Genomic DNA, 138,546 nt, shown 5'->3' with positions numbered 1-138,546 from the left:
TTTTATTTGTGTGATCATAGAATTCGGTAGAAATTAAGATGCCCTGTAAGATGCTTTTTCCAATTCCCACTTGTCAGTTAGAACTTCACATGTCCAAATCCCCTTCCAGTAGATCTTTTACTATCAGGTCTTGAAATCATTTATTGCTCCTTCTGAATTTACACAGTAACATCGCAGCACTAAGTTGCTTCATACCATGTACCAAATTGCTCTTGCTTATAGCCATATTTGTGTGTGTACCCCCGGTCGCCTGTAACGGTGTAAGCTGGATATATAAGACATGCTTGATGTGTATTATCAATTTCAGGTCTTACAGGAATAACCATTTACCCAATAAAGAAACACAAGATTTTCTTGTTATTGTCAACTTTGAGAAATGAAATAATCATGTACAATCTTGTTGTTGGTAAATAGTAACTCCAATTTGTGCCTGGTAAATATATAACTTAACAATCATCTGGATCTGATTGCTTAAACTCAAGTATTTGATTTTTATGACTTTGATACCTATCAGCTGGTCAGCTCTGATCTTCCTGTTTCTGAGCCACAGGACATCAACAGGTGATATCACTAGCCTCAGAGTAATAACAGCGGTTAAAACCCCTTATCTGCCGGATGGAAGATTTGATCTTGAAGCATATGATTCGCTGATAAACATGCAGATAGAAGGTGGTGCTGAAGGTGTAATAGTGGGAGGAACAACAGGAGAGGGCCACCTGATGAGCTGGGATGAACACATCATGCTTATTGGGCATACAGTTAACTGCTTTGGCACTAAAATTAAAGTGGTCGGCAACACAGGAAGTAACTCAACAAGGGAGGCTATTCACGCAACTGAGCAGGGATTCGCTGTAGGTATGCACGCGGCTCTCCACATCAATCCTTACTACGGGAAGACCTCCGTCGAAGGGTTGATCTCCCATTTTGAGGCTGTTCTCCCAATGGGTCCAACCATCATTTACAATGTGCCATCCAGGACTGGCCAGGATATTCCTCCTGCTGTTATTGAGGCGGTTTCAAGTTTTTCAAACATGGCAGGTGTCAAAGAATGTGTTGGACATGAGAGGGTTAAGTGCTATACTGACAAAGGTATAACCATATGGAGTGGTAATGATGATGAATGCCATGATTCTAGGTGGAAATATGGTGCCACTGGAGTCATTTCTGTAGCCAGCAACCTTATTCCCGGTCTCATGCGTAAGCTCATGTACGAAGGGGAGAATACAGCGCTCAATGATAAGCTACTTCCTCTGATGAAATGGTTGTTTTGCCAGCCTAATCCGATTGCGCTCAACACCGCCCTGGCTCAGCTTGGAGTGGCAAGGCCCGTTTTCAGATTACCTTATGTACCTCTCCCCCTTGAAAAGAGGGTTGAGTTCGTCCGAATTGTCGAATCCATTGGACGGGAAAATTTTGTGGGTCAGAAAGAAGCAAGGGTTCTTGATGATGATGATTTTGTGTTGATCAGTAGGTATTAATATAATAAATAGTGTGTGCTTAGACGAACATATTGTCGCGGTATGATAATCTGCCGTATGGCTTTTAGACATTTCATTACATGATGCGTGATTGGTTTTATATGTGATGGTAATCGATCTAACTTATATGTCGTGTACATCATCTTCCTTGTTCGTGAATGTTATTCCCTGTGGCTATATCCTGACCATTTATACATGCATCATCAATTCCTGGTTCTGATTTCTGAGTTGCGCTTCATTCTGTTTTCTCCTCTTCTTCCTTGTCCGCCGAGTTGCTCTTGGTGATGGACGACACGAGCGAGAGCGGCGCCTGCTTCGCCCATCGCTTGATGTCGTACACCCTCTTGCCGGCCTTCCTCCCTTTGCCGTGCGGCTTGAACGCGCCGTTCTGCCTGTCCTTGGTGATGGCGATGGCCAGGTCGTTGGGGAACAGCGACCTCCAGACGAACGCGTGCAGGAGCGTCGACACGAGCAGCAGCGACACCATCGTCGTCGACATGAGGGAGAGGCTCAGCGCGAGCGCCCTGCTGGTGAAGCACGGCTCCGCCTCCGCGTACTTGACGGTGGCCAGCGACGCCGTCGTCATCGGGAACGTGTACGACCACCACGCGATCGAGAACCTGCAATGGGAGCGGTCAGTCGCCGCGGCGCGAGTGTTGGCGTGGTTAGCAGAGCAGGTGTGTGGTTGTGCTCACCGGAAGCCGCGGAAGAAGTTGATGCGAACGACGAGGGACATGTACAGGAAGAGCGCCATGAAGAAGAAGGTGCGCGCCACGGCGTCGAAGCTGCCGTAGATCGCCGCCCACGCGAGGCTCGCCGCCGACGGCGTGGCGATGAACATGGAGTACACCGGGTGGAGCTCCTTGGGCAGCGCCTCGTTGGTCGGCAGCCGCTGGTACAGCGTGACGAACACCACGATGTAGTGCGCGACGCCGATGGCCCAGAGGAACTTGCCGGCCTCCGCCCAACCGACCCTCGCCGCCAGGATGGCCCCGACGAAGTTGCCCACCACCGAGAGGTGGGACGACGGGTTGGCCACCTTGCACAGCCTCCGCTTGCCGCCGGAGAGCCACTGCCCGTAGATCTTGAGCTCGAGCCCGAACAGCGGCGCGACGAACGCGCACCAGACGGCCGGGTGCAACCTCTCCGGCGCCACGGCGCGCGGCAGGCCGATGGTGAGGAACATGGCGGCGATCGACGGCGCGAAGAAGAAGTTGACGCGCACCGGGTGGAAGTACTCGCGGCGGATGGCCTCGAAGTAGAAGACGCACTTGAGCGCGTAGGTGACGGACACGGCGACGAGCACGGCGAGCGCGAGCAGCCACAGCGCGACGTTGATCATCGGCGTGACGTGCAGGAACCTCATCGCCGGGCTCGCCGCCAGCGCGCCCCACAGGATGGCCTGGCTGCCGAGCCCCAAGCAGACACCGAAGCAGCCGACCGGAAACCGCAGCAAGAACGGCCACACCTCGTCCTTCGGCAGCAGGATGTCCTCGTAGTCCTACAAGAACAGCACAGCTAGCTCAACATGATTCTTGCATGGAATAATCAGCTTGACGTGTTCACCATGTATGCGAGGAAGAATTTCTACTTACGCGGACTTCGTCGAGCTCTGGGCCGCGGAGCGCGGCGAAGTACCGGCCGGCGGGGACGCTCTTGTTGAGAGGGTCCTCGCCGCCCTGCCTGCCGACGGAGGGGCCCTCGACGTGCGGCGGCAGCTCGAGGTCGGGCTCCCTGATCCTCGACGGCAGCAGCGAGTTCTGCTTGCTCAGCGTCGACTTCGTCCGGAACATGCTGAAGTCTCCCCTGCGTGCCGCGCCGTCGCCGGCGGCGGCCTGGCCGAGGGCGCCGGTGTGGTTGAGCACCCCGAGGCTCTTGCCGCTGCGCGGGAGCGCACGCTGCTGCCCCCGGCCGCCGTTCTTGCCCACCTTGTCCATGCCCAGCACCGTCACGCCGCTGCCGAGGGAGACCTGCCGGCTGAACGCCCGCTGCATCGGCGGCGGCCTCCGCTCGCCGCGGATGTTGATCGGCCCGCTCATCGCCGACTGCCTCGCGTCCTCGGGCTGCGCCTGCGCCGCGCGGATGTCCACCGTGTGGTGGCCGCCCGTCGACGACGACGACGAGGACGGCTTGGCTGCCATCCTGCCGCTTGATAGTTGATACTACGTACGTGAGCTCCCAAGAACTAAGATGGTAGAGGCCAATATAAGCTCCGATCGGTGGCAAGCGGGTTATTTTAGCCCGCTTATCTCACTTCTAGTTTATTTTTTCTTTTAAATTTTGTATCAGCATGTGAAAAATAAATTAGCAAATGGGTTTTTATGCGGGTAGTTTCCACTACCCACTTGCATCCCTAGGTGGGAGCTTTCACGTGTGGCGTCGCGGCGTGCGTGCATGGAGAGGCATTAGGCGGCGGAAGCCATTGCTGTCCAGGTGGTTGGTCGATGTGAAGGAGATGGATTGCTAGCCATGCCTTTTGCTCCAGAGGAAGAAATCAATGGCGCGAGGTCACGAGATGAGGAATCCATTGGGTGTGCGGTGTGCCCCGTCGTCGTGTAGGTCATGAAATCCGCACAAAAGCTGTGGTTTTCCTAAGCATATGATCTGTGAAAGGAAGAGGCCGTCAACAGCCGAAGGCTGCCTGCTTGCTGTTCGAGGTTGGCATTTTGGCAAAAAAAAAGATGATCACGGGGGGACTATGAAACTCTGACTCGGCATGAAAAAGGACAGCTTAAGATTAAACATGAGGTCTAGATTAGCTCCAACTAGTACCAGAAAGAGGCAAAGAGCGATTCTCACTTTGGCTCAATGAATGTGTTTCTTTTAGTTTTAAACTGTTGCAAACCCACGGAACTAAAAAGATTGCCAGTACCCAGGAAGTGCTGGATACATGTATCATCCAGGAACCACAAACAATATCCCTCGGAATTTGGAAATTTGTAACAAGATTCGGATTAGCTAAAGATTAAGCAAGACTGGTAGATAGACCTGTTATTGAATCTCATGCATAAGAAAAACAGGTGAAAGGTATAATTAAATCTCATGTCTCTCGTCATACAATTTCCTGATTTCCTCAATCATCTTCCAGCATTTCTGAATGAAGATGCATACATGTGGTGCTGCAGTACTTGTAATTGTACCTGTGGAATGGTACTTTGCCGACCAAGGAAGAAAAACAGCACGAACAAGAAGTATCGTCTGCCGCGGCTGCTCTCTGTGGGGGATGTTCTGCTGCTGCTGTCCCTGATGTGCTACTTGATTGTGCCGCCAGAGCCGCAAATCTTCTTTCGGCTGCGGCTGCTCTTTTCTCTCTTTCCTCGGCGAGTTTCCTTTGTCGTTCCTCCTAATTAACAGTATAAAAAGGTATAAATGTCATAATATATTCGTCTACTTGAAAACCACTCCAAGTGTAATATTGTTGCCATAATGCTACATATAACACACCTCTTTCGAAAGTGCCGTAGGCTGGGGCAGCTGATGCTTTTGTTTCAGGCCTGGCATAGAAGCAGTTGCATTGGCCATTTGACCAGCTGAAGTGCCTCTTACATTAGATTGGGTCCTTTGGGACTGTGATGCTTGTGCCTACAATGTATAAGGATCATGTGCCATGAATAAGAAACTGTATAGATGTCTCAAAGATGGTTTAATCCAACTAGTTATAAGTAATATTTGCCAATCAATGAAAGTGGTATTTAAGTGGACTAAACACCATCAAGTATAGCACATTCAATGCAACAAGTGCATGTACCTTTCAACGGTTATCACCAAAAAAAACAGGATATTGCATCCATGTGCAACCGAAGATCTATTCCACATATGTGATCAGATTGACTAGTCTTACAGCGAAAATGAGATCAGCACTAACCTTTTCTTTTTCTTTCTCCTTTTCCTTTTCTCTTGCTTTCTTCAATTTCTTCAGTTCCTTTGCTCTTGCCTTCTTCTTGGCATCCTTCTCTGCCTACAACACAATGCATGCCAACTAACACAGTCAGGGCATTCACTCAAACAGATCACAAGTAGCAGCTCCTAAAGGGCAATGAAAGAGAAAACATAAACCATTATTCAGGGGACATAAAACTCACCTGCTTTGCAGCTTGTGATTCTTCCATTTCCTTTGTTAGTGCACTAGGCACATCAGCCGCATGCCAATCCCATTTGTCTAGGTTGAGTGCCATAAATCTTCTGAATGTATTTCTAACTTCTTTGTCCGAAGCCAGCAAGTAAGGTGTTTTTCCTCTTGCATCTTTAATACAAGGATCCAAACCCTGCTCAAGCAACTCCAGTGTTTGCTGAGCATTGCCAGACTTTGCTGCTTCGTGAAGAGGCGTTGTTTCATTATTAGATGGATGTATGGATGTCCCTTCGTGCTTATTTGGCAAGTCCAAACTTAAGGACGAGACAGAAATAGATTCCTCAGAATCCATAATTTTTTTCTGCTTTGCCTCTTTACTTTGTTCAAAACTTGTCACATCCTCTACATGGGGTTCATCCGTACTCAAGCATTCCATCTCATAACAGAGCTGTGTTAGGTTAGTATATAACCGTTTTGCTTCCTTCAAGGTGGGCCGATGAACAGTCAATGGGATTGGACGAATATCACAAGCCTGCAATACCGACTGAGTCTTATCCCCATCAAAGAGCATTTGACGGTTCTTTGACGGAGCATACATAAAGACACAGACACAAAGGTCAAAGTATGACTTCCAAGAAGCTATTAATTCTTGAATTTCCTGCAACAACATTAACCAATGGGAAACATGAACCAGTTTAGATATTATTTGTAGTCTGCTTGTTAATATATGCTATATTTGAGTTCAGAAATAAATGTATTAGTTTCCGATGAACAGGAACGTAAAGGACATTTGCTTCGGAACGTATGGTACCTTTTTCAATGCCGCTTCATTATAACGGCGAAGAGATGAGCCTGCTGAATGTGCAACCTTCCCAGTAGCATCTTTCCCAGACTGCCTCTTTCCAGCCTTTGCCCTTACAACATACCTAAAATATAAATGGACAACAATTGTCGATACTTATTACCAATATAAACCTTGTATTCATTAAAAAAGTCAAGACATTGTATGATGATGTGAGATACTGAGATTGTATGGTTCTTTACAATGTACAGAGAATACAGAAAAATCACCATAGTGTTATCTACGAAAACATTACAGCTAATAACAATGTATAATTATAAATAAAAGTTGAAACAGACAACCTTGTTTACCTATGAAATGTTTTATGGGCTATGACTGAGTTTCCATCAAAAACACATCCAGCAAAATGTCCACCACTTGTTAGTAGAATGATCCTCAAACGTGATGCATCACGAGGCTCAGATGTCAAATTCTTCACTCTATTTAGCATTTCATCCTCTTGTACAAATGGTGTAGATCCATGACTTTCTGTCTGACCAGACTTGCTATTGAAAACTGGCTCTTCATGTTCTTTCAACAGTATGCATCTCCAGATAGAAACTGTGTCACCAGAATGACAGCGAAAATAAAGTTTCTTCCTGAATTCTCCCTTGTCTTTGGCTGAGAGACCACGATCTGATGCAGGCCCATTTTCAAGTTCATCCTCTGATCCAGATACACTAGATACCTCCAAATCATCGAACAGAGAATCGGGATCTGCTTTGTCTAAGTCATCTTCCTTGATAATAGTTTTACCAGCAATGCTCAGCTTGACCTAAAAGAATGCCAAAAAAAGAGATGCAAGAGGATCAGTAAGATGTGACATAATGATCCATGTGCATGCCTGGTGAATGAATAGTGCCGAGAGGCCGAGGCCCATGAGCCCAATCCCTGGTGAATGAATAGTGCCTCGTGATACTGTAGCACAGCTGGGGATAAGATGTCGGTTAGAGTAAAGAGAAGATTAGATGAGTCCTTACTTAGAGGTAAAGTTATTCCATCTATATAAGGATGGAGTGTGCCTATTATCGTTAAGCAATGAAAATCAATTAGTCTAATCTCTTGCCCTAATGTTCTTCTCCCCAACCTAAGTCTACATCCCTTCTCCAAGAGCCGACGTCATCCGGCTATCTTTCCCAGCGGTGGCTATCCCGTCATGGCCTCAGGTCATGACAAAGACGAACAGGAGTAGATTATCCCCTATGAAATAGCTATGTGCTTATGTTCTAGCAGAAAACATCACCATGTGCCTAAATTTTCCATGTCAAGTTTGTGGATACCAATAGACCAGATCATGGTATCCGATTACTAGAGAAAGAATGTAAACTATTAGAGATTTTTTGCCATCTCGGATTTAAAATTCTTAATTATCTTCCTACCAAGCTTAGAATTCAAGCCTTGAATTCATTACCTCTTTTTTGTAGGTATAATAAAATAAACATCTTGCTGGAGTTAGTAAAGCTTCCTTAGATTAAGGAGCCTCCCTAGCAATGTTAAATTCATCCTTAGGACCTGTTTTACTGATAGTATCAACGTTTTGGGATCCAGTGCCATGGCAATTTATATCAAGTTTCCTGCTATCAGGCTCGTGTCGTACGGTGGTTCATCTCCAATAACAAATGAAATCTTGTATGGAACAGAAACTAAATCCATTGTGCAAAAAATATAATTGAGAAATTAATCTACTGAAGTCTGAAGATATCCACCCAGTCACCCAGATCAGAACTAACAAAAGAAAACAGTTTATTATCCTAATGCAAATTAGAGGAGGAGGGTGGGCGGATAGATATACGTTGAGGCGATGGAGATCAGACTTGAAGTGCTCGCGCTGTTCCTGCAGCGACTCGAATTCAGAGGCGCAGGTGTTGCATGTCCACCTCAACCCCGGAGCCTCCGACGGCTGCGATAGAGGCGGGGCCGCCGCCGGCCGGATGGACTCGGACGGTTCCGCCGCAGAGGGGGCCGAGGAAGGGTGGGATCCGAGGAGGGAAGAAGAATCGAAGAAGTCCGCGGGGAGGTCGAAGAGCGAGCGAGGAGGCCTGCTCTCCGGCGAGGCCGCCGCCATCTGGTAGGAGGAGGAGGAGGCGGCGGCGGCGGAGGGGGTTTCCGGCGTTTCGTGGCGAGGTGTGCGGTATGTGAGGAGCCGGGTTCGCTTCGGTCTTCCAGAGGCAACTGCGCGCGCCGTTGGATCAGAAATCTGACGTCGGAGAGACAACACCTGTGTATAAACCAATTTTTGGCCCATTGTATTTGTACAGTACTCTCCAGTTAGACACTCCTACTCCCACAGTCCTACTCCAATCACCAGGGTTCACCAAATGTTAACCAGCCAAAAACTGGGTTTAGAGGTTCTCCAAAACTGTTTAAAAATCAGTGACCCCCGATAAAATCGGCAAACTTTTGTTAAAAAAATTTAATTCAGTTTGGTCTTTTTGAACGATTGAAAAAGAGTGCTTTCTGTTCTCGAACCAAACCAGGAAGTCTGGTTTTCGTTAAAACCAGTATGTTTTCATTGGTTTTGTAAACCCTTGATACTACTCCAAAGACATAGTAGTTCTTTTCCAAAGAAATCAATTGCAAATTATTCTTTCATCGTGATTAAGATACCGATGTGGTATCCCTTCATTTCTCGGATGTGTTGTACTTTCTCTGGCCACAAATAAATATCTTTTTGACAACGACATGGTCAACAATGCGGCTATAGGTATTACTAGCTAGAATTCAGACCAGGTGTAGTTAGACTTATAACTGCAAGTTAACAACTGCAGGTAAATATGGCCATCCCTTTTTCTCATAAATGGTTTAGATTTATTGCTACAGCAATCACATGAACAGTACTCTGTGCTATAGTATTTTTCTACAGTACCATGACCGTTCATACACTCTGTGCTACAGTATTTTTGCTACAGTGTCATGAACAGTACTACGAACGATTTATACCGTCCAGTTTACATCTAAAAATGCGCACTGCTACTGCTTATGTTGCAGCCGCTATTTGTAACTGCAGCTGATCCAAATCCAGCTAGCTAATACTCAGTGAGCTGGTGCATGAATTTGTATGAAGCAAATCAATAATCTGATCAAATGCCTATAATCTAGCAGGTGGAATGAACATGAACCATCAAGATTGATCTATCGCTCAATTCCTTTATTACGTGGAATCGAATCATACATGTAGCAAATGATTTTACTGGACCGTCATGAACCGGATCCGATTCCAGGCCGCAGCAGCAACGAGCCACTCCGCTCCTCTGCAACCTGCGGCCCATACGGAGTCAGCGCGGCCGCAACAACTGCTGCTGGAGACGGCACCGGCGAGGCGGCGACCGGTCTCTTGAGCAGGGCCAACCACTCCTCGCTGCACGCCTGGAATCCAGATCCGGTGCAGTCATAGAAGAGATTGCAAGTTTAGCAGTTGGAACCATTTTTCATCATTAGATCAAGGCAATCAACGGCTGAAACAAATGCTACAGTTATTTTAAACAGTAATTGCTATAGTACCTGCTACAGGAAGGAACTTTTCACTGTTATTTGTGAACAGTATCAAGGAAAGATCTAGGACGTTAATTTATAATTCAATGGTGTCTTTAGGACTGCATAAGTTGCAGTAGCCACTGCATGTGATCCCAATCCGCACGCCTGCACCACACTGGACCGAACCCCTCTGCCCCGGCATATGAGACCGGACAGTGCGTACCGTACTTCCGACCACGCTCCACAGGTTCGACAGGCACACGCAGGAACCAGCACTAGGTAGCCGGGGGCCACGCCCACCACCGCACCGGGGCGCGCCTCCCACCACCCAACCAAACAAAAACACCTCGGCTGCCACACGCACAGGCACACACAGAGGCAGCGGTAGCAAACTGTCAAACTAGCAATGCGTGACGATGCATTGGGAACAAACCGAGGCGTGATTACGAGAAAAAGGTTACAGACAGTGCACCGGCATAATCCTCGGAGATAACAATGAGATCAAGTAGCGCGCGTGGTGCCGGTGGTGGTGTGGGCGAGGAGCACTTTGCTGGCGGAGGAGAAACCGAGGTGCGACAGCGATGGCGCGCTGGTGGCGAGGGTGGCGACGGTGTGGAGTGCCGGCCGGACCGGGAGATATGTGGGAGCGACTGCTGCAGAGGCTTCCATAGGCTTTCTTGAACGGCCGCGGCCACGGTGGACGTGCCGCTCGCAATACTTGTGCCCCGGCACCACGTCGCGCGAGCACCGCCACTTCTTGCCGTCCGTGCGCCGGCACCGCCCCGGCTCCGGCTCCATGCTGCTCCTGTAGTCGAAGCACAGGCTCCCCAGGCCCGTCACTGCACACGGAATGACCAACGACATTGGCAGCGAAACAAATCAACACAACAAGCAAGAGCATATGCAAACGACGACACGACGAACAAGTGAAGAACAAGCTGAACGAATACAATGGCGCCTTGCTACTAGTAGCATGCGTACGTACGGGAGGGAAAGCTTTGCGGGCCGAACGAGGAGGCGGCGGCGATGCTCTTCCATATGGGCAGCACGAGGTGAACCGGCACAGGCGCGCCGGCGGCGAAGTAGCGGTAGATGAGCACCTGCTGCTCCAGCTCCTGCCGCTGCATGAACGTCAGCGCCGACGGCGGCCGCGCCTCCCGCACGGTGGCCGCAGACGCTTCCGCGTCGCTCCCACTGCTGTCGCTGCCGCTGCCGCCCAGACCGAGACCCAGCCCAAGAACCAGCGGCGACGGCGCTGCCATCGTCACCACGCCTGCGTGCATGCCCAAACGACGCCACCAAAAGCTAATGAGTTGGTCGAAACAGCAATGCACGAATCATATATGAAGAGCGCGCGGCACGTCTCTTACCGTCGGTTGGATCGGTGCCGGAGAGACGAGGAAGCTTGGACGGCGGCGGCGGCGGCAAGTAGACTTGCCTTCCCTCGGCCAACATATCTGTGGAGTTCAGTCTTCACTCTTCAGTGTAAGCTGCAGGTTTGAATACACTGATGCTAGTGATGAAAATGCAGCGTGCAGGTCGTTGGGATAAGGAAGGGATGGGATATGTTGAGTGTCGACGTTGTCGCTGCTTATCGGTGTCAGTGGGACACCGGACACATACTCCTGCGGCTGCTTGAATACTGTTCATTTAACGATTCCGAAGGGATGCAGTAACTGAAGGCCTGCTGCCTGCATGCCTACAGGGCTGAGGTGAGGACCAAATGAAATATTGTGCACATTGACCACGGTAGCCGGAGCTGACGCAAGTAAAATCTTTCAGCTTGAATGGGCTGTTTTATTCGGTTGCACATTTTGAGTCCTAGGGTTCGGATGAAATATCCGGATGCTGTTTGATTGGGCTGTGCACAGAAACGGCCAACCCGGCCTGAGTCGACATGCCATGTGTTCCTTCATGTAGGAGCACTCCCTCCATCTTGCGTCGGTACTCGGTACGACGTGAACTCGCCGATGCGTCGTAAACTCGTAATGCAAAGGCAGCTAGCAAAGAGCATGAGCATCCCAGGCGATGAGACGGCGTACGGCGTCCCACTCCATCCGGCAAAACCAACGCGAGGCGCGAACGCACCCCCGCGAGCGCATCCCCCGCTAGTACGTACGAGTACGACCACAGCGTACTCCAGATCGTGCATGTAGGCGTGCATGTAGGCGTCGTACGTAACGTATGTGGCGCGTGTACGCATGTGTCACGAGAACTCCAGATCTGTACGAGCGCCTGCCTGTGAGATGAGATGTAACATGTATGGGACCGTGCTCGGTCAACAAAAACACGTCCCACGCCACCCCGGCCCGGCCCTGTACGCTTCCTGCCAGGCTGCCATGGCAGATTCCCCACGGTACTTGTCTCTACTGTACATCGCAGCACCGGATGGGGCAATGGTACGAGTACGACGACTTGCGACGTGCTGGCCGTCATCACCGGCGCCGGCTGGGGCAAGTGCGGAGGCGGCGAATGCAACCAGGAAGTAGTAGGAACGAGTGGAGGCTACCGCCTGCAGTTCCCACATGCCCACCTGGTCTCCTCTCAACGATCTTTTTTTGCGGGGAACATGTTAACCATATTCATTGTTCGAACTCCTGTAAAAATAAAAATAAAAACTAGAGGCGCACAAACTAAATAAGGCTCTGAAATTAGAGGTGACACTCCGAACCCTCCAACGCACGGACCAGTGCCCTGCAGTACATATTGAGAGTTTGGCCCATGACTAGATGACACACTTGGAACAAGTCTAATTTTCCTTCCTCCTGTTGCCTATGGTTGAATCGTCTCCCTCAATTGTAAAACAGGGTATAATACATCCTCCATATTTGAAAACCAGTGCAAATCGATTTCTTCAGTGGTTTTGAAAGAGTCCTACGTGAGCCCACATATCGGCGAAAAGATAAATAACAACCATGTATGTCAATCATCCTAATCTCTTTTCCTTTTTCCTCGCCTCTCTCTCCTCTCTCTCTCTTCCATGAGACGACAACGCATGGGCACTGTCCTCGACTGGAACTACCTCCGCGGCTCCGCCACTACACCTTCTCTTCGGCAGCGGGATACGGCCTCTCCTGCGCCGTCGTCACCGCTCGCCTCCTCACTGCTATGGCGAAGGTCTCGTGGCTGCATTCCGCCATCAACACTGCACCATGGTTGTGCCACAATTGCGGATTTAAGGGGTGTCCGCAACACGGCCCCGCAGCTTCTCAACGGTCTCCTTGTTGCCTTCTCCGAGTAGGTAGATGACTTGACATGGTACTCATGTGTCATAAACATTGAAATTGTAGAAATGTTCGGTCGATGGAGATTTGTGTTGTGGTTTAGGGGCCTTTACGATAGGTGGTGATGGATGTGAAGTGGGAAGCGGAGCCGCGGAGGGAGCTCCTGAAGGATTGCCTCAAGGTGGAAGCCAAGGACTCGGAGGGTTTGCTTGTCGTTGCCAAAGATCTCTTATCTGGGTCCGCTAGGACTTCTTCACGCCACAACGAACTTTGAGCCACAGAGCCGCGCGAGTGTGAGGCAGGGGAGGGACCGACGGGCGGGAGGACGCGGTTGTGAGCAATTCAACATAATACTTGAACCAAAAATAAAGATTGCAAATCATGACAATGTAAACGTAAACCATAGAAATATTATTCTCGACCATATGGATACGCAGAATAAACATGCTATAGGTGTAAACCATAGAAACAAGCATGTCTAATTTACTTGCGCATATAAACAGAATCAACATAAAAGGAAGATAAGAGGAGAATAACATAGGTTGATGCAATAGTGGTTGCAATGGTAGCAGAAGGAGAATCATTGTTGTTCCCTCCGTTGCCTTTGCTGTTCTCGCCACCCACCATGATGAAGAGGATGTAGTCAATGTTGTCGTACTCAAGCACAAACAAGCAGTTGCACGATGCGCTCCCAAAAGCCTGGTTCGCCTCCTCCTCTCGATGCAATATCAAGGAGGCATATTCTCCCAGCGAGTGTGCACGTACTCGTCGGGATGGGATCACCATAGCAGCAATAGAAATGGAAGTGGATGAAAAAGGAGTGCATTCTCTCACGTGGGAGATCGAATCAATTCTCCTTTTATAGGAGAAAAGGAAGACGAGGGGGAAAGGATTCATTGAAGATACGGAATTGCTAAAGCTCTGTCGACAGAAAATCCAACCTCAAATCTTGCAAATTTTGGATCACTGGATGTGCTTCACGATTCGTGCTCTTCTTCTCAACTCCGGCGACCACCTCTTCTTCTCTGGCGCCGGCGAACCTAAACTCCGGTAGAGGGCCGACGAATTAGGGTCCCGGGGTGGGGTGGGGTGGGGTGGGGGTAGGAGGGGAAGGGGGAGGGGGAAGAGGGGGGAGTCCGCCGGCTTTAGAGGGATAGCCGTGAGAGGCGGCAGTCCGGCGGTGGGCCGCGGATCGGGCGGGCGGCGAGGCGGCAGCGGCGCCGCCGAAGCCGCGGGGCTGGAGGATGGCGGCGGGCCGGTGTAGGCGGCGGGGGCAAAGCGGAAAGAGTGGTAGGAGGAGGCGGCCGGTGGTGGCGCCCCGTCGCCGGCGACGGGGAAGACGACGGACAACTCGCCGCCGCCAGCTTGAGGCAAAGGAGAGGAGAGGGAGGGGGCCGGCCGGGGGGGCCTCGCCGACACCGTTGACACCCTTTGGCCAGCCAGCGAGGCCGGGCGAAGGCGCGCTGGGGCGGCGGCGGTGGTGGCGGAGGCGGGTGGAAGCGCTAAGGAGCGGCGGCGGCGTGAGGAATCAGGAGAGGAGAGAGGATTTTTAGGGTTTGGTTGCCTACACGAATCTTAAAGCAATCGGGTGGTCCAAAATTTGCAAGATTTTTGAGGGGGTTTTCTGTCAAATAATTTATAGACAGTCCCTTGAAGATAACCGATTGCCATCAACCAGCCATCCATCATCCTTTACGGGTGTGTTTGGTTTGGGGACCAAGTGGGATGGGTTAGACCATCCCAGTTTTTTAGGATGGGATGATTCCAGTTGTGTGTTTGGTTCGTGGTATGGGATGGTTATAGTTTTTTGTTTGGTAGAAGGGATTGAGGTGGGATGGGATGGACAGTGTTTCACGTACCGTTAGGTCCGTTTGCTCCTAGCGGCTAGGTTGGAGCGAGTGGTGAGAATGGGGACGGAGGAGCTCGTCGGTGCGAGCGGAGGAGAGGCGGAGGCGGGCGCGGACGAGCGGCGGCGGTCACGGAGACGAGGCGATGCGCGGACGAGTGGCGGTGGCCGGTCACGGACGAGGCGATGCGAGGCGTAGACGAGCGGCGGCCGGTCCTGGAGGTGACGAGGCGTGGACAAGCAACAACGGCCAGTCGCGGAGGCGGATGCGGACGAGGCGGCGGCGGTCGCGGAGACGAGGCGATGCGCGGACGAGTGGCGGCAGCCGGTCGTGGACGAGGCGATGCGAGGCATAGACGAGCGGCAGCCAGTCCCGGAGGCGACGAGGCGCGGACGAGCAACAACGGTCGATCGCGGACGAGACGACGGTCGGTCACGGAGGCGGATGCGGACGAGGCGGCAGCGGTCGCGGATGTGGCGGCGGCAGTCACGGAGGTGAAGGGAGCAGGCGGAGGAAGACGGAGCAGCGCCGGGGGTGGGAGCAGGCGGAGGAGGGACGGGCGGGCGGCCATGGCGGCGCCGCGGCGGAGCCGAGCGAGAGGCTGCGGGAGCTGACGACGAGCGGCGGCGGTCGGTCGCGGAGGCGGTTGCGGACGAGGCGACGGCCGGTCGTGGAGGCGGAGGTCGGACGCGGACGAGGCAGTGGCGGTCGCGGAGGTCGAGGGAGCAGGCGGAGGAGGACGGAGCAGCGCTGAGGAAGGGAGCAGGCGGAGAAGGGACGGGCGGCCATGGCGGCACCGCAGCGGAGCCGAGCAGGAGGCTGCGGGAGCTGACGCCGTTCTCTCCGTCGAAGTGGGATGGATTGGTCTGGCCGATTTTAGCGGACCGTTTCGTCCCGGATCTGAGAGGAATATTCCTCTCCAGGGACCATCCCATCCCACTCACCTCTCAACCAAACACCCCTAAAAGTGGGTTCATCCCATCCCATCCCATCTCATCATATCCTTGCAACCAAACACTACCTACTATACCACCATGAAACAACCATCAATTTGATATAATCAACATTAGCTACCATTTGATTAATTATTGATTAATCATTGGATTAATTCTCAAAAAACTCTTCATCTTTACCATTGAGTTACGATAACTCATAAGAAGATGGATACACATAACTCCGCGCATAATGAGCCTTGGATTTATTTGATTTAATCGATATAAATAGATCAACCACCCAATTAAATCTAATGATTAGATGTCGCGACATCCCTCTCTGATGTCAGGCTTGTCTCCACGGCGTCACCACCGAGAAACATCATAAGAATGGCAGTGGCACTATGGGTGGCGTGTGGGAAAGGAGCTTGCCAGCCGGCTACAGTGCGCACATGGGAGAACCTGGCTGGCTTCATCACGCGTATAGATGGCCAAAAGGCCCGAGGCCCGACGGCCCGGCCCAAGCACGGCACGGCCCGTGCCGGTCCGGCCCGACCACCGGGCCATGCCTGGGCCTCTCCGCCGGCACGTTGGGCGGACACGGCACGGCCGGGCCGGCACGGCACGATGGGCCGCATGCTAGGCCCGACACATAAACAATAGGGAGTAAAAATAGACATATTATATGCCATGCTCGAAAGAATAGGGATGTAAAATAGACTTATTTTACCTATATATATGTCAGCCCAAAGAGGAGGGATGAAAAATAGATTTATTTTCAATATATATATGTCACAGCCCAAAGTGGAGGGACGGAAAATAGACTTATTTTCGCTATATTATGTCACAGCCCAAAGAGGAGGGACGAAAACTAGACTTATTTAAAAAAAAGGCTCGATGGGCCACCCGCGCCTTCAGGCCGGCCCGACGGCTGGTGGGCCGTGCCTAGGCGGGAGGCGCAGCCCATGGGCCGGCACGAAGTGCCGATCGGGCCATGCCTGGGCCGTGCTGTGTCGGGCGGGCCTTTTGGCCATCTATAATCACATGTGAGAGAAGCTCGTCGGCCAGCGGCGCATACGGGGAAAACTTGGCCGGCTTCAACGCGCACGGAAGGAGAAGCTCGTCGGCTGGCCGCCCCCACGATGCTAGATGCTGCCGTCGCCTAGCGTGCGTGAGAGAGAAAGAACTAGAAAGCGAGAGTGGGGAGAGAGGTGAGGAAAAAAAATGTGATTAGGATGACTGACATGTGGGGTTGTTTATTTTTTTTCTCGCTGACATGTCGATCCTATCACATAGTACGAAACTGCTTATGAAACCATGAAGGAGTCCATTTGTACCTGTTTGTAAAGATGAGGGAGATGATTCAACCCGTGGCAATAGAGGAGGGAGGTAAAATAGACTTATTCCGACACACTTGGATGGCAGGAGCCCATTTCCTGGACAGCGCACGATGCGTGATACAGAAATGGACCAACTAAACAAGTCGCACGTAGACGAGATGTTTTTTTCCGTTTTACCACCGACAGCCGAGTAGCCGATGGCCCCGCAAAGTCCCGTCCCGTATCCCGCTCGGTCGCTCCCACCGACAATCGGATGGTCCTACCAGACACTCGTCGATCGTCACTATTCACTGGTCAGCGGTATCCGTGCCTGCAGTCCTGCAGAAATTTGTTTTCGGCTTCCTTTGACTCCTTGCACTGTATGGATGATTATGGATATATGGTGATGTAAACTGGAAACTGGACCTTGGTAACTCTCCAGACCACGGATATTGGATATCTCAAAGATCTCCAGTACACCATCTCTCTTCTTTTCTATCCAATCTCACAGACTCAAGCCCGGCCTGACATGGATATTGGACCGTATTTAATCGGGCCCAGCTAGGGCCTCATGGTTTGCCCTATAGCTTATAAACTTTAAAACTTGATTTTAAATTTAATTCTTTTTCAATATAGTTTTTTTTTCAACTTTGGCTTTTCAATCACTGAGAACATATATATAAAAGTTTTACTCACATACCATTTTTCTAATCGCTAATAAGCCGTTATGACTTATAATAAGACTAGACCAACCGATTGGGAACCTATAGGGATGGCAATTCCCCCCGCGGGGCCGGGTCCCCTGCGGGGACCCGCCCCTACGGGGGCGGGGGCGGGTGGATTTTCTGACCCACGGGGAGTCGGGGCCGGGGCCCCGCAATTGTGCGGGTAAGGGGGCGGGGGAGGTATTTCACCCGCGGGTAACCCGCGGGGCCCCGAGGGGTGCATATTAGACTTTTAAATCTAGTGCCAACCCTAAACACTACCGCAAAATGTAATATGGCCCATTAGGCCCGTGAAAACCCTAACCTGATGCCCACCACATCGCTCCTCAGTCCTCACTCCCAGCCGCCGACACCAATGCCCCCAGGCCCCAGCGCTGTGCGCGTGCGCCCCTCCCTAGCAGGCGGCAGCGGCAGCACGACCCTCCCCTCCGGTCGCCCTCTCCCCCGTCCTATCCCCTCCTTTCCCCTCTCTTCCGGCGGTGGAAAGGCACGGCGGCACGGCGGCCACGCACAGGCACGGCAGCACGGCGACGGTGCACAGGCATGGCGGCCACGCACAGGCGCGTCGGCACGGCGGCCACGCATCGCCGCAGAGGTGTGACGGCGGCGCACCGGCGCAGCACGCAAGCTGAGAGCTTCTCTGAGACGCACGTCAAGAGAAGGATTTAGAAACTCTAAGAGGTATTTCTTGATTTATATTTCTGTGGTTCTTCCATCCCTAATTTCCGATCTAATGCCATCCCTAATTAGAACATGATTTAGAGTGAATTGTTGTGGATCAGTGGTTGAACTTGTGGTGAATTGTTTTTGCTGAATTTTGATGATGCTATTCAGTATTCAAGTGAAGTGTTCATGCTATTTTTGGTCTAAATCGATGGAGTTGCTAATCACTGCGGGGCCCCGGTCGGGTTGCGGGGCCCCGCAGGGGTCGGGGGCGGGGGATGATTTCCACCCGCATGTCCACTCGGGGCCGGGGGCGGGTGGAGAGTTCGGGGGTCGGGGGCGGGGCCGTTACAGCCCAACCCGCCCCCGCCCCGCCCCGTTGCCATCCCTAGGAACCTAGACATGTTGTTCTTAATAACTACTCTCTCCGTTTTATAATGTAAGACTTTCTAGTATTATTCATATTCATATGAATGTTAATAAATCTAGACATATATACATATCTAAATTTATTGACATCTATATGAATACGGGCAATGTTAGAAATACTTACATTATGAAACGGAGGAAGTATATCACGAATAGACATCTCATGAAATATATTGCCTATATAGTGGAATCACATAATTATTGTTTTAATTATTTGCAAAACAACTATATTGATTGTACGAATTGAATCTTATCCTTTGGAACGCAAGAATTAAATGTCACAATATATGCAATCCCACAAGAACTAAAAACACCGGAATTTTTTCGAATATGGGTAGTTTGGATATTCGGTACATTATCTATGATATATATATATATATATATATATATATATATATATATATATATATATATATATATATATATATATATATATATATATATATATATATATATATATATATATATATATATATATATATATATATATATATTATAATAGAATTGAGAAGATAGAAAAAGAAGAGAGATGGTGTACTGGAGGTCTCAAAAGAGAAAAAGGTCATGAGATTTTTTTTTGAAGATAATAGAACATAATCTCGGCCTTTGCTCAAAGAGTTACAACCAATTATTACACCAATGCAACAAAAACTCACACCTGAATAAATAAAAGCACACACAAACTAATAAAAACTCTCACATCATAACAAGATCACCAAAATTATTGAATTGTACTTGTGAATCTCCATCCAAAGTTAGCGAACAGTTGCATAACCATTGACTTAAGATTACGACATGCAGCTTTCACTGACTTGATTTCTTCATCGCACTTTAGTAGTTAAGCTCAGGACTGGAGCCAGTATGTTGCTCTGAAAAGAACCAGCATATAGGACATAGATGGTGATTTATCAAAAACCATATCATTTCTACACAACCATATAGCCCAACATATAGCGGATGCTCCAACAAGAATAAATTTGGTAGATTTTTTATCAACCCCCACAAGCCAATTCTCAAAAATATGAGATATACTATAATGAGTATATAAACCAGTAGTAAACTGTAGAACTCTCCAAAGAAATTTTGTACAGTAACACTCCACGAATAAATGTTGAATAGTCTTATTTCGAAGGCCATGAGATTTGAGCTCATGTTTTAGATCCTCCAAAAAAAAGTGAAGGAAAAAATGGTTCCTATGGAAAATTTTCTGTTCATAGTTTTAAATTCTACAAATTATCTATTAAGATACCTTACTGTGAATGAGCCTGCACTATTCATGATGCCATAAGTTAGCTCTACTCTTTAAGTTATCCTTTGGGGATTCAATTTCTATTGGATTTGGCACTATTATTCATCCATTTGAAATGATGGATTGGAACATAGTAAAAGGAGATCTCTAGTATAATAATAGAGGAAAATTTTCCTTTGCCATTGATTCCATTGCGATAGGAACATCTACTATCTTTTTTCCCCTTTTCTTTGCTAAGATTAATGAAACTGTACATTAACCAAAGTTGAGGATATTTTGACCAACGAAATTTTTATCGTCGTTTTGTAATAATCTCGTGATAACTAAATTCCTACGGTCCAAACTACGCACCTTCTATTTCATGTGTTTTTCAATCATCTATTTATTTACATGTACATTCTTATGTTGGTTACTATGTTTTTTTTTCTATTTGTGTGATTTTTCATTCCCCTTTTGAAAGGAGCCATAAACATTTGTAGCTCAAACTGTGTTCTACGCATAACATAATCATAAATTGTAAGATTCCCTTGGATGGGTTTAGGTCATTCTCTAAGTAACCTTAACCATTAATCTTATTTAATCAAAGGATTTCGGATCTATTTGTACTACTGTAGATCTATTTGTAATACCGCTCTATAAGTTAATGGTAGTAGAAATGTGGATAAATATTATTGTTAAAAAAATGGTGCGGTGGTATAATCATCATTTAGAAGTGACTAAACCCATTTTCTTCTTTTTTTTTTGGGCTTTATCTATAGAATATAAGCAATACCACCGCGATGACCTAGATCGATTCAGACAGAAAATAAAACATAAATGATAAAGTTACCCCAGTAAATTACTAATTAACCCTTAATAATAAATGGTTCGGATTATTTTTCTTATTAGTATAATAATATTAGTAGAGAGTACCAGGTATTTTCGACTAACATCATAAAACAATACTACAACGAAAACAAACCTGTTTAAACTTTCACCATCCTTATTATTGGTATGACTAGTTCAATCCTCTAATTATAGTGCAAAATAAAACGCTGTGCCTCAATTTAATAATTATAGCTTACCAACAAAAACGGGGAGTTAATGTCGTACCAACATAACCTAAATATATGTGGCCATTCTCATAGATACTCTTAGACCATACTACTGGATTTTTAGCATATCGAGTATTCGATTAAAACTCTCAATCATGTGTGGTTAACACAAACGTGTTAGGCATGAAAACACCAGCACTCCATAGTCCACAGCACTGAGCACGCGAGCCAACAAGAGCACCCCACCGCCGCACAGAAAATCATCACAACCATCGAGGCTGCAGCACATGTCCAGGCTTTAGTGCTGCACACTCCAGTACTCCATCCAGCACCTAACCATGGTCACGGCACAAACTCAACTTCTCTTTTTCTTTGAAGACTCAACCCAACACCTGAACCCCTCCAAGACCAAAGTCCAACAGGCCAAAAACCCACGCCCAGAAAAAGCTAAAACCCCAACACGGCGCACACTACTCTCCTTCCTCTCCCCACCGTGTCACACCACACCACACAACACCACCACCGCCGCCATGGCCGCCACCGACCGCCGCCTGCTCTTCCTCCTGGCCGCCTCCCTCGCCGTCGCGGCGGTGAGCTCCCACAACATCACGGACATCCTCGACGGCTACCCGGAGTACTCGCTGTACAACAGCTACCTCTCCCAGACCAAGGTGTGCGACGAGATCAACAGCCGGAGCACGGTCACCTGCCTCGTGCTCACCAACGGCGCCATGTCCTCCCTCGTCTCCAACCTCTCCCTCGCCGACATCAAGAACGCGCTCCGCCTCCTCACCCTCCTCGACTACTACGACACCAAGAAGCTGCACTCCCTCAGCGACGGCTCCGAGCTCACCACCACGCTGTACCAGACCACCGGCGACGCCTCCGGTAACATGGGCCACGTCAACATCACCAACCTGCGCGGCGGCAAGGTTGGGTTCGCCTCCGCCGCGCCCGGCTCCAAGTTCCAGGCCACCTACACCAAGTCCGTCAAGCAGGAGCCGTACAACCTCTCCGTTCTTGAGGTCTCCGACCCCATCACCTTCCCCGGCCTCTTCGACTCCCCGTCGGCCGCGTCGACCAACCTCACCGCGCTTCTTGAGAAGGCCGGGTGCAAGCAGTTCGCGCGGCTCATCGTGTCGTCCGGGGTGATGAAGATGTACCAGGCGGCCATGGACAAGGCGCTGACGCTGTTCGCGCCCAACGACGACGCGTTCCAGGCCAAGGGCCTGCCGGATCTGAGCAAGCTGACCAGCGCCGAGCTGGTGACGCTTCTGCAGTACCACGCCTTGCCGCAGTACGCGCCCAAGGCGTCGCTCAAGACCATCAAGGGCCACATCCAGACCCTGGCCTCCACCGGAGCGGGTAAGTACGACCTCTCCGTCGTCACTAAGGGCGACGACGTGTCCATGGACACCGGCATGGACAAGTCCCGCGTCGCGTCCACCGTGCTGGACGACACCCCGACGGTTATCCACACGGTGGACAGCGTGCTGCTGCCGCCAGAGCTCTTCGGTGGCGCACCTTCCCCCGCGCCGGCGCCCGGACCGGCAAGCGATGTGCCAGCCGCTTCTCCCGCGCCAGAAGGCTCCTCGCCGGCGCCCTCCCCCAAGGCGGCGGGCAAGAAGAAAAAGAAGGGCAAGTCGCCTTCCCATTCCCCACCCGCGCCTCCGGCCGACACGCCTGACATGTCGCCCGCCGACGCGCCCGCGGGAGAAGAGGCTGCAGACAAAGCCGAGAAGAAGAACGGCGCCACCGCGGCGGCCACGAGCGTTGCGGCCACTGTGGCCTCCGCCGCCGCTCTGCTCGCCGCGTCGTTCTTGTGAGCGTCAGGTGTTCGACGTTGAGCTCTCGTTGTTCCCCCCTGGGCATGCATGGTGTGATGCAGTCCGGTGTTCGCTTCTGAGCTCGTGGGCTCCATGGATAATCTCATCCTGAAGTTGTGTTCTTCTCTTCCTGGTTGGTAGTACTCGGTAGTTAGATAGGATTTGAATGATTGGATCCTCAGGTGGAGAACGGTGATTGTGATGCCTATTTTGTTAGAGCTCGGAACCATGTTTTGTTTTTCTCTTGGATTTGTTCTTGTGATTGTTATGCCTTGTTCTTGCTCTGCTTGGTTGCATACTTGCATTGGGGCTTTCTGTTTGTTCTTGGTTGCCCACTAGTTATCTGCATTCTGCAACTCGTTATTAGAAAAAAAAACTATCTGCAATTCCATTTCACAGCGACACGGTAGGTAGTAGTAGTGCGTTGCACATTCTAGATTCAACACCAGTCTCCCCTCAGTAATCCCCTAACTACAGCTGGCACTGTTGCACCATGTTGTGTTCTTCATTTCTTTGTTAAGTGAAGAAGTACAGTGCTAGGCCCACCGAATTAAGGATGCACTTGTAGTAGATTGTGACCACTTAAGCCCACACACGTCTAGTCATTGTTTGTTCGGGGACTAAAGCCAAAATTTCAGCTCTTTCTTGCTTGCACCGGCCTGAAGTTTGGACGGGCCAAGTTCGAGTTCACAACTTACAAATCAGAACATTTTCGATGCAAATTCACCTCAAAGCTAGTACACAACATTTTGAACGCACGGTACAGCGTACGCGACAGTAACTTCCCTGGTTGCGCATCATGTGATCCTGCACCGAGCCTGACATTGCGGACCCACCCCCTTGCCTTTTTCCCGTGTTACGTCATTATTGCTCGTATCGCGGGCTAGGCGACGCAAATGGGTGAGATGAGATGATCAGAGAGCGTGGTCCCGAGAGTCGACTACTAGGGGGGGAAGAGGAGGAAAGTTTGCAGCGGATGACGATGCCATGGTGGTCTTGGCCATATTCGGACGCGGGGGATGCCCTGCCTGCGCGGTGCGCGGCGCGGCGTTTGCACGCTTCTTGGCTGGATTGCAATGGCTGCATCCCGCTTTTCAGAAGTTCGCGTCCCCCTTTCTCTCAACTCCAGGATAATAAAGCGGCTACGCCTAGTCATCATCTTCCTCGCTGTTACGTACTACTACTACTACGCGGGTGCCAAACCGCCAAACGGCACGCAACATCTCACACAAAAACAGGCGCGCCCTTCTCGCTGGGCTCGTTGCGTTTTCGTCCATATATTTCGTCGTCCGGTGATCCCTTTGCCAAACCTGAAGGAGCCAAAACAAACGGTCAATGAGCGAGATGGTCCTACTCCTACAACTGCACGGTCAGTTTTGGGGGGTTGTTTTGTGATTTCACAAGGTGGAGTGTGGACGGTGCTTGAACCGAAGAGTACTGCACTACTGCTGTTTGTGTCGGTTGTGGTGGGGTTCACTAGACCTTTGGTTCAGATGGCCGTGTGTGATTGTTTTATCTCCACTGAGATGAACAGCTTGACGTCCCAGAACACTGAAACTATACTAGTAGTCAATTTAACTGCATTTCTTACTATGTAGTGTCAATGTGTCATCATCAGGTCACAAGTATTTGAGACTTAAAAACTGCAGATTCAATAGTGCTCGTGGGTTCTTATACGTGTTCCACGTGGAAAGAATAGACTAAATTCCATTCTCCAGTTCTTCAGTAGAAAGCTTCTCCATCTAAGAAAGACTAATCACACTTGCACCTGGGTCTGTTTCTATTTGTCGGCTGCGTTAACTCAGGACTAGTACCTAGTGGAATGGGAACAAAGCGCTGTCTGCCATGTGAGAGTGGAGTCCTGCACAAGCGATTTTGCAAGATGGGCCTGAAATGCTCGGTAACAAGCTTAAGGAACAATATCAGTAAACGCAGTTGCCTTTGCATAATACCAGTACGATAGTACTCCATGCTACTGACCAGTTAGCACTGAATCACTGATGCATAGTTGCATACCGTACATGCTGATTACTACACCATTTCTCTCTTTGGACGGCATTTCATCGTGTTCTTTTGCTCGATCTGCTAGACTGCAGCTGTGAGTGAGTAGGTCTGTGACTGCGAGACTACCACTTGATCTGCTCGTGATGGATCCTCTGAATTCTGATGAATCGTGCGATGATGGGGACGTAGAAAGGAGCCGATGAGCATGCATCAGACGGCTATGGATTGAGGACGACCTGTCTCGAGCTGGAACCGCTTTCGATGGTGCGTGAGGAGGGAGAGATCATTGCAGGCTCGGAAAGCTGGAGTGCTGGGTACTAGCTCCGCTCGGGAATGAACGGCCTTTCTGCAGACGAACCATTCCTTCCTTGGAGCTGCCTCGTACAGAGATTCGCAGCAGCAAAGCCAAGCGAAACGCTGCAACCGCACTACTGTCCGGGGTAAAATCGTTGGTGCTTGATGTGATTTCAGTGCTTTTCTTCGCTGCATTTCGCGTCCGAATCGAACATCCGAATCGCCGGCTCTGCTCCGCCTCGACTTGTCGCCAAGTTTGGTTGATTTCGGACTTCGGTGTGTTCAAAATCGCACGCGGCTATAAGTTTGGGTCAAAGGGAGTTGTAGGCTTTAGGCCCAGGAAGAGGAGCTTAATCTCGTAGGCTTGAAGCCCAGTACAAACAGGGTACTGAAACGGGCCGAAATCGTACTGAAACACTACAAAGTCCAAAATATATGAATACCGAAAATTCTCTACAAGGATCTTTAAAACAACAGGAGTCTAAGGTGGCATTTGAGTTCTTTTTTTTTTTAAATAAGCGCTCAAACTGGTGTCATCATATCTAACCTTGTTTTAAAACAACGATGACTATAATCAGGTCACTGGATCATTATTTGCTGTCCTCCTACAACAACAGGGGCTTGAAGAGGATATAGAGAACACGCATCTCTTGTTGAAGTAATCACACCAATGAACAAAGACGTAGTAATATATAAGATGTAGCTATATTTTTTAGAATTTTTTTATACAATCATACAAAATACGGGCCCCCATGTCAGTGCATGCGGTAACTCCCTGGACCGGTTGTGAATTCTAATGCAGTGATGAGGAATGAAAACAGATCGAATACGGTCGAAAACTAGCTCTATCATATTTATTTTTTATAATTTTTTGGGAATCGAAATCGGAATCGGAAACCCGGATATGAAAACGAAATCGAATATTATCGAATACAAATACGGAGCGAATACGAAGCAAAACGAATACGGTGACGAATATTAATCGGAATATAAAAACCCCTCACTACTACACAAACGATTTTTGTGTACGAGACCCTATAATTTTTGCAAAAGGACCACAACTTGCCGTGTTGGCATTTTCGCATACGACTCCTTAAGACGCCAAAATGAGCTCATTTTTGCATGCGGACCACTTAAGAGCCCGCATGGAAAAATCAAATTTTCCATACGGGTGTCTTGAAGAGCCATATGCGAAAATAAAATTTTAAAAATTGAAACTAGTTTATCTCACTCGTATGTACTCCAAATTGGATGATTCTTTTCCTAAATTGCTATTATTTTGGCTATTTTTTCTCGTGACTTTGTTTTATCAATTCAAAATTTGAATTTCAAAACTTCAAATGATATTTTGAAGTAGTAAATAATTTAAGCTGAAAAAGTCATGAACATAAAAGTTGTAGAACTCATCAAGGCATACAACTTTTATTTTGGTTATTTCTTCATCCGACAAAGCGATAGTAACAATGTTCATAAAATTTACATATCTCTCTTATAGTTTATAAAACCAAATGAGATATATGTAAATTTTATGAACAATGTTACTATCACTTTGTTGGATGAAGAAATGACCAAAATAAAAGTTATAGGTCTTGATGAGTTATACAATTTTGTTGTTGATGACTTTTTCAGTTGAAATCATTTAGTATTTGAAAATATTGTTTGAAGTTGTCATATTTTCAAATTCAAATTCAAACTGTTCAAACAAAGTCATCTAGAAAAATAACCGAAATAAAAGTTGTAGATCTTGATAAGTTATACAACTTTGTTTTTGACAACTTTTCCATTTGAAATCATTTACTACCCGAAGATATTTTAAAATTCAAAATTTATATAGTTCAATGAAACTCAGATGGAAAAATGACCAAAATAAAATTGGTACTACCTCCGTCCCAAAATAAGTGCAGTTGTAGGGATCCGTGTTCAACGTTTGACCGTTCATCTTATTTGAAAAATTTATAAAAAAAACTAAAATAAAAATAGTCATCCATAAAATACTATTCATGTTTTATCATCTAATAACAATAAAAATACTAATCACAAAAAAATTTCAAATAAGACGAACGATCAAACGTTGGACATGAATAGTGCAAATCTGCACTTATTTTGGGACGGAGGGAGTAGATCTTAATGAGTTCTACAACTTTGTTTTTGACAACTTTTTCATATGAGTTCATTTAGTATCATAAAATTCAATTCGAAATTCATCTTTGCCAAGAAGTCTGATTTGCCTCCTCCTGGGTTGGATTGGCTTATGGGCTATGACAGCCTTATGTGTAAGACGGATATCCGATGGAAAAATACTGGATAATATCCGACGGATATCACCTATATCATATTTGTTTTCATATCCGAAAAAAAAATCGAATTCGAAAATTTCCGGATATATCCAACCGAAACTATCCGAATCCAAAAAAGGTCCGGTCAGACGGAAATTATCCAAATCACTTTCAACCCTAGCAGTGATGGTTCGCCGTGGAGATTGAAGGCTACTCCATCTGTTCAGAAATATAAGATGTATTCTGATTGTCCAATTTTGGGCTTTGACTAACTATTAATTAGATAACGCTTATTCATATGCTTATCCAAATCACTTATTAGTAAATAAAAAATTAGTTGTGAGTAAAACTTATATATGCGTGTCCTTAATAACCCAAAAGCAAATGTTATAAAATAAACTACGATGAAAAAACCAAATTCAAAATTTAGTTTTAAAATTCAAATTTTGGCTTATAAGTATAAGTATAAGTGTAACAATGAGGCCCTTTACTTATGATCAAGATTTTGTAACCGTAAGAGAAATTTACGATCATTTAGACAGTCAAAACACATCATATGTTTTCGGAAAATTTACAAAAACCACATCAAAAGTTACTTGAAGTTTGACATTCCACCCCACAAATCATTATGTTGCAAATGCCAACCCCTACTCGGTTTTGTTGTAAAACAACCCAGTGCACACATATTTAACTGAATCAATATATTTGCATAAATCGTGAGGCGTCAATATGGTCGTACCAAAGCTAGGAGTATAGTCTTGACTTTTTTAAAAAGAATCTACAAATAAAATTGCTGATGAAAGCTCAAACGTTGTTGCACTGAGTTTCTCTATGTGTAGTAAGAAATTCAGTGAAATATGAAGAATGAATTTCATACAAGCACTTGGACAAGATTGAGTCGGCTACCTTAGCCTATAGAGCCTACATTAGTGATAACATACTCATTCGGTTAAGCACATGCATATTAGGGTGGTTTTTACAACAAAACCATATATAGGATGATCATTCGCAACAACATAACTTATGTAGTGGAATGTCAATCTTATGTGATGGTTTTTGTAATTTTTCTATATTTTTTAACGGAGGGGATAACAATAGAATTTGGTAAGATGGTAAACCAGACCCCTCATAAAAAACTGTCCCACAAAAAATTCCACAAGGCCCATCCATCCAACTCACACACGTATAAATTTGACATCAAACCAAACCGACCATAGAAGCATATAAGGCCTCTCACAGTGCGTCGACCTGGACCGTGCCTTAGTCGCGCCACGTCGGATTTTTGCTGCCGTGTCGCTCAGACCCGCGTCTCAGCTAGGGCGCTCGTGCCTAAACTAGGGGGCACGAAACCTCGCCTGGAAAAGGGGACGCGCGGAGGAATCGACGTGAGGCGCGTGCGATGTGGGAGTCGTTCCCTCGCCGCCCGGTGCTCTTGCTCGAGATTCCCCTGGCGAAATCCCCTATTCGCCCTCGAAAAATCAGCAAGAAGTCGTGCCCAAATCCCCTCCTCCCGCTACCGATTTCGTTGCCAATCACACAAGAACACGAGAGGAATCACACAAGAACACGAGAGAAATCACACAAGAACACAAGATGAATCACCCAAGAACACAAAGAGGAGAGGAATCACACAAGAACACAAAGAGGAATCACACAAGAGTCCACTGTCCCGCACCCGCTTCGTCCTCGCCGCCGTCTGTTCCCGCCGCCCTCGCCGCCCCCGCCGTCGGGAAAGGCGGATCCATCCGCCGCCGCGTCGATTGATGACGGAGCTGACTGCGGCGGCGCCGGTGGGGTCAGGATCAGCGGCGCGGTCGACAGGGAGGAGGCCGCGCCGCGGCGGCGTGGGAGGCGAGGAGGAGGCCGCGCCGCCTCTTCTACCACACCGCCTCCGCCGTGCCTCTTCTTGGGGAGGGGAACCGTTGCGCCGGTGCCTTCCCGGGGACTCCTCCTCCTCCTCGCCGCTGCCTCGAATCGCTCGCCGCTCCTCCTCGCGCCGACGAGCGCCGCGTCCGCCAGATCCGCCGCCGGCCCAGCCTACCCGCTCCTCCTCACGGTGGCGGCGGCTGCTCGAGGTCTCCCTCGGCGAGGTCGCCGCGGTGGAGGCGTCCCTCGGTCGAGCCTCCGCCACCGCGCCAGCCGCCGCCGCCGGGGACGCCTCCTCGGCGCGGCTTCCCGTCGGCGTCGTGGCGAGGAAGGAGAAGGAGGCGCGGCGAGGGATAGAGAGGGAGGGGAAGGAGGCGAGGCGGCGGCGCCGCCACCATGACGACGAGGCGGCAACTGCTGGCGCCGTCGCCTCCCGGCGTGAGAGGAGAAGAGGCGCGGAGAGGAGAAGAGGAGTAGTACTCGAGGATAGGATCAGTCTCGCGCGAGAGAGGAAGGGCTGGAAGGGGTAGGTGGAGGAAATAAATTTTCGTTCGCTCCATCGGTCCGGAAGCTAGGGTCACGCCCACTGTGGGCTTGGTACCATTTACTAGTGCCTCTATCCGATTAAGCCGCACATATATGAGTGCTTGCACTGTGGGGTGAGTGTCTTAGAACCAATTTTTTGGACTGGGGTACGGGTCCCATAGCTTGCACTGTGAGAGGCCTAAGTTGGATAGCTCCGAGGTGAAGATTTAGTTAAGAGCCCCTTCTTAAAGACTCTTAAAAGTGCTTGTTAGGGATAAACTTATTTCCAGTGAATGGTCTTAGGAACCCCACTAGTTCGAAACGAGGTTATAAAATCCATCATAACTTTGGAGAAATCTCATATGATAAGAGTTTCAATCTTGACTTGTGTTTTCCTATGGCGATCCATGAGATTGTACTTCCAGAACCGCGCTGGTTCTAACTTTGTTAAACAAACACATGGTAAACTCGCCAAGATTCCAATGGCTGTCGAGAAGTATATAGAGACTATGGTCAAATACTTTATTTCCCACTTGGCCATTGCATTTGTCTGCCGCTCATCAATTTACAGTTTTGTTTGCTTTTGGCGCCAGGCTGCCCGCAACAAGATGTTGTGCTTCATGGTAACATGTTTAGATCTGAATCATCTGATCGAGGAGCCAAACCACTCTTTAGTGTACAGATCAACGGTCAACTATACAAAGAATCTACTGTTGTGTGCAGGCGTGCAGCTCATCAAGCAGTTTTACAAACTCCAATGTGCACCATGTTACTACGAGTACTAGTGTTCGGAAATGCACAAATTCATCCATTAATCACCTGTGTCGTAAACTCGTAATTCACACCTACTCTCACGACAATACAAAATGTACCAAGTGGTAGTGATTCCTTTTCTTTTCTTTTGAAAAAGGAACAAAAAATATGTGTAAAAAAGAATGATCAATTTGATCTGTTCCGGCCACAAGATTTTACACTTTCCTCCAACTCCGGCGCTGCTCAGCCGCTCGCCGCAGCATGCCGTCGATCATGACGTCCACGGCGTCCTTCATGCCGTCGCCGAGCCCCTCCTTGTCTGCAGCGGAGTACACCAGCTTGGGTATCATCTCCACCACGCGATTCCTCATCTCCCGCACCTTCGCTTCCGGGATGGCCGCAAGAACGCCACGAACGGTGACATTGCCGGCGCGCAGCTCGTCGCGGTCGATGAACACGGACCATTCTTCCTCCTGACTGTTGCCCACCGGCACGTACCACCCGTACTGCCGGTACGCGCTCCGCCGCCAGAAGAGCACCGGCACGGCGCCGCCCACCATGCAGTCGAACAGCGACCGCCGGGTGAAGCTGTCCCCGCGCGGCTGCAGGCAGAAGCGCGCGCCCAGGAACAGCTCCATGACGAGCTCGTTTTGCTTGATGCACCTGCCCTCGCCGCAGTCCAGCGCGCCGCACGCGTCCCCGGCCGCCTGGCACTCCTCGAGCAGCAGCCCGCGGAAATCCCCCTTGATTGCCGATCGCGGGGCGCCGGCGAAGGCGAAGAGCTTGGGGCGAGAGCGGGACGAGGCGTACTGCTGCCACGCGCGCACGTCGGCGGCGGTGCGCGGGTGGAAGCTGGTCGGGTAAGGGATGCCGACGTCCATGGCGTCCCAGGGATCGCGCTCGATGACCAGGCGGGTGGTGTTGGCCAGCCCGGGCATGAGGAGGAAGCTTCCGCCCCACCCGCCGTCCGGCGAGCGGCGGAAGTCCCAGGTGATGCGGCCGAGCGCGATGAAGTGGTCCCAGCCATTAGACCGCTTGTAGTACGGCTGCGCGTGGAGCCACGACAGCAGCGCGAGGCAGTCCCTGTCGCGGTCGGCGTCGGTGGCGTTGGTCGCCCACAGGTGGCGCCCGACGGCCAGCCCCGCGTAGAATGGCACGAAGAACGCCGTGGCGCGGGCCGGATCGGTGGTGCGGCACCGGTGCGAGAGCAGGCGGCGGTGGACGATGTGCTCGAGCGCGAACTGGTCGGAGGAGTACCACGACCCAACCAGCTCGGCCGGCGGGAACTCCGACTGGTTGCCCCCCTTCGCCGGGAACCCGAGCCCGTCGTTGGCGAGGTACGGGCACAGCGAGTACATCGGCGCGAGCACCTCGCACAGGGCGAGCAGATCCTCGTTGAAGACCGGCGGGAGGTCGTAGACGTACACTAGCCCGCCCACGCAGCCGGAGTCCTCGCCGTCACGGCGCGCCGACACCGGCACGCGGTCAACGGCGGCATCGGGGGAGCTCGGGGAGGGCGCGCCGCGGAAGGCGAGGAAGACGAGCAGCTGGAGGGCGAAGAAGGCAACGAGGAGGAGCACGACGAGGCGCGGGCGGCGGGCGGCGGGGTTCGCCGGATCGGGACGATACATCGCGGCCATGGAAAGGAAGGAAAGACACTTCAAGCTTAGAGTGTGTGGGGGATCGTGCGATGGCCTTGGGGAGATTTGAGGCAACCTGGCAGCAGCCGTCGGGACTCGGGACCACGGGGAGAGAACGTGGGGAGCAGAAGGGGGGATCGAGGTGAGGGCAACAGCGAGTTGGAGGCGCGGATGGGGACGCCGGAGATCGTGGTAGGGGAGGGAGGAGGAGATTTTTGCCGTAAAATAAGTGCGGATATGGGAACGAAGTGCTCGTCTCTTTCGGTCGAGGGGGTGGTTGTTGTTGTTCTGTTCGGCGTCGGCGGTGCGAATGTGTGCTGATTTGCTTGCCGCACAGGAGGGGATGAGATCATGAGATTACTTCAGGCAGACTCCAGCAGCAGCCGCCGCCGACGGTAAAACTGTGGCTCGCGGCTCGCCAGTGTTGAGATAAGAACTATAGAAGAGTTTTGGGAAATAGCTAGCATAGCAACGCTCGAGGATGGGGTTTTTAACTATTTGCCACTCTTCCGGAGTGCCACTATCCCTATGCCACCCTTCCAGATTTTTTTACACAAACAACACAAGATAGAGATTTTCTCCCTAATTAGTGTGCCATGTCAGCAGGAGACTTGAAATGACCTTTTTACCCCTGAGTCAAAGTAATACTATTCTCGTTCCAGGCTGTATCGCTCTCCATCCGTTCGCTACTTCGCTCACGCCACCGCTCCTCACGCCTGCTCGCGTCGCCGGCGACGCGGGGCCCATCCCGCCCGCTAGCGCCGCCGCCGCTTCCGCACGTTAGTGCTGTCGCCCCTCTCGCCTGCTAGCGTCGCCGCCCCTCCCGCCTGCTAGTGAAAAATGTTGCTTCACTTGTTCACTTCTTTCAATTGCTGGTGCCATTTTCTTGATTGTTGATATATACTACTCCCTCCATCCCAAAATATTTGATACTGTTGATTTTTTAAAAAATATTTGACCGTTCGTCTTATTCAAAAAATTTAAGTAATTATTAATTCTTTTCCTATCATTTGATTTATTGTGAAATATACTTTTATGTATACATATAGTTTTACACATTTCACAAAAGTTTTTGAATAAAACGAACGGTCAAACATGTTTAAAAAAGTCAATGACGTCAAACATTTAGGAAAACAAAAGCAAAGGTGGGAAGAAAAAAGACCAAGGATGCATGTGATGCCGCCCAAGCAACTCCCAATGAACTTTATTACGAGGGATTACTTGTATGTGATGTCTTATTATGGTCTTGTGAACATGTCAGGTTGGTAATATATATTGTAATATGGATGGTTCGGTTCTATATATAAGTGGCTATGTTTAATCTATTATTATATTGTGGTGAACTTGTTCAATGATATTTGTTAACATATGTTTGTATATAATCTCTCATATTATAAGAGACCAGGGGCAAAAAGGTCATTTCAAGTCTCCATTGCTGCCATGGCACACTAATTAGGAAGAAAATCTCTTTCTTGTAGTAGTGTTTGTGTAAAAAAATCTGGAAGATTGGCATATGGATAATGGCACTCCGGAAGAGGGGCAAATAGTTAAAAACCAAGGATCCTATGTTGTGTTTGCTGTTCTATTTTTTTTAAAAAAAATAGTTTGAATTACCCAAAAAATGACAAAGACGTAACGGGGCGGCGAGCTCACCACCAGGAATGCAAAAGAAAAAAAAAAGTATACTTGACTCCCTCAACTATGGATCTAGTATGATTCATAACCTCCAACCATAAAATCGGGTATATCGACTCCTCCAACTATCAAAGCTGATGCAAATTATATCCCTGGTTGGTTTTGGAAGCGGTTTTGGCTGATGTGTCGCCTACGTGGCGTTGACCCGGTATTCATTCTACGTGTCGTTGACGTACAGCTTCTGTGGCATTAGAGTGAAAACAAAAAACAAAAATACGTAGGACTGACATGTCATTCACACATGAAAAAAAATAGTGGGACCCACTGACATGTGGGCCCCACATGTCATCCTCTTCCTTCTTCCTCCTTTACCCTTCCTCTCCCCTCTTCTCTCTCCTTCCCCTTCCTCCCTCCTCTTGCGTCTTGGCAGTGCTCGTCGCTGCCTCCGATGTCGGGATGGTGCTCCAATGTCGGTCCCACTTCGTTGGCATCGAGTCATCTCCGCCATCGGCGGAGTCAAACTGCTTATGTACGGCGAAGTTGCCCCGCGACGGCTTGAGGACGAGCGAGAAAGAGACGAAGCCGGCGGTGTTAACCTCGACGGCCATGGTGATGGCTAAGGTGGTGACGAGTGAGAAGCTTTGCGGCGCCTGCTCCAGGAGGAGGCGGTGGACACCGACAGCTGGGGGCGGTCGGCTCCTGAGTCATGCGTCGGAGAAGAAGCTCGGCTGGAGGCCAGCAGCCTCGGGGCAGCGGGGCCCTCATCGACGGGGTCCCAGAGGCGACGGCAGCGGGAAGTTGAACCCATGGGCAGTGGAGCTCCAGGACGGACGGCGGCGTCAGGACAAAGTGGTTTTCAGCGGCGGCGCTGATAGGCGGTGAGGCGTGCAACTCCATAGCTCGGCGGTCAGGCAAGAATCGGTACGGTGCAGCAGGTGGGCGGCGGTGTGCTTGGGCTGAGAAAGGAGAGCGAGGGGAGCGAGGAGGCTGAAGAAAGAGGACGAGGAAGGGGAAGAGGTAGGAGGAAGAAAGAAGAGGATGACATGTGGGGCCCACATGTCGGTGGGTCCCTCTATTTTTTCTATGTGAATGACATGTCGGTCCCATGTATTTTTTTTGTTTTTTTTACTCTAATGCCACATAAGCGGCACATCAACGATGCGTGGGACGGAGATCGGGTCAACACCGTTACGTAAGCGCCACATCAGCCAAAACCGCTTCCAAAATCACCCAGAGATATAGTTTGCATCGGTTTTGATAATTGGAGGAGTCAATAGACCTGTTTTTGTGGTTAGAGGTGATGAATCATACTCGAGCCATAGATGAAGGAGTGGAAGTATACTTTTTTCCAATGCAAAATGACCACTGGAAAATAATTTGGGCTGCAATGTCCCAATTTTAATCTGGCCTAATCCAAATGGACAAACAGGACAACTACGGCCCATCAGGACGAGGAATGCTAGGAAGTAGCAGGTTAGTACCATGTAGTTGTCTTTACGAAGAAACTATGAAGGTAGCCCGCGCAGTTACGCGGGTATCTTATTTAAGCCATCATAATTTTTTGTTATTAGGATTTTGAATATTATGATTTTCCCTTGGTGAAAGACTTTGAAGATTCCTTTATAACAAATGATTTAAAAAATTATAGGAAAATATAAAAGGTATAGAAATAGGTTAGAAATACATGTGTAAAATAGAGAATAAACGAATTTTGGATGGAGTACAGAAATAAGAGGAATTTCAAAATTTGTTAAACCCATATAGATCAAATCATCACCTATCAGAGCATAAATAAAATGCAATTAACCAAACAACCTTTGTATTTAGCAGCTTGATTGTCTTGATCCCATGCGAAGGAAAAAAACATACGCATGTATCTTATTTCTATTTTCTCTTAACATATTTAGGCAGTAAAACATTAAAATCGTAATTATATTCTATATGACAACTGAGTCCAGCATCATACCATTATATTTATTTCTAAATGTGTGCATTATAACTTGTCACATGTTGTGAGTATTTCTTTATTTTATGATTTTCTCTAATTCATTATAGTGTCATGTAATGGTTAGGAGCGTTTCTAGGATGCCTAATGATAGTTTAGGAGTATTCGTAAGATGTTTGATGGACTTAAACTTTCCTATGTTTATTTGCTTGGTAACGGTAGGATAGGAAATTTTCCTTCAAAATCACTATGACCTATTCGTGCAAACCAAATTAATGATAGTATAGTCATGCAATCAATAGGAATCCTAATCGCACACTGTTGTTTGTTTTTCATATAATTCAAAGGAGCTTTGAATTTTAATTGTAAATCCCAAATATAGCTTTCAGCTGAATTCAGATTTTTTTTAATGGTGTATTGTTTTCAGATTTCACAAAGAAAACTAAACAAAAGAGAGGGACGTGGGGCCTGCGTGAGTACGTACATACCGTACCTATGTGCATCTAGATGTTGAGACTTTTAAAGATAAATTTAAATGGTACTTTTCTAAGATAGATCTAATGGGCGGAAACAATGGGTCCACCAGAATAAATAAAAACAACGGCTAGATTTTTTTTTCTTTGAATTTTTGGGATTTATTATAACGCCACGTGACGGTTTAGGAGCGTTTGTAGGAGTCCCACATCACAGCTTGAGAGCGTTTGCAGGAAGTTTATTGTAGGAAGTTTGTAGGGAAATGCGATTACGGACATCTATTTATTTCTAAATGTTAAAATCTTTTATGATTGGTATCAATACTTGCCTATCATTTGTTGATGTTTGCCCACTTAGTATTGTCCTTTATCGGTATTTGATAATGCACGTGATCATTAAATGTCATCTAATTATTGGCGCGCTATGTACGGATGCCTCATAAGTAGTATAACTTGACGATTGGTGGATAGTAGTTTTTATATGAAACTTATATACATAGGGATTAGTAGGGATATACAGTTGATATATTTGACTATTCTTGATTAACATGATATTTTATATACTATATATTTAGTAATAAATTTAAGATTGAGTTCTAAAGTATTAATCAGATTGGCTACTCCCTCATTTATGGTGAGCATGTTTCCTAAACTATTATGCAAAGTATTCTAAAATATCAAATAAATCCATATTCGAGTTTATAATATTTAATACTTAATTAGTCTTACGCTGATGATATGCTTTGTTTCGCGTGTCCGAGGTAAGCTCATCCAATGAGCTAGACCGAATGAAGCCTAAGAGATAAAAGGACATCCATATGGTGTCAAAAAAATATGATCATTAATTTTCTAAAAATATATGACTAAAGAAACATATAATATATAAAAATACATTCATGATAAATTTGTAATGTCATTTAGAAATATCTATTATATAGTAGGGGGTGAGTAAATTTTTAGAATGCTACTCACAATTTAAGTTGTTTTTATTTTTAAAATATAAGTCCAATTTAACTTTGTTTTTAAGTGATATACAATTATATAATCTTCATTTTTAATTTATTAATATTTTTATGGATGTTTCCATGATATGCGCTATTTAGAATAAAACTTAAAATAACATATATTCTTACATCTTAAAACATATATTTTTATGGAGTAGTTAACATGGACTTTTTAGTTTTTCATCTAATGTAAGTATAAGGAGGGAAAAAAAAGAAAAAGACATAGGGGATATGTATGTACGGACGTACTTAAGTACGTACTACAGGTACACTGGGACACAGTACGTCCGTACAGGCACACGGGGACACGGGGTGATGTGGGATTATTTAAGAGATAAACTGATTTAGTTTTTTTTTATAAAATATAAAAATCTAATGGTAATAATGGTTCCACCAAATTAAATGAAAATAGAGTATGTTTAATGGACTATGCTTACCTACTGGTTGCCGTAAGAAAAAAAAAAGACCATTTGCATGTACTTATACGGTAGAAAAAATAAAGCCAAAAAATCATATGTACGTACTAATGTTGCAAAGAAAAGGATTTCCTACAATTAAAGATAAAATATATTACTTTACAAATTTATGCAAATATATGTAGTTAAATTAGACCTATACTATAAATATAAAATATCCAATCAAAGATATGTGTTGTTAAATAGATCATTAAAATATCTATATGATTTTCCTTATAAATGTGTTTTGTTTTTCTACTTATTAAATATAGTTAGTTTGGGTCTTGAATTATAAATTTTGTGGTAAATAATCTAATAACGTATGTGGATAAAATATTAGTTATCATAAAATATATTTTCATTATTGAGGAGGGGAGCTTACGTAGATGCACCGTACGTATATGGACAGTCATGTGGGCCTTTTCTTTTGGTCAGCAAATCCAACGGTAGAAAATTGTGGGTCCACCAAATTTAAAGTAAAATCGATGATTAGATATCAATGCACCACGTGGCGATCTATGAGTGTTCATAGAAGAGCCACGTGTTGGCTTGAGAGCGTTTTTAGTAAGTTTAATGGACTTTTAGTATATAATAGATATACTGCATATAAAACTACTCGTAAAATATACTCCCTTCATCCCATTGATAAGGCGCGCATGTATTTTAAAATTTAACACTTTAAATATTTGATCAATAATTATTTTATCATAAAATAAATTTTATTTGATATAAATAATATCATTTGATTGATATTTCATTATTTTCCTTTGGTTATGTTTTGTAGGTACAAACACTATAGTATATGATAAATTTAAAGTCAGATTAATTTTGATGATGGTGTCATGTTTGATCGTGTCTTATTACGTGGAACGGAGGGAGTACACATAGCCCTCTAGTAAAAAGTTTTTAAGAGTATAATACACACGTTATTTTTCTTACATACCTACACCTTAGGAGCACTGTTGTCTTCGACAACCATATCTAACCGTCATTATCCCCGCCAAAATGGATGAAATAGACCAGCGCCGCCCTTGAGTTTTGAACTTTTGATATGGTGTGAAGCTTCACCGGGCCAATGCGCGGAGATAGAACGGGCCATCCATTTTCAGAGTCAGCATCGGCCTATAACCCACGGTGGCGTCGTCATCCCACATCTCGAATCTGAAGAAGTAGAGAAGGACAGCCGAAACGATCTTCATCTGCCTGTACGCGAACTCCTTCCCCAAGCAGATTCGTGGCCCCGCCTGTCCATCCAACAAGAGCCCGAACCCATCACACATAAATGAATGAATGATGTTGTATACTGTTACTTGCCAGTGGCAGTACTGCTGTACGGAGTACTGAGGAGGCTGAATTCACCTGGAACGCCGTGAACTTGAAGGGGCTCTCGGCGACGAACATACCACTGTCATCGAGCCACCGCTCCGGCTTGAACTCCTCGGCGTCGTCGCCCCACAGGAACTTCATCCTGCCCATGGGGTACGGTTGGTAGTTCACCATGTCTCCTTTCTTCACCGCGTGCCCGTCCGGCAACGTGTCATCCGAGAAGCAGTATTTGACATCCTACAGCGCAAACACAGCCACGTAACAAATGCGCTGCAGTTTCTACCTTCAGAAAAAAAAAATCAAGACCAACAACAGTAGCAGTCCTCCTGCCCTCTTATTCGAAAAAAAAAAAGACCAACAACAGTACTCACGAGGGGAACGCCAGGGTACAACCGGAGCGTCTCCGTCAACGCTGCGTGTAGGTACTGCATCTTGTTGATGGCGTCTTCTGTCAGAAATGAAGAGAAATCCTGGACGCCGACGTCGCGGTCGCCGGTGGTGGCGTCGCGCACTTCCCTCGCGATCTTGTCCTGTACGCGCTGGTTCTTGCAGACGGCGTAGAGGAACCACGACAGCGTCCCCGCCGTCGTGTCGCGGCCGGCGATGACGAAGTTGAGTATGATGTCCCTGATGTACTTGTTGTCGAAGCAGCCGGGATCCTTCTCCCTCTCGAGCAGAAACCTCGACAGTATGTCCTCTTTCTTGGCCTGCCAGTGGTGAACGCCGACTCACAAAGTCACAAGGTCATAATCAGATATATGTACTGTCCAGAGCCCAGGCTCTTGAAAATTAAGCGAAGCTGCAAGTAAGATGTCGATTGAGCTTACGAATTCGTGTTGCTCTCTGCTCATCTGTTCGATCTTCCTGTCGATGATGGAGTACACGAAGTCGTTGATGGTGCGGATCGACTGCTTCATGGTTGCCTCCGACGAGATGTTGAGAAACCTCTTGACCTTCCAGAGCAGGTCGAAGAATCGGAACAGCACCTGCTCGCTCGCGTCGTCGAACGCCCTGGCAAACACCAAGCCCTCCTTGCTGGATCCGGAGAGCACGCCAAGGTTGACCCCGAAACCAACCCTGAAGAAAGAGTCCAGCGTCGCCCGCATCAGCAGATCCTGCATGTCCACCCTCTCCCGCCCCTTCGCCGCCGGACCACGCTCCAGGATGCCGGCGAGCTCCGCGGCGGTGTCGCGGAACACGGCGCTGCTGTAGTCCCGCAGCACACGGGTGGAGAACTCGAGGCTGGCGACCTTGCGCTGCTGCCGCCACATGCCGCCGTCCACGTTGAAGATCCCGTCGCCGAGGAGGTCCTCCAGCACGTCGTGGGTCATCGGGCCCTTGCCGTAGTTGGCGAAGTTGGTCTTGAGGATGTGCTCGACGTTGGCCGGCTCGACGGTGTAGACGTAGTTGCAGGTCGGGGTGAGCATGCGGAAGGTGCGGTACTTGCGGGAGAGCTCCGTGTGGTACTCCAGCAAGCGGCCGAAGTTGAGCAGCTGGTGGAACATGGTGCCGGCCACGGGCGGATACCTGCGTTTCTTCCCCAGCACGGCGCGGCGCGCGAGGTAGAGCGCCACGAGTAGCAGCAGCGACAAGGCGACCATCGCCGGATGGCTCAGCGGCGACTCCATGGCCGTGGGCAGCTTAGCAGAATAGGTGTCTCCCTCCCCGCAATGCAAGTACTAGTAGACTATAGCAGACGGATGATGTTGATCCACTTCCAGTTACTGCTTGTGGTCCGGTATTTTGGCCCACTTTTCTTCTTTCCTGATTTCCTGTTGATTTTAAAGGAGTAGAAAATCAGATCTTTAATTATTTTATTAGACCAAAGTGATCTGTAATTATTTTTGTCTTGGCAAAGGAAAATCGGATCCGGCTCCTCTTATTGGTTGATCCCTAGGCCACCAAACCAAAGAGAGCACACAGCACACATGGGCTTGGCCCATCCCATACCTACGTGTGCCTAATGGTGAGGACCGACTCTCGGTTTTCATATGCACGTTATCATCCTATGCGCGATGATCGGGCGAGCTTCGCTAGACTCACCCCCGATCCCCTAGCACACACAAATATAAGGGGACTTAACCCCCGTACAAAGGTGACGATCTAAGTACGAGATTAGATACCCATACCATAAGTTCTACTGATCCAAAAGGTGCGCTAAGGGGAGTTGAAGAGCGAATTCTTATTGCCATCTTCATCACCGGTACCTCATAACCACCACAATCGCTACACCGATAACGTCAAACAACTAAGCTAAGGGCGAAACTAACTTCTCCAAACACCGGTCAGTAAACCATCAAGTTCCGCATAAAATTAGGTGATCATGCATAGCCTAAGATCATGTATTCATGTTTAGGAATTATCTCCAATACCTCTGACCTGATCATCTTAAGAAGCAAAACCTTTGTTTTTTAAGAACTCACAAACTTTATTTCATTTCAAAAACATAATACATGATTAGGTATACAATTCAATACACTGAAATGATCTCAGTTCCCTAGCATAACAGCTGAGATATGTTTGGCGCACAGTGAAAGGATAACTGGTCTAACCAACGTACACAAAATCACAATAAATTATTATAGTCCTCCAAAAATATTTTTTTTCAGAAACCTCCAAAAATAATTCTGAGAACAAACTTTTATTTATTTTTAGCGATAATGGATTTTATGCTGTTGAGAACTGGAGAGCCAGGGATAGAAAATAGGTTTCTCCTTTTAAAAATGAAAAAGAAAATGAGGGGAAAGAGGAACAAAGGAAAACAAAGCAAACCCCGCAGACTTTTGCTTTAAAGCCCATTGGCATTCGGCCACTGATTAGAGCAAACCAATGAAGGCCCAATAAACCTAGAATAAACTAGATTGGGCTTTCAGGACGTCAGTATTTGGGCCCACATTGAGCTTCTAGTGAGCATCTTGGAGCACCTCAGCATTGGGCCTCTCAGAGCGCCTCAGTTTTCTCTAGAGGAAAATGTGTCGTCCCCCATCCGTAAAACCGGATACAGCTCATTCTCCAACTTACAAAACAAGTGTAAAGGTTTTGACTCCGGTTTTATCTGATGTGGCAGTTGAGTCAGTGTGGGACCCATGTAGGCTCCACATGTCAGGATGCCACGTCAGCATGGATCTACCCCTACCCAACCAGCTCCTCCTTCCCCCGCACAGCGAGCTCGTCGCGGATAGCTTTCGCCGGAGAGGTAGAACGACGACGACAACCTACAGGTAGTTGTCGCTGCCACGTTCATGGTTGCTATGGTGCGCTTGCCGGTGTCCCTCTCCAAGCCGGAGATGGTGGAGCTCTCGCTGGCGAGGAGAGGTACTCCGACGCCGACACGACAGCGCCGAACTCGAGCCTTAGCTCGGCGGCGAGCAGCACGAGGAGCCTCGCGTGGTGCTCGAGCCTGTTGCAGCTATCCTTCGACTGCTCGCCGTCGGCCGCTGTGGCGGCGACATCGTGCTAGCCGCCACTGGCGTCGGTGTTGTTCCGGGGCGGCGACATCGTGCTAGCCGCATAGGTCCGGGGATGTCGCGTGGGCGGCAATCCGCGCGGCGTCGATGACCTCCGCGGCGCCACTCAGGCCGCGGGACTTGTGCGACGCATCGGCAGCGGCGACATCATCGGGATGGTGTACCTGTGCCACCTCCGGAGCTCACCGGCGTCGGCGGCGGAGAGGGAGAGCCCGTGCCTGTACACGATGAAGGTGGTGGACCGGCGGCGGTGGCGAGGAAGCAGAAGCTAGAGCGCGCGGCGGCGGAGAAGTGAATCCTGCGGCAGCTCGACCACCCCTTCCTCCCCACCCTCTTCCTCGACTTCAACGCCACGCCTCCCGCCGCTACGAGCTCCTTTACGGCCGCACCCCATTCGCCAACGCCACCAATGAGGCCACCCTCCGCAACATCGTCCGCCGCCCTCTCGCCTTCCCCTCCGGCTCCGGCTCGTGCGGCCCGCCGACGCCGACGCGCGCGACCTCATCGCCCGCCTCTTCGCCAAGGACCCTGCCGCCCGCCTCAACTCTCGCCACGGCGCCGCCGACGTGAAGTTCCACCTCGCCTTCCTCTGTTCATCGTGCCCGCCCGTCGTCCTGGCGCCAGCGCCGCGCCACTGCACCTGTCGCAGTCGTGCAAGGCGGCGCCGACAACGCCGACGCCGCCGCCGCCACCGCCGACGAAGCCGGCCTGCCCAGAATCTAGAGAGAGAGAGAGGAGAAGAGGAAGGGAGAGGCTGGCCTGCTAACATGGCATCCTGACAGGTGGGCCCACATGGGTCCCACTCTGACTCAGCCGCCACGTTGGATAAAACCAGGGCTAAAATTAGTTTGTACTGGTTTTGTAAGTTGGGGGATACGCTATATCCGGTTTTATGGATTGGGAATGATTTTGTAACTCGATGACAAGTTGAGGGACCTTCGGTCTACTTTTTCCTTCTCCAGATGACGTCGCGCACTCACGCAAACCTGCACGGCTCGGCTGCACATGCTTGGACTTTTGTTTGGATCATTGGCTGGACTCGCCATCCGACCGTGGAATTTCGGGGGCATATGCGCTCGTGGCGGGTGGTCGGTTGAGGCGTGGAGCAGATCGCATTGAAGGGCAGCGTGCTGCGGGTGCGGTCTCCGGTGGCGCCGTGGCGCCTTCAATTCTGGGTCGAGCAATCGCATAGGTGAACGACACCGGTTGCAGCCTTTCGTGGCCCCCCTTCATACTGGATTACCGAGTTGGCAAGCCGGGCCGATGAGTACTGTAACTTGTAGTACCGGAGTATTGGCGTGAGTGTGAACGCGCGATGCTCTTGTTGTGTCGTTGGCAACATGGTGATGGGTATGGCTAGGGCTAGCTAACGAGCCAGTTTGACTCGTGTCTCAACGAGCCAATCCAGCTGTCTAGACACTAGTAGTTTATTTTAGTAAAGAATATATCATCGGTTCTTAAAGTTGAGATATGGTATCACTTTGGTTCATGATCTTGTAAACCTGGCATTTAGGTCCATAATTTTGTTTTAATGTAACATCCAAGTCTAAAAATTGTTCGACTGGGTTTGACCACCAACGTGGTAGTGCAGCATGGCCGAATATATATGCATTTACCCCCTCCGTGGCCCCATTGACCCGCTTTCTCCGGGTTGACAACAACGGCAACCATACTCTACTAGGATGGTGCCACACAATATACGTCTGGATGTACATCTTCTTCACGATGACATTTGTCTGCCCCCGGCTCATCTCAAAGTCTAACCGGAACGTCTCCAGTGCGATCTCATTCATTCACTCTTCTCGCATATACAACAACATGCTGCTTGCCGGCACACAGGGAGGTCATCATACCCAACTAGATGCACAACAAGTCTGCGATAGCAACACTCTCCTCCACTTCGTTTAGGATAGCTGTGCGTCTGCGCCGAGAGCTACTAGGAGGTGTAGCTAGCTAGATGCACCATCCAGCCTAGCAACATGGCCATGATATGAAAGATGGTGTTGGCACCAATGGTGGGTGTGAGGTAGAGACGCACCCTCTCAAGATGAAGATATTATGGATCCCGACGGTACCGGCAAATCTACCTTGTTCGAGATCATTGCTGGCTGCCTCCATCCCTTGCCGCCTCCTGACATGCTCCTCAACGTCACCCCATCACCAATGCTGACCTACACTGTCTTCGGCTACCCAGCACAACATCCTCTTCTTGCAGCTCAACATGCACAAGATGTTGCCTTCAGCGGACGTCTCTACCTCGGTAGATGCGTCTCGCCCAAGGGCATAGACACCCGTATTGACGTGTTCATCGATGATCTTACCCTTACTTGTGTCACCATCAGTCCACCACAAGTGACTAGGGAGAGATGGGGGTCATAAGGGTCACGGAGAGGGTAAACCGGTAAATACAAGGATGTGACCATGCCGGACTGCCACATCAATGGTCAAACACAGTAAAATGAGATTTGGACCTGGTTGGTACATTAAAACAAGATTATAAACCTAAAGATTGAATTTACAAGATGAATAAAGTGATATCACGTCCCATCTTTAAGGATCGACGTTGTATTTTACAATTTCTGTTATAAAACCGGCCCCGAAATCACATCGAAAACCAAACCGCGGAAGAAACGCCATAGGAGATCAAAACATGATGACGACACCGAGGCATGATATTTGATAACGGAGTTCAGCCGAGGCCTACATCTCCGGGGCACTGATTACGGGCGCTCCTCCCCGATCCAGCATATACAGCGTATCAGAGTTACAACAACTCACGGTCGGTCGCCGCCAGCAGCCGCTCTCTCTCGCTATGCTAAGTCGCCATGCGGTTACAATAGGCGCGCCCCTCTATTTATGAGAGATCCTAGGATAGAGTCCGACTCATACTCTAGTCCTACACCTATTACAACTCCAAGTCGTAAATTGTAACCGACTACGTACACATATTCGATACAAACTCTAACAAACTTCACCTTGGCGAATATGCCACGCCAACCTGAATTTGTTCCTTGCGCGAACCTCCGTGTACCCGGACTTGAGTTGATCCTTTTTCGCTGCTCACGCCGAGCTGCCCCGACAAGCCTCCACCAGGCTCACCGTAACAAGAGACTCCCGCTATCCCTGCAATTTCTTCTTCTTGACTCCATCTGCAACAGTGCTCCACCTTCTCTCATATCACCACAGTCGTCTTGCCAAGCGAATTGAATTCTTCCTAGCTGTCACGTCATAGACTCCCCGAAGACCATGTTCAACTTCATCTACCGTATTAAATTTGACTTGATCTAATCCATAGCCAGATAACCGATGTCATAACCAAATAGATAAATCAAACTCACCAGACATGGAGAAAACCCTTTCTTCCTTGTCGTCTTATGAACCGAGCTAATAAATCTAATCATCCACGCTTTCCGCATCCGTAGACTGAATATCCGATAATTTGAGAAAATTCACTATTGCCTTGAATCACCCGAAGAAATTACCATCATAGTGCTCGCTTTTCCTCTTTAGTGACGCAGATTCCATATATCCCCATCATGCAAATCCCGTAGATCTTGGATATATCATGTACTGCCAAACAGCCCGTTGATGCCCCCAACGATTTTCACCCGCTGTTGCCCGGGAATTATCACCTGCCCATAGCTGCTTTTTCCGAGTCACCTTGACTTATACACCATTGTTATTCTCTTGCTACATGCATCGACCTTTGCATATACCATGGTCCTAAAAAACGTGAACATGCACTCTATAGACAAGCAATTCCTTGCATACATGCACTGGACACGTCCATGCATAGACACACATCCTGCCATACAAAATCGCACGATCCTGAGTTTTTCCTTGACCAAGTCCCGATGCACTCAATACCGTTGCATGTAGAGCCAGCACATATGGTCCCACAGTCACCTGACCCACCAACAGCCCGAGACAGCACGGTCAAAGGGAATCAGATCGATCCCCTTTCTCTTCTCCCTCCTTTCTGCTCGCCTCTCCCCGGCCCGAGTGACGCCGCCGCCCAGACTGTTGCGCCGCTCTTCCCCGCCGACCAGCCGAGCTCAGGAGCCGCGCCGCTTCACCAACTCCTCCGCGCCCCTGAGGAAGTTGGCCTCCTCAACGCTGCCAGTGAGAGCGCCGCCGCTGCTGCCGCCGTGGGTTTCCCACCGGTGAGGATGCCGACGCCCACGGGAGCCGCCTCCCCGACACAGGAGCGTTGCCGCCGCCCCTTCGCCGGTACCTGCCGCCTCCTCGCCGGAGCCGGCCCGCGTCGAACTCGCCGGCACCTGCACGATGACTACACCAAGCCGTGCTTCTACCGCTTGTAGTTCATCGCCCAAACCCCCACCGCCCAAGAAATCGGGTCCGATCTCTTCATTGCTTTGGTTGGTTTGATTCGATTGCAATCTCTGCAATCCCGTGGAATCCCTGCTGCTTCTATTTTGGGTAAAACTTGACTCCGATTCCAAAACGAATACAGTCCTCGTCCAATCCCCTTCCGTTCCCGACATGGTCTCCTTCTTGATCTTATCTGTGCCATGTGTATTGAAATCGAATCGTGCCCGACTCCTATACCACGACCTCTACCAAGTCAAGTCCTGCATGAACCCAGATCGGACCTGCTACTACCAGTGCCGCTTCTGTCTCCGTCGCCGGCACGCCTCAACTCGAAATCGTGCACACCACCGCGACCCTGACCTCCAAGCTTCACGTACCCCAGTGACATCTTGGTTCCAGAGCAAACACACACAGCACGACCACCGACATCGTCAACGACTTCCGCCGCCAATATGTACTGATTCTATGCTGACGCTTCTCTGTTCTGCCATCCATCGCATGTACACTGCTAAGTAGCAATCCTCCACGCAGTACCTTGTCGTTAACACCTCCAAAACAGCATGTAGGATCCACCCGCTCCGACTTTCGATTGAACGCCATCAATCTAGTCGCGAGCCGAAGCCGACAAGTCGCATGTCGTCTTCCCAGCCGCCGAACGACCCGAGTGCTACGTTTAGCCGTCTCCCCGTCGAACGCAGCTCATCGAAAGGCCTAGGCCACCCCGCCCAGAGTGTTCGATTCCACCGATCGAGAACGCCGATCGCCTCCAGCTTCAATCAACCCCGAGCATCTGGCCAGCCGCTCCCTGTTGAAAGTAGCTCACCGGAAAGTTCGAGCCACCCGCCCAAAGTGTCCGACCCACCGATTGAATCACCAATCGCTTCCGCCGCCATCAACCCGAGCACCACGTCTAGTCATCTCCCTGTTGATTGCAGCCATCAAACGGTTCAGACCACCGCCTGAAGTGTCCGATTCCACCGATCAAATTCCGTTGATCGCCGCCGTGCTCTACCTTGCGTCCATGTCCGTCCTGGACACTGTGTAGTCGTTGCGGCGTGGAGCACCTCCCTCGTACCTCTACCATGGATCTCCCACAGGCCCCGAAACCAGTTGTTATAAAACCGGCCCCGAAATCACATCGGAAGAAACGCCATAGGAGATCAAAACATGATGACGACACCGAGGCACGATATTTGATAACGGAGTTCAGCCGAGGCCTACATCTCCGGGGCACTGATTACGGGCGCTCCTCCCCGATCCAGCATATACAGCGTATCAGAGTTACAAAGACTCACGGCCGGTCGCCGCCGGCAGCCGCTCCCTCTCGCTATACTAAGTCGCCATGCGGTTACAACAGGCGCGCCCCTCTATTTATGAGAGATCCTAGAATAGAGTCCGACTCACACTCTAGTCCTACACCTATTACAACTCCAAGTCGTAAATTGTAACCGACTACGTACACATATTCAACACAAACTTTAACAATTTTTTTTCCAGTCCTATGTATAGAAACAAGGAGTCTATTGATTGTAGGAGCTCAGATTTTGGTCCTTTTGAAAAACTTATTTCGCAAGTAGATCCCTAGAAAAACTTATCCCAAAAATGATCCTTTTTGGGGCGCCAGAGTGGCTGGCGCCGTCGTTCAACAGGACGGCGCCAGCCTCTTTGGCGCCGTCCCACCGCCGACGTGGCGGGGGAGTGCGCCAGAGTGGCTGGGGCCCCCCCCCCCCCCCCCGAAATTTTTTATTTTTGTTTTATTTGTTTGATATTTTTTTCACGCTTAGGGACACACAAGAACCAACCATAGAAAAATTGAACTCAAATGGACGTAATATGTGACATGTAGAATTTTTCCTCTCCTCTCCTCTCTCTGAACTAGTGCAGAGGAGAGAGATGTGCAACTTTTTTATTTTTATTTTATTTTTTTGATATTTTTTTCACACTTAGAAACTCACAGGAACCAACCACGTAAAAAATAAACTCAAACGGACGAAATATGTGGCATGTGGAATTTTCCAAAGCTCCACCGAAAAACTTCTCTCCTCGAAAACACAATCTTGCAAGCAGAATTTGGAGGTTTTAATATCGCCGAATCCGGCAAAGCTGGGGAGAATTGGATGTAACTTTTTCTGTAGATGTCCGTGCATATATTATTTGCCTGATTCCGAGTCCGTATGAGAAAGTTACGCCTATTTTAATAGATGGCATATTTTGTCCGTTTCGGTAGAGTTTTGGAAAATTCTACATGTCACATATTTTGTCCGTTTGAGTTTATTTTTTATACGGCTGGTTCCTATGTTCTCCTAAGTGTGAAAAAAATATCAAAAAAATAAAATAAAAATAAAAAAATTGCATCTCTATGTACTGTTTAACTTATATGTCATTTCATGTGGTTATATTTTGAATTAGATTAAGTAATTTCATATAGTGGTAGAGTGCATTATGTTTAACATGCTGATCAAAGGGTTTTACTAAAGGAGTTATGGTCTAATTTTAGTGAAGGTGCAAAGTAGACTAAGTGGTATGCTAGATATTTTCAGACTTAGCTAAGTGGTAGTTCGAGTTTAAATTTTTGTGGTTGGTTGTATCGTGATCCTGAGTGTGAAAAAACATCCGAAAAAATAAAATAAAAATGACACCGCCATACAGAGAAACAGGAATGGAGGCGGCGGCGCCAGCCATGCTGGCGCCCTCCTCCCTGGGGCGGCGCCAGCATGGCTGGCGCCCTCCTCCTGCCACGTCGGTTCGCGTGCGCCACGGTGGCAGGAGGACGGCGCCAGAGAGGCTGGCGCCGTCCCGTTGGATGATGGCGCCAGCCACTCTGGCGCCCCAAAAAGGATCATTTCTGGGATAAGTTTTTTCAGGGATCTATTTGCGAAATAAGTTTTTTAAAAGGATCAAAATGTGAAAAATCCAGCTGAAGCGTAGCAAGTAAAAGTGTGTTGCCGTACTCCCGTATCGTTGTAGCATGTCCTTTTATAACGGTCACTGTAGCAGTAACTTCTGCTCTCTCTAGTCTGCATCGTCTGCAGCCTGCATCAGACTGCTCTAGACGATGACAAGGCCACCGTCGAACGGTCCAAGGATTGAATACCGTCAATTCCTTCACTCGACGTCCCCGTTGATTACCACATTTCTAGGTGTTCATGAAACCCTGATCAATCGCTCGTACGGTGGACCGTAGACGTGGTACTACTAGAACACGCTAAAGAGAACACCCTCACGTGCCCCTGAGCTGGAGCACGGAGAAGAGGCCATCAGCAGTTCAGCACCATACGTGGCCGCCCCCAAAACCGACGGTAGATGAGCCTATCTGCTGCTTTGCCGCGAGCGGCGACCCACGGTTTACTTGCTGTCCTCTTCTCCCCCCGGTCTCCTCGCACTGACGCTCACGCCACGGTAAACCCGCAAGTACACGAGTTCCGAGCCGATCACTACCACGTCGTCGGGAGGCTACCTGCCTCGTCTTCGGATGCTTTTCTTATCCGGACGTCTGGGTGATGTCGTGCGCGGGACGGCGACGCGTTGTGCTGCGCCCGTGATTTGCTCGCCTGGATGGCAACAAAAGGGGCCTGACAATTGTTGGCTATGGACATGGGAATTCTATGTGATACTACGGCTTTGCTCCAAGCCTCCAACAGATACAATCCAGGCGTTCGGCTACGTGCGTTTACCCTTGTCTGGACACCAAGAGAACTAGATGCTGCTGCTTTTCATACATAGTGCATGTTTCAGGCTTAGCCGGGTAACTATAATTAATTTGGTTCGAGAGGTAGTACTAAGTGTTTTGTAATGCGACCGAAAAATCTGAAGTCGAGCAGCTGAGATCTGTCGTCCTGGCACAGACATGTGCATCGTGGAAAGATCGATGGCCCATCTTAGGACGTCATTATTAGATGTCTCATTTGTGCGCGTTGCAATTTCAGAGGATTGGCTGCGCTGCATCAGACTGCTCCATCTCACGCATTAATCATGGAGAGCTGAGCTCTGAGAGTGTCGATCGGTAGGAAGGTGATCTTACCAAGGGGGGAGGCTCGGCCGTCAGGCCGTGTCACAGAACAAGAGAGCACGCTAAAAAACGTGAAGGCACAGAGGATTAACTTGATGTCAGATAAACCCATCAATCATAGACATGGACACGCTAGTCGTGTTCATGTGGCAGACTGGCAGTCCAACACAGTTCAAGTGCTATCCAATCAGAAGTCTATCCGATTCTCCTTTCGATTAGTACAACTTAATTTGACGGCGCCTCCTGATAAAACGAGGCCATGCATGCTCTGTCTTTCTTCAGGCTCATGGAGAAAGACATTTTGCTGGAAGCTCATGGAGAAAGACATTTTGCTGGAAGCAAGCAGCATCTTCAGGCTTTCACCAGTCCCGGATTACCGTAATCGTGGTACGATCCGTTCATGCATTCACATTCCATCTAAAAACGTACCAGCTGCATTAACATCTTTTGTGGGAGTAGATGGCAACATGGCATCGCTGTCGAGAGCAGTTTTCTTTCAGTACCACTGTAGAGCCACTGTCATTGATAGTAGGCACAATAAAGGTCAAGCACATGAAATGCTTCCATGAACCGGAGCTACCGTCCACAGTAAATGAATCAATGCGTTAACCCTCTATGTGCGGATGTGCGCCGTTTGGCAGCTGGTAGGAAGTAGCAGCAGCATCACCATGGCTTTAATGTTTTTCAACCTTGCAGATGGAGTCGAATTTGTAGTGGAGTAGAGCACACAAGGGTCAAGTGTCCCTCCTGAAATATCTCCAGGAAATGGAGGAATGTGACAAGCAAACCTAACCATAGGTCTCGAAGCAAAACCCACCGCGTCGCCAAAATGAATTCTCACTTCAATGCGGGACAGAAGCAACCACCTCATTTTATTACACTTCTCGCTTTCCAGTTTCCACTCCACGAGCAGAGACCACAGTCCACACTCCACGCAGCTCACTGGAAGCATGTTAAGCTGGAGAGTGGAGTGTACATAAGCAGCAGAGCTTGATCTGCCCCCAAATCCAAGCTTTGCTCCCAAAAGCTCCTTTGCATCTATCTATCAAATTATTCTCCCTTTCTCTTCTCCATGGATTTTTGCAAGGCGAGATGGAAGGTTCCGGCGCTGTGCCTGGTGACTGTTCTTCTCCAAGCAAGCCTCTCTGCTTGCGCGCCAACTCCCAAGACTTACATCGTGCAGATGGCGGCGTCTGAGATGCCGAGCTCGTTCGATTTTTACCATGAGTGGTACGCTTCCACGGTGAAGTCGGTGAGCTCTTCGCAGCTGGAAGATGAAGAGGATGATGCTTCCACGAGGATTATCTACAACTACGAGACGGCATTCCATGGCTTCGCGGCTCAGCTCGACGAGGAGGAAGCCGAGCTGATGGCCGAGGCGGACGGCGTGCTGGCCGTGATCCCGGAGACGGTGTTGCAGCTGCACACCACCAGGAGCCCGGACTTCCTCGGCATTGGCCCGGAGGTCAGCAACAGGATATGGTCCGACAGCCTCGCCGACCACGACGTCGTCGTCGGCGTGCTCGACACCGGCATATGGCCGGAGAGCCCCAGCTTCAGCGACAAGGGCCTCGGCCCCGTGCCGGCCAAGTGGAAAGGCCTCTGCCAGACCGGCCGCGGCTTCACCACGGCGAACTGCAACCGCAAGATCGTCGGGGCGCGCATCTTCTACAACGGCTACGAGGCCTCGTCGGGGCCCATCAACGAGACGACCGAGCTCAAGTCCCCGCGCGACCAGGACGGGCACGGCACGCACACCGCCGCCACCGCCGCGGGCTCGCCCGTGCAGGACGCCAACCTGTACGGCTACGCCGGCGGCGTCGCCCGTGGCATGGCGCCCCGCGCCCGCGTCGCGGCCTACAAGGTGTGCTGGGCGGGAGGGTGCTTCAGCTCCGACATCCTGGCGGCCGTCGATCGCGCCGTGTCGGACGGCGTCGACGTGCTCTCCATCTCCCTCGGGGGTGGCGCCTCCCGGTACTACCTCGACAGCTTGTCCATAGCGTCGTTCGGGGCCATGCAGATGGGCGTGTTCGTCGCCTGCTCGGCCGGCAACGCCGGGCCTGACCCGATAAGCCTCACCAACCTGTCGCCGTGGATAACCACGGTGGGCGCGAGCACCATGGACCGTGACTTCCCGGCCACGGTGACGCTCGGCAACGGCGCGAACATCACCGGCGTCTCGCTTTACAAAGGCCTGCGAAATCTGTCGCCGCAGGAGCAGTATCCGGTGGTCTACTTGGGCGGCAATTCCAGCATGCCGGACCCCCGTTCTCTGTGCCTCGAGGGGACGCTGCAGCCGCACGACGTCTCCGGGAAGATAGTGATCTGTGACCGCGGCATCAGTCCTCGGGTGCAGAAGGGTCAGGTTGTCAAGGAAGCCGGCGGCATCGGCATGATACTTGCCAACACCGCGGCAAACGGCGAGGAGCTGGTCGCCGACAGCCACCTGCTGCCGGCCGTGGCAGTCGGCGAGGCGGAAGGCATTGCCGCCAAGAGCTACAGCAAGAGCGCCCCAAAACCGACCGCGACGCTCAGCTTCGGCGGAACCAAACTCGGCATCCGGCCGTCGCCGGTGGTCGCCGCGTTCTCGTCCCGGGGACCAAACATCCTGACTCTGGAGATCCTCAAGCCGGACGTCGTCGCGCCCGGCGTGAACATCTTGGCCGCATGGAGCGGCGACGCCAGCCCGTCGAGCTTGTCCAGCGACAGCCGTCGCGTCGGGTTCAACATCCTGTCGGGGACGTCCATGTCGTGCCCGCACGTCGCCGGCGTGGCCGCGCTGATCAAGGCGAGCCACCCGGACTGGAGCCCAGCACAGATCAAGTCCGCGCTGATGACCACCGCGTACGTGCACGACAACACGTACCGGCCGATGAAGGACGCGGCGACCGGCAAGGCGTCGACGCCGTTCGAGCACGGAGCGGGGCACATACACCCGGTGCGAGCTCTCACCCCTGGCCTGGTCTACGACATTGGCCAGGCCGACTACCTGGAGTTCCTCTGCACGCAGCACATGACGCCGATGCAGCTCAGGACCTTCACCAAGAACTCCAACATGACATGCAGGCACACCTTCAGTTCCGCCAGCGACCTCAACTATCCGGCCATCTCAGTCGTCTTCGCCGACCAGCCATCCAAGGCGCTGACGGTGCGCCGCACTGTCACGAACGTTGGTCCTCCATCTTCGACGTACCATGTCAAGGTCACCAAGTTCAAGGGCGCCGATGTCATCGTCGAACCGAACACCCTGCACTTCGTAAGCACAAACCAGAAGCTTAGCTATAAGGTTACAGTGACAACCAAGGCCGCCCAGAAGGCACCGGAGTTCGGAGCCCTGTCCTGGAGCGACGGCGTCCACATTGTCAGGAGCCCTGTCGTCCTAACATGGCTGCCACCACAGTGAGCCCCTTTGGTGTTGTTGCATTAGACAAATCATGAAGCAGAAACATCTGTGTCCTGGCTTCAGATATAGCAAGTCTGATATAGGTCGCGTATCAGCAGCACAGCACAGTTCACTTAGTGAAGAAAAGCTGCACTCCAAAACAAGCTTTATTCCTCACTGTATCCATGCTTATTCCAATTGTTCAGTAGTTGGTTGATTGTTTCTACATTACTTCGTGTACAACACATTGGAGCAAACAGTAGAATGGAAACCTCACTAGTAACACAAATTAGCTTGACTCCCAAATGGTGACACCATCACAGGTGCACAGCTTCTTGTAGTTCTCGCCAACCCCAGCGCTTCTTGCAATCACGGCAGCTGCAATGCCAGGATCTGATCTGTCCTCAGTGGCATACAACGCAATAGAGCGGCCAATCAAGTCAACAACTTTCAGTTTCTCTTTTGAAGCTGAAAATTGGGCTTCACCCTTCTCTCCAGCTTCTAGTGTTCCCAGGTCACCAAGAGGCTGTTTCAGAAAAATCAGGCACATACCGAAATTACTAAAAAATAGCACTACCCTTGAAAACTTTTAAAAGAAGATATGATATTTTCCAGCTTCCATTGGAGGCAAAGCAAGTGCTTAATTAGGGAAAAACAGCATTTGAAGTATGTTCTTCCAGTTATCACTTTGTTACTAAAGGATGGAGCACTTCAATAAATATAGCACGATACTTCAATAACACTTCAACTAAAAAAAACAAATGCTGTGACTTTAATTTGCTGCCAATCGTCATATAGGCCATGTTTAGATTCCAACTTTTCCGTCACATCAAACTTTTCTACACACACAAATTTCCAACTTTTTCATCACATCGTTTCAATTTTTTCAAACTTCCAATTTTAGCGTGGAACTAAACACAACCACAGTTTTTCAAGTCTAGGAGTAATATCTAATGAAGTGAATGCAAGTAGTGGAATGGCCCGCCCTACCTGACCCACCAGTGAGGTGAACAAAGGTTTTGTTCGATTCCATTCTGCTGCGTTCTGACAAGGCATGTGCTGCAGCTTATGCAACAGAAGGCAGAGGACAGCTGTGCTACTGATATTTGCACTAGCCACCTTAGTTTGGTGAAGTTGGTCATTGTATTAATGTGTTTAAGACAAAGTGAATAGCAGTAGACAGTAGGTAGATCACCGGATACTGTAAATGGAAGAGAAATATGTAGTAGTAAATCTAACCTCTAGATATATTACTGTAGTCTATACAAGCTGTGACCACATATCAACTGATTAGGATACAACACGTGCAAATGTGGCTGCAGAAAAGGAAAAAAATTCTATAGACATGACTATCCGCTTGGAGAAGACATGTCTTCCAAGTTCCAATGATACTCCTACATGCAATGGGCATATTAATTTGGATAATCTGGCATTTCTGCCTCTGATAGAATGCTTGTCACTTTGTCTAGTAGATAACCAGGACTATGGGACCATAGATATGCAAGGGAATTATGCTAATCCCTTCAAAATTTCCGTAATGAAATTAAAGTGTTAAACTAACATCCCTACACATGCAAGGGGTTTGGGTTTAAACCTCACCTATCTGAACAAGTTCTAAAGGAAACAAAAAATATGTCACATTATATGAAGTTACGATCGATGACAACCAAGAATCGCATGGATGCTCATAGTCAACTGTGATAGGACACACGACGTTGAAGTCCGGGGTGACTAGCTGCTTAGAAAATGCATGCCTTTCGTATTGCAGCAACATCAGGATAACCAATGATTGATCCTAAAGGGCTAGTTACTACTTACTCTTTTGGAAGGTAAAAGACAGATGTGGATCCTTAAACCTTACCTTATTGGATCTATAATCCGATGGGTTATAGACTTTGCCAGTACTTTCTGCACCTCTTGTCAAATCCCCAAATTCATTTATTGACCATCCGTGTTTACCAGGTGATAGACCACTAAAAGTGGCTTCAACTATAGCCAATTCCATATTAACTTGAGCCAGACGAACAACACCAAATATAACAGGCCCTTTGAACTCAGCTACAGCAGCAGATACTAAAAAATCTGCAGAAGTTAGTGCATGGAATTAATTCTCATAATAGAATAGGTGTGCGTCACATAAACAAAAAACTGACCAGCAATCATGCCTCAGGAAAATACAATAAACATGCCAGCAATCAGAAAGTTTGTTTTGTGCAGTATCTTTCTATAGTGGAAATACTGATTATTATTTTTTTTTCAATAACTAGAAATGAGTTCAGGAGGACCTGGTAAAGATTAAATGCATTTTAAAGATGTATATAAGTCAGCATCACAGTTGAAGTAAATCAAGCATCTTATTTAGATTTCAGATGCATTATATAAGTACAAAAGAGATGACAGATATATAATGCCTACATTTGCTGACTAGAACCAGTATGACAATTCATTAATTTACACACGACTGATCTCTGAATTTCCTATAACTGAACATCAGAATCAAGTACCACATGATTAAAAAGCAATGATACCAGCTGATATTAAGGCTAATATAAAATATTGTCATATAAAATATAGAAATTAACACACACCATTTGGGTTCCCTTGCCCAATTAGACGAGCATCTCGGCCTGTTTGGTGCAGAGTATCCAGCATTGTGTTCACTGGGAGAGATCCAAGAACCCTAACAACTTGATTATTAAGGTCCACCTCAATGTTTTTAATTCCTGTAGTAATAGGCAGTCTTCATAAACCAGAGGCAAACGATAAACAAAACTGTATTTCAAAAGAATACTAAAATTACATGGTGACAAACCTTCAAGAGTTTGGAACTTGTTTTTCACTGCTGTCACACAACCATCACATTTCATATCCACCATGAATTCCGTCTTCAGAACATAGAAGGCACTAGATTATTTAGTATTTGTTTGCTTTCATAAATCAAACAATATCACAAAATATGCAAGTCAAAACAGTGCACCGTGTAAAAAAGGGATACAAAATGCATAGTATTTCTGATTTCATAGTCTTTATTAGCAGGATTGGAAATTAGATGAACAGTAGACAACAGCTCAAAAATACTAAGACAACAGGAAAACACATTATAAAAGGATGACTTGCTGAGATGACCATCCTCCCGTTAGGAGCATACCAATCCACCTGGAATTAACACATATCTTTTCAAAATGAAACAAACCCACTTTGTGGTGCTTTTTCAATCTTACATACTGTAGCTTTTGAATTACCTAATCTTAGTTATGATCGTAATCCACCAACATATTAAAACCTAGCTTGTGAAAGACTTATATACCCTTAAATCATATGTGCTAGGACATTAATATTAGAAAATAGCATAGGACATTATCTTAAGCTATGTAGAACCAACCATGGGCTTTCTGAATCATTGGCAGCAATTGTATAACTGGATCAAATTTTCTTTTAGACCTTCTTTACAAGGTATGTAAAATAAGAAAATAGATATCCATTATACTTTTTTTCGCGAACGCGCAAAAGGATATCCATTATACTATCCTCATAGTTGCCTCCAGCTCTTCATACTGACAATCTTAAACAACAGTCTGAAGAACAGAAGGTCAGCATGATAGTAGACGAATAGTTCAATTGAACTCTCATCTTAATCCATTCATATATGCAGTTTATTCCAGCTTTTTGTAGTCTCTTAATGCAAAAGGAAACCATCGCTTGCAGTTCTGCAGTCAGAATGCAAGGACATATGAAAATCCCTCTTGCAACTCATATACTAACATACTAGCAATCTAGCACTATGTCACTCTGATCGATAACTTTAATTCTCAGTTGGCAGTAGCTTAGCACTTGACAGCAACTGAAGAGGCAATATACGCCTCAATGGCTTGATATCAGAAATACAAACTGTTCAACCAATCAATCTCACAGCAACCATATATCACCATAAGTACTCTGACCAATTCATTCCCCAGCTATTTCGAACCTATACTGAGATTCATTTAGCGAAATTCCCCACTTACCGCGGACTACTTCAATCCAGCATGAAATCCCTAAGTAGCTAAACTAAGGTTCTCATCCTCCCACCCTAGCAGCATCGCAGCAAACCACCTAGTCACCAACACAAAATGCTACTATAATCTAAGTCAGCGCCGCTTACCATGAGCTCCGGAAGCGCGGCGCCCTGCAAAAAGCGCACCAAACCACCAGACGTCAGACTAGAAAGCTCAGCCCTAAACAAGCACACACGGGCACCAACCGTGGAGCGCGTCGCGTCCGTACCTTATCGGCGGCGGCAGAGAGATCGGCCGTGGCGGCGGCGGCGGCCATCGGAGGCACGGCGTTCGGCTTGCGGGCGGAGCCGGAGGCCGGGGCAGCGGCGTACGCGGAGGAGAGGGAGGGGAGCGAGGCGGGCGAGGGGAGCCGGAGTCTGGAGGAAGAGGAGGAGTTGGTGGAGAGTGCGACGGCTGCGACGGCGGCTGCTGCGGGCACAGCGGAGGCGGCGGTCAAGGCCCGGAGGAAGCCCACCATTTGTGCCCCCCGCGTTGTTTTATGCCTCGTCGATTCTCCTACCCCGCCTCCGTGTGCAGGGAATTTCCACTTGGATTGTGCGAGAGCACGAGCTTTTCGTTCTGAACTTGAACTCGACGACTGGCTGGCTTTGTTGTTCCAATCTTCGCTTCAGTGCCGCAAGTTTAGAGTTCGGTGTTTCTCTCGATCAAGCGGCCTCGAGAAGCATCGGTGGAGATGGGCCTTGGAATCTAGTAACGGCCTGGCTCATCGTTTGGGCCTTAGGGGCTGAGAAGGCCTGATGGCACGATGCTTTTTTGCTGTATTTTTGCAAAACTTTTATTCTTTAAAATATTTTTAAAAAATAATTACCATTTTAAAGTTTTACAAAAAAATATACTCCTCCTGCCCTACTATAGGATGAGACATATAAATCACTTGTAGGCAGGCAGTTTATTTGACGTGGCACCTCATATAAAAGGCATGCAATATCAATTTTGTAGACAGACTCTTCCACAACACAAAGTTTGATAATGCATGGGACACGTCATAACAATTTTGTAGGTGGCCCCTTCTCAACGATAAATCGCCATACCTAGGGCGATTTATCCTCAGGAAGCCTGCAAAATTACCACGGCGCAACCCACAGGGTGCCATGTCACATAGATTGTCCTACCGTAGGGTGATCTATCTGTCCCACCCTATGGTCGGACGGGAGGAGTATATTTCTATAAAACTTTGAAATGAGAATATGTTTTTTAAATCTTTTAAAAAGTAAATAAATAAAATCTAATTTTGCATGGTATCGTGAAAACAAACTAGTTCTGCAACTTCTCGTTGTTTCTTCAGTATCTAATCCAACTGAAACTTGAAATAGTCTGAGCCTGCAAAAAATGATTTTTTTTTCCAAAGGCATAACTCATGGTAGATACTAGTTCACTGCTTAACATTCAAGTTACTGCTACATTGCAAAATTTCAGATCAGTTAAAATGTCATAGGCTCAAGTATATCTGAACTCTGAATATTTTCCACACTGATCGAACTGGTGATGCCCTGGTTCATGAATATAAAACACTCGACAAACCAGAACATTTCAGCAAAGGATCAACACAGATGAACAGCTGAAATCCGACCAGATCACTAGAAAGAACCTAGCATCGAAATACATAAGCACAGAGGTTGTCACTTGACACTTCCCTCAACAAATCAGCAAGAGACTGAATGAACAAGTAGCTCATAGCCGAAAATGATCCTCACTTCACACTCCTTAGCCTTAAGCTGAGTCCAGTTTTAGGGCAACTCTCCTTTGGCAGAGGGCTGAAAATGAGTGAGCTACAAAAGACTTCACATGCTCCCTGCCAAGAGAGAGGAGCCCTGAAACTGGACTGCTTATTTGAGATGTTTCACCCTTTGATCCCTTCTTCCTTCCCTTCTTGACCTTGTTGGTTGTTGCTCTTTCCTCTCTGCTGCAGCACCAGATTTATAGGGAACAAAGCAGGTAGAGCGCATATGCTCGCTAGATTTTCAAAGGGTTTTAAACCATGGATATCCTATTGGCATCCAACATCTCACTTTCTCTTTTTTCCCTCTATGGTTCATGTCTCTCTAAAGCTCTCGCCGCACTATAGGATTCTCTTTCCTATTCCAGACCCTTCTTTAGTTCTTTGGCTGTTGGCACTTTGCACAGCAGTTAAATCTTGTGATCTTTCTTCTCTTCAACCTTGGAAGAGATGGCAAACTTGAATATTTGACTAAGCAGTAACGTGTAGACACGCGTGCTTCAACTGAACAAAGGTTTCTTATTGAGTGAACATAATTTCATTTGAATTTGAGTAGTACATAAGAAGTTAAGAGCACACACTTCCAATAATATGTGCATGTTATCCCAGCGAAATTCTAGTTCATGACTAGCATCAGAATCAGGAAATTCAATGACTCAACCATTACATAGTGCATTACAAATACTTAAGCCTTCAATTACAGATTTCTCCTTCCTAATCCTTCATTTCCCAACCTCTCGTTTTGGATTTTGACTCCCATGTACCTGTCAATTAACAGACATGATCAATCGTTTTAATAGGACAGATAGGATTCGACCTAAAGATCTCTGCAATCTTGGAGAAAGAATAAATACGGTTAGGACGACTAATTAAATATACTGACGATACATTGATACTGTGCGTGTAAAGATGCCAAAGAAGCAAAAGGGAGGAAGCATACCTGCCGAGCATCATGACAGTGGCCTGCGGATTGGTTCCCGGCGAGGCGTTGAACGTGGAGCCGTCGATGACGCGCAGCGCGTCGACGCCGATCACGCGGTACTCGGCGTCGACGACCCTGTTCACCTGGCAGCCGCCGTGGTAGTGCCAGATGGTCATGACGGTGTCCTTGCAGAATTGCTCCAGCGACGTGGAGTCGTTGTCGTGCCGTGGCCGGAGGTTGACGGGGAACCCCGCCGTCATATTGAGCAGCGTCTCGACGGAGAAGTACGGGTACGTGAAGTTGGCGAAGGCCTCGGACCTGATGACGCGCTCGATCACCGACACGCCGGCCACGCAGCGCCGGAGGTCCTCCGGGTGCGCGAAGTAGTTGAACGTCACCGACGGGTTGTCGTCGGGGTTGCGGTTGCGCAGCTCGAGGTGGCCCGTGGACAGCGGGCCGAGGATCTTCTCCAGGATGAAGCCGCCGCGGAACGCCGTGTCGTCGAGCTGGCTCATCGCCTCCGCCGCGCGCGCGATGGCCTCCGGCGTCCGCTGCTTCGGTGGCACCGTGGCCAGCTGCCCCGTCTGCGAGAATACAAGAGTGCTTACTCTTCACATCATCACTTGCAATGGCGTGAGAGTTTCAGTTCAGGGGCATGCATGGCCGCGTGGTATGGACAGTACCTGTGGAGAGAACATGCCGAAGTTGCGGTGCGGTCTGTCGCCGCCGGAGCCGGAGCGCCGGACGCCCCAGTTGGCGCCGCTGGCGCCCTCGATGTAGCTCCCGACCTCAGTGATGCCGACCACCTGGATGAGCGACACCTCGACCGGGGAAGGCGACGGCACGTAGATGGCGTTCATGGGGTTGTCGGACATGCCCTGGCCGACGGCCGGCTGGTTGAGGACGAGCGTGATGCCGAACGAGCGGAGGTGGTCGGCGGGGCCGACGCCGCTGAGCATCAGCAACTGCGGGCTGCCCATGGCGCCCGCCGAGAGGATGATCTCGTTGCCACGGCCGTTGCTGAGGTAAGCCCTGTGCATCTGCCCCTCGGAATCGTGGAACACCACCCCGTGCGCCACTGGCCGTCTTCCAGCTGGAGGAAAGAGACAGAGTTCGGGTAAATTCTTGTCGCGTTTCTTGGTGCCCCGCGTACGTGTTGCCGAGCAGTAAAAAATCGCGTCTTATCCTTACCTCTGACGTTGAACAGGATCTTGGCCACTCTGGCTCGGAGCAGCACGTCGATGCCGTCGGTGCGGGCGTACCGGAGCAGGTCGGCGGCCGTGTGGCGCCGCCCCTCGGCGTCGAAGATCGAGCCGCCGACCTTCGTCCCGCCGAGGTGGTCGAACGTGAAGCCGTTCTGCGGCGCGATCCCGGCCTCCAGCAACCCTCTCTCCAGCGCCGACTGCCAGGGACCCAGCTCCGGCTGGAACGCCACCACGTCCTCCACCCACCGGTACGCCGCCGTGGTCGCCTCGAGGTCCCACCCGAGTCCACGCACGTACTCGTCGCTGGCGCGCGTGTAGAACCCGGCGTTGATGCAGCTGCCGCCGCCCAGCACCCGCGGGCGCGAGTTGATCACGCCGTCCTCGGACACGAACCGCTGCGCGGGCGACGAGGGGGACGTGTCGGACAGCGTGTCCGCGAAGCGTGTCATGTTCCCGATCCGCTCGTCGTCGTACGGCGAGCCGCCGCGCTCAAGCAGGAGCACGCGGAAGCGCTGCGACAGCGTCGCCGCGAGCGGGCACCCGGCCGTGCCGCCGCCCACGATGATGTAGTCGTAGTACGACACCTGCGGGGACTGCACCGCGTCCTTCATGAACGTGTAGCTCTCGTCTCCTGCCGCCTGTACACATGCTAGCATTGCAACAAAGCTTGTGGCCGCTAAGATGGCCAGCGCTCGTGTGGTGTCCATGTCGGACGCCATTGGCGACCAATGTAAGTAAGCTGTGACAGGCGTAACACGGGAAGTATCAGAGTACGGTTTAATTTTCTGTGTGACCAAGTATGAGATAATGTGATCCTTTATATAGCGCGCATAGTCACGCTGCTGCAGAGTACGAGAGAGGGCAGTGGTTGTTGCATGGGTTGGGCTTGACAGCTGCAGCTGATGCTAGTTCACGTTTGAAACGCTCTCTTTCGCAGCATCAGTTAGTAAGTTGATCGTGCTTACTGCACACCAGTGACTACTGACTAGACACGCCTTGCACACTTTGTTTAATCATAGAACACATATATTAATTGCCGAAATTAGGCGAAGCAAAAAGAACACTGGATTTTCAGCCAGAAATGTGGTCAACGTCTGCCGGAGGACGTTTGACCGATAAGCGTCACTCTCTTTCAGCTTCGGCGACACAGCGGTTTCAGCATCGTCTGCACTGAAGACATGCTCGAGCAAATCGCCTCGCAACCAGGTAGGCTCACGCGTGACATCTTACATGCCACAGTACAGCACGCTAGCACAGGGCAGCCACGGTGATCGTCTGATTGACAATGCACGCCACAAGCGTGAGAAAGAACGGGTAAGAAGGAGTTAACCGCCACAACCACCACCGAGATCACCTCCGTTGCGTCGAACGAACGTGGCCGACGCTTTGCTTCAGATCTAGCGTCCCTTTTCTGGTTGCATTGCGACCTAGTCAGGCGCGAGTCTGCAGGTGCAGATTCAGGGGCACGGCCCATATAAAAACGATTGTCCCAATCCTTGAAACAGCTCGGTTCTGCAGAGTTTGGCCATGTTTAGTTTCCAAAAAATATCACATCAAATCTATGGCCACATATATGAAGTATTAAATATAAATAAAAAGAAAAACTAATTGTACAGTTTGCATGTAAATCGCGAGACAAATCTTTTGAGTCTAATTAAGCTATGATTAGCCATAAGTGCTACGGTAACCTACATGTACTAATGATGGATTAATTAGACTTAAAAGATTCGTCTCGCGGTTTCCAGGCGAGTAATGAAATTATTTTTTTTATTTGTGTCCGAAAACACCTTTCGACATCCGATTAAACGTCCGATGTGACACCCAAAAAATTTTATTTCACCAACTACACATGCCCTTTGTTGAACCCGGACACGGTCATGCCCCCGCAGTTGGCACTAGAGTTATTGGGCGGTCACAATCGATGCATCAAATTCAATAGAAAAGAACGGCAATCCTTCACGCAAAATGTTGTCCATGGTGCATGTGTCTTTTCAACCTCATAACTCATAATATTGGTACAGATCAAGAAATTTTTTTTACAGATATAGGAAAAATGAATACATATGTAAAATGCATAAGGACTGTAAACATGCATCGAGAAAACATCTGTAGGATTTACAGAAGAACATTTTATTGAACTGTTTAAGGACTTGTACAAACAAAGAATGCTACCGCATGCAGATACATGTAAAATACAACCCAATGTGAGCATGAATAAAGTTTAACCGGCTCTACAGTGTGCAGAGAGAGGCAACTTCCTTAGTACAGGGTGTTGTATGTGCAGAATGTTGCAACGAGGGAGGCTATGCAGATGACAAGAGGTGGCAGCAGAGTGATGTTGAGCAGGAGGTCCGGGCCTAGATAACCCGCCGCGGTAATCGTCGCGTCTGCAACTACACGGGCCAGCGTCCCGGCCTCTGTCGACAGGAGGCCGCCGTTGTAGGTTCCTCGCGCGAGCCTCGACGACATTACTCGTGAAAGCAACGACAGGTTCACTCCTGCAATGTTCGTCAGAAATGGAAAACAGTGGTTAAAGCAACAGCATGCGTTTGCTTGATTCAGATCTCGCTTTGTGCCGTCAGATGTCATGCTGCTGAAGGGCTGTGTGATGAACGATCATTTTGAGGTGGTTGCGTTTACATACCTTCGAGGACCTCAGCAAACACAAATGTGATGAGAGCGGACAAGACGTACTGCGGAACGGAGTAGTGAGGGGTGTAACGGAAGCTCATGATTATACCAATGAGGACCATGATTTCAGATGCCACCAAAATTTGCCTGCAAAATACCATGTACAAAGCAGCCGTTAACAATACCCTTAATTACATGCTTTCATGAAATCATTTTGAATGGACTTTATTTAGACCTTCAAAATCCTTTTTTTGGGCGAGGGATACAAAGTGCACTTAACGAGCATAAAAATTACCTGTCCTCGAATAAATTTGTAATGTAGCTTCCAACAATGGCGTTGACAGGGAGAACAGTACACCCAAGAATCGCTAAAAAGATAGCCACAGCGCTTGTAGACCAGTTAAAATAGTATGTGGTGATGACACTTGATTCAGAGAGCAAGATTTCCATAGCGTACTTGAGCATAAAGTATATCAATAGCTGGACCTGAGAAATGAGCGTCCATGTAATGTATTGCAAAACAAAACATAGAAAGATGATGCATCCAACGGATAAAAAATAAACTTAACATGAGAGTTGAGAGTAATCTTGACAGTGCGGAGCACTCATGTGTCAGTATTAGGCCTAGTTTGAAAGAGATGAAATGACAGACGATTTATTGCTTATAGGGCTTAATTAAATATATTATAAAGCTAACCAATAGCTTGAAAAAAAGCAATCGAAGTAATGCTAATGAAGAACTTTTTTTTTCTTGAAATTGTATTTTTGGAAGTGTAAATACAACCGCAGCATAGCTATTATTGTTGTGGACAGTAAGATGCTAACACCGAGATACTTCTCTTCATTTTATGTTCTGCAGTTCATTTATAGTTATAAGAACCCAACTTGATTAGTTTGTGAACTTGTTTTTCGTGTATGCTGCAACGTTGATCTGGAATAAAAGAAAAGAAGTTGACGAGGGGAAAGGAGGAAACCTTCACAGATGGTGTCAACAATTTGTATGCTGAACTGATTGAAGTTGCTGGCCCGTGAGAATTTTTAGACTCCTCTTCGTTATCGTCATTATCCTCAGCATTTTGGTCTTGTCCCTCTTCTGAGCCTGTAAGCAATGGTTGCGCTAGACCTTCCTCCAGATTAGCATTGACTTGATGGCCTATTTTTAATCAAAAAATAACTCTATATTAGAAAACAAAAATCCTGATGCTGATAAAAAAAAATTCTTTACAGGCAACATTTGCACTTCCAAATCAACAGAATCATGTTGTGTTTAGTTTTCGGAAGGAATATATTTGCTAGTCACTCTTCCTGTGGGTTGAGAACTTACCAGATTCAGCAGGCTGTGCCGTGTCTGAACTCTTAGCAAAGTGTCCCGGCTCTTTGAATGATATCCACAGCCACAGCAAGTAAACAAGCCAAGCAATGCACATGACCCACCCAGGCAACGTGCTCTGATCAAAAGTGAGTGAGTATATCTTAAATCTTGTCTGGAGTAAACCAGCAAGAGCAGGGCCACATGCCATGCCAAGAGCACTAGCACTGACGAATCCTGCAGAGGCCTGTAGCCTGATTTTGAGAGGCACACAATCGCTGATATATCGACGGTTCACAGCTCTTGCAGAGCCTAACCTGCATATGAGTATTGTATTATGATCAGTAAATTTCAATCCAGAAATACTGATGAATAATCGAGAAGAAGACAAACAGGGTTGGTGGTAAATATTAAGAGCCAGCAATATTTACCATACTAAATTGTAGTCCTACCTCAACATGATTACAATTCATTAGCAAGAGGTACTGAGTAATAGGGTTTAAAACAAATAGAAAAATAAATTCTACGTACCCGCATAGTAGCCGGCCAATCAGGAGAACTGTCAGAGAATTCAGGTCATATGCTAATGCATATAGCAGATTCCCAGCGAATAACATGATGCTACTGAATACAAGAGGTCTGAAGTATGACCTATTTGACCATGCACTGAAATAAACTGAGGAGAACACTTGAGCAACTGCCATTGATCCGATGATTACGCCACAAACTGTCGCTGCAGCTCCAAGGCTTACAGCGTAGTCATCAGCAGTTGGCACAATGATATATGTGTTCACCATGTAAAGAAAGGTGTTCACTAGGTTGAGTATCAAAGACATGAAATGGTAACTTTGATCATCGACAAGATCCTCCGACCCACTTTGCACGTCCTCTTGGATGATAAGTGCATGTTGACCTAAGAATTGCAGAAAACTCGTCGCATGTGTAAGTTTTTGTACCGCATGATTTACTTGGTCTATGATAGGGTCCTGAATATCAGAAAATAGTCACATTACACTCTTACATCATGCAAAAGATATGTAGAAAACTAGTTCCAAATTCAGATAATGTAACAGTCAAGACATAAAACCTTTAAGGTAACTGATGGATGATCATAGATGGACAAAACACTTCCTTCATGATCTTGCAGATATGCAAGGTTGCGCGATAAAGCTCCTACAACAGCTACAATCCCCTGCATTGGTAGAAGTGGACAAAAGGAATGCTGGTTAGCTGTGAGAGACAGAAGAAAATCAAGTGTCCCTAATCATGTAAAATGCCAGAAAAATTACCACTTGCTTAAAGACTTGTTGAAGCTGAGAATAAGGATGGTTTGCACGAGTGGTGACATAATAGTCTGTAAACCTATAGCCAAAGCGCTTATCGAATTTCTTTAGAATCTTCCTTATACCAGTAGCATTCATATCAACAAAACGGAGAAGCTTTATAAGATCTCGCCCAACTTCTCTATAAGCCTCTCGTAGTTGAAAAACTTGGGATATATCATGCTGTTCTAGAAGAGCAGCACGCTGTTCTCCCAATTCCTCAATCCTATTAGCAAGGTGGCCTTGTTGTTGTAGCAGAAAAAGTACAATCCTTTCAATCTGAAGTGAAACAGCAAGTATGAATTTTAGCTAATCAAAACAATGATACCATTTTAAGAAACACGAGTTCTTTATTAAACCAACAATAGATGAAATAAACAAGTTGATCCAATAATATATCTTTATAATTAATTAAAAAAAGAAATGTTTGCATATATACCTGTTCATCAAGAATTCTTGAGAACTCTTTAAGTACTTGCTCTCGATCTTTTCCACCAAGTTGGGTCTGCTGAACGTATTGCTTCAACATTTTCTTCATCAATTTGTAGTTAATATAGTATCTAGTAATATCAAGATGAGGAAATCATAAGATTTCTGCAGGAAATTTGTTAATATGGAGGAACTGGCTTGTGAAAATTGCTTATGGAGTCCACATCATAACCTTCAAATTTCATCATAGTTCATTAAAAAAATCATTATAGATTGACGTAATAGTTTGATGGGTACTCAACTTCTGTTTCATTTTTAGGTATCATAATAGGAAGGCATATAATTTTTTTTACATAGTAGTGTGTAATCAATGAAGAAAATTATTTTGTTCATAAAAAATAAGTACCAAAAGCATACCCTTTCCATTCTTCTACTTGATCAGCCATCAACTTCTTTCCAAAATTAACCATCTTGTCGTTCAATACCTGTATCTAAAACCGAACATATATAAATGATTAGATGTAGAAAGATCAACAAAAGCACACATTTGCACCAAGCTATTATTTCAGCAAAAAAAACATGTCTACAGCTATCTTTATGTTTACTTTTTGAGTAATTAACTTATTCAGATATTTGCTACTACCAAATGGATAACTATTCTAAAGGAAAGGTAGCGAAGCAAGTTAACTTTAGTCAATTTTCAGCACGCGGACACTGTTTAGCATTTGTGATCAAACAAAACAGCAATCCAATGTTTCGTATCCAACCCATCCTTGCCTTTGTTTTTTTTTCCGTCGTTCATCACGTACGGCAGATGGACAGAGTTGATTGATCCTCAACGAGTAACCTCTAACAGTTAATATCAATGAGAACAGAAGATGAAATGAAGACAGTACATGTGCCGTAAGGATTTTACTGATAAAGTACACTGTAGAGAAATGATTAAGGCAGCCACTGGAAGTTTTTGAATATCCTCTCAAGAAGAAAAACAGAGAAGGGTATCACTATTTAGTCTGAACGCGTGATATTTAAAAAGTGTCTAACTATAGAAGTCGAGCAAACATAAAACGTGCTGAATATTCGTCGTAAGAGAGCATAGCAAAAAGCAAGTTATTATTAACAAAAGACAGCTGGACAGAACTTTACAGTCACAAGTAGAGACAGATCAATCGGAGATTAAAAAAAATCACAGTAGTTAAAATATGCAGATCAACATCAGTACTGAATGATTGTTCATAAAGTGTTAGCGATTGGCTCTAAGTTGATAAGCCAGGTACATAACACAAAACTGACAGTGACGTGGCAGCATATGGTCCCCTTTTGTTAGAGGAGCTCCTTGTTACTTAGGACACGTAATCAATCATATGGCTAGAGTACTTCAACAACTTCTCTTTCACTTTGCCAGAAAAAGAACTAATTGTCTTGAAAGTTCTTTCCCTTGTTCATTATCTTACAGATTCCTAAAAACTACTTCCTCCAATAAAAAATATTTTACGTTTAAAACAAGATTTGATCAGACCATTAAAATTTTGACCATCAATTTTATATTAGAGTAAGTCTATAAAATCCAATAAGTTCATGCTATTGTAACTTTTCTAGGCCACTCTATGCATATAATTTTTCTTGTTATTAAACTATATGCATTTCGGAAGTAAGTAATAGACCAAATATTATCCTAAACATCACATATTTATGACCTGAGGGAGTATATATCTTGCAAGTTGTATGGCTGTTTAATTTGAGGTGAAAAGGTAAAAAATATTCTCTTCCTTCTACAAGTTTGTTTGGACGAGAAAAGTACAACTAGTCAGCTAGCGTGATTTTTTTTATTTACCCTTCTTAAAAAAAATAAAGTCAGCTAGCGTGATGGGAAATGGTCAATGTTGAAATAAAGAAGGATCCACAGATATCCACCAAATCCTGACCAACAAATTAACTTCGCCCCTTCTTATTTCCAGAAAATAAACAAGTCATTATCGTGCTTGATTACTAACAAAAAATAAGCACTTGGTGAAAATAAGCACCTTTAGGACAACATGCAGCTATAAACTGGAAGTTGGAACCCCTCAGACCTCGCCTTCGTTTGGCATTAGTTTCTTTGAAGATTTGCGCACGGTAACATTACCCACAATTCCCATGTTGTATCATGTATGGGACGGCCAAACCGCCGAAGGGAGAACAATGTAACAGGAGCCACACAGAGAAGCAGAACCGCAAAACATTTTAGATCACACCGCACGAACCGAAGAATGAAGATAATTGCAAATCCAAATTTCAGCGAACACTTCCCGGTAATAATCTATATAACAAACCGCGACTTTTACTCCTCGAACTAAGGCACGCAGAAAGAAACAAGGAACATACCGTAAACAAATGGTACCAGGTGATCCGAAGTTCGATCCACTTTTTCTCCCTGACACCACGGTGAATTCTGATTCCCGAGTCCTCCGGGCTAATTAGATGAACATCAGCAAACTCTACGTCGCAAGGGAAACACTCGCTAGTGCTACAGCACGACGACGCAGATTCATCAGGCACAGATTCAAAAGTAGGGAAAGACTGGAATCATCTGCGCTTTGGCGGCGGCATGTGCGTGCTGCGTACAGAGGTGACGGATTACTCACAAATATGTACAACGCGGACAGGCGCTCGCGCGAACGCAGTTGCCGGCGGCGTACGGCTGTGCTGGTTTGCTGGCGGAGAGGCGGATGGGGAGGGTGATGTATTTATATCGCGCGGCCGCGGGTAGGGCAGGAGGAGGAGGAAGAAGAAGAAGACGGGCAGATGGGAAGGGAAGCTGAGGGAGGGGTTTGGAGGGAGGGAGCTACCGGTGTGATCTAAAATGTTTCGCGGAGACGGCAAAACAAATTGGCCTGCAGGTACAATAGCAGGCTTGCTGTAAACATATTTTAAAAAGATAAATCATGAGAGAGAAGAGCAGTGGGCTATAAATTTTAAGGAGATTTGTACCCAGCTGTAGCACGGATTTTAAGACACAGTGTGTCTATGACAGGTGGGACTAGGTATTAATAGTGCAGTATGTAACTATTGTATGAATGAGCTATTAAATTGGCTATAGATGAATTGGAGCTAATAGTGGCTATACTATTGAACTTGCTCTTATGGCTGCGAGGTGTCGTGCTCGCGGACACGAATAGTTGGCTATACTATTGAACTTGCTCTGCGAGGTGTCGCGCTCGCGTGTCATGTCCGCGGACGTGGAGGATTCCAACTGTGGATGCCCTGCCTTTTTCAGAGCGTCCGCGTCCGTATTTTCACCTTTGTTTCCATGAACTCTCAAAATCGCAACCGGTTTTCACCTTTTTTTCCCCGAATTCTCCACCACGCACTGCACAGTGAACGCTCCAAGCACCGCAGGTCCGCACAATCCATGTGGTCTACTGGATCTGACAAGTGACAGTATAGTGTGCTGCTAGCTAGCGTGAGCCCGGGGCATCTCGTATTGCCATATTGGAATTTGACAGGGAGCTACTGCACGAAGGCCAAAACTTGAACATGAAGGGACAATCATGCTTCGGCTCTCTTAGTAATCAGGTCCGGTCCGAGTAATCAGGCTAACGAGGAATTCGGCTTAGATCCAGATTCCAACACAGGTTCTAATTCCTATACTGGAAAGAACAACATAATGAGGATGAATGAAAGTATGAAACAATTCATGTTTGTTCCAATTTGTTGTACTACCAAAGAGACAGCTTCTTGACGTAATAATGGTGTTTTGGCTGGGCGCGGATCTGGTGACGGTAATCATCAAAGTCTAAATTCGACAATTGCTCCGGCACATTTTTCTACCCCACGTGCTTGATGGGCCTGCTAATTATTGTTGTTATCTGTCATTCTGTCCCGCTAATAAGGCATTTGTTGCCTATCTATTTTTATGAAAAAGAAGTTCAAAAAATTTAGCTAGGAGGTATGAGAGCCCCCTCAGCATGAGTTCTGTAAGATTTTCTCCCTTCTCCCAGGAGGATTTCCTGAATTCTGGAATTTTTTTATATATATGTCCATCCACTTGGCTATCACTATTAATCTATTATGGTATTATCAGAGAATGGACTAAAGGGCGGAGCCAATCCTTGTGGAGTCGATAACTATTAGTTTGTATTTAAGTGAGATCATTTATCTAATTTTTTTTATTTGTACATAAAAATCAAGGTCGGATGTTTTTTAAAAAGCTGTGGAGTCGGCCGACTCCAAAGATTCTGCATGGATCCATCACTGATGGGTTGGCACCGATATTTTATGTCATGTCAAAAAAAATCTACACATGCCAAAATTAGAGGCGTGTGTTAAGTTGAAACCCCCTAAGAATTCACGACTTAGGGGATGCTTAATTTAAGTGACTTTACCAAAGTCTTGTTTTAATTAAACAATACAGAAATGATCCAACAGTATTCTCGTCACAGTAAAATTCACGTAATAATCATAAATTTTCTGTGATATGGATGTGACTGCTTCAATTGTGAAATTCCAGGCGTTCCAAGGATGAAGGATCTCTCCCTTTCCCATGCATCACAGTCAGTTTTGAATTTTGATAGGTACTACCAGAGGCGTTACTACGTTTGCTATACCCCAGATAACGGGACCACGGGTAGAATTTTAATAGTTAGTTGTTTTAGCATATATTAACATATTACTTCCCCCGTTTCACAATGTAAGTCATTCTAGCATTTTCCACATATCTAGATTTATTAACATCAATATGAATATGAGAAATGCTAAAATAACTTACATTGTGAAACGGAGGTAGTACTAGCTTAGAACTAAAGTGTTGTACATGTTGTGATATGTGTAGGACCTCTAGTAATTTTCGTTCTAGATTCGTCTTTGATGTATACCATAGAGAAGAAAAAAAAAGGGTTAAATAAGCTCACTAAAACCCAAAATCTCATTTAGCAATTCGGAGTAGCCCAAAGTAATCTCATTTTCAGTAAAATGCAAACTATTCAGTAGAATCTTTCTATGACAGCTACGCGAATGGTTCCAATCGTGGAATGCCAGGCGTTGCAAGGATGAAGGATCTCTCCCTCTCGTGCATCACTCTCAATTTTGATAGGTGCCGAGAGAAGCAACAAACAGTTTTTGGTTGAATAAGCCCTCATTCAGCTTAATGTTAACGGGAATTGAAACTCTCAAATTAAACGTATCCCAATCAACTTGAAGAGCAAAATGAGAATAAAGAAGATTGTAACTGATCCTAATGATGATGCTGATTAGAACCTATCGGATGGACTATTCAGCCAAATAAAAAGCCAAAATTTGAATTTTCAAACTTAATTTTGACATTGATTTTAAGATATTTTTAACGTAGTTTTTTTTTCAGCATTGGCTTTGAGTCACTGAGAACACATATATAAAAGTTTTATCTATAAATTTATTTTTATTCTCTAACAAACCGTTTTCGCTTATTACCGGAAAAATACGCGTCTAGGCTGCACTCCTGCTGTCCTGCAAAGCCGCCAAGCGCGAGGGCGTACGTGGCCGGACGACTTTCATGGGCCATGCAGGGGACGAACGGCCCAATTTAGCTTTTGCAACTCATGAAGAAATAAGTTCACTTTAAATCCTTCATCTTGACGTTGAGTTTAAATCTTATCGGTCAACCCCAATATCCGATATAACGTGTCCCTCAACTTACAATACCTAGGTACCTGAGGTCCTAGGATAATTTTGTGTCTGGTTTTGACTGATGTTAACTACGGTCAATCCAACTGAGTCAGCGTGGGATCCACATGAACTCCATTGTATCCACATGTGAGGGGCTCTTTCTTTTTCTTCTAGCCTCCCCTCTCTCCTACTAGAGATAGTGGGGAAAATATGTAGCGCACCATATATGTAAGTGAAAACATAAAAACTACAATTGGATTAAAAAAATAAACGCCTGAAATTTGTCCACGTTATTCAGAGTAAAACTTTTACTCAGAGATTCGACCATGGGTAAAAGTTTTACCGTGATTAAAATATTTTATTTTTACTTTTGGTAAAATTGATAAATCTTAGGCGTATGTTTTTAATTCAACAGTACTTTTCAGGTTTTCACTGCATATTTTGCCGAGATATAGCAGCTTGCACATTTGGGCCGCACAAAAGGCCAATTTTGCAAATAAGTTGAGTTATGGTCCAAACGATAGCTTAGATTGGATCGCTAAAGATCAATTTTCCGCCGGTCCTCGTGGCCCTTATCGAGATGGAGGCTGTGTTTAAATCCACGTCAAAATTAGAAATTTGAAGAAATTGAAACCATGTAACGGAAAAGTTAAAAATTTGTGTGTGTAGGAAAGTTCGATGTGACAAAAAATTTAGAAGTTTGAAGGAAAAAGTTAAAATCTAAACCGGCATACACCGAATTTGGGCGAGATTCCAGTTCCGCGCCGGCAAACCATGTCAGTATGTCACAGGTACTCGGTTTTCTAAACATATGTGATACGACTTTTTTTTTTTGCGAGGAAAAACGGGGAGCTTTATTAATTAAAGATTAGGAGGGATACAGTCTTTGGCTAAACTCTCCTTAACACACTCAGGCGCACACATACGCCACACCGAAGATTGCTTCGGGCGCCTAGCCAACTGGCTAAGGCAATGAGCAACTTCGTTAGCTCCCCTATTAATCCTATTAAGCTTAAAAGCAGGAAGAAGTGATACGACTTTTTTTTCTCCCAGGAAACTCGTGCACTTCTAGGTAACTAACTATGTTAGTTTGGATAATGACTCTAATTAAGGTAAGTTTTTCTTTTTCTAACTGGTTCAAAAAAAATCTACCGTTAAATTGAAACTCAAAAAGAAAAATTAAAACTTTCTATTGAAAAATTAAAAGCCATATAAAAAATTGAAACTTTCAAGTAAAAATTTGAAGAGTTTCAACTCGAAATTCGAAATTTCAAGTTAAAATTTAAAAACTTTCAAAGTAATTTAATTTCTTAAGTCAAATTTTAGTAACTTTCAACTCTTCATGTCAAATTTTAAAACTTTCAACTGAAAATTTTCAAAATTTTCAAATCAAGATTTTAAAACTTTTAACTCAAATTTAAAAACATGTGCGGCGAAGATTAAAATAGTGAAAAAAACACGTCGAGGGGGGCACCGGCTTGCACGCGCGAGATAGCAACCCCCGAATTTAGGCCTCAAAGAAGAGCCCATGTCACCCGGAATTTACAGTCCAAATTGATAGCCCGTATTGGATCACTACAAATCGTAATGATCTAATTTCGGCTGGTCCACTTCTGCCGCGCACAGGCAATGGAAAAAGTACACAGAAACAGCAAAACCAAATATTCGGCGTCACTTAACTAATCTAAACCGTTCAGAATAGATCCTTCAGTGGTTTTGACCTCGATTTTGGCCTACGTGACGGCTGAGTCAGCGTGGAACCCACATGTCAGGGTGATCCACATCATCACCCTCTCTCTTTCTCCTCTTCTTTCTTTCTGGGTGAGGCAAAGCAGCGGGTGCAGAGACCGGTAGGCGAGGCGGGAGAGAGGAGGGTGGCGGGCCGCGACGGTGGCCTGCGGCGGCTGCAGCAGGGAAACACGGCGACGCGGGCGATGGTGGTAGCACCGGGGGAGGGGGACACGGCGGCAACGACGACAGACATCGGAGAAGGGGCGACGCAGCGGCGGCGGGTGAGATGTCAAGACCGCTCTTGGCGAGATGACGCGAGTGACGGGAGGGGCTCTGCAAGGTTCACCGACGTTGGGGGACGACGACAGCTTGGGGTAGTCGTGGCGCCACGCCTGGTCGGAGGCCACCTCGGCATGCGCGAGCAGGAGGAGCGTCGGCACAAGGCGGCGCGTCGAGAGCAGCCCACCGCCACTGCCGCTCCGCCCGCGTCCGGAACCGCTGCTCACCCGCCATCGCCTCTCCACAGCCGCGCTCGCCCGCCGACGCCGCTGCACCGCCTGCTCGACAATGCCACTGTCGTCCAAGTCGAGCCCCCGTGAGCCGCCCGCCCCTCTAGCTCCAAGCGACAGCGACGGTGACACTTGGTCCTGGCGAGCCACCGTTGTCGCACTTGTCCCTGCCTCCTGCCGCTTCGGCTCCCGGCGCTGACGCCGACACGTTCCTCCCGCCTCACCGCCACCGCCAAGTTGACGCCGATGCGGGCCTCCCCGCCGTCGTGGCACCGGTCCTTGAGCGCTCTCATGGTGTCACTGTCCTCGCTGCGTTCCTCCCGCCTCAGCGCCACCGCCAAGCTGACGTCGACACCGGATTTGTACTTGGGAGGTGCTCGCCGGCCTCCCCGCGTCTCCGCCGGCCACGCCCGCCGCACCGCGCCCAGCCTCTTCGTCCCGCACACATTTTTGTCCTCTCCGTCGTGCTTCCCCACTACAGCCTCCTCTCTCGCCTCGCGCCCGGCCAGCTTGCAGATAAGTGAGATAGATAGATAGAGAGAGAGATGAGGACGGATATAAGAGGGGAAAGAGGGAGAGGAGGCTGACGTGGATAACCCTGACACGTGGGTCCCACGCTGACTTAGCCGCCACATAGGTCAAAACTGGGGTCAAAATCACTGAAGGATCTATTGTTACCGGTTTTGATTAGTTAAGTGCACCGGATACCCGATTTTGTGGTTTTGTGGATGTTTTGTAACTCGGGGCCATTTTGGTTTGCTACCAAAACTAGCCATACCAATATTTTCGTCACCGATTTTGCTATATATTTGTTGACAAATTTTTTCCCAAAAATTTGACAGATATAATTACACTACAATCGTAGTGTAATTATACTGTAACTTGCATGTAATTACACAGTAACTATAGTGTAAATTATATGTAACTTTCAAAAATCTCTCCGTAACATGTTATTTCGGTAAAATGGAGGTCGTGGGAACAAATTCTTTCATATATGTATGTGCTATGGTTTGTTTTCTTCCTCACCAAAACAAATCTTGTAATAGATCTAACGATTCAAGATTATCTAAAACTTACATATAAGTTACACTGTAGTTACATGCAAGTTACAGTGTAATTACATATAAGTTATAGTGTAATTACACTACGATTGTACTGTAATTACATCTGTCAAATTTTTAGAAGAAAATTTGTCGACAAATATATAGGTGGTCCCTTTGGTCAATAGAACAGTAAACATCAAGCATTTGGATTGTGACCTAATCAATGGTAGTACCAAGCTTTAATTGGTAGCGAGGCATTGGTAGCGCCACCAGCCGGGAGCGCCTAGATGCACGGCCATGCAAGTTTCAGTCCAAACTAGTTCCCTCTACCAGAGCAACTACAACACAAAATATTTGGTAACCCTTTGTTGGTACCGATCCAAACAATTCTAACCCACAAAATTTGGCACTTTGGGTTGGGTTGGTTTGAGGCCTAAATTAGTCTTACTAATATTTGACAATTTCAATAGTGCTTAGTGTCCATTTGGTTTGAAGCTAAATTTTGGCATGTCTAAGAAAATAGGTCATTTCAATAGTTAACTTAGGCTATTTTGGTTTTAATCCAAACACAACTTTATCTTACCAAATTTAGTCATGCCAAAATTTATCAAAATTTAACATTGACGAAAATTGGTAAGGCCAATTTAGGTCACAAACCAAACTAGCTCTTTATTGGCATCAATCCAAACACTCAAATTTACTATGTCACTCTACCAAAACTTTGGTAATGTTAAAACTTGCCTAGGTTTTGGTAAGGTACCAAACCAAATAAGCCCTCTATGCTAAATTGAGGGACCTTCGATGTACTTTTTCCCACAGGCAATTTGTCCCGCCCAGAAAGCCCATAATTGCGGAAAAGTCCAAATTGACATCCCAGATTTGATTGCTACCATCGGCTCTCCTGGCCTACCCAAGGTAAAGGCCCAATTTTTGTCGGCTCCCGGCCCACTCGGGGTCACAGGCCAACGCCCAACGCGCTCTTATCAGTCTATTCCTCCGGCCACATGGTAGACTAGCACGAAGACGCTCATCAATTGCGTCGCATGGAAACACTCCGTGGTTGAAGTATGTGGCAACAACTGCCAATCGCAAAAATTGCTCACGCCAACTGACGACTCCACGAAAGATGGGCGTAATCTCTGACCACCTATTCGCCACGTTCACTTCGTAGGACGACTAATACCCGTCGATAATCCTGCTTTATCGTCGCTACTTAACTGCAGAGTTGGTACATAAGCTGCAGTTCCGGCGCTTTGATTCTGCCTTTTTCTTTGTGATGACCTGACCGAGAGAGGTCACGCGAAAAACATTTCAGCGCCACCCGTAATTGAAGCACTGGATAGTCTGGACTCTGGATGCACTTAAATTCTGCATGCTCTTTCCTTATCAGTTCACCTTTCTCAGTTTCTCTTGATGATCATTCTCCAAACTATTTGTACAAACTAGTTAATCATCTCTCCTATATATTGATTCTTCTTTGTTGCAACTTAAGCACGCAACGAATAAGATACCACCATATATACCACATCAACAAAGTCAAAACAGCAAAATGAAAGGCGAAGCAAGAGCCGGCTTATTCAACTATACTTTTCTTGTGTTCACTCTCTCCGTTTCGAAATGTTTAACACCGTTGACTTTTTAGCACATGTTTGACCTTTCGTCTTATTTAAAAACTTTTGTGAAATATGTAAAATTATATGCCTACATAAAAATATATTTAACAATGAATTAAATGATAAGAAAAGAATTAATAATTACTTAAATTTTTTGAATAAGACGAATGGTCAAACATATGCTAAAAAGTCAACGGCGTCAAACATTTCGAAACGGAGGAAGTATTATATACAGGTGGACAACTTACACTTTCTTGTCCTCTCAAGAATTCAAGAAAGAAAGACAGAAAAAAAAAGGAGAAGAAATGAAAAGACGGAAAACTCGGAGTTCTTGCTCACCCCGTGCACTTCCATGCACGAAGCTAAATGCTGTTCTTGGTAGGGCGGAGCGCGATGACGAGGCCCGGGAAGACGTCGTCGGGGTCGTGTATGTGCGGGTTCCTCTCCACGATGAAGGGGTCCCCGCACTTGTCGCTGATGGTGTGCAGCGTCTCGCCTTCCCCGACGACGTACACCTCCTCGCACGGCCGCGCCGCCGCGCCCCCCAGCCGCGGGCCGTGGACCTCCACGGCCTCCGCGCGGAGCGCGCACAGCAGCACGAGCGCGACGAGCGCCACCGCGAAGCACCACGACGCCGCGTCCGCGGCCGACGCGGCCGCCGCGCACAGCTCCGCGCGCCGGAGGCTCGTCCTCGTCGTCGCCGTCGCTGCCGCGGAGGCCATGCACGGATGCGCGCGCGTGACGTGCACTCTCTGGGTTAACTTGCGTTCGCAGCGGAAGTTGCTTGGTTTAAGGGAGGGATTTTATAGAAAGAAAAAAAAGAGTGGAACTGCACGGGCGTGGAGGGGTTCGGCTTGGCGGACTTTTGTGGCGGTTTTGGTTAAACGTGGGAGCCCACACGGAAGGATCGTGGATTTAATGGCGGTTAGGTTCTTAAGTACGGCATGCCAATGGTGACGGAGACCAATTTTTAGTCCTGACCGACTGACCAATTTTCTAGTACGGAACATGTAACTTTCTGCTAATAACCAAACACTTTCCGGTCAATATATGCCACTGTTAACATCGAAAGACATTTCATCAAGGGTGAGTGTCTCGAGAGTTATGGTCTACTAGTAAATGAAGAAGCAGAACATTATTAGATGTCACTAAGCAAAGCACTGATCAAGAATGGTAGTTAAGTACTAGCGATCTGTGCAGTGGAAAAGAATTGCAGGACTCAGATTCTAGGTATTGCTATGATCAGGAGCACTATGAAAGACAATAATTAGCAGATTTATTTTCTTTGCTTCACTCCAAAGTATGACTGAATACCACAACATTTGTACGCCGTGGTACTTAGATTTGTAGCAGGAGCAGGGGACCGAACCCACCACCGTACCATCTGGTAGGTTCTTAGTACTTCTTAACCCTCTCCCGTGTGGCAGTTGCATGTACACGGTACCAAGTGTCCGTCTTAGTGTAATCTTGTTTCTGTTTTCCATGGCGAATTGGCGATAATCTGGTCTCAGCCCATCAAACCAACAAAGCATAACAAGAAAACACCCGTCGACCAAACCGTCTCCGACGTGTCCACGTTTGGGCCACAGCAACTGTTCACCTAAGCGATGCCGCCTAATTCTAAAGCTTTCTCTGTGATAGTTTCCAATTGTTTTCATCCCCGGCACCGGAAGCGTCCATGTATGTGTCACTTCAGCAGTTGGTGACCCGATCGCTAAGAAGGTATGGCAGAGTATGTGATATGCAGGACAGTGACTAGGGTGGAAACGGGCATGGTTGCCTTGCTCTTTCTTTCCCGGCGTTTGTTTTCACGTGGCCGCCGGTCAGCGGAGGATTCCCTGAGAGGGATGTGTGCGGTGAAGTGATTCCCAACAAATCTCTTGCTACTTACACCGTTACACGTACGCTCCAGATAGGCACCCACATCAAGTGGCAGGCGGCTAGCTAGGAGTAGATGAGTGTATCCCAGTTCATTTCTATTTATCTCCATACCTAAGTTTGAACAAACTGCAACCTTCTTGTTCAGATGATCAGATGTACAGGTTCCAGTCTGCTGACCTAATTTCTCAAAAAGAAAAAAATTAAAGCCATAGTGCTCCGTATTGTTTCTCATCATTTCTGCGTTGAAACATGTGAGGATGACAGTTCATTGTTTGCTCATTATATGAATCGATAGATAGGAGTGCACAACGAAAAAGTATGATCGGTTGCAACAGACCTTGAATTGGCCGCAAGGTCATGGCTTGATAATCATACATTTGTTGTTGGTTCAAATGCTTGTTTTTCCTCTAAAAAAAAGCTTGTTTTTCCTCCAGCTAAACCAGGCTTACATTCTTACCGAACAAACCTTCCAAGGGGACCCTGTGATTTTAAAATGGAGGAAGAGGTCAGAAAGGCCGTTTTCCTGAACTTGAGCTAATGTATGTTTTGTTCCGACAGTTTCCAGTCCACGAGATAATGATGTATCACCAACCTGACTAAAGAATACGACCGTAACTTGTTCCATCTATCTTATTTCCAGTGATGAGGAATTGTACAGAATTGCCGTGGAAATCTAATTCTGCAAACACATGAAGAGACAACCAACACCTAACAGCACTGAATAAATGGATCGAAAATCATCTCAGACGAGCATGCATTATGGCTATGGTACGCGATGATCTGAAAACCTTTCAGGATGGAAATCCATTTCCAGCCCAACAAAAACAGTATGGGCATTGGGATTACCAAGATCTCTATGTATAAATACGAGGTACAGTACCTTACCTGTTTCTTCCAAGTTCCAACATCAGCAAACAATTCTTCCAAGCCTGTGCTTGTATATTCTTCAACTACTGAATAAGGAATGCGAGAGATTGCCAGAGCAAATTGGCTGCCAAAGGTCTCTCTGTTCAGGAAAACGGCTTTTCTGACCTGTTCCTCCATTCTAAATACACAAGCCCATCAGTTTGAGACTCCAGAAGTTCGTTCAGCTGTCCATTTCCACAACTTTAGTTTGACAATTTCATCGCTAGTAAATATTAATCCACCAGGACCATTTTTCACTGCTCCAACTTCCGCTTCAAAGGATATTTTACCTCTCTCAGCAAACCTATAAAATAGATTAAAAAAGTATTAGGATAAGCATGGTGCCATACTTTATTAAATACGAGTAATTCTTAAAACTACATTATCTTGCTTACGATGGGAGCTCATAGAGGTGGACTATGTTGTAATTCGTTGACCATAGCAGAATAGGGTTTAATTGTGCATCTTGCATACCAGCAAGAGCAAGTGCACCCTACACATGAAATGAGAACCATTGTTCCATCAGCAAGAAAAAAAAACAGGAACAGGTGAACAAAATGGTAAATGTATGGTATGATGAGAGCTACAACTATGTTAAAAATGCTTATGGTCCAGTTATAGTTATCAAGAAAACAAACATTTTTCTCTGTAGACTAAGAACATTAATGGGGTAACTGCTAACTTGCTATACACCCATGAAAAGTAGAAATCAGCAAGGTTTAATTTTATTATTGCACCAAAAAAAAAATCAAAGCAACCATCACTGTTCAGTTACATTTCTAATTTTCTAGATCCCGCCTCTCTAGATTGAATCTAGTATTGTATTAAAAACACAACCTTGTAATTCTCATCCCCTCCTTCAGAAACCATAATAAACATATAGAGATAAAACACTATGTTTTTCTTCTTAAGTAACAGAATTTTCATAGAAGGTACTTGCCATGTTATTGCAATGCATTTGAAAAGATGACATCAAATGAGTCTAGCTCCACTACAAAACACAAATTATTCATGCGCCGCACAAAAATACAAAATATTCAGGGATTCAGAATCATCTCTGCCCAATAATAATAATAATAAGGACACCATAATCAGGGGAAACATACTAGCAAAATCAGAGAAATAGGTGAAAGCATCTTAAAATGTGGTTAGCTATATAGTCCCCCTGTCACCACAAATAAAGCTGCTTAAGCAATTGGCATTCAAGAATTTATTGGTGTGCATCAATGAGAGTGTGGTGCCATACATGATCTTCGTTATGTGTATATGTTACTGCCAGGCTTCCAGTTTCCAACTTTCCATAGCAGCCCAGACCTAACAAAGACATGATTTGAAGTTCACGTGCATTATGAAGACATGATTTGACAGCATAGTGATTACTGAATGTGATGATGATTAAATGAAAGACTAACCTTGATTGTTTGATCCAGAGAACAAGATAATAGAAATTGATCCCAGCAGAGCAAGGGCATTATAGCTCCTGTATGACCAGAAAGGGTGAGTCCATTGCAATTTTGCCAAGTCCCAGGCCTGTCATGTTTTCATTGCCAACAAAACAGTGAGAGCAAATACCCAACAGAAATTTAGAATTGGACATTGCATTTTTATACTAACCATCATCTAAATGTTAATAGAAGTACCACGCATATTATCTAAAAATGAATACAAATAAATAGGGCATAGGGTTACAAGGATTTTTTTTTCTCTAATAGTGTGATCCATTGAACCAGAGTAAAGCATCATTGTTCCTATAGCTAATGAAACAACAGGACCCTGATGCGGTGATGCCCCACAAGAGAAGAAGCAAGCTCAAAAGAGTCTTTTTCTGCACAATATCTCCACGCTAAAATATCTCCATCCTGCACATACAGCACAGCATTGGACTTTTATGGTGTATAAAGAATAATAGCCTCATATGGTGCATCGACATGAAGATAATTTACTTGTATAGTTGCATTGCAGCGAAGAGCATCCCATTGCCAACCGCCAGTGCATGTACTCGCCAGTTGGCTCACTTAGGCTCATCTCAGCTCCTGTATCCCAGATCTGTAAAAACCTGAACCAATCAAACACTCATACACAGTGAATCACTATAAGTGTGAAGTATAATTTTCACCTTCACAGCATCAGGAATTCCAACAAATAGCAATGGCTCCTGCACACTAACACAGAGCGTATGCACAAGACGAGATTAAAATCAGTTCCACAACTGCGACGGGCACGCATACTTGCACAGGATTCAATTTCAATCGTGCCAGAGCTGCTACCTGCTCCGTTTGATAATCCGAGACGCGCACCGTTCCGTCCTTGCTGCTAGAGAACAGCAAATGCGTTCCTGATGGCAATACAATCGCAGTCACAGCCTACAAGCACTTTAACAAACCGAATTTGAAAAAAAAAATCCGCGGATCGGGGTTGGAGGGCAAGCCGGCAAGGAGGTGGATGTACCTTCTGGTGTCCGCGGAGCGGGGTGAGCAGCGAGAACCCGTCGTTGATGGAGCCGGCGTGGAGGTAGCAGCGGCATTCGTCGCCGTACCTGCAATCACCGGAGAGGAAGAACTTGCAGGGCTTCTCGCGGGTACTGGACACCACGCAGTTGCCGCCGCCGCCGCCGCCGCAAGCGGCCGCGCTGGGTCTATGGCTTGGTCGCAGTCGCTCGGGAGGCGCCTCGGGGAGTTCGCTGTGGAGGTAGCGGCAGGGGAACCGGCTGCATGCATTGCCCGGCACGCCAGTGGATGCAGACCTCGCCGGCGGACGAAGAGGCAGGCGAGGTCGGGCCGAGGCGGTCGCGCACGCGCCTGCGGCCGTGGCGGCCGCCCTCGTCGTCCTCTAAGCCCATGCGTGGAGGCTAGCAGGATCGGTTGGTTTCGGTCGATGCGGCGCCGGCGATAGGAGACGGCGGCGTGGGGCTCGTGGGAATCGTGGGGTTATTTGGATTTTTTTTTCTAATAGAACATCTGTAAATAAAATTAGTTGGAACAATTTAATTTACACGCTTTATCTGTGAATTTCTTAAAAAACTATTTTAATTCATTTTCAACTCTGTTGTAGTGTTGTAGTTGATTTATTTGTTTGTATATTTGAATAATGATCACAAAACCATTTAGCTATTCAGCAATTTTGAAAAAACAAGTCCTTAATTTGAAACTCTATGGAGCTCTCCACATACATTTTCTTTTCCCCATCAATTGGCTAGTTATGCCACCATATGCCTACCGTTGTTCGCTAGGCTCACCAAACTCCGCCAACCCCCCGTCCCATTGAATCCATTGTCACCTTCTAGCCACTTCAAAATCTAGTTTTCTTCGTTGGCAGTGACAACTCACATGTAGGGTTCGAAAATTTCAGAACGAATTTTCTAAAATTTAGGTTATATCATAACACCCTCCCCCATACATATTCCACATACACATTATTTCAGTCAGAATTTTTATTATTTTTATTTTTTAATAAAATATTTGTTCAAATTCAATCAAATTTTGTTTAAAAAATCAAATAATTTTGGAACACAATAACTGAAATTTTGGCCATATTGGTACCCTCTGATATAAATGTTGAAAATGAAAGATTAAACCCCTGGTGACATACCCATAAAAACTGAGTTGGAGCCCAAATCCTTACTCAAATCTCAGTCTTTAGTGTATTACCCATCTGTAGCTAGGCTAGAAGATGTACTGTAATATATAGTGCAAATCATATATGTCGTGAAAAAATAAAACTATCGTATGATAAAAAAAATGGATGTTTTAAATTTATTCACATCGCGATAAGTAAAATTTTACTGCCAGATATGCGCCCATTTTTGAACAATTCTCATACGTCTATTTTTGAATCATCCTATAGTTTCTAAGGGCAACAACAATGTATATGGCAAAAGTAGTCTATATAGATGGAACCCACTTATATGAACTTTAAGGGCCCCTTTGAATCAAAGGATTTATGTAGGAATTTCATAGGATTCAAATCCTATAGGAAATTTTCCTATTTGGCCCTTTGATTCAAAGGATTGAAGCTTTCCAAATCCTATGAAATTCCTATGGAATGACACATTGCATGTAGATTTTGGAGGAAATTTAGCAAGAGCTCCAACCTCTTGGAAAATTTCCTTTGAGTCTATCTCTCTCATCCGATTCCTGCGTTTTTCCTGCGCTCCAATCAAACGACCATTCCTGTGTTTTTCCTGTGTTTTGCAATCCTCTGTTTTACACTTCAATTCCTGTCAGAATCCTATGTTTTTCCTATTCCTCCGTTTTTTCTACCCTGCGATTCAAAGGGGCCCTAACTATTGAAACATCCACAATGTATATGGATAGCAAATAGTATTAGGATGAGAGAAGAGGTAGAGACAAATAATATATTTTATTCTCTATGGGCAGTCCATATGCTTATGGGTAGCTTTTGTTATTTTTTTTTGCTATGGACTAGTTCCACATTGTTGCTAGGTAGCTGAAACAAATATTGTATTGCTTATGGACCACTTTTAGACTACATTGTGGATGCCCTAAGTTTGCACTGCATATATGGTTTACATTGCATTTTTTTTAAGATATGCGCCCACTAATCAATCTAACGAGACACCTCCAATTGATTTTTGACCTAGGTGTGTCTTTATCCACTAGCATCACTATTGCTATCTTTTACCTACGTCCCGCTAGCAACATTGGCCCACTGCCTCCAATATGCAGTACCCCACACCCACCCCTAGAACACACACCCTGAAACCTAGGAAAATATATAGTATAAACCACATATGTAGTGAAAATTCGGAAACTATTGTTGGATAAAAAATGGACATCCGAGATTCTCCACGTCATCACGAATAAAAATTTTACTCGTAGATTCAATCGAGTAAAATTTTTACTCGTGGTGACATGGACGATAGTTTTTAAGTTCCCACTACATATATATATATATATAGCTTCCACCATATATTTTTCCCCCGAAACCTAACAAGAGGCTCATCAGAGTTGGTCAGAGACGAAGAAAAGGCATGAATCTTGAAGCACATCGTAAGTCTAAAACAATACGCATGTTTTTGCAAAAAATAAAAATAAAAATATCGGGTGATATATAGCATTACTGTTTTGTTTATGTACGCCGTGTGCTACCATCGTCATCCCAGGTGATTGTCACGCCAAGTTATTGTTATCTTAGCATGACAATTGTCTAACCATGCCATCCTAATAATGAGTGAGAATGATGTGGTGAAGAGACACATTCACGAATAAATCACATTCTAGATTAAATTCAACGACCAAAATTTTGTGATTCTCATTTAGAATATGGATCATTTCCGCATACAATTGATGCAAGGATAACGACGACACCTATTGCACTTTGTGCCACTACCTCTTGTCCAAACAAACTTAAGGGTTACTATAGATGTATGTGCTACAGAAGTGAAGGCATGAAACCTACACTAAGGCTCAGGTCGGCCATCTGTAGCTCGAGTGAGTTGAGTTGAGTTGACACACATCCCTGTAGAGTGTAAGACCCTGCCATCCCCGTTAACCGAAGCAGCCAAGAAGCAACATTCGCCAATCTATCGTTATCCATGAAAATTGCTTCTGATACTTGTTCGTAAAGCATTGACGGGCTCACCCTACAACTGATGTGGCCGAACTGCTCTATTAGATCGTCTGTTCTCTATATAACTTCCAAGTTCAGGTGAGATAGAATTTGCAGCACCAAGGACACACTTGTTGTAAGAGAAGTCTGCAGTAGTATCATCATTCCTTAGTACAATGAAGCACCTTGAGCTCGGGTGACCAGGATTCACTCCGATCTGTATGTGGCACACAACATATGTTTTGATCAGAACATGCTAGAATGAAGAATAATCATAACGCGGGATGCTTTTGATATCACGTATAAAAAAAGCAATGGTTATAAAGCAGGAATTCATCAGTGCTAACAGCAAGCTCGACATAAATTGTGCAGTCAGCGTGGGGGGGAGGTATTATCTTTCTTCAACATCAAGAAGTTAACAGTGCTTGGAAATATTACAATAATAGTACCCTAATTCCGAATTATATGAGCACAACCCCCAAACCTACCACGTTAATTGGACAGTTCACTACCGGCACTTGCATGTTAAAACCGAGAATATAACATACATAAGCATGAAGAAAAATATTCTTATTCTTTGAGCCATTAGAGAAAATATTAATGCGGTTTGTGATCAATGAAAATTTCAATTGATATTTGTAGGATTATAGAAAAGACGAGGGCTATGCCATAAAGGAAAATTGCATTCTATGTACCTACCTTGATTTCTCTTATTCCCACACCAATCTTGTCATACCCTCTGGGATGAAATTTCAAGGCCTCCATTAAGCATGATTTATCTTGTTCTGTGACAACTTCATTTAATGTGTACCTTCATGAAAGTAGAAGATGACATTAAATACAAAGGATTATAAAGCTTTTTTTTTTAAAAAAGAAAATAACTATCAGTCACGATTCCATGGATAGTGGTATAACATACTCCCGAAGCATGTTTTGCAAGGAAGTGCGCATGTCAATGATGTTCTCCCATATACCAACTTTAGCATTAAGAAACTTCTGATTAAAAGATATGGCACCACCATTGATGGTAGCATTGCCTTCAGAATTGAGTGCTGATCTCCGCTTGGAAGTTTTTTCAGTCCTTTTTCTGTAGGTATCCATTACATTCTTTTCAAGAGCCTGAACTTCAGGGTTATGTAGAAAGTCATATATGTGCTCATTTTGTTTTGTCTCATGTGACTGCAAAAAAGAATAAATGTTAGCAGCCAATTTGAAATATCTGAACATCCATCTATCACAGAAGCAGGCACTGCGATTCAATTTCTGTACAAAATTAATGTAACGGAATATCATCAATCAACAGCTCAGCATAAATAATATGAACATCATAGAGATAATATAAGATCTTCACTTCATTTTATATCAATTATTCAGAACCAGAAAACAAATTATTTCAGTGAATACTTACTCAATGCAAATTTCTCTAGCTTGCAGCCCATTAGAGGCTCGTAGGCAAAGCATTAGGAAAGAAATTTAGTATTGTACCTTTATGCTATCCAAAGAGTTAAATTGTGCATGTATAATGCATCGTGAGTATTCATAGGGGGTGATTGATCAAGATCTCAATTTTCTTTTCATTTTGGGAGCACGTTAAAGTTACTCTAAAAGAGTAGTGCTTGATTCAGCAGGGAAGTTACAATACACACCTTCCCAGAATATAGAATCTTGAAAGGACCTGACGACCCTGCACAAGGTTCTTTGCCCCAGGCAATTGCATCTAGAGTACCAGAAAGATTGTCCACTGAATCTCGCTTTGCAGCATTTATAAAACTGTGTGCAGGCCTCTGCAGGAAAAGCCATAAAATCAGAAGATGTTCAGAACATTTCAAAAGGGAAATCTCATAGTTAATAATCAGTAAGAAAGCTAAGATTTCTCACAGAAAAGCATGCTTCAGAAAATGGAGAGGAGATTGATAACCAAGTCCTTTGCTGCTTTAAACCTTGACTGCTTAGCCCATGGAACTGCCCACTCACAGATAGGCAGTCTGCCACAACCAGTAAGTGCTGTCGATGGATATTCCTTCCAATAGCATCTGTTGTGGATCTTAAAGACTGAAAAAGCAAGTGAAAATGAAAATGTTATAAACCTACAGGAGAAATTTATCACAAACAATTAAACTTTGAAACCATTTTACACAGGAATGAATGAAACAGTGAAGCCAGAATGAAGGGTAGCAAGTATCATACTTCGACAAAGAATTTCCATGCTGAGTCTATGCCATATGAGCAGAAATTATCATATACTCTCTCTGGTCGGCTCCGCTCCCAATCAATCAACTCCATTATTGGGATGCAAGCATTTTGTAGGGTAGCCCAGAACTTCCCACTCTTGCAATGCTCAGACATACCGACTTTCAGAACAAGTTCATTATCCTCTTGACATTGCACCTTAACATTCTTAAATTCCAAAAATCCTGCAAACAGAGGAAATCAAGCAGCGTACATCAAAATTTATCTGCATACTAGTGCACCAGCAGCAAGTATGATGAACTATAATTTGAAAAGCATAGCCCCCATGGTGAACCCAGAGAAGCCAACTCATATATTTTGTTTTGACTACTCATTCAATATAATGTGTTTTCAGTCTAAAAAGATCACGCAATAGCTTGAGTTCTATCATGTGAGTGGATCAATGGACAATGGGTTCTGCGAGTTAGAACTAGACTTACTTTTGCTAACCAAATCAACCAAATAATCAGTCATAAAAGCCCCTTTATACATTTTATGATACCTTTTTCTCATATTTGTGAAACAATAATATAATGATATGTGAAGTTATTACAACAAGAATGGCCTTTGAAAGAGTATTAAAATAACTCAGAGCTATGCATAAACTTGGTATATCTAGCATACAACAAGTAGTACATTTGCATGAAACACTTTCTTCTGTAGTTAGATGGCTATTGACCTATTAGTGACAAACTTGGATTTTGATCCTACTGAGGAGTTCCCTAGAACATTGAGAAGATTTTTTGGGGAAAAAATCCATCAAAACATAATAACCTTTCAACAGTGTGGCCAGGATGCTTGGAATCACCCGTTCCTTGATAACGTCCAATTGCGACATGGAGTTAATTTCCACCTGTACTACCATAGTGACGCAACAGGTCTGATTCTTGACACACTCATTGCCTACAGAACATTTGCTGCAGGGTATAGAATGCCAAATGATATGTCATGGCCCATGGGAACTAGAAAGAGAATAGGATAGCTACAGGCATAACAGCATGAAACATGTATATGCACACATAATTCTAGAATCAGCTGCGATGCCTTGTGCTAAAACAAATATAGTTGTTTGAGCTTCATGGACAGGTCACATTTACTTATTGATATATTAGATGAAAGAATTTATGCGTAAATGTTACTCAGGCAGCGCAGCAATAGCTGGAGGTAAACAGATAGTGCAATTTAAATATAGACAACAATGCTATTGAAGGAATTTCAGTAAGTAAAATATTAATAACACTTGTGTATGATTGTTTGTTTGGGTTGTTACTTATGTGGGATTCCCCATCAATGTACAGAAACAGCACTGATGTATCTAGAATTATTATCCTGAACTTATTTTATTTTCTGTAAGTTACCCTAATAAATTAATGAAATAGAAAATACTAGATGGGGGAAAAAAACTCCAGAGTAAAATGCAAGTTAGTCGCTCCTTTCACAAACTGATCAGCTAGTCACACAACTTGATTAGTGTGGTCGCAACTTGCAAATCAAGTTCAAAACAATGCCATGGGGGGTTACTTTCAGCAACACCAACACCAGCCTAACCTGAGGGTGCCATGTAAGCAGCACATAATCCACAGCCTGCTTGAACAAGAAGGCAGTGTTTGATGTATAGTGCAGAGTGGCGGGAGGACAACAGACCATTCAATAGAAGAGAGGAGCACCATGTTCCTTTGACTTCTTTTTGAGTATGCAAAAATAACACCCATACCTTTGGGTCCGTGGATCACATGCTGCTGGCACTCACAGTCTCACACTACGCTAGCATCTATTGTCAGCGTAATTAGCTTATGTGGTGTGTGTTTGACTCGATTTGCACTCAGCAATCAAGTTGGGGACTTGTTTGATCAACTTGTAAGATGACCGACAAACTAGAATCCACTTCACAAATTGTGGTATCACCGGTTCGTTTTACCCTAAAGTTTAATATTTTGATTTATTCTTGCTGGGTAGATGTGTAATAACTAGCCGAGTTCCTCGCAGAATTGAAATATAGCAGTATTCAATATGTAAACACACACACACACACAGAGTAGCACACTGTACATTTGTACTCCTATGTTTAGAATAGCTTTATATTAGGTCACGGATTTTGCTTTCCACTTCCAGATATGTTTTACTATTTTTGCACTAGGATTTTACTCACACACACCACCTACCCGTGCCCAGGTTTTTCCCTAGCTTCCCAGATTTATTTTCCATCTTCAAGTGAAGAGTTTCACTACAGATAATTGAAAACATCTGCGAAAAATTACTGTAATTTAATTTGCGAAACAGGATTCAAACCCACAAGCTAACTTCACAACCCACCCTTAGCCATTCACAAAGTAACCGTTTTTTATGAGGTATAGGATAATGTTCTCAAAAGATGCCCTTGCTCCATAAATCAGTAAAAATAACATGAATCAGTGAGTAAAAGTGCTCTTTTTGGGGGGGATGCAAAAAAGCTCAGTTTTTACTCAAGTAAAAACCAAATGATCCAGTGGGTAATTTTTCTTGATCTGTATCGGGGCATGAATGGATGCCTAGGTAGGTTCAGTCAGAGAGTAGAATAATATTCTGCACTCAACACTATAATAGTACATATATACATCCAATTAATCTACGTTGTTATCATCAAGGCTGATTTATACTGTTTCAATAATATAATAATAGATACCCATATAAGCACATATCCTTTTTCCCCTTTTGAATCATGCAGGTTTATGTCTTAACAAAAGAAATGAAGCATGCACTATTATAAATTAATGCTTTTGACCAAGTAATTACTTGTCCAGATTCATAGCCAAAAGTTGTTATATTTTGGGACAGAGGTAGTACCATACAATATGCCAAATAAATATAATACACATGCCCAGAATTTTTCTCAGTGTAAGCTCAATTAGTAACTTGAGCATTTAGGAGAAGATCAGGTACTTCTGTACTTTGCTGCTTCTTTTTCAGGTAAGGAAAACAGGGAGGCAGTTGATGGACACGATAATCATGCATAGCACAAATAGTTTCTGCAGTTACCTGTTCGAAATAGAAACTGAAGGGATCGCATTGTTCAACTGTTTTCTTAAGGTGTTGTATTGGTCAATAATCTCTCTTACAATAAATTCCAGTCCTAACCTTTTTATCTTCATTGTTTCCTACACATATATACAAATTTGAACAGACATTTAGATACCAACCCAATGTCCCTATGAAATCATGACCATTTTACTTCAAAAGAACAAGACCTGGTTTAAATGAAAATGAGTGATCCAAGGATTTCCTTTTGTTTTCTGCATATCTGAGCCGCCATATCTAAATATGAAAATGAAAGAAGACATGAAATTTTTACTAAAATGAACAATATTAAAAGGTGAAGAAAGCCACAGATTAAATATACTAACAAAATAATGACCGTGTCAACCATATCAGAAAAGTCCACTCGTTCTAGATGATCCTTAACTTCTAGTGATGCATACTCAAAACCATATCTATATTTCCTTAGATGCTTTGACAGGAAAAGCAAACCAGTATGATCCAGAGAATTTGTGCCCTTGTGGCACTTCAAAACTTCCTGCACAGCAAAGTGCCAAAGTTCAAATATTGTCAAAAGGAAAGATGAATAAAAATGACAACAAAAGACCATTAAAGAGCAAACCAGAAGAATATAACCTGCAAGTTCATAAGAGGGGAATCCTCTAAACTGTTAACTGGGTGATCCAAAGCTCCATAGGCAGCTTCTGAAATGGAACAAGCAGCCCAAGAGCCAACAGGGGCCCCAGGTTCACCTTCAAGATCATGATCACTGTACATGCCATCAGCAGTATCATAAGAAAACCGCACTATTTGCTGCCCATAAGAACTTCTAACAGTCCCATCATAAGCAACGTATGTATCTCTCAAGTGATACATTAGTTTCCTTGTCAAAGTCCCAGGAACGTCAGCATTTTCGCTAAAGAAATTTGCCCTGCCAGATATGGCATGCAGTAGACATTCTAACGGATTTAGTCCATCAAGAAAAGAATTTCTAACAACAGCATACATGTCTTGGCCTCCCACACATTCACTGGTGCCGTCAGTGATTTCACAATTGAGAGATTTATGTCTATTCCAGGAAACACATGATAGTTGTGAGGGAATTCTAAAGGGAAATTTACTTGCTGGTAGTTGAAGACCAACACATGCAGTCTGTTGAACAAACTTCAGAACACTACCTTTACTTCCAGAGTTAATCATTGTCATCATTGAATTATCTTTACTCACATACTGCTGCACCATCTTCAACAGATCATTGAAGACACTCTTAAATGATGTCATTGAAGATCTGATGATTGGCAGACTGACTTGAGTAAAACCAGATTGTTCATCAGTGTTTGATCTATCATCACCTCCATCATAATACTTCAGATTTGGTATAGATACTGAATTTAGCAATATTTGCTTGATTTGAAAAGCCTCTTCCGCTTCATCCAATGCCAGATGAACTTCCTCACTCAGTTTTCTCCTTGAGTAATGGTCTGAGAACAGATAGAGATCTGAAAGGGAGACACTTAAACCCCACATGGTTAAGAATTCACATAGTACATCCTGGGTGGAAGAAAGGAACTCAAGAGCCTTACAACCATACTCTTTGAACATGACAGAGAAAAGGCTGGATGTGTTATTCTGTAACCAAAAAGATCCTGATGAGCAGGTAAGCACTTCACTGTCTTTTATGTGTAACTTCTGATCAAAACTGATATTCATACCATAAGGTAGCAGCATTCCAAACAGTTGCTTACCAGTCCAAAGAGGACCTTGAGAGTTTGTAGATTTAAAAACTGATGGCATTGGTGTCAATGAGATGGAAGAGGATAACATCTGAAGCTGTTGAAATTCAGCTTTCTCCAAGAAAACATCTGCATTTGTTAACTGATGTGCAGCAGCTAGAGAGTCATGTGTTAATGACACCAAACTTCGCCCATCTTGTTGATTCAAGAGTTGGCCACTTAAACCAACTAGTTCTTCAAGCTCAATTCTTGATTGCAGACATTGAGGAATATATCCATGCAAACAGTCCCCATCAAAGTCTCCCTTGAAAGGATCACAACATAGTGGATTAATTGACACAGCTGACTGAGTTGACAGAAGTTTTGCAGATAGGGCAATCAGAGAATGTTGATGAACTGAAGGTGGCCTATTTACCAAAACAAGATCACCATCCTGCAATAGTCTATAAGCAATATCACCAATTTCTAACTGGTTTGCCTTCCGAACAAAAATAAGATTCCCATTTCGGCGGACAAGCAGTACTTCCTTGGTAAGAAGGTGCAAGTTGCACTTCAAATTTATGGTTTCGAAATTGTAAGAACTAACTTGCTCAGAAACAACCAAGTTCAAAGCTAAACCCATAGGAATACCGATTTCATTTAAATTAATTTTTGGGTCCCCGACCATTATACTCCTAAATGCATTGTCGGATCTTTTGCTGAGGATGATATCTTTTAGCCATTTGGTTCCATATGTATCTGTAGATGCAGAAGATTCATCATCTGATTTTTTTGAGTATAACTGCAAAATGCATAAGATGTTAGAAAATAAAGTGAAATCGTGTTATGTATTTCTCACAGAGAAACCATGCAACATAAGCTGTAAGCGCAATTGTCACCTTAAATTACCCAGGTCCTGATAAAGTTGTAGACCAAATAAAAAAAGAAATATATTTGGTGAAGTAAGAGAGAAAATACATAGCTAGGTGTAGACAAAAAAAAAACTCAGTGATTTTACTTTGACTTGTATATGGATCCTTCTTGTTTCAAAGATCTGTATGCTCCTTTCAAATTAATTGAATTATATACTGGTAAAACTAGGAAAATAGCAAATACTTTTTCTAGGTTATGCTTAATAACTTTGCAGAAGATCAATCAAATGGACAATTAAACAACACTATCAATGATTGCAGAAAATTCCACACTGCTACCTCCCATCATTATTCTCAATCTGGTTAAGTGCCAATGATTTAAACGACATTACATTCGGTATATCATAGATACAGGAATTTTTCACACTTTACCCCCTAATCACCAGGCCCACCTTAATTCATACCTATTTTGCCCCTCACCCTTCTAGCCACAAGAGATCAACATCTTTGCTTATCCCAAATGTGCATCCCTCCCTTGCGCACCCCCATCACAGTTGATGGCTTGATGCTGGCAGGGAAAGCCATAGCAGGCACAACCAACCGGCACCAAACAAGGGGAGGAGCCTGCTCCAATCACCCTGGTCCGCTGCAATCATCTATGCTGGCTCTGACATCCCTCTTTTCCCTCTTGCACGAAGGAAGGCACACCATTCCCTACCTCACGGTGCCTTCCCTATCATGTGGAAAGTTCCACCTTGCACCATATCTGTCTACAGAAGGAAGGGAACCTCATGGCATCCTTGTGGTGCAGAAGGAATAATCGGCAAAGATGTTGATCTCTGGTAGATTGAAGGGTGAAGGACAAAATATGTATGAATTAAGGTGGGCATGATGATCAGGGGGTAAAGTTGAAAAAAATGGACAAAATGGCATTTTATCAAGAGCACTCGGCTATTATATGGCAAATAATTAATTTACATATGTTAAGTGACAAATTATTAAAGTCATCTATATAGAGTGGAAAATAGCTAATTTTATACATGTGAACCAAATATGTAACAATGAGATGGAGATAAATGAAGAAAATAACAGGGTACATTGTAATTTCCACTGCAATGGGTTTGTCAAGATACCACAATTTTGATGCACATATCCATGTCAGCATGTGTATAAACACAACAGACAAGATATAATTAAATAGATCATAAGTTATCCGACCAAACTTGAAGTTTCCATACTATGATTTACCAGAAACAGTAAGATAAATTATGGGTAAATTTCATGGATTTAGAAAAGTTTAGGAAAAAAAAGAATTGATTGCATTCAAGAGTACTACTCCAATGAATTGATGCCAATATGACATAAGTAGAAAAAAAAACAGGACAAAGTGCACTATGCTACATAGGTATTGCATTAGAATTAGAACAAGATATTAGCTATTTTGCCTTGGATGATTTCAAGCACTCCATAACACGACTTGTGACAACTGAACTTGCAAAAACGCCGAACTGCGGATGCTGATGGTAATCATCAATTCTCCTACTCACATCAACCATCCTCTTATAAGCTTTTGTCCGGTCATCCTACCATAGGATGAAGAAAAGTATAAGTTCATAATTGAGATGCAAACATACTCAAAATATGCACTCAAGCATGTGTATCAGACCACTATAACAAGCTAGTTCAGCAAAACCATGAGAAACAAATAAAGTGTTGCCTCCTCTTGGCACAAAGTATGGTTAGATCAGCCAGTACAATGAAGATTTAACTCTAAGCTCTTGGCACTAATCCTTTTAACAAGATGTTGAGAAGCTACTCTAAGCTCTCTCATTGATTAAATGGCTGTTTGATGACTCACTGGAAGATTTAACTCTATCCAGTATACGGATGGATAGAGTATATTAATAGGACTAAGTTTAATGAGAAGAATTCTTGCAACGATGGAACAAAAAATATACTAAAAGAGAATTAGCACTAACAAAAGCTAATCGGGGGCCATCTAAATGTCCATATGGCATCTCCGCAACACGATGACAGTTAGGAGTCACTGGCAAACATGACAGGAACAATAGCTCCCGCCTTCGAGTAACCTGATTGATAAGTTCAGGATCAAGCTTTTTTAGCATGTGAAAGACCTGCAAAGATGGCAAAAGTGAGTTATAAGAACATTTTATTAATTATGATAATCAGAGTGCTTTTTCCTACGAAGGAATGTGATGAATCGGTGGAGTAAATCATACCAGTTCATTACCCAACTAGAATTGCATACCTACTTCAGAAAGAAGCTTTAAAAAATACTCCCACCAATCACAAGTAATTTCATTTTAGACATTGATATGGCCCCAGAGTTATAAGTTTGATGACAAATTCTAATGTAGAATGTAGTATGTTTATATAAAGCATACTTTCACTTTTCACTTATAAAAAGCAAACCAGAAGGCATATTGTGATTTCACTTTAAAATGATTGAACTAAATTTTATTCAGTCATGTTACTAGGAAATTATGGGTCCATCTTCACCCCTTTTGCATCAAGCTGGTGGTGCATACCAGAATATCAGCGCAGTCTTATTACTAGGTGAGAATCATAATATATCATATTTTAAGGATATCAAAATAGTATTCCCTCCATTCTATAAAAAAAAACACTTCTAGGGGTGGGTTTTAGCAAAGATAAAGGTTGAGTAGAAAAGACTATGATGCCCCTCATTAAATGAGGGATGGTTGGGTGTTTAAAGATGGTTGGGGGGTAAGATGGGGAGAAAATGGAATGAGGGGAGATCGATGGGATCATGGGACAATTACACTCTAGAATTGCTTATATTTTGGTAAAAAAATTCAAATGCTAGAAATGCTTATATTTTGGGAAGGAGGGAGTATGTCTTTTATATGTTTTAAATATTTGAATCAAAGCAACCAATAAGAGCGATATACTTGCATTTGAGCCAAAACAAATAGTAGTAATCAAATTGGCAGATTTCAGCAAATAAAAAAGAATAATTTTCTCAAAAGTAAACAGACACAAAATGCAGTACTATCAAAGACTATCCTGCAAGGCAATACAGGAGCATTTGTTGAATTGGATAGCTGAAAGATACATTACTTGATATGGCGACAATATTTTCTTAGTCACATTGAATATAGGTGGCTGGTTATCATCAGGTATGAAATCCCAGAAATCTTGGGGAAGGGTTTCATGGGGAGCCTTGTTCTTGGACTTATGTGCCACCCCGCCAGCAACTTCTGCAATAATTGACATTTTGTCCATCACGCTAGTGTTACGGTGAAGTTTACTCCTGGATAGTGTTACTCTTGGACTTGTTAGCATCTTAAAGATTATACTAGGGTAAAGTTTTGATCCATCCTTCTGTCCAGGAAAAGACAAGGTTTAATACAAGAGAGAAAAATAGGCACCAAATATCTGAACATGCACTTACTGAGCAATACTTGCAAGTTCCTTGAATTGTTGTCCCATCAGCCTTCTTTAATTAAGAAAAAATAAAGAAAAACCAGTGTGTTAAAGAAAGAAATGTCATGGTTTTCACCAACTTATCATTGATACACAAAGAAAATAAAAAATAAAGGAGGGGGGGGGTTACTGCCTAAACAAGGGCAACAGGGGGTAGCTCTGTGCTCAAGTTAAGCCAGTTGATGTAATACTCAGGATTTTTAACCCAATTGTTACATATGGCTCACCAAGGTTTATATGCAACTGTTGTATTACTGTAGCATTAAACCAGCCCAAAAATGGAACAAGTTGGGTCTTGGTGTGGGGGTTGATACAGTTGACCACAACTAAAACTTAACTAAACTTCTTAGGTGAAATCACTAGTAAGAAGTTGGGACACTGGTGAAACAAACCCATAACTGGCATCATGTAAACCCATACCCTCTCATTGACTGAAGGTGCCTTGTCACCACAGAGTTTGACATTTGATGTTTATGGGTTTTGTGAAAAAAGAATAAATTGGTTATTCAGGATGAAATACATCAATCTGGTGATTACAAACCTTTGTGTCCCCATTTTGCTTCAGAGTGAGACAGCCAGGACATATCTGATTTAGCAACTGGACAACTTCCTCGATAAAATATGAATTGTGCACAGTTGCTGCTAGCTTAATAACACCAAAATGACCTAACAGTTTACCAGTTAGTTTCTTCTGCATTAAGTGGAGAAAACAAGCCACAGTATGTGATACTACTGATTATTATTACTTTACCATCACAGTCACGTATGCTTCGCGATCCACAGGTTGCACACTGTGGTGCACCATTTGGTAATCCCAACTTGGCGTTAGTCACATCACACATTTCAATAATAGTCGCACTACTTAACTTTTCCTGAAATGACCAAAAAATAGCTACGGATGATTATTTCCAGTGACATTAAGTTAAAATTACAGCCAGTATGAAAGATTACCATATCTGAACTGGTCATGAGGCTGAATTTGATGGCATTCAGCTCAGCCACAGGATTATTCACCTCAAGACTTGGCTCCTCCATCCTGAACAACAAACACATGAAAAAAGTTAATATGAATAATAGTACCCTGTTGCAGTCTCACATTCCACCTGTTTTTGCAACAAGTAATCAAGTATGCATGCACTGGAATAACACATGCCATAAGAAAATTGCGGGTCCAATTATAGCAGTCCATAAAAAAATGACCATACCTTCGGCTAGGCAAGATGATGAAAACCAGTATTCAGTGGCATGCAGCAGCTGCTGCTCCAGCCCACGAAATGTCGAAATGTTTCACCCTGCATGGAAAGGAAAACAAGTTCAACTTGAATCCTAAAACAAAGACAAACCATATAGACCACACCGGCGAATCTAGGATGAAAATAGGGGATATATGACGCGCTAGTACTGGCCGTTGAATGACTGAACTGCCCGGCCAGCCAGCCTAGGCAGTGAATAGTGCAGCGCCGCCCGCGATTGCCGGCACAATCGACCAGCACGCAGCCCGCCGGCCGCTCAACGCGCGCGGGTGGGGACGCCGCGAGCGCGCCGCCGCCGCCGCCTGCGATCGCCCTATCGCCCAACCACCCTTCCCCCCTGGTTCGCGTGCCTAAACTGCCCGGCGAAAGCTCTGGCTCCAGCAACATCGTTGCTGGCTGTGCAACATTTGCACTCTGCCTCCCTCTCAAATAAAATCGGCCGGCGTCTCTTCGCCGGCGGGGCTCGCTCCTCGCTTTGCTCTCCTTGCCTACAACCTCGACTTGAACGGCTAGCGCCTACGAACAGGGGGTTTACCTGGGGAGTTCCAATGCCCGGAGGTGGGGGTGGAGATTGGCGGCGCCGTTGGGAAGAGGCTCAGCGTCAGCGGCGGGGTGGGGGCCTTGCACGGCGGCGACGTGACCAGAGGCGTGGCGGCGGGCGGGGCCTCCGGTGGGGGAACGGAGGAAGGAGAGAGGGGAGCGCGTTTATTTCTCGGCCACGGTTGTCAGCCCGTCAGGCGGAACGGAGTCGAGGGCGCGCCTACTGGTGTTGCCCTTTTCGCCCCCCACGGAATCTGGGAATCTGTGAAAAGGGCGGCCGCACATCCGACGGCCGAGAATCGTTCGGCCTCACTGTACATATTAACAAACGAAAAATAATTTAGAAATAGAACTTTTATATACGTGTTCTTAACAATCTAAAATCAAAGACTAAAAGTTAAACTTCGATAAAAAAAATCTCAAAATCAACTTTAAATTTAAGATTGAAAATTTAAATTTTGGCTGATAAGCATAAGCGAAAAGATGAGGCTGGTTGGAGACGTAGCCTTGCGAATGCGTCCAGAAAACTGCAGGGAAACGTCGGTGGGTTTGGGCACTGGTAACACGTAACGACTCACAGTTACAGGATAACTCCAACTCTACGACTAATAAATTTAAGGGGGCTGCTATATAACGGAATCCCGTTTTCAAACGGGATGATCCTGAGTAGGTATCAGGTGTGATACCTATCAGGTATCAGACGATTCTACACACGTTTCAGGTGATACTTGCAAGTATCATGTGATACTTATCAGGTATCATGCGATTTCTACCACGTATCGTGTGATACTCGTGAGGTATCATGTGAAACCTGTCAGGTATCAGACGATTTCAACCACGTATCGCGTGATACTCATGAGGTATCAGGCGATACCTGCCATGTATCAGACGATTTCTACCACGTATCACGTGATACTTGCGAGGTATCATGTGATACCTGTCAGGTATCAGACGATTTCTACCACGTATCGCGTGATACTTGCGAGGTATCGGATGATACCTACCAGGTATCAGGTGATTCCTACTAGATATAGCTGGGCATCCCGTTGGGGAGGAGCACCCCGACACGCACAGTCGGCCCACTGCAGCCGTCCCTTGTAGACAAGGACGGTGACGGCGGCGGCAGGGGACAAGCACGGCGGCAGTGGTGGGGAACGGGCGCGGCGACGGCGGGGGACAGCGACGGTGGCGGTGGGGGATGGGCGCGGCGTCAGCGGCGGCATCGACGGGGGACGGGCGCAGCGGCAGGGGGGGGACAACGATGGCGGCGGTAGGGGATGGGCGTGGCGGCGGCAGTAGCGGCGGCGGCGGAGGCGACGGGGGACGGGCACGGCAGTGGCGGGGGACGGTCGCGGCAGCGGCGGGGGACGGCGACGGCGGCGAGTGAGCAGACCTGGTGCGTGTATGGATAAGAATCACGTTGTGGAGAAGGAGCTATCCCGTTGAGGGACGGTATCTCGTCCCCTAATATTCCCGTAAAATTAATTGGGAGTAGGTAACAACACATGACAGCCATATAGCATTTTAGAAGTAAGTATATGTACATATACGGTAGAAAATATCACACAGCTAGACTCATTTCATCAACAGGCTGGTTTATGTTTTTCACGTGTAAAACAACACAATATATTTCACTGTCTGTTGGTTAGAGAATCAAAACAGTGATACTAAAAAAACACAAAAAATTTTTAATGGAACACAACACATCCGTCATGGTTATGGATACCACATACCTAATAGTAGTTGACCAAGCTTGGCAGGACCCACCACATACCATGCTTTATACGGAATCATACCTCGTATATAGAAAGAGTTCCGGATAAGGAAGAACGAATAGAGTTATATATGAAACTATAAGTACTATTCGAATTGTATCCATATTGGTCTCTCTAGTACTATTTGAACAAGGGAATATCTATAGGTATAAAAACAAGACCTTCTAGGGGGAGAGGAGAACAGATCAACATGTTAGCTCCACTTTGAGCAAGTTTAATAGTATAGCTAAATGTTAGCTCCAAATCATCTATAGCTCATCTAATAGCACATTTATACAATAGTTACCTATAAAAATATACTTACACCATTAATATATGGTCCCACCTCTCATATATACATAGTGTCTGGTTACAAATCTATACCACGTTTTCTTCTCTCTCTTTTCTTTTCTTCTTGATATGTAGTTATAGTTGGCTTATAGCCTGCTATTGTACATGCTCTTCGGAGCAAGTGAGTTTTAGATGTAGCGGCAATGGTGGTTAGGACTTCCACGTTTTCTCCAAGAGCCGTGGTATTTCTGCTTTCATGTAGTGTCAATGTTGTTATATAAGTTCAACATGCAAGTTCCTTTTTTTTTACGATAAATATGCAGAGTTTTTAAGCAGCTCTTGAATACCATTGATCATGTGCCATTATTTAGGACAATCTATGAAGTACACAGAGATGGTAAGATGGCATGCATTTTTAGCACGCTTTAATACTGTTGATTTACTATGGTATGTGTTGAATATGGAATAATTTTCTACTACCTACACTCTACTGGTGTAATAGGTAGTAATGCTAATTCTCATGCAAAATAATTGTACAATGAAATTACACCCCTTTTGTTAGTTAGTACATGAAAAGGAACTGCACAGGCCGCCTTGTAACAGCTTATCCCTACACATGATCCAAAACTAGTAAATTGAAGAGTAAACAGCAAACATGTGAGATAATAGTTATTACATCCGTCCTAAAATATAGCAACTTTTAGCTATGATTCATAGCTTAAAAATGCTTATATTTTGAGACGGAGGAAGTATATTTTATGACGAAGCAAGTAGAAAAAAAATTGACCGCAAGTATTGGTCGTGAATGATATTATATCTGTCATAAAAGTGGAAAAAATAAGAACCACATATTTTCATAAATTTATATTATCAAATCATTTATTTTTTTTTCAAATTTGTAAGGTAAATTTTGGCGGCATACAACAGGATGTGAGTTTCAAAAAGAAAAAGAAAAACAGGATGTGTCAAAGCCTTTGCTTTCCAATGGACCAATGTCCAATGAGGTAACACATGTACAGTTCCAACTTCCAAGGATAAGCTTATAAAAGCTAGTACTACTGTATATTGCAGAATCGCCCTATCGGCCAAACTTGATCTATGATCATCTAGCAATTCTAAGATTAATTACCCATGAACTTCTGCCTTGATGTCATCAGCCATACTATATATCGATCAGAGTTGCAGGTCAAAGATTTTCTTTCCATCTCGTGCTGCTTGCATATTTCAGCTTTCAACCTCGTCCAAAGAAGTATTTTTCTCTTTTTTTTAGAGGAAAAAATTCCATTATATTACTGATGACTGATGAGGCCAAATCGCTAGCAACCAGGTCCTCCGAACTAGGAGGTAGACAATCCCAGGATAGACTAGAAAGAGGACTATTACATCCCAAAACACCAATTTCATGGCCCAGTTTGTTACGATCATGTGGGTAGTGAGTGACACACACCGAGAGAAGCAAAATGGAGATCGATGAACATTTTGATTTCGTTGAGGAGACCTCCCATTGGCGTAAGCGTCTAGTTGGATCCTCTTAGAGCTTGGACTAGCATCATAGAATCCGAGTCCTGCTCAACATGGATAATTCCCTCTAACGTATTTTCTCATTGCCAGCAGTACGAGCAATCAACCCAACTCTCCAACCATTTCAGCAACCAAAGACCAGAAGATTTCGCCCTCCAAATCAACGGCCAGCAGCTCCTGTCCGACCTCCTTGAAGCATCTCCACCGCCCGATCCGCTCAATCTCCTCCACCTCCGCCTTTCCATCAAACCTCGACGAGAAATCCTGATCATCCAACCATGCCTTGGCAATCTCCAGCAGCAACTTCGCTCTATCTGGACCGTCCAATCTTTCTCCCTGCCAAGGTGGCAACCCGTCGTAGAAGAAATCTATTAGAAGCTTCTGGAAGCAGCGGGTGGACCCAGGAGAGTTTGCTTCTAGAAGGTCGACCAGGTCCTGCACAAACGCTTCTTCGGTGTCATCTTCCATGGAGTCGGAATCCGCCACGTGGCAGACAACATCCTCCTTGGCCAAGGTGGCGTCATCCACATCGGATGCGTCAAGCTCAGCTAGCTGCTCGAATTGTCGAATTTTCTGCAGTAGCTGCTGACCTACTCCTGTACAGCAAAGTTTTTAGCCGTCAACTAATGGCAGTCGATGCAAATGGTGAATCAATTATATATGAGATGCTTAAACAGGCCAAGCTTTTGCTTATCTTCCCATTAGTGACATAAACTAGCTAGTACTCTATCATGGAAAAAAATATTTTCGCTTTTATTTTCGAAAGTATACTTATCTAAGCACGTAACCATGAAAGATTATAATTTAGATTTTTTTATATGAATATTTTAGCTTTTTAATATTACGGTCAAGATTATTCTTCTACTTCTTTAAATATGAATTCAATCTAACTTTTGAATTAAAAATTAATACTTTTGCGTCGAAGCTAAAGCAGAAATTTTAGCACCGAATGGATGGTACACCTCACATCCACTGACCACACAGATTATTGTTTAATTGTTAACGCCATTATTCGGTCCTATCCTTTTCCGTTTACGCTTTTGCAAATTGCACTAGAATACGACATGCTCTGTACTTTGTGCTTCTGGTGGTACTACAGTATATATACTGGTACTCCGAAGCCTCTGAGAGTCAACTTGCCCAAGATATTACTTATTTAATGCGCTAATTGTACAATTTTCTCACGCAATCATGTATTTCTCTGCGCATTATACGCACCGTTCGGCTATCAACGTCGCGTTTTCCTACTTCATTTCGTAGGCCACTAATACACTACCACCCCAAAGGTTAGTAGCTCATGCGCAAGGCCCAATGCGTAGATAAGGAAGTTTGATAGCAATGTGTCACCAACATTTTATCACCCTGTGGCTAATACGCCAACGAATCGTGTGCAGCTTTGCGCCTGACGCCTGACAAGGTGCATGGCTTAGATCGCTCGATCAAAAGCAGTAGTATTACTATTGCACAATACAGAGAGACACTCGTACGGGGTGAAGCAAGTATATGCGTATTTTTCTTTTTCTTTTTTTTTAAAAAAAAGAAGTAGAGATTGCTTCGCAAATTGCATGGTGTATGGGTCAACGGAAATCACTTCAGATTGAAGACAAATGGAATGCCGCAGTAAAAAAGGCTTACTTCGAATGTTGGATAGACTTTGCTGGAACGTTGGCGACGCGATCGAGTCGTCTACGTCGTCGTACTCGCTGTTGCCGTTGCCGTCTTCGACCTCACCGTCGTCGTCTTCTTCATCCTGGCTGAGGAAGTCCATGACAGAAACTGGGCTCCGCCGCTGCCCCTGTTCGAGCTCTTCGTCCAAGTGGCACGTCGCCTCGCAATCCATTTTACTCGCAACCTGTTTCTATCAATCACAAAAATGGAGTTTGCGATCAATCAAGAAGTAGCTAAAAGCCTAAAACCGAGTAAGATCAAGAGCACAAAAAGAAAAGGCGCAATCCTTTATGAAGCAATCGATTGCCAAGAGAGCAGAGAGCGCACCTGAGTTTCATGGCTCTGACGGCCGGCGACGCCACCTGCGTGGCGACCCTCCCAGCTCCTCCTCCTAGGCGACATTGCCGGCGACGAGCCATCATCCCTTCCGCTAACGGCAGCCGCAGAGCAGCTATCCACCCTACTGTTCACCTCATCCCCCTCCCCTCTCCGCTTCCTCCAGAACCCGCGCCCCAGCCTCCTCGAGAAGCTCTTGGACAGCGCGGCCTCTCCTCCCTCCCGCGCTGACGACGACGGCCGGATCAACAGAGCGGCCCTCACCGCGGCCGACACCCTCTCGATCACGGCGCCGTTCCTCCGCCTGCCGCTCCCTCCTCCTCCTCCCCGGAGCTCCGCGGCGAGCTGCCGCCGCGGGTAGCACCCGAAGCCGTCGCGGGAGAGCTCCGCGCTGGACTCCAGCTCCAGCCACTCCTTGAGCATCAGCAGCGGCCTTGCCCTCCCCTCCAGCTCCATGGACGCAGCTGCGGTCTTGCACTCTCTTGTGCGCCGGGGAAGCAGAGGAGGAGACGCGAGCCGCGCGTGCACAGCTAGTGTAAGGGATTGGCTTGGGGTGGTACGTGCGTTTTTAGTCTGGAAGCTGCAACTCTGAGTCGAGTCAGAGGCGCAGAGGGTGAGAGGGATGTCTGGACATTGCAGGCCGCGGTTAATTAAGCATGGGAAAGGGCGAGGATTTGGGAGGGTTTGCAGATCAAACAGCGCCCACATCGGATGCTTTGTAGTAATCGTTTTCACGTCCTATTTCAATTTGTCGTGTTTGACTGGGTTTAAAAGCTCACGTATGCAATGGATGACAATGACCGTCCAAATTAAGCAGGCTAGTATACCTGAATGCATCTGACTGTCGGTCATGGTATAATACTGCCATTTCTTATTGTCGGTAGTAGTCTAAGTTTGTTTTGAACATTCTCAAATTTTAGAAACCAAATTTGAGTACTGGAGCATATAAATGCATAACAAGAGAAAACATGTAGTAATAGCTTGCGTGAAACGATGGGAACAAAAGGCAACTGGCCAAGGCCTACTTCTTTTTTTCCCAAATGCAATTTTCGAAGTTTTGTATGGAGAGATTAAGGGTTTGTTCATTAAAAAAACTTACCGTAATACCAAATTTTAGTGAGGTAATGTAAAAGTTGGGTGGTATATGGTTTAATATATTTCCAATATTAATAGAAATTTCGTGAGTGGAAAGTTTCACTAAATTTTTACTCACAAAATTTTGGTACGATTGTTTTGGTAATAGTATGTTTAGCTTGTTACGTTGCCAAATGTCGGTGATATCAAATTTAAGAAGGGTTGAAAATAACAAGAGTAAGCCCTTAAAAAGATAGGTTGGTTGAACAAGAAATGATTGTAATTGGCTGAGACGAGAAAATAGGTAACGAAATTAAATGGATGATGAGTAGGAAAAGAAGTTATTTTTCTTGACAAATTTTAAATACTAATTTGGATAGTGAGGAGGGGAGGGAGTAGCAAACAAAGGACCTGCTATACTAATATGAGATGTCCAAGAAAACATAAGAAGTTTTACATGGCATAACTATAAAAAAACATAAGAAAATAAATGGAAGATTATTGTAATTCGTTGAGATGAGAAAGCATGTGGAGAAATTAAATTATTGTTATTATCATTAATTGAAAAGTGGGAGGATATCCATATATTTTAGGACAAAATTAAATGGTTAAAGTGCTATATTTTAGAACAAATAGTAGAAATTACCATGTTGATAAAAAAATAGATAGTTAAAAAATATAACTGTATAAAAAACATAAGTAAAAAAGTTGTATATGTTTTTCCCATCATGCTTTTTGAAGTCCATTGTACACTGTCGTGTATTTGGGGACAAAACACAAAATGCAAGTAAAGAACATAAAATAGTATTTACATATCAAATTCAATTATACTTTAGAATCTATTTTATATGAAATGCAATTACATCTATGAAACACATGAGCTAAGAACTGTATGTCAAATTCAATTATTCTTAAATCTAATTTTGTGCAAAATTGCGCGAAAAATCCAATAGTTAGTTTATGTCGTACAACGAATCATCAGTTTGCTCGGAGTAATCATCCCCTTGGAAGCCGGATTTGAATTCGCGGTGGCAAAGCTCAACCATCTCCTTATCGGACGCAAAGGCGCCGTGCGCGCGAGTGGAGCTGCATGCCGGGGGCAGAGCCGATTCATGTGCCGGCCAAATAGTTTTAGCGCGCGTCGCGGCGATCGGGGGGCACCGCCTTGTTCAAAACCGGTGGACTCGCCCTGCGCCGTGGCCGGCCACGCTTGGGCGCGCCGCGCGCGGGGTGGTCGCGTCGCGTCGCGTGCGAGTGAAGCCGCGCGCGGCCGCGCGGGCATGGAGATCCGCGATCTCGCCAAGGAGGGGACCGAAGCGAAACGTACGAAGCGGTGGTGCGTGCGTGCGCGGAGTCCTCCAGCCTGCAGGCCGGGGTTTGCGGGCGTGCGGATGCATCACCGCGCACGCTGTGGGGGTGTAGGGTGTTGGCCACACGCACACGGCGACGAGGCGCCGTTTTGGCTCGGTTCGGTGCGCTGCTGGATCGCGAGAATTACATAATTGGGCAGGCGGCCGTAGTGCTTTATTGGATTCCCGGGGGCAATCAGGGTTTAGGCGTTTAGTATGGGTTGCTTGCTGTGGTTAGCGTGCTTGGGCTTTTGTACAGCTTGTATCATTATTCTACGTACCGAATACGGGACGGCGACAAGGTCCGTTGCAAAGATTTGGTAGCAGGTGGTGTACAATAGCATGTTACATTATCTTGCGAATTTGCGATCGATTGGTTGCCCTTTCGAACGTATTTGTTGATAACAGAATACAGGCGGCGTAGCCTTAGTTTTCAATTGTTTGTTTGTTGGCTTACAACCCACAGTTAAAGTTCAAATATTTAAACTTAAATTTTAAGTTGAATTATGAGATTTTTTTATCGTAATTTATATTCTAGTCATGCATTAACTTATATACTATTAATGATATTTTTTTCTTCGACTTATGAATATTAGCCCACCAATCTTTTATCTTTATATTTAATGAATATCGGCACTTAGGCGCGCCCATTTTATTGAATGGAGCATAAGAAAAAAAAACTATATGAGAGCAATTTATGGGGAAAAGAAAAAGGAAACTAAGGTATGATCTATGCAAGATGTTTCGTTCTTGCCAGTGCCTATGTTTTGGTCTCCTCTTTTATTTTCTTTTATTTTCACCGTAAGAGATAGAGTCGTAAGTTATGTGTGTTCGAACGTTAATTTCTCTCCTTTCATATCTCCCAGACCTCCCATGTTGATATTAGCCCACATCGATCGTGTCCTTATTTTCAGTCAAGAAAAAAAATGACAGGGGTCTAATTTTGGCAAAATATCCAAGGGGCTGAGAATGGCATGTTCTGTTATTATTCTATTTTTTTCATCGAAAAGGAGGAGCAACTGGCCAAATCTACATGGTTGGATTCGTTCATTAGCAATTCAGTGGTGCTAGTCAGTTAAGTAAATGTTGAATATATAAACATATATTGATTTAATTTAGTCTAAATAAAACATAGCATTGCACATATCTATACCTAATTAAAAATAAGGCTTCCGGTATTATTTTAGTCTATCCGTCTTTTTTTATTGTCACCGTTTTTCATTTTTTTTCCATTCCACTTTTTTTACGTCACGGTTTTTTCGCACGCGGTAAGAATTCAGTTTTTTTATCCACCTGTTTTTTCGTCACCAGGCTGAACCCTAGCGCCACCGCCACGTTTATGCACGCTGGCGAGCGGGACGAAATAGACTATTAGCGACGACGCAGTACATAGAAAGAGGCAAACCCTAAATTGATTTCGTGTGTATTGCGAGAAGGAGGCTGCTCGATTTATATAGAGATATTAGTACATGTGATCAGGATGCCTGCACGATCTTCATGTCGCGTAACCGAACCGGATAAGTCATGCATAACTTATCCGGACTCCACGCCGCTCCACGCACGATCTCCACACTGCGTAACCGAACCAGATAAGTCGCACGGAACTTATCCAGACTCCACGCACAGATTATTCGGTGTGTTTCCAAAAACAAAGCCGAATTTTGCAACAAAATAAAACTGCAAAAAGAAGCCACATCTGCGCAAGGGTGGGGAACCAATTTTGGCAGAATATTCACGCGCATGTCGCATACGCGTCGCTTGGCCTGGCGGAACGAGCGAGCACATGCGTGTTTCTCTTGTTTTCTCCACCACACATATCTCAAGTGGTTAAGAAAGTATCATTTCTTATAGGGGTCTCCCTCTCTTAAGAGATTTTATGATTTTAAAAAATTAAACTTCAAATAGGTTAAGATCCATCTATCCAACAGTAAAAATACTCTAGAACGGGTGGTGAATGGACAGATCACGCATGGGCAAATGCATGTAGCCATTTACTTTTGGGTAATTTGAAACCATGCCATTATAATTTTGTAAAGTTTAAGATATACCATCGGTATCTCAATGACATGTAGGACCCACATGAGTCAATGACATGTGGGTCAGGATGCCATATCTTAAATTTTGCAAAATTATAATGGCATGGTTTCAATTTTCCCTCCATCATTATTTTCTCAAGTTTAAAGTGACATGGAGAGTCGACACGCTGAAGTCCTTTTCTGCTGTGGTTGCTCTGCATCTGATCTCTGAGATTTGGGGTCTGTTCACTTTGATATTATTTTCAACCTTACCAAATTTTGGTAAAGTTGCCAAAAAAAATGACTACATTTAGTTTGCTGTCAAAATTTGGTAACTATATAAGAAATCCTGCTAAAATTTTAGCAAGCTGCCAAAATTTTGGCAACTATACTAAAATTTTGGTAATGCCAAAATTTGATAAGGTTTTTTTTGGCATAAAAGTAAACAGGCCCTTGGACTGGGATGCCGTCCAGAAACTTCCCCAACAGTTCAAGAGCTCGTCACTATGATAGCTTGATTTTGATTGTGATCAATCAAATTCAAATCAGGAAGAGTATATTGTAGTACGAGCGTAGAGTGGCGGAGGATGGAAAAAAAATAAGGTGTGGCAGCAACAACACAGTACAAACAATGTCATACTACTAATCAAAACTGTATAGATTTGCAATGCGCTGATCTAGGGTATTGTGCACATTAGTTGAATGCTACTCCTACATTGTAATTCCATCATTTAGTTGCTGAAATATAGAGTATCTACGTGACAATAAATAGACACGGGCCAGGATGTCTAATAAGAGCACCCGCAATAGTAAAGTAAGGTGCTCTCTATAAAACATATACAACTCAGCAATAGACTAGATTAATAGTAAACCACCTCAATAGTATGTCTACAGGGGTATCTATAGCTCTCTAATACATTGCCTCGTTTTTCTCTATAGACTATCTCCAGGTTAGTAGATAGCTTTGCTCTCTCTCTTCATTTAATATCTTCGAAGTAGAAAAATATACTGACATAGATCTCTTGTAGAGAGTCTATAGATAACCATTGTGGGTGTCCTAAAAGATACTATTTAATAGTAGGTGCATCGGTAAAAACACAGTGATTAGTATATTCATTAGTGATTAGACGTTAATTGTACATATGCTCACTGACAAAATCTAACCATACCGGAAGCTCCGCCGCTTAGTAGAATTCTGAAATTGTCCAGTAAAAGGTACCAGTCCTGGGTCCAATAACGATAAGTCGATACAATACGACGATGCCTAGTGCTCCCGAAATCATAATTAGATGCAACCTGGTAGCTTTGCTTTTTAAAATTCAACAATTAGCTCAAAACAAATTCCAGGACCATCGGACAAACAACAAAATCCACCATAGGTCCATAGTCGTACTAGTAAAGATTCTGGAGCAGTGACATCACAACCAAATGCTGGGATAGCGATCTTTTCCTCTCCCCTTCCTGCTTCCGCGTTTATCTGGAAATGAGACCATTTGTAGCCTGTACCGTGACAATTCCAGATGGAATTAGCTGATCGACCATATATCCACTTCATTAGCTCCCTCGAGGGTCATAACCACGTACAAGGTCAAATATGCAGCAAACTTAGCTGCTTATTAGACAAGCCTGGGAGGTGAGGCTTGTTACTACAGAAACTAAAGGGATCATCCGCAGCAAGTGCTATTTCTGGCGCCAATAAAATTTTTGGCCCCCATTGCCAGTGTCGCACGAGCATGGAGCCCCCCCTACCAACCTAAAGGACACTCCTCTGCTCCTTCTGATCGCATTCCATTTTCGTCAGAATAGCAGGGAAACGGCACACCATAAGTACGGTTCGTACTTGATTATATACCATAATAAGCTGTACATTGAGTCCTCCTGCTCATCAGGGCTGGTTCGGTTCAGGTGCACGGGCGATCATCAGTAGCTCCATAGATTGACCTCGCAGTCGTAGTCCTCCTCGGCCCACGTCGATTGCCCTGCCAATGGCGGCGGCTCGATGAGCATTCCCTGTGCCATGTCGAGGTACCCCTGCATTTCGAATTCCAGTCCGTCCATCGGGTAGCAAGGGAAGTCGGCAAAGAGCTCCGCGCTCGCCGCGGTTGCCTGCGCAGCGACAGCGGCCGCCGCCTCGGCAGCCGCATTGTGCTGCCCGGGCGCCGGGCGGAACAGCTCGGCGGCCTCGACCGCGGCGCGGCGTATCTCCTCGTGCCCGGCCCCCAGCGGCGGCACGCGGAGCCTGCGCGGCGAGTCGGCGAAGTTGAGGCAGGCGGCGCGGCCGCGCAGCGCCATCGCCGCGACGTCGTGCGCGCGCGCCGCCATCTCGGCGGTCTCGAAGGTGCCGAGCCAGATCCTCTGCTTGCCGTGCGGCTCGCGCACCTCGCAGACCCACCTCCCGGGGTTCCTGCTGCGCACGCCCTTGTACACCGGGTGCCTCGTCTCCTTGAACTTGGTCCTCCCCGCCCGCCGCTTGGGCGGCGCCGACGACACCGTCATGTACGAGTCCTCGTCCCCGTCGCCGCCCACCGGCGACGGCGTCCCCGACGAGGAGTACCCACTGCCGTAGTACGCCCACTCCATCGATGGATCAGTTCACTCGACAAGGATTTGAAATTATCCGATTTGGTCTTGATTTGGGAGGAAAGGAAAACGGACCGGGGCGGCGGCTTTATATAGTTATGCACTTGACGGGTGGGGGATGCTGCGAGCGCGAGAGCGTGCGCGTCCACTGCTGCTACGCGGGGTGGCACAGTAGGTGCCAGCCAGATTGAAGGGCGATGGGCGGGAGCCGGGTCCGCGCGCGGGAGGGGGGGTTTGGGCTCTCGCTCTGCGGTTGGTTGGGTGAGTGGGTTCGGTTGGCTGTCGGACCAGCTGGAGGTTGCTCGGACGCGATGGGGACGCGCGCGACGCGCAGGCATGGGGCGCTCTTTCCCTCTCCTGCGGGGAGCGGACTCTGCACGGTGGGCTTGGGCTCGTGCTTCTCTGATGCGGAGTTTACTGGGGGTTGTTACTCTGGTTTTGGCCGTTTGGGGCTTTGTGGTGACGGGGACGTAAGCTGAAAGAAGCCGGATCGAGAGGGATCGTGATTCATTGCTCGGTTGATGCGGACGCGTGTGAGTTGGAGAGCGCGTGATTCGTTGTCGGAGCCGTGGTTTATGGATGGATGGGGTTGCACTTGTGGGGTTGATGACGATGCTGATGCCTTCCATCGTTCCCTTTAATGCACAGGGAAACATACATACGAGCTTCATGTGCACACTCCGTACACACCAATTAGTAAATGTCACAAAAAATCTATAAAAATTAGACATTTACTCGTAATAGTATTACATATATATGAAAAGTCTCGTATTCAAATTTATTGTATTTTAACCGTAAAAAAAATCAGACAGTTTTAAGGGTAAAAATTTGTCAAAAAATTGTCTTTTTTATTACAGCTAAAATATATTGAAGATAAGATTTCACACGTATGTGTAATACTATTAAAAATATGTCTCTAATTTTTTCTAAAATTTTCTGTGATATTTGCTAGCTGGTATATACGGGAAACTTATGTGTATAGAATATATTCCCAATGCACATATGCTCATCTGAACGTGGTAAGCTTATGTTTATTTTCACGCACAAGTTCATCCTAATACAACACAGGAAACCCCATGTAGGCGTAAATGACTTGCACATAAAGAAAGACAACTCTCACAGTTTGGCGAACTAGCATATACTACTAATCGGTAGAATTAAAGTTTAAATGCACATATCATATAATAATATTTTTTTTGCTAATATGAAATTTTAACAATTATTAAAGACAAATAAAAATGCACCGTGACGTTTAGCACGCGCATACTACTAGTACTACTAATCGTTAGAATTCTGATGCATGTTTCATCACTCCACAGTTTCAAAGGACGCTTTGATACAGAAAAGGTACAAAGAGCAGCATGCACTAATCGAATTCTGATGCAATGTTTCATCGCTCCACTGTTTCAAGGACGCTTGATACAGAGAGGGTACAAAGAGCGTCATGCGCTTTGTTGCTCGAGCCGTATAACAACGGGCCCCACTTTAGTACTCCTACTATGGTGGACTTGGTCAGCTGGTCTGATGCGCCACCTGCCAATCGACGGATACCGACTGGGATACGGCTGCATTATCTAGCAGCCAGTCCTTTTTGCCGCTAAGGGGAATAGACCGTTGGTTTGGCAGTTAGTACTTCGCATCTCGCAAGCTGGTTTCTCGCGGTATTCTGGATGGGCTCTTGCCGTATTCTGGACGGGCTCGCGGTATTCTGGTCTGGATGGGTTGCGCGCATGCGCGCTGCGTCGCTGCCAATGGATGGGACCCGTCCGTATAAAACGCAGCGTTTGCCACCATTGTTGCTGGCATATCTTCGATTTGGACTTTTTAAGTCCAAGAGGATTTTCTCCACGAGAACTGAAGGCTGACCAGCTGAAAAACAGAGAATACTCCTACTTGGCTACTACACTCCTATAGGTCAAAACTACCCGTGCTTGAAATTCTAGAAGCCCTTTGTAGAATTCTAAGCTTCTACTAACTTCTAGTAGATGATTGACATAGAAATGTTTCCAGTACTAGATGATTGACATAGAAATGTCAAGCTCTCACTTTCTAACAGTGTCCTGACTCTGCAGCTGCTTCAATGCTGTCATTTAGCTATAACAACAAATGTTACTGGTACTCTTATAGCATTTAGTACCACTTATATGCATGTCAGTACGCTACATCAGGATGTTCTTCTTGATGGGTCATATTTTTTTACCGGTTTTTTATACATGAAAAGGAAACTTTGCATGGACAATCTTTTTTGGTTGGAACATTTTTTTTATACATGAAAAGGAAACTTCTTAAGGGATTGGAAGGGGAGGAAGAAGAACAGCCATGATTCTATAGTAGTCTGAGGATCAACAAAATTATACTCATATCCTCTACGTTTTGCAGTTCATAGAAGTTCCTAAGTACTCTATTCGTATGAGGAAGCATCAATACGTAGGATCTGGAGAATGTGTTATCCCCTCCGATTTTTAATATATGGCACCTTTACCTTTTTATATATATATTTGACTATTTATCTTATTAAAAACAACATGATTGTCATTTATTTTGTTGTGCAATTAGATAGATAAGAGATGGGGAATTTTCGAACTGTGTTGAACCTTATCTTCTTGCCAACAACTCATAAATGGAGCCAGTAACGCCATTGAATCTGCATGGCAAATGATATTTCTCGTTCATCACTAATACTAATTTCACAAATATTTTCACTAATCAACAATGGGTATGAAACTGGTGGAGCTAGGGCGGCCGCCTTACCAGGCCGGAATCTAGTTTCGCCGCTGACTCATCTCCCACGGCTAGGCCTAGACCCTTGCCTCCTGCCCTTCTCCAAAAAAAAAAGTTATCTCATGCACATGAGTATATTATATTAAGAGGTATTTTTAAAAGTTTGTAAAGAAAAAAATATAAGGTCAATTTTTTAATGGAAAACTCATTGAACGAAGAGGGAGAAAAATATTATCCAACAAAAAACAAGTGAGCTATATCAACATATTGATATTTGGATGTTGGGTTATGTATAACCATATAAAGTGTGAGGCTCTAGCTAACTTTGTCCTATAAATATATGTGGAGATCTGATAGAATAATAATAACTAAGGGATTTTACTCTATGCACTCCAGAAAAAGAAAACAAAAGCTCCCATACACGAACTCGTGGATTGTATACGTGACAAAGCTTGTATATGGTGTGAGGCACTAGGTCGACCCATTGTATGGTGGGCCACATCAGAGGTTACATGGTAATCTCAGTGTGTAAATACTTTTCATGTACCTTTAGTCTCAGGTTTGTTGGGGTCATGAATCCGCTAGTGATTGTACACAGCATAACAAAGGTATGCACAATTATGTCTACAAGGAACTAATACAAATACTACATCTACATGCTTTTTTTCTTTAAAACAATAGTTGACATAGAATTCATTGTACAAATAGTACTAGAATGTCATAGGGCTCATCCTTAGTATTTTGTAAGATCTAGTGCATGTCATCGGATGGAATCTACTGACAGTGCGTGGACCAAGAGACAACATCAAAAGAAACTTGGTTGGAATATATTACATAAAGCAGTTCAATTATTATAGGAGTTTTTTTTTTCTTTCCGATAAGGACATACACGAACACATGCACAACACTGCTACACATACAACACTATATTGAAGCACCCACAAATACACTCTTAACCGTAGTAAAAAGACAAAAATAAGTGGCACATCTATGATTTCACTATTTACGAGTTTTGGGAGCCCTCACAATAGTGCTAATTTTCGCTTGGCCGGCCAAATTGCAGGATTACACGCTCTCCAACAATCCCAAAAGAGAACGATTGCCGGGTTGGTCAGGGACTAATTGTCGATCTTAACCCTTAAACCTTGGGAGCTAACATAGAGGGCAACATATCCTATGCACACAGGCCCTTACGTGTACACACGTGCACACCAACTAAAAAATATCACCAAAAAATCTAGAAAAAATCATACACATACTTTCAATTGTATTACACCTAGGGTTAAAATCTTAACGTCAAATTCATTATATTTTAGCCGTAACAAAAAAAAACTGATAGTTTTAAGGTTGCAATTTTGTCAGAATTTTATTTTTTTTGTTATTCTCTATGTAGAATGAATTTAAAGATGCGACTTTGCACGTAGATGTAATACTATTGAAAGTACATGTATGAATTTTTCTAGAATTTTTTGTGATAATTTTTAGTTGGTGTACATGGTGTGTATACGCGAGGGCCTGTGTGCATAGGATACGCTCCCAACGTAGAGATGCCCAGATTCAAGTTAGCGTGGCGACAAACTCACGGCGGGGCACGAACCGTACGGCGGCCCATACGTCCGTGACGGCATGATTCCCATCCCTATCCCCACCTCGCTCGCGGCGCGGCCCACCAGCGCCGTCGTGCCCCTCGTCCGCGTCGCGGTGCGGCGGTGCAGGCGAGATCCGCTTCGCTCAGCTCCCTGCCCGACCGCGCCACGGCCCGTAGGCCCCCCGCGCGCGCACCGCGCCCAAATCGATCGATCCCCGCGTCGTATGCTGTTGCTCTGCTCCGCTCAGGTTGGGACGTTGGGTAGGGGGGATGGCGTCGTGGACCACTCGTCCTGTCATCCATGCGCGCCCAGGCTGCGGCTGTACCGCCTGTGTACCCGCCGAGCCCCGTATGCAGACACCGGGCTGCAAAAGGTGTGGGTGTGCTTTGTCCTTTTGTCAGCCACTCAGCCTTGCACTCGTGTTTTATCGTTCTCCCCTCCGGCTGTGTACGGATCGCGTGGACACGTGTTGCTCCAGGAGAGCTATGCACACTGTTCAGCTATTGGCCCTGGTTGTGGGCGTAATTTTGTACTTTTTCACCCCTTTTTTGACTTAAAAAAACCCTAACGGAATGGTATTTGTTTTGCCCTTTCATATATATATATATATTGGGTGTGGGTAAAATCTGTGAGACTCAACTTACCCGTATTATATATACATCTTCTGCTGATGATTTGTGAACCTAAAGCTGTTGGTGATTTGATGCGGCTGCTGCCGCCACCGTCACAACCACCAAAATACTCAATAGTAAGAATAGACTTGGGCTGTGTTTAGTTCAGCGCAAAGTTTAGATTTTGGTTGAAATTGGAGATGATGTGACTGAAAAATTGTGTGTGAATGACAGGTTGATGTGATGGAAAAGGACTGAAGTTTGGGTCCAAACTTTAGATCTAAACATGGCCTTGGTAAAACACACAGGTACACAGTGAGGGGTTATAGATTTTCAACTGCTACTGATCTGATAGGATACCAGAAATATTGACAAGTTCAGGTATCTTTCCTTTTTCACATCTCAACACATACACATACCAGGACTGAAAAATAAACTCATTTACTAAAGTATTTAATATGGCAAACCGACGAAGCCATCCATGTGTTGGAAGCAAGTACTATCATATGTTTTTAATGAAAGTAATCATCTGGTTAATCATTTGCAAAAGATCGAATCTTGTTAGATCAGGTAGTATCGAGCTAATTAACCACCCCAAGTCGTTGGTCTTTTCATTTTTTTCAACGACCAAGATCACTTACCCAAAGGCCAGAGTCCACACATCGGTCATATCTACACACACTACTTCACTTTTTTTTTAGAATTACTACTTCACTTCATTTCACTATAAGCAATGAGCCTATGAGTGTTTAGAAAAGGGTAAGGTGTGGAGCGATGCACTGCGCGCACATCTTACAGTTAATCCACCCCCAAATTCTTATTTCACACATGCAGTACAAGCATACACAACCACAATATATACAGTACTCCTCATGGTTACTCGGCATTTCAGGAAATTAAAGTATTATTTTTCCTTTTGCAGTACTGTTTATATATGTACTGCACTGGCCGATGTGAATTGATTAATATTTCAGCTAGTGAGTCCCCAGCCAGGTGAAACGGGAGACCTATAACTTCCCTTTAAGCCGGCTTCATCAAGCCAAAACACCACAGAGAGAAGCCAAGAGCCCGGGAAAAAAAGAGAGGAGAAACAAGCTAGAACAGATAGGTAGACATGCATTAGCAGCAGATTAGGCAATCAGCTGCTGAGCTAACACCACATCCAGCATGCATGACTGGAGAGCAAAAAAGGGACTCCATACCAGTTTCAGTTTGTAGTTTGTACCTCCTCGTCTCTCCACATCATTCCAGCATCATATGCAAGCTTATCATATCAAATACTTAGTGGTACTGTAGCTATAACGAGCGGCAGTGTTTTGGTTTCATCTCCATGCATGCATCAAGAGTAGTAGTTAATTAATTATTACCGTCATCGATCTCAGTTCATCGCCAGCCGTTACCATGCATGGAGGGATTGTTATCTATGGGTCACGGTAGCTCCAGAGGCTGCCCCCGGCCTCCGACGGGTCCGGCGAATCGTCGGAGGAGCTGGGGCTGAGCCTCGGGGGGCTCATCATCATCCCGGCGGCCATGTTCCGCAGGAACTGCGGCGTCTCGAAGAGGGCCTCCTCGTCCAAGAAATACTGGTGGCTCCCGGCGCCGGCGCCGCTGCTGCCTTCCTGCTGCGCGCCGCCGCTGCCCGCCGTGGTGCGCGCGGCGGCACTGCTCCCGCCGCGCTGCTGGTGCGCTGATCCAGAGGCGGCAGGGGCAATGCCGCCGCCGGCACGGTCGTGCTGCAGCGAGGCGGCCGCGGCGGCAGCCGCTGCGCGGATGTCGTCCGCTGAGCTGGACGCGGGTGGCGCGGTGCGCGAGGCGGCCAGATCGGGGAAGTTGAGCGCCGCGTCGGGCCCACGCAGCGCGCGCGCCGCCACGTCGTAGGCGACGGCGGCCATCTCGGCCGTCGGGAACGTGCCGAGCCAGATGCGGCGAGCCTTCCGCGGCTCCCGGATCTCCGACACCCACTTGCCGCTCCGGCTCCTGATCCCTCGGTAGAAGGGGTGCTTCCCCGACGACCGCGGCGGCGGCGGCCCGTGGTCAGACATTTGATCGATCGGCTTCAGCTAGGGCAGCAGCTAGCAAGCTAGGCGCACCTATATAGTTGACGACGACATGCCTATCTAGCTATAGCTAGCTAGCTAGCTAGCTAGTATCATCAGCTCGATCTGAGCGCACGTGTGTTCGATCGTGGCAGCTGTGGGTTGAGCGCGTGCCGAGAAACACACGAGCAACGCGGCTATATAAGGAGGCGGCGGCGGCGGCGAGATCAGAGCGCGGGAGAGAAGCGTGAGGAAAGCCATGGCGGTCGCTTGCGATGAGCTGGTGCTCCCGAAGCGAACAAGCAAATAACACCACAGCCACAGCCCCGCGCGCGTTATTTTCAGGCGGGTGTGTGGGGATTAGAAAAGTCGCGTTGCCTTCGACCTTACTAATCACCCAAGAAGGGGGCTGTGGCCTTTCCGCGGTTGAACATGGATTTAAACTGTTCCATTTCAGGCTCCATAAATTAATTGATGGCCCCAATATATTTACCCCTGACCTAAAATTGCACATGCAAAGTGTCGTGAGTAATTTGGTTATTGATAAAGTCCTACTGCCTCCATCCCAAAATATAGCAACTTTTGATTATGAATCTGGGCACATAGTTGTCCAGATTTATAGCTAAAAATGGGAACGGAGGAAGTAAATTGGTCCACAAATTAATTTGGCTTGCTTGTGCTGCTGTGCAGGTGCATAATTTTTTTTATTTCAAGAGACGTTTTTTCCCCTGAAAAGAAATGTGTCTATCTCTATTGTATGAATTATGGTCCTAGGTTGAGATGGGGGGTGAGAGGAGCGAGGACAGAGGGGAAAGAAAGGGGAGATTGTTGGGCTTAGAAGGATGGTTGTGGGAGGCGGTGACCCTACGGTTGACGGTGAGGCGCCGACAGCGGCGCCAGAGCCACAGGGATGGAGGAGGGCGGTGAGCAGGCGGGGTAAAGCAAGGTTATGGTTTAGACGCCGTGGCGGATTCTTCGACCAGTGGCAGAGCCAAGGCCCGGCCAGTACAAGCATGCGCCCGAGCTTAGTCATACAGCAAGACATAAGCACATGCTTAATTACTCGATCTATTGGTTCCAATGCAAGCCAAAACATCCAACTAGGCACTAGCAAGCAAGGCACACATTACTTGGTTGTGGCACGAGGAAAAGCTACTGAGACAACCAACAATCATCTTCTTTTTTCAAATATAATACTACTACTCATAAATCTTGTTTGCAATTGTGGTATATAATGTCACACCCCAATCCGGCACCGCCGTACAACGGCATCTGATATGAGCGTGTCGTAGGAAAAACAGCGCGAGCCGCTTCCTACGAAACCGCGATCTCAGTACCAGTCCCAGGATGTAGCGCTGGTACCCGCGGTGATAAATATGAATCATTGCAATCCTTAAAATAAATAGAGGACTTATTTACCTTAACTTAGGTTGCAGCTCAGACAGCCCGAGAATGCAACCGACGACACGGACGAGGCAAACACCAACAACAGCGGCAGCAGCGGAACCAACGGTCTAACACCCAACACCATAGGCAACAACAGGGAACTAGGACGAAATCCTAATCTTTACTTCACTTCAACTTCATCTTCAGAGCTGGCAGAACTATATATTTATATAGAGCAAGGGTGAGTACAGGAGTACTCAGCAAGCCATGGGAACTTAGGTGGTTAATGCAAGCTTCAAAGATAAGGCTGTTATTTTGCAATCGGTTTTGTTTGCAAGCATTTTAATAATCTAAGTGTGTGCTCTCCGCGACCAGAGCGAGACAAGTCTCAGCTCGGTCGGGAGGTGACTAGTGACCAAAATTTTATCAAGATTTACACAACTCCCAGAGTTGGTTCCAAGGCTGGTTTCCCAAACCAAACCAATTTTTTTTTCCAAACATCCCGATAATAGTGGTCCCCAAACGACCATTCACTTCTAGGGACTCCCAGTCCCGCTGTCACCCGGACAGCCAAATGCTTTCCAAGCATCAGGTTTCCTGAACCTTAACACATTTTCACAAAGCTGGGTAAAACAAAAACTACGCTAAGGAATCACCTCACATCCGCCCATGACCGTGGGCACGGCTGTTCGAACAGTTTGTTAACCTCTGCAGAGGGGGTACACTTTACCCACACGACATTACTAACCCGGATCACTCAGCCCGTGCAGAACGGCCACATCTGGAGACCTTAAGGCTTTCATGACAAGGCATTTCGAAGGCCGACACAAGGTTGCCATATGCCGACGAGAGGGGTCCCAGACCAACAACAGGTTAGATCCCAGACCATACTGTGCCAGGAAGCCCGGGGGTTCTCCCCAACACCACCCTGTTGAATCCACATGTCTCTCGGCATCAAGGCTCCCCCGCTTAGCAATTTACTCAGCCAGGGGTGTCCCATTCCACCCGTGTGGTCGCACTATTGTATGCTCGGATGTAATTCCGAAGGAATCGGTCCTTAAATGCTACCACACAAGCATTCCGCCTAGGAATGGCCTTGTGTCGCGAGTTTTATTTTTAAAACTCATTTTCTTTCACAAGGCACTGACTCAGGCGTCGGGTTTTCCAATCCTTTTGTAAACCAAGTTTTACCCAAGAAGTTACTCAAATTTTAAGTTTGAAGGCGACCGTCGATACTCGCACAGAGTGCACGAATATCGAGGCGCAACTAGATGGTTACAAGGGAACATGATATAACAATTACAATGGAAGGATCAAATGCAACAAGTTAGGTAGACTTGCCAATCTGCCTCGCAGACGGGGCAAGCAGATTAAGTGCAATCCTATCAATGCATAATATTTTTCAAGCAATATAATTAAGTTCAAATATAGGCTCAAGATGTTCAAAGGTGGCTTGCCTTGCTCAGGGTCTTCACGAAGCTTCACAAATCTTCGAGAATTCCACTTGAAGAAAAATATCCGGTAACCGCAACTAGGCGCAAACAATCAAAAACCTAAACAAAGACCAAATAAAATATCCTATTTAGGCTAATTAATAGTGCCATTAAATAGATCTCAATTTTACGGAATTACTGGAAGTGGAACGAAGGCGATCGGAGCTACGGATCGAGGGATATGAATTTTGGAGGTCTAAATGGATTTTCTGGACAAGGAAATGTTTTATCGGAATTTATGGAAATAATATTCTCAAGAATATTATTGACAGTCAGTGACCAAGGAAAATGATTCAAGGAATTTTGGAATAAGGAATTGATTTCTGAAAGAAGGAAAAAGGATTTATTGAATTTATAGAAAAGAGAAATATTTGTGGAATATTGGAAAAGATATTCTCAAGAATATCTTTGACTCATTGACAAGTGGGGCCAACAAGAAGTGAGAGAGAGAGAGAGCATAGATGGGCTGCGGTCCATGGTGGCGGATGTGGTAGGAGGGAGGACGAGGGAGCAAGGTTAGACTTCGTTCCACGACAGCTGGTTTGGAAGAGGGAGGCAATATAGACTTTGTTCCAAGGATCGAGGAGAGAGGTGAGGCCCATCGGCTGGCGAGAGAGAGCGAGAGAGTAGATGGGCCGGCTCGGGTTGGGCGGCCCATGGCCGGGCGGGCGAGGCCGAGCCGAGCCAGGCCTGCGCACGCGGGCGGCGCTGACTGGTCGCTACTTGACCTGGTCAAGCGGGGCCGGCGGGCCAGGGTAGCGGCCACGTTGGCACAGGAGAGAGAGAGAGAGAGAGGGGAGGAGCCGGGCCGGAGATCAGACGGCTCACGGCGCGCGGCGGAATCCGGCGAGCGGCGGCAAACCGAAGTGGGGGGACGGCGCCGGGGGTAAGAGGAGGAGGAGTGGATCCTTTCCACCGGCGCGGATTAGGGCGCCGGGGTCGGAGGAGGGCCGGCGACGGCGTCCGGCGGCGGCTGTGAGAGCGGCACGGCGCGGGCGAGGAGGGCGAAGCTAGCGGCAGCGGCGGCGCTTCAGGGAGGTCCGAGGGGGGGCACAGGGATGGCGGCGGCGCCGGGAATCAAGGAGAGGAGGAAGGCCGATGGCCGGGGAGGCACGGTGGAAGTGGCCGGTCACGGCGCACGGCCGAGCGCGGCGAAACAGAGGAATGGAACGCGGCGGGCTATGTCGAGCAGCGGCGGGCGCGATGCGGCGAGAGGGGGAGAAGAAGGGCGGTGTCTTCAGTGCTATTTCGGGCAAGGACGGGGAAGAAGCAGACGGGAAGCTCACCGACGGGAGGGAACGACGTCGGCGGCGATGGTTCGATGATGAGAAGGACGGGAAGCCGGCGGGAAGGGCGGCCGGGCTCCGCGGAGGATGGTGTTCGCGACGGCGAACGCGACTCGACGGGGCAGCACTGCGTCAGCCGAGTGGTGGCGCCTGGCGGCGAACTTTACGCCGAGGCGAGCGCGCCGGGGAGGAGATGGAGGCATGCGGGGATGGAAGGACTGGGTGGCGGCGTGGCGTTCTTGGTCGTGGCGGGGCAGCCGGCGACGAGGAGGCGACGACACTTCATTTCCAGGAGCACGGGACCAAATGGATAGATAGGGGGGCGCGGGGGTTGGGCTTTTATAGGAAGATGGTGCTCGGCTGGCGCTCAAAGGCGGTGCGGCGGTTTCGTGGGCGGCGTGAAATGGCGGATGGCGCGGATGCATTGGGCGGTGGATCGGGCGGTGCGAATTGAACGCGGGGCGCGGGAGCAACTGCGTGGCGTGGTCAAGGTGGGGCAGCAAGGTGCAGATGCGGCGTCAGCGGCTCTGCCTCCGAGCACAAGCGGCCAAGGAGTGGAGGCGGGGCGCCGTTGCCCGGAAGGGAAAAAGAGAAGGGAGCGGTGGAAAGGAGGGCTCGCCCCTTCCGTTTTTGGGAGGAGAGGGGGCGGGAGCACGAGCTGTGCCTCGCGGCTTTGGACGCACGCGGCGTGGGGCGCAGGGCCCGAGAGGATGATGCCGGCGACGACTGCAAAAAGGACGGGGACTGTTTGGAGGCGAGCACGGACACGCGGTGGTTGTCGGAGCAGGCGACGACCGAGGGTGGCGATGTGTCACACCCAGAAATTCCCGAATAGAATTCCAAGCAGAATGTGCATTAAAATCCCCGTCCAGGACCGGCCGGGGTACACAAACGACAATGTTGACATTCAGATCCACGTCTTACAAATATCATAAAAGTCTTACATAAATGCAGCGGAAAAACGAAAGACAACAGGAGCTAAGCCTTGACTAGAACTGCAGCGGGAACACCACTCCACAGACATCCTCGACGGCACGGACGAAGCCTACTCCTCGGAGAAACCTCCATCTAACACACACTCGTACTCTGGGGTTGGGAAAAATAGAGCAAGACTGAGTATTACCCACTGTACTCAGCAAGTCATACCGGAATAGGGGTATGATGCAGGGAATTATCAAAGGAGAGTTAGAGTGGTTCATTTGCATAAAGCGGGCATTTATAAACAGAAGTTGAAAGAATTAAACAGTTGCAATAATTAATTAATATTGATCATCCGCTGTCCAACGCTATCCCACGTTGCAACAGGCCCAACCATCCACCTATACTATCCAATTTCATTAGACTAAACTAGGGTAAGACTAATCACGGTGAATCTGGTTGACCGCCCATAACCGCGGGCACGGCTATTCGAATAGTTTTACTCTGATTAGAGGTGTACAACTGTACCCACAAGACACAGCCCCACGACACGTTTCCGTGCGCCGACATGCCACCACGACATACCGGAAAGAGGCTGTGACAGGACCCTTCGCATAACCCCCTCTAACCAAGCACACCACACCTCATATTTCACCCCCACTCCTCGCAAGGCAACGGGCAGTCCCCTCTCGTGCCTAGGTGAATCCGGAAGCGACAGAGGCCGTCGCAGGGCCCGCCCCGCTCCATCACGCCCACCCTTGCCTGGATGCGTCAGCTAGAGGAAAGCTACACTACAAGCCCAGCCGTTGCCCACGCTGGCTTGTGGTAAGTACGATAAGTTCTTCCAGGGCATCCCGCGAACCGGTCCTTAAATGCCATGGGTGCGACCAGCAAAACCATGCACCCACAGCCCACCATGTGATTCATTTTAATTAACCAACACCAAAACGGTGGTACTAAACCAACCTTACCAATTGAACCTAAAGGCTATATTTTAGTGAGCTTTCCCCAATGTGTGCTAGTGGAACTAAGCATGGCTAAGCAATTCCTAGTCCAAAATCTATTCATGTTATAACCCAAGCTAACAAAGGAGCATGGCATCAAAAATGGCATGGCTGTAACAATAGGTAAACACCCCATAGTAACATTATAAAACAATGCAATATTTGAAGAAAACAATAGAGCATTTTCAATATAGGATCAACATGTTCAAGTGACAAGCATGACTTGCCTTGCTCTGCTGCTGGAGAAACCTCGGCGACTATCTCGAAGTACACCGGAGCGTCGGAAGAACCGGAATCTAGCGACATACAAGGCAAACATTGCAAAACAGGCTACAAGACTACTGAAACAGGGAACAAAACCAGTTTTAATGGATTCTACACATTTTTCATGATTTACTGACTTGAATGGGCTTAAACGGAGCTCGGATGAATTAGTTATGAATTTTAGAAGATTCACTGTGTTTATTACTATAAAAGAAAAACCTTAATGAATTATTGCGCAATAAAGCCTTCTAGGGCTGACGTCAGCACGGGATGGGGCGGCGCCGACACGCGGGCCCCACTGGCCAGCGGCTCGGGAGAGGGAGGAAAGGGGCGCCGGCACGCGGGCCCACTCGGCAGTGGCTCGGTGGGGGGGGGAGGGCGTGGACCAGGACCACGCGGGTGGTCCACCGCCGATCCACGGGACCGACGAACCAGATCGCCCTCGGGGCCGATCGGACGGGCGGCGGCGACCTGGCTCGGCTCAAGACCAGCCAAGCGGCCACGGCGACGGCGACGGCGCGCGCACACGCGTTGCCGGCGAAGGCAACCGGTGGCGGAGGCGGCGGCGCAAAGGCGGCGCCGACGGGCGGTGGTGCTAAAGCGACGGCTAACGGGCGGCGGCGCTAAAGCGGCGGCAAGGAGGGAGAGGGAGGGGAATAGAGGGGAGAGGGCGCCTCACCGAGGGTGGCCGGCGCGGAGGAAGACGACGGTGAACGGCGACGGTGAGCCACGGGAGGACGACGGCAACCAGCGGACGGGATTCGGGGTGCCCTAAGGAAGAAGAAGAGAGAGATTAGAGGGAGGGAGATGAAACATGGCGACCGGCATTCATGGCCGAAGGCGGCGGTAGAGGTTGAGCTCACTGGAGCGCGAGGGGATGCGAATTCCGGCGATGAATCCCGACGGGGAAGGGGCGGACGAGATGGAGTTTGGCCTCGCGAACCCTACGGCGTCGGCGGCGCGGTGCGGCGGCGACCCTAGCGGCGGCCGGAGTAGCGGGGGCGGCGGCGGCGAGTGGTTGCACGGCGCGGGGACGATGGAGAGCTCGGGAGAGAGAGGCGGCAAAAGGAAAAACGAGGAGGAGAGCTCGAGGATGGATTTTATAGGGGTGGGAAGGTCGGGAACGACCCGAGCGCGTCCGATTTCGCCGGCGACGTGGGGAAGGAGAGAGAGAAGGTGGGGGAGGATTCAAAATCGAATCCCGCCCCTCTCGTGCGCGGGCGCGGCCGGGAGACGCGGGGAGAGGGGGCGGCGACGTGGCGTGGGCGCGGGCGACGCGGCGCGGGCGCGGGGAAAGCGGGGGAGGTGGGGCGCAGCGGCGGCGGTTTCGGGGGTGGTGACCGGCGCGGGCGGCGGGAGGTTGGGGGAGGACCCGACAGGTGGGCCCCACCTGTCGGCGACCCCGGGAGAGGAGGGAGGCGGGGCGGCCTGGCTGGGCCTCGGCCTGCGGTCGGCCCAGCGGGGAGGAGGGGGAGAAAAAGGAGAGAATGGGCCGGCGGCCCATTCGGAAAAGGAAGGGAAAAAGAAAAAGAAAAAGGAGAAAAGGATTTTCCCTAGAATTAAAATATTGCATGCTCAATTTTAATTGGTTAAAATTATTTCTAGGGCTCTGAAAATTCCACTAAAAATCCTGTTAGTGAATTTCGACATGTAGAACTCAAAAAAAATTCCACATGTCAGATTCGATTATTATTTGTATTACTTTCTTAGGGTTTTCTCTTGATTTGCACCGGTATTTTCTTAGGGTCATTTATGAATTAAATTTTAGGCTTGAGAGGAGAACTTCGGGGTGTGACACGATGACGTCTCCCAGACGGTCGGCCACGCGCGCGAGCGCGCGGGAAACGGCGGGCGGATTCAAACGGCGGCGAGCGGTTTGGGCGCGGCGAGGGAGAGCGAGAGAGAACGTCCGAGAGAGGGAAGGGAGAGAGACAGCGCTCTCTCTCTCGGTGGTCACGTGCGGCGCACGTGGAGATGGAGGGAGCTGAGGAGAGATGGGCCAGCGGCAGGTTTCGGCCCAAATCATCACGAGGGAGATAAAATAGACTTTTTCAGGAACTTCCTTTTAAGGAATTTGAGGGGCATTTGAGTTGGGATTCGAATTCAAATTGAACATTTGAACTCAACATAAAATGAAGGAGCCAAGGTGGGGCTTTAAAGCGGGAATTTTGGTATTTTTGGGATAGATTTATATTTGGCGGCACGAAGGATTATTTCAGAGGATTTCAAAAAGGGAAGATCATTATTCAAAAATGGAACAAGGGAGATAGCGGTAGAATGCCATGGATAGATAGATAGACAGAAAGGTAAGTTGATAGGTAGAGGGACGGATAGACAGATGGATTGACAGATGGATAGATAAACAGATAGATAGGTATAGTAGATAGATAGATGGATCGATCGATAGATAGATAGATCGAGACTCAGAGAGAGATGGGATGGAAGAGAAGGAAGAGGTGGACCAGAAAAAGGAAGAAGGAATCCAACCTATGAGGGAGGTTAAATAGACTTTCACAGAGAGATTTAATTGGGAGGTTTTAGGGTTGGAATCTGGATTCGAATTTCGAGGTTGATACTCGGTCTCAGGAGAATAGGAAGGAGTCAAGGAAGGGAACAATATTCGGAGACGAGTCAAAGGGAGATGGATAATTTAGAGAGAAAGAGAGTGTAACTTGGGAGCTTGAGTTTGACTACTCAACGAGATATGTGGGTAAGGATTTTGGAGAGAAGTCTGAATAGAAGGGTTCGGACTTCGAGATTATTTCAGAACGGAAATCATTTTGGGGAGAACTCAAGGCGAAAGGGATTGAATCTTGGGGTTTAGAGTTCAAGGGTGGAAGTGATCTCGATTTGCATATTCAGACTTGGGTCAGAAGTTCGAGAAATAAAACAAGGGTAGATTGACGAACCGATAAAGAGAGAAAGATAGATGAATCAAAACCTGAGAGGTTGAATTCGAATTTGAGAATCGGTTTGAAGGAACCAAGGAGAGAGTTTATGACGCGAAGGTGAATCCCTGGACGGAGTTAGGGTTCGGGCATTCGACAAAGTTCACGGATGGGGTTCTAGGAGGGGATTCCGAATAGAAGGAATCGAGCTTCGGGACTATATTGGGATGGAAATTTTGAGGAGACGATCTTTGATAACAGGGTATCGAGACAAGGGAGGGATTAAAATTGAGATCTTTGGCACAACTTAGACTCAACACTCAAAGAACGAAATTTTCGCAATTAGGATTTTCAATAAATTAGCGTTACATATAGTTTATGGGTTTGTGCATATTTATCATCTGTTATTAGGTTTGCCCAGGCTCACGAGAATTTTTTAGATCTACCACTGTCATCGACCCCTGCCGCTGAAGACAGAAAAACAACAGGGTAGGGGCACCTCGCCATTGTCGCCTTAAGGAGGAAGAGGGGGGAAGGGGGAGGGGGGAGGGAGGGAGGAGAGGTTGCCCCGTTGGTGCCTTTTGGCTAGCCAGCAAGGCTGGGCAGTGGCGTGGTGTCGGTGTCGGTGGTGGCGACGATGGCGGGAAGAGTCGAGCGCATTGTGCTCTTGCGGTGGCTGGGAAGAAGAAAAGAAAAGTCGAAGGATATTAAGGTTTAGGGGTTTGCACGAATTTCAAAACGATCCAATGGTCCAAAATTTACAAGATGTTATAGGATGTTTTTATTAAATGTAGAGTAGATAGTCTCAACTATTTTGGCACGGAAGTAGTATTGATTTATGGATTGGATGGGGAGGGTGGCCATACCAATATCAGAATGTTGCGCTTCTTATTATTTCTTCTTTCTTTTTTTTTTACTGTGTGCAACTTTTGTATGTCCCGAAGGTGAGGTGTCGGCATTATATTCACATCTCTTTATATAGTAGTGCACATTTATGCATTACAGATCGAATCTATCCATGGGATGTAAAGGTTCAATCTTATTTCCTTTTGAAAATGCATATTGGTTTTGACTACTCTATATATACTTTATGGATTCATGAAAACATCAACAACACTGAGTGTAAGCCTAGATAAGAGCTACTCCCTCATTTTATATATTATAAGTCATTTTTTTATTTGGGAGAATTGCATATTCGCCACTCCTTTCACCCTCTAACTCGAAATAACCATTATAAAATCATGAATTGCAAATTTGCCACGAAAATAGTGTGTGCAGATTCTATATGCCATCGTCGTTCCAATTTGTTCAAGTAAAAGGGCAAAAATAATTCATGAAACTTAATTAAAAAACAAGGCAATGCGATAAGACCATGTTGCCTTTACAAAATTCGACCCTATCCGCTTCTTCCCCAACCTCTACCGCACCAGAAACAATCCGCTCAAACACATCCTCTCCTCTCCCACGACGAACCCTAGAACCCTAAATCCTCTCATCCCTTCTACAAATCAGGAGCAAATCAACCAAAAATCGGTCGTTTTGGAGTAATAGATGGCAATGGAAGAGGTGTAGATTGATTTCTGCGAGTAGGGCAGCAAGGCAAGCGGAGGCTGTGGTGGGTGGCTCCGTTGGGCTGCGTGTAAAGCTGCGGTGGGCGGCGGCGTCGATTGCCGCGGGCTGCGGCGTCGGCTAGTTCAGGCGGCGTGGCAACTATGATGGGCAGTTGCAGTAGGACCACCATGGAAAGATACAAGCTCTATAATGAAATGCTTGTGGCCTGCTAGCTCTGTCTATCGTGTAGGCATTTAGATTTTGGTTTTCATTTGCTCCTCATTGAGCTGCTAGAACATTTTTTTTTCCATTTTTTTCGTTGTTAGTTGAGTTTGTAGTTGTCTACTTGTCTTTTGGATGTGAGGATGAATCATATGATGTGAACCTCCAACTGTTATCAGTTAGTTTGTATGCTACCGTATTCATGCCAAAATGATGCTAGTTGACTATGTTCTTGTTTGTTGCCTCAAATGTTGTTTTGTTCATGAAAAAAAATGTTAATTTTACAATTTGATGGGCAGGGGCATACTTGTCCTAATTTTCAGGAAAACCAGCCATCTAACGGTGTTAGTAGCTGTGAGTCTAGTGGCAGTTATGTTGGGTTCAAGCTATTTTTGATGGAAAATTTTCAATTATAGTTTTTCTAGTGGCACATTCACAATAAATGTTCAATCCAGTGGCAAATATGCAATTGACCCTTTTTTTCTAGTTAATTTTTTTAAAGTTTGATGAAATTTATAAAAAAATTAGTAATATCTAAAATATCCATTTAGTTTCATTAAATCTAACATTAAATAATATATTTTGATAATATATTTGTTTTTAAAATACTAATATTTTTTTTCATAATCTTGGTCAAAATTAAAATTTTTGAATAGGAAAAGAACCAAAACGATTTATACTATGAAATGGTAGGAGTAACTAGCCATAGTACACGTACTATAAATATAAGAGAAACTAACGAACTCGGCGGGTGGATTTAACTAAAAGGAACAAGAGCCATCCAAATCTCGGCGCCTAGATCGATTTAACAAAGCGGAATTAATCATCCAAATAGAGGTCCTTCTCTAAAAAAAAATCATCCAAATTGAGGTGGTTCATACTTAAGGGAGATGCATGCACCCACGTTTCTAAATCCTGTCCTGTCATGCGTCTGTGTTCCTCTCATGAAGGAGGTCCATCGTCAAAGCCGTAATGCTAGATAAAAATATTAACATGTATAGATTTATAGTACTAGGATGTGACGGATTAACTTATTTAGGACCGACTTAAAAACCAATATCGAAAAAATAAATGGCAACAAAAAAGACATCAAAGTCAACTACAAAAACCAAAAATTAGGACTCAAATTTTAGCTGTGGGGGATAACCTAAAGAACAAACGGTGCAGTTGAATATATTGGTCAAGCGTAACAAAGCCCCTAAAATGTCAATATAAATTACTACGGTAAGAGGTGAAGTTAGCATAGCTATCTGGTGAGGCTCTTGTGGTGGAACCTATATTCGCCTAGGTGCAAATTTTATATTTGATACAAATGCTTGTAGTTATGGTTAATTTTCAGTGGTAAACGTGTATAACCGTCAACAGCAAGAGGCATACGTTGAATTCATCAATCTCAAAAATATACCAAACTTGCTACCTTGTGGCGCCGATGAGTTTTAGCGTCGGGTAGGCAGCCTCATTGTCGCTTGTAGCTGCAGCCTGTAACCTTTGAAACTTGTAACTCTCTTCTCAAATCTTAATAAACTTTGGCTGTCATTCGCAAGCCCGACAAGAAAAGACAAATAAACTATATATAATGTGTATATGTCGCCTACATTATATATATTATGTTTGAAAAACATATATAAACAAATACGTGCGCGTCTCTCTCTATATATATATATATAGAGCTAAGATTACGTGATTATAAGTGCTTATATAGGTCATGAATTCTCAAGCCAGCCGCCAGCCGGGCAGCGCAAGTGCAGCTGCAAGACATAGATCCCATAAGCGTGCCGGCTGCAAGACAGAAGTGCACTTGCGCTATCCTTTTTTTTTTTCCTTTTTTTTTGCTAGCCCGGCTCTCCCATCCGAGCCCTAACTCACAGAATCTCACAGTGGACCGAGACAGGGTCCGATTTATTGGACGTGTGGGTCCTCCTCCCCGTGGCGTACCACGGGACCAGGCTGTGGTTTGGCTGGGGATGGTTTCGGCCGGGGCAGTGTCGCGGTCGCGTTCGTACGACGCGTGGGGGAGGCGGCCGTCGCTCTCGAATGCTCGATGATCGGGTATCTATTGCTGCGCTACAAATGCTCCACTTATTTAGTGCGGCGTACGATTGGATACGATGCGATACGAGTACCGTTTGGCGTTTGTTGCTCCCGGCGTTTTCTTGTTAAAAAAGTACCGTCTGTAAGCTCCGGCCCCCTCGTATTAAATATGTTGGGCGTAATTTTTGTTTCTTGTTTTCAAATAATAAACTTGACAGTAGTTGTTGATTTAAGTACTATACGAGCGGGGGTGTGACATGTACCATGATACGACAATGTATCGGCATAGCAATGATACTAAGGAGATGATATTTTACGCTTTGCTAGGGATATAATTTTTGTTTCTTGTTTCCAAATACTAAACTTGACAGTAGTTGTTGATGTAAGTACTATACGAGCGGGGGTGTGACATGTACCATGATACGACAATGTATCGGCATAGCAATGATACTGAGGAGATGATATTCTGCGCTTTGCTAGGGATATATGTTATTTTATTTGTCCCAAATTCTCAATATGCTGGTCTTTCTAGGATTAATGAGCTACTTCTCTCATGCAAAAAAGCCAACCTAGTATTGGTGTCCAGATTCGTTGGATTAGGAAACATCCTATCCAATACTAGATTGGCTTTTTTTTGGGACGAAGTGAGTAAATTAGTTGGAGGTGAAAATTACTAAATTGCTCCAAGTTATTACTCATACTAGTTGCATGTGATCATTTTTGCATGTGATCATTTCAACTAGGGAATTAGCACAAATGGCACCGTCACCACGCAAGCCACACAAGAAATATTTTAAGCATAAAATAAAATGTCAAGCAATCTGGGACGGAGGGAGTAATTGTGTTGCAGAAATGATCGCTGGATAGGTTTGGATTGAAATATCATGAAAATAAGGATAATGATTTAGCATATGTATATTGAGTTATAGAATTAAGTAAATAGTATATGTAACTACTATAATTGCATCTTCAGTTTTAGATATTAATCTAGCATGTTTGTATATTACACTTTAGGAGTACTACTAAAATACTATTCTTGCATCTCGTCGAGCTGTTCTCTGACAGTTTCTAGTCTGACAGTTTCTCGTCGGTGGATTAGACTAGTCGTCCTATTACCTATTGTATCTTTATGATATCCTATCCATAAATCCATATAAACTGAACTAGAGTTATTACTCTCCTTGAGGATCTAGATCAGTACACATCTTTATCCTTATTTTCTTAATCCAATCTCGTGCATACCCTGATTTCAACAATTCTCATACTCTACAAATATCATCACGGGTATAGCCCATCAATAGTACTAAATTAAACTCTAGCTAGCTAGTAGTATATACTCCCTCCGTCCCAAAATAAGTGCAACCATGAGATTCCATGTCCAACTTTGATAGTCCGTCTTATTAAAATTTTTTTTTGAAAAAAAAGAACGTAAGTCACACATAAAGTACTATTCATGTTTTATAATCTTATAACAATAAAAATACTAATTATAAAAAAATTAAAATAAGACAGACGATCAAAATTGGACACAGAAACTCATGGTTGCACTTATTTTGGGATGAATAAAGTATATATTTGTAGTACTTTTTTGGCAGCTTATCGAAGTAGAATCTAAACACGTATGATTATGTACGATCGTATATCACATAATCTATCTTATTATTTTTTTAAAAAAATAATTATCTAGATAATATATATAAGAAACAACGAGTTGTCGATGTAAAATCAAAGGTGTTTTTATTATTATTCTGTGATGAACAATTGGGCATTGGAGATTATTGGTTTTGATATTTGGAATTTATTTACGAAGTGGTTTTGGAGATGATTGGATTCACAGGTGATCGCAGGATTCTGTCATTTTATGTGACCGGTCAGACCGGGCTGTGGTAGCCGGTAAGACCGGCGTGTAATGCGCGGTCAGACTGGCCGACGCTGTGTCGGTTTCGGTTTCGGGTTGTTTGTTTGGATATCCGTGATTATTTCATGATTATGGCTTCTAGATGGATACTATACGTATGTAATACTATTGTTTGCTACTAATGAGTCAAGTTGGAGATAGCTTGGTCTCGGAATATGGTTTCTTTGTTTATTTCATGTGTAGGTGACTCGATGCCTCGGGAGAGTATTTGCGGTGATGGACCGGGAGTCGGCTTGGGGATAAGACGACGTCCGTGGTGGTTAGAGATCATGCGGGATACTCAGGCTAGAGTTGATGCACGTGGTTGATGGAGATTCCATATGGCATACGATGGAGGTATTTTGTGCGTATGGGATGCGGAGTTGAATTTGGAAGGAGTCCAAATTTGGTACGATTGGTTATGTAAAGTTTCTTTCTTGTACTAGAGAGTTTCCTAAGGTGTTTAGGACTCTTAGTATGAGTTTGGTTTGTGGCTTTAGGCTGCCTACCTCATGTATAAATAGAAGGGGAGCATGAGGCTTCCCGGTATCGCTTTTCATAGCAATAGAGTTGAGTTTTGAGTTAGCGTTTCGAGTTTAGTCGAAATTTTTGTAAGGAGTGCTGTTGGTGCACTTTGTAAACACAGAGAGAATCAATAAAGTCGTCATCTACTTTAAGAGTTCTTCGATTTGTGTTTCACCGGGTTTCGGCGGTCTAACCGGTAACTCACCGGCGGTCAGACCGGCAGCAAGGCGGCGGTCAGACCGGCGGCGGCGATAGCGAATGGCAGCTGATCTCGGCGGTCAGACCGGAGATCTAATCTCGGTCAGACCGACGGCAACCAGGCGGTCAGACCGGCAGGACAACTTCGGTCAGACCGCGATCTATCGATTTCGAGGGTAACTTTTATTTCCGCTAAACGTTTTCGGTTTTTGGGTATACCAACCATTCACCCCTCTCTGGTTGGTTTAGTTCTTGTGATTCGATCCTATAGTCGAAAGAGTTTTCCAACAAATTTGGCAAGTTTACTTGGTTTCTATCCTTCTGAAAAAAAATTTAGAAAGGTCACCAGGGGAATCTAAAGGTCACCCGGGGGGGATTCCTCGCCTGAATATCATTAACTAGATTAAGAGGAAGGTTACAGTTACACACAGTTTAAGGTTACACACGTATCCTTCTGAAAATGACTCTAAAGTTTGCTATTGATTGGGGTGACCCTGACTGAAGATGACACTACAAATAGTATTTGTTCTATTGTAGCGGTTGACTGTAAAGGAGTATATAGATTTTTGGTTAGAATACTCTGACTAGTCAAAAGTCTCTTTACACGATCCTTTATGGTTGATTCACTGCCATGGAAGATAAAGTTTATACACGAGTATACCACTGAATGTGGTGTGCTCTAAACTCATAATGGATGATGGAGAAGGTAAGTTTATGATAATTATTTCAAGCGTAGACTAAGTATTATTAAAAGTAGATTTGATCGAAAAGGTCTGCTTAGAAATACGAACAAAGAATTCTTTTTATAAAATCGTATGGCCATTTTCAAAGTGAGCTCTAGTGATATAATCTGGTTACTGGGTTCAAATATATATATGTGCTAATATTTACGGCTAGTTAATCTTTTCATTTCAATAAAAAGGGGTTCCATCGACAGTGAGGTACAACTTTTTTTTTAATTTGTATGTACGAATCCCATCAAACTTTATGTACACGCTATGACTTCACAAATCGATGTTAGACACACGGATACATATCATATTCGGCTAATGTATTTTTTAGTTTGCGAAAAAAAAATTTTAGGGTGTCACATCAGACATTTGACCGGATGTTGGATCAAGAGGTTTTCGGACACGAATGAAAAAACTAATTTCATAACTCACTTGGAAACCGCGAGACAAATTTATTAAGCCTAATTAATCTATCATTACCACGTGTGAGTTACTGTAACACTTATAGCTAATCATGAACTAATTAGGCTCAAAAGATTCGTCTCGCGATTTCCATGCAAACTGTGTAATTAGTTTTTTATTTTATCTATATTTAATGCTCCATGTATGTGTTCAAAAATTCGATGTGATATTTTTGGAAAAAACTTTTTGGAACTAAACAAGGCCTAAATCAATCTTTACAAATATTTTATCACCTAGTGTTCGATCTATAAGTAATCCCACTGATTCACTAACTTAAAAAACCAGAAGTTTGGATACAATGGTGTTAGTGTACTCATGACTGAAGTTTTTGTTTTTCCTATGTGAATCGACTTTGGATATAGGATTTTACAAGATGGTAGACTTCCTGTTTATCAGTGTTATCAACGTTTTTCTTTTATACTAGAAAAAATACACGTGTGTTGCAACGGGTGAAGGTTATTTTAATATTATTATTGTTATATGGTTTACCTAAGGTGAAATTCACTGTGTCAATTCGTTTGGATGTATTTTTTTAAAAAAAAATCATGAGCTGCGCCTGGGAGTCTGATCGTCTCAAATTAGCATGAGGGTTTTTTTTAAAAGAGATTCCTTATAAGATTTCTTCTTTATTTTAAAAAACGAACGAACTTAAAAACCGACTTAAATATGCACATGTATTTTAAAAAACGAACGTACTTAAAATCCGACTCATAAACGGATAATGTACCAAAGTACCGGCAAACATATTTAATTTTTATAATAGTAGAGATAGGGCCTATTAAGATTGATGTTATTTTAAACCATACTTTATCATTGTTTGGTAAAATCGATAAATATATAGCTGCATTTAGTTTGTTACCAAATATTAGTAATGCATAGAAAATTTTGGCATAACATATTTATTTCATTCTACCAAAATTTGGTAATTCTGTCCACTTACCAAAAATTTGGTATTGCTAAATTTTGGAAATGTTGATTTAATTTGGCAGTAATCCCCATAAAAGTATATAACTATTTGATTGATAATTGACCGGAGAATCAAACAAGAGAGTCGTGAAAAATCATACTATACTTTACTGTATATATTCTTCTTGTCGTACTCCCGTTTCAGCAGCTCAGCCCCATGCAAGCAAAACGGAAGCAACCAGCAACCAGTCTTTGATTCGTGTCAAATCCGATAGGTGCTTCGAGAGCGACGACCGCGTGCGGATCAGGCGGCCTCTGGCATCTGCCATGTGAAGCCCCCACCCCCTCCTCCACCATCAGGGGCGCCCCCGGATGCCTTACGGTGAAAAAGCGGCGAAAGCGACGGACCGCGTTGTTGGGTTTATCTGCCGTCGTCGCCGTTCATCAGCGACGTCCGGCTAAAGCGTGATTCCCCTAGCGTTGTCAGCGGCGCGGCGGTTGGTTACACGGTTACAACTGGCTTTGAGCCGTCGCCAAGTGTAATAGGCAGGGCAGATTATTAGTGATGGCATGTGACGGAGCGTGGGGCTCCTCACCAGGAGACCGCGCAAGCCCCCTTTTGCCGGTTCGGCCGGGGGCCCTGGGTGAGATTCTAAGCTCCTAGTCTGTGGAAAGTTCGCGAGAATGGAAAAAGCACAAGACACGGGCGATGTATACAGGTTCGGGCCGCTGAGAAGCGTAATACCCTACTCCTGTGTTCTGGTGGATCTGTGTATGAAGAAGCTACAAAGAGCTGGAGAGCCAGAGAGCTCTTATTCTAAAAACCCTCTTCTCCTTTTTTTTTTCTCGTGGGATCTCCTCTCCAGATCATCCCCCCTTCCAGTCTCCTCTCTTAAGTGGGCAAGGTCCTCCTTTTATATCTCAAGGGGATACCACATGCACCACTTCTCCCTCTCTCTCTTTTTGGGTGGAGGCCCATCCTATCTATAGTAAAACTTGGCTTGCCTTCTCTTGGAAGCTGAAACACTGCCTGTTTTTGAGTGTGGCCACGCGTCCTCGTTCGTCTGACCTCGGGGATCACCCTGTCATCTCTTCATAAATGGGCGGAGATTTGCAACGGCTGCTGCCCGAGTGACCCTTCTGATGGGACGGCCCATACCTACCTCCACTCCGCCGGAAGCAGGTGCAACG

The 138,546-nt window shown here is 45.8% G+C and overlaps 17 protein-coding genes, 1 non-coding gene and 1 pseudogene across 27 annotated transcripts in view; 3 read left to right on the top strand and 16 right to left on the bottom strand.

Annotated features, from left to right (window-relative positions):
- Positions 1-1,881, top strand: part of LOC4336734 (4-hydroxy-tetrahydrodipicolinate synthase 1, chloroplastic) — a 2,113-nt gene extending 232 nt beyond the window's left edge. Inside the window, exon 2 of the mRNA XM_026024992.2 lies at positions 551-1,881. Within this exon, the coding sequence (XP_025880777.1) occupies positions 551-1,478 (928 nt within the window). The 3' untranslated portion in view covers positions 1,479-1,881. The remainder of the gene's footprint in view (positions 1-550) is intronic.
- Positions 1,498-3,770, bottom strand: LOC4336733 (guard cell S-type anion channel SLAC1). Its single transcript, XM_015781405.3, has 3 exons — positions 3,074-3,770; positions 2,174-2,979; positions 1,498-2,098 (listed from the first exon to the last, which is right to left on the bottom strand). The coding sequence occupies exons 1-3, from the start codon at positions 3,617-3,619 to the stop codon at positions 1,714-1,716; spliced, it is 1,737 nt and encodes a 578-aa protein (XP_015636891.1). The 5' UTR covers positions 3,620-3,770; the 3' UTR covers positions 1,498-1,713.
- Positions 3,771-4,409: 639 nt separating this feature from the next.
- Positions 4,410-8,611, bottom strand: LOC4336732 (ankyrin repeat and zinc finger domain-containing protein 1). The gene is made up of 7 exons (NM_001419820.1): positions 8,184-8,611; positions 6,703-7,166; positions 6,362-6,476; positions 5,561-6,208; positions 5,344-5,436; positions 4,923-5,060; positions 4,410-4,821 (listed from the first exon to the last, which is right to left on the bottom strand). Exons 1-7 carry the CDS (start codon positions 8,454-8,456, stop codon positions 4,552-4,554), a joined length of 2,001 nt encoding a protein of 666 aa, NP_001406749.1. The 5' UTR covers positions 8,457-8,611; the 3' UTR covers positions 4,410-4,551.
- Positions 8,612-9,848: 1,237 nt separating this feature from the next.
- Positions 9,849-11,650, bottom strand: LOC4336731 (growth-regulating factor 12-like). The gene is made up of 3 exons (NM_001419819.1): positions 11,236-11,650; positions 10,851-11,138; positions 9,849-10,704 (listed from the first exon to the last, which is right to left on the bottom strand). Exons 1-3 carry the CDS (start codon positions 11,318-11,320, stop codon positions 10,367-10,369), a joined length of 711 nt encoding a protein of 236 aa, NP_001406748.1. The 5' UTR covers positions 11,321-11,650; the 3' UTR covers positions 9,849-10,366.
- A 3,300-nt stretch (positions 11,651-14,950) lies between these two features.
- LOC136356234 (uncharacterized) lies at positions 14,951-15,871 on the bottom strand. The gene has a single exon (XM_066309835.1). It carries the CDS (start codon positions 15,869-15,871, stop codon positions 14,951-14,953), a length of 921 nt encoding a protein of 306 aa, XP_066165932.1.
- Positions 15,872-21,691: 5,820 nt separating this feature from the next.
- Positions 21,692-23,411, top strand: LOC4336730 (fasciclin-like arabinogalactan protein 8). The gene has a single exon (XM_015778561.3). The coding sequence runs from the start codon at positions 21,818-21,820 to the stop codon at positions 23,111-23,113; it is 1,296 nt and encodes a 431-aa protein (XP_015634047.3). The 5' UTR covers positions 21,692-21,817; the 3' UTR covers positions 23,114-23,411.
- A 5,830-nt stretch (positions 23,412-29,241) lies between these two features.
- On the bottom strand, positions 29,242-32,806 carry LOC4336729 (xyloglucan galactosyltransferase XLT2). Its single transcript, XM_015780026.3, has one exon. It carries the CDS (start codon positions 32,469-32,471, stop codon positions 31,047-31,049), a length of 1,425 nt encoding a protein of 474 aa, XP_015635512.1. The 5' UTR covers positions 32,472-32,806; the 3' UTR covers positions 29,242-31,046.
- A 6,003-nt stretch (positions 32,807-38,809) lies between these two features.
- LOC4336728 (cytochrome P450 704C1) lies at positions 38,810-40,960 on the bottom strand. The gene is made up of 4 exons (XM_015780025.3): positions 40,137-40,960; positions 39,681-40,016; positions 39,343-39,546; positions 38,810-39,227 (listed from the first exon to the last, which is right to left on the bottom strand). The coding sequence occupies exons 1-4, from the start codon at positions 40,935-40,937 to the stop codon at positions 39,048-39,050; spliced, it is 1,521 nt and encodes a 506-aa protein (XP_015635511.1). The 5' UTR covers positions 40,938-40,960; the 3' UTR covers positions 38,810-39,047.
- Positions 40,961-52,022: 11,062 nt separating this feature from the next.
- Positions 52,023-54,725, top strand: LOC4336727 (subtilisin-like protease SBT1.3). Its single transcript, XM_015780022.3, has one exon. It carries the CDS (start codon positions 52,190-52,192, stop codon positions 54,518-54,520), a length of 2,331 nt encoding a protein of 776 aa, XP_015635508.1. The 5' UTR covers positions 52,023-52,189; the 3' UTR covers positions 54,521-54,725.
- Positions 54,649-59,146, bottom strand: LOC4336726 (copper chaperone for superoxide dismutase, chloroplastic-like). Of its 2 annotated transcripts, XR_010740497.1 has the most exons (7): positions 58,763-59,114; positions 58,641-58,664; positions 57,312-57,384; positions 57,088-57,222; positions 56,361-56,581; positions 55,490-55,700; positions 54,649-55,025 (listed from the first exon to the last, which is right to left on the bottom strand). XR_010740497.1 is itself a non-coding variant. In NM_001402411.1 (6 exons), exons 1-6 carry the CDS (start codon positions 59,009-59,011, stop codon positions 54,789-54,791), a joined length of 939 nt encoding a protein of 312 aa, NP_001389340.1. In that variant the 5' UTR covers positions 59,012-59,146; the 3' UTR covers positions 54,649-54,788. The 2 variants fall into 2 exon arrangements, 1 of the variants encoding a protein (NP_001389340.1); NM_001402411.1 differs by lacking the exon at positions 55,490-55,700 and having other exon boundaries at positions 58,763-59,146.
- Positions 59,147-60,770: 1,624 nt separating this feature from the next.
- Positions 60,771-63,183, bottom strand: LOC4336725 (protein HOTHEAD). The gene is made up of 4 exons (XM_015779707.2): positions 62,385-63,183; positions 61,877-62,286; positions 61,212-61,777; positions 60,771-61,035 (listed from the first exon to the last, which is right to left on the bottom strand). The coding sequence occupies exons 1-4, from the start codon at positions 63,115-63,117 to the stop codon at positions 60,969-60,971; spliced, it is 1,776 nt and encodes a 591-aa protein (XP_015635193.1). The 5' UTR covers positions 63,118-63,183; the 3' UTR covers positions 60,771-60,968.
- Positions 63,184-64,368: 1,185 nt separating this feature from the next.
- LOC4336724 (SPX domain-containing membrane protein OsI_17046) lies at positions 64,369-70,966 on the bottom strand. 5 transcript variants are annotated; one of them, XM_015778103.3, is made up of 13 exons: positions 70,714-70,952; positions 70,454-70,595; positions 70,114-70,185; positions 68,507-68,580; positions 68,100-68,220; positions 67,628-67,939; positions 67,426-67,530; positions 66,870-67,324; positions 66,354-66,655; positions 66,004-66,182; positions 65,325-65,515; positions 65,043-65,176; positions 64,513-64,896 (listed from the first exon to the last, which is right to left on the bottom strand). In XM_015778103.3, exons 4-13 carry the CDS (start codon positions 68,557-68,559, stop codon positions 64,658-64,660), a joined length of 2,091 nt encoding a protein of 696 aa, XP_015633589.1. In that variant the 5' UTR covers positions 68,560-68,580; positions 70,114-70,185; positions 70,454-70,595; positions 70,714-70,952; the 3' UTR covers positions 64,513-64,657. The 5 variants fall into 5 exon arrangements, with proteins under 5 accessions (NP_001406747.1, XP_015633589.1, XP_066165278.1 ...); XM_066309181.1 differs by having other exon boundaries at positions 70,114-70,388; positions 70,714-70,865; XM_015778102.3 differs by lacking the exon at positions 70,114-70,185 and having other exon boundaries at positions 70,714-70,966.
- Positions 70,967-78,787: 7,821 nt separating this feature from the next.
- LOC136356355 (uncharacterized) lies at positions 78,788-79,672 on the bottom strand. Its single transcript, XM_066310119.1, has one exon. It carries the CDS (start codon positions 79,327-79,329, stop codon positions 78,970-78,972), a length of 360 nt encoding a protein of 119 aa, XP_066166216.1. The 5' UTR covers positions 79,330-79,672; the 3' UTR covers positions 78,788-78,969.
- A 1,016-nt stretch (positions 79,673-80,688) lies between these two features.
- On the bottom strand, positions 80,689-84,294 carry LOC9272717 (zinc finger CCCH domain-containing protein 17-like; annotated as a pseudogene).
- A 2,341-nt stretch (positions 84,295-86,635) lies between these two features.
- Positions 86,636-100,258, bottom strand: LOC4336722 (DNA-directed RNA polymerase IV subunit 1). Of its 4 annotated transcripts, none has more exons than XM_015781553.3 (20): positions 100,044-100,258; positions 99,461-99,547; positions 99,207-99,291; positions 99,007-99,127; positions 98,797-98,921; positions 98,224-98,268; positions 97,890-98,153; positions 96,767-96,922; positions 96,233-96,370; positions 92,840-94,717; positions 92,572-92,741; positions 92,416-92,482; positions 92,207-92,325; positions 89,966-90,108; positions 89,150-89,376; positions 88,841-89,014; positions 88,609-88,746; positions 87,882-88,141; positions 87,662-87,773; positions 86,636-87,179 (listed from the first exon to the last, which is right to left on the bottom strand). In XM_015781553.3, the coding sequence occupies exons 3-20, from the start codon at positions 99,288-99,290 to the stop codon at positions 86,997-86,999; spliced, it is 4,404 nt and encodes a 1,467-aa protein (XP_015637039.1). In that variant the 5' UTR covers position 99,291; positions 99,461-99,547; positions 100,044-100,258; the 3' UTR covers positions 86,636-86,996. The 4 variants fall into 4 exon arrangements, with proteins under 4 accessions (XP_015637039.1, XP_015637040.1, XP_015637038.1 ...); XM_015781554.3 differs by having other exon boundaries at positions 97,890-98,150; XM_015781552.2 differs by lacking the exons at positions 99,461-99,547; positions 100,044-100,258 and having other exon boundaries at positions 99,207-99,308.
- A 2,796-nt stretch (positions 100,259-103,054) lies between these two features.
- On the bottom strand, positions 103,055-106,317 carry LOC107276184 (uncharacterized). 2 transcript variants are annotated; one of them, XM_015778962.3, is made up of 3 exons: positions 105,610-106,317; positions 105,250-105,472; positions 103,055-104,210 (listed from the first exon to the last, which is right to left on the bottom strand). In XM_015778962.3, exons 1-3 carry the CDS (start codon positions 106,072-106,074, stop codon positions 103,717-103,719), a joined length of 1,182 nt encoding a protein of 393 aa, XP_015634448.1. In that variant the 5' UTR covers positions 106,075-106,317; the 3' UTR covers positions 103,055-103,716. The 2 variants fall into 2 exon arrangements, with proteins under 2 accessions (XP_015634448.1, XP_015634449.1); XM_015778963.3 differs by having other exon boundaries at positions 105,250-105,466.
- Positions 106,318-111,583: 5,266 nt separating this feature from the next.
- On the bottom strand, positions 111,584-113,284 carry LOC4336721 (dehydration-responsive element-binding protein 1E-like). The gene has a single exon (NM_001419817.1). It carries the CDS (start codon positions 112,634-112,636, stop codon positions 111,977-111,979), a length of 660 nt encoding a protein of 219 aa, NP_001406746.1. The 5' UTR covers positions 112,637-113,284; the 3' UTR covers positions 111,584-111,976.
- A 5,021-nt stretch (positions 113,285-118,305) lies between these two features.
- On the bottom strand, positions 118,306-120,837 carry LOC136351146 (ethylene-responsive transcription factor ERF025-like). The gene has a single exon (XM_066310065.1). It carries the CDS (start codon positions 119,597-119,599, stop codon positions 118,979-118,981), a length of 621 nt encoding a protein of 206 aa, XP_066166162.1. The 5' UTR covers positions 119,600-120,837; the 3' UTR covers positions 118,306-118,978.
- A 127-nt stretch (positions 120,838-120,964) lies between these two features.
- On the bottom strand, positions 120,965-124,070 carry LOC9272515 (uncharacterized). Its single transcript, XR_010741039.1, has 2 exons — positions 123,759-124,070; positions 120,965-122,532 (listed from the first exon to the last, which is right to left on the bottom strand). It is a non-coding gene; the product is annotated as an uncharacterized protein (transcript).
- Positions 124,071-138,546: the final 14,476 nt, after the last annotated feature.

The sequence above is a fragment of the Oryza sativa genome, chromosome 4, assembly GCF_034140825.1.
Source record: "Oryza sativa Japonica Group chromosome 4, ASM3414082v1".
Classification (NCBI taxonomy): Eukaryota; Viridiplantae; Streptophyta; class Magnoliopsida; order Poales; family Poaceae; genus Oryza; species Oryza sativa.
This window is presented reverse-complemented; position numbering and strand designations above follow the sequence as displayed.

Bases quoted from the DNA above. Each gene is read 5' to 3' on its own strand.
- LOC107276184 (XM_015778962.3), bottom strand. From the start codon at position 106,074: ATGGAGCTGGAGGGGAGGGCAAGGCCGCTGCTGATGCTCAAGGAGTGG. The intron at 105,473-105,609 runs GTGCGCTCTCTG...TGTGATTGATAG, and splicing joins GTCAGAGCCATGAAACTCAG to AAACAGGTTGCGAGTAAAAT. The intron at 104,211-105,249 runs GTAAGCCTTTTT...TTTGCTGTACAG, and splicing joins AAGTCTATCCAACATTCGAA to GAGTAGGTCAGCAGCTACTG.
- LOC4336725 (XM_015779707.2), bottom strand. From the start codon at position 63,117: ATGGCGTCCGACATGGACACCACACGAGCGCTGGCCATCTTAGCGGCC. The intron at 61,778-61,876 runs GTACTGTCCATA...GTATTCTCGCAG, and splicing joins TCGGCATGTTCTCTCCACAG to ACGGGGCAGCTGGCCACGGT. The intron at 61,036-61,211 runs GTATGCTTCCTC...GTTAATTGACAG, and splicing joins ACTGTCATGATGCTCGGCAG to GTACATGGGAGTCAAAATCC.
- LOC4336729 (XM_015780026.3), bottom strand. From the start codon at position 32,471: ATGGCCGCGATGTATCGTCCCGATCCGGCGAACCCCGCCGCCCGCCGC.
- LOC4336721 (NM_001419817.1), bottom strand. From the start codon at position 112,636: ATGGAGTGGGCGTACTACGGCAGTGGGTACTCCTCGTCGGGGACGCCG.
- LOC4336728 (XM_015780025.3), bottom strand. From the start codon at position 40,937: ATGGAGTCGCCGCTGAGCCATCCGGCGATGGTCGCCTTGTCGCTGCTG. The intron at 39,547-39,680 runs GTGAGTACTGTT...TTTGCGCTGTAG, and splicing joins TGTACCCTGGCGTTCCCCTC to GATGTCAAATACTGCTTCTC. The intron at 39,228-39,342 runs GTGAATTCAGCC...TTGGATGGACAG, and splicing joins TCAAGTTCACGGCGTTCCAG to GCGGGGCCACGAATCTGCTT.
- LOC4336730 (XM_015778561.3), top strand. From the start codon at position 21,818: ATGGCCGCCACCGACCGCCGCCTGCTCTTCCTCCTGGCCGCCTCCCTC.
- LOC4336733 (XM_015781405.3), bottom strand. From the start codon at position 3,619: ATGGCAGCCAAGCCGTCCTCGTCGTCGTCGTCGACGGGCGGCCACCAC. The intron at 2,980-3,073 runs GTAAGTAGAAAT...CTGTTCTTGTAG, and splicing joins CAGAGCTCGACGAAGTCCGC to GACTACGAGGACATCCTGCT. The intron at 2,099-2,173 runs GTGAGCACAACC...CTCCCATTGCAG, and splicing joins AACTTCTTCCGCGGCTTCCG to GTTCTCGATCGCGTGGTGGT.
- LOC4336727 (XM_015780022.3), top strand. From the start codon at position 52,190: ATGGATTTTTGCAAGGCGAGATGGAAGGTTCCGGCGCTGTGCCTGGTG.
- LOC136356355 (XM_066310119.1), bottom strand. From the start codon at position 79,329: ATGGCCTCCGCGGCAGCGACGGCGACGACGAGGACGAGCCTCCGGCGC.
- LOC4336732 (NM_001419820.1), bottom strand. From the start codon at position 8,456: ATGGCGGCGGCCTCGCCGGAGAGCAGGCCTCCTCGCTCGCTCTTCGAC. The intron at 7,167-8,183 runs GTATATCTATCC...GCATTCTTTTAG, and splicing joins CTGATCTCCATCGCCTCAAC to GTCAAGCTGAGCATTGCTGG. The intron at 6,209-6,361 runs GTACCATACGTT...ATGTTGTTGCAG, and splicing joins ATGAAGCGGCATTGAAAAAG to GAAATTCAAGAATTAATAGC.
- LOC4336724 (XM_015778102.3), bottom strand. From the start codon at position 68,559: ATGGTTAATTTTGGAAAGAAGTTGATGGCTGATCAAGTAGAAGAATGG. The intron at 68,221-68,506 runs GTATGCTTTTGG...TGATATTACTAG, and splicing joins CAAGTAGAAGAATGGAAAGG to ATACTATATTAACTACAAAT. The intron at 65,516-66,003 runs GTTTCCTCCTTT...CTCATTTCTCAG, and splicing joins TGTTGACACCATCTGTGAAG to GTCCAGCTATTGATATACTT.
- LOC4336731 (NM_001419819.1), bottom strand. From the start codon at position 11,320: ATGTTGGCCGAGGGAAGGCAAGTCTACTTGCCGCCGCCGCCGCCGTCC. The intron at 11,139-11,235 runs GTAAGAGACGTG...GCATGCACGCAG, and splicing joins CGGCACCGATCCAACCGACG to GCGTGGTGACGATGGCAGCG. The intron at 10,705-10,850 runs GTACGTACGCAT...TTCCGTGTGCAG, and splicing joins CCCGCAAAGCTTTCCCTCCC to TGACGGGCCTGGGGAGCCTG.
- LOC136351146 (XM_066310065.1), bottom strand. From the start codon at position 119,599: ATGTCTGACCACGGGCCGCCGCCGCCGCGGTCGTCGGGGAAGCACCCC.
- LOC4336726 (NM_001402411.1), bottom strand. From the start codon at position 59,011: ATGGTGGGCTTCCTCCGGGCCTTGACCGCCGCCTCCGCTGTGCCCGCA. The intron at 56,582-57,087 runs GTGTGTGTTAAT...TAACTTCTGCAG, and splicing joins TGGGCAAGGGAACCCAAATG to ATTTTTTAGTATCTGCTGCT. The intron at 55,026-56,360 runs GTAAGGTTTAAG...TTTCTGAAACAG, and splicing joins CGGATTATAGATCCAATAAG to CCTCTTGGTGACCTGGGAAC.
- LOC4336722 (XM_015781552.2), bottom strand. From the start codon at position 99,308: ATGTGTTTGTTGTTCAGGATGGAGGAGCCAAGTCTTGAGGTGAATAAT. The intron at 99,128-99,206 runs GTAATCTTTCAT...TGGTCATTTCAG, and splicing joins TCATGACCAGTTCAGATATG to GAAAAGTTAAGTAGTGCGAC. The intron at 90,109-92,206 runs GTAACTGCAGAA...TATACCCTGCAG, and splicing joins TCAGTTTCTATTTCGAACAG to CAAATGTTCTGTAGGCAATG.
- LOC136356234 (XM_066309835.1), bottom strand. From the start codon at position 15,871: ATGGGATGGTCCCTGGAGAGGAATATTCCTCTCAGATCCGGGACGAAA.